Source organism: Bubalus kerabau, chromosome 8 (genome assembly GCF_029407905.1).
Source record: "Bubalus kerabau isolate K-KA32 ecotype Philippines breed swamp buffalo chromosome 8, PCC_UOA_SB_1v2, whole genome shotgun sequence".
Taxonomy (NCBI): Eukaryota; Metazoa; Chordata; class Mammalia; order Artiodactyla; family Bovidae; genus Bubalus; species Bubalus kerabau.
The window spans coordinates 71930091-72074269 of NC_073631.1; the positions used below are offsets into that span (position 1 = coordinate 71930091).

Genomic DNA, 144179 nt, shown 5'->3' on the forward strand with positions numbered 1-144179 from the left:
AAATATGAATGTCATGCAGGTTGGTGACTTCCTTGTGGCATGTACACATTATCCCACCCGTGCCACAATTAAGTCACATTCAGTAGCACTTCATTATTTTAATTAAGCTTATTGCAAGAGTAATCATCATTGCCGTCAGTATCAATCATCAGTAATTTTTCCGATTATGGCCATAAATGGTGACAGTCCATGTTGACAGTAAATGATAATGCCTCTGGCTTGAACTGACACTTCATTGGACTTTGCAAGGTTGCTCTGAACACTCCTGGGCTTGCTATGTAAAGAACTATTTATCTATGACAAAAGCTGGGTCTATCCGATATTTGTTTTTGCTTCCCAAATGGATAAGTTCATAATATTTGCAAAATTCATCCTTTAGTAGATGACAGCCATGGAGTCCAAAACACATTTAGAAAGAAGTTATATGCTCTGAGCTCAGGGCTGCAGCATCACAGCCATTCCCCAACCTGTCCTAAATGTGTATTAGTTGAGTTATAGCTCTTTCTTCCAAATGGACATGGGAAATGAAGTTGTTTCGATTGCAAAATGGCTCTTGGCAGTCTCCTATTTCTAAGTGGAAGCAGGGGAAAGAAATCTGAGGGAAAACAGCTCTACTTCCCTTTATAACTGGCCCTTTCTGGCATCCGACATGATTGAAATTCTTCAACATTTAAATAAGGTTTCTCCTAAACAACAATAACCTAGTTACTTATTATTCTTGTAACTGCATTTCCATGGTTTAAAGTACTCCCTGGTCTCAACCATTTGTGCTACAAATAATTTTAATTGAGCCGAGAAACCCTTGACATTTTAGAAATTACCTTCTATTTATAAGACTTTAAGAAGAAAACCTTCCTGGCAATCCTGACCTCTGTGCGATTTGGCCTTTTTTTCCCCCCTACTTTGAGGTGTTTTTTTTTTTTTTCATTGAACCAAATTACTTTCATTTCTAATTTAATTTTTGCAGTAGCAAATAAAATGCCAATTTGATATGTTCATAAAATCCCACACAGACTATGAAATACCCAGTCTCCTTTGACTCACACATATCAGGAAGCTGCTCATCTCAAGCCCATTCCATTAAGGTTGATGAAATGGATTCTGGGAAGATTATTAATGACAAAGGCTTAAAAACAGAGGCTCTTTCAGGTCCTAAAATATCCTTTGGGGTTTCTGGAAGTCTTTTGAATAGTGAAATTTTTAATTTTTGTTATTTATTTCCCCCAAATATCATGTATCGTTCTAGTGTAGACCTTGTTAAAGCACATTACATTTTGATACAAATAAAAAATACTATGCCTTTGTACAGTGTTTTCACATTCATTGTCCTTCTTGCTTTTCAAAGGAACCTGTTCTTTCATTCAGTAAATATTTATAGATCACTTACTATTTTCCAGGCACTATTCTAGGTACTCCAGATATAGTAGTAGGCAAAATAGCTTGTGGAACTTACATTTCAGTAGGAGACAAGTTGTGTGTGGGTTAGTCGCTTAGTAATGTCTCTTTGCAAACCCATGGAGCCCATAGCCATTTCTTCCTTGATCTTCCTGACCCAGGGATCAAACCCAGGTCTCCTGCATTGCAGGCAGATTCTTTACCATCTGAATCAACAGAGAAGCCCTTAAAATAAAATAGAAGCAAGCAAAATATGTTGGCCATCTGATGTGAAGAACTGAATCATTGGAAAAGACCCTGATGCTGGAAAAGATTGAAGGCAAAAGGAGAAGAGGGCTGCAGAGGATGAGATGGTTAGATAGCATTACCAATTCAATGGACATGAATTTGAGACCTGGAGGAGGTAAGGACAAGAGCAACCTTTCAGGTAGAGAGGACAGAAAGTACAAAGACCCCAAGGCAGGAACAGAAAGGAGATCATTGGATGTAGAGTGAAGTGAGCAATGGGCTGGTGGTAAGAAATAAGATCAGAGTGGAAGCCAGAATCCCATCCTGTAGGACCTTAAAGGTGAACACATGGTTTTACCCTAACTAAGGTGAGGACACTGGAGGGCTTTGAGCAGAAGAATGACACAGTCTGACTTTTGCTTGAAAGGACCAGTCTTTGGCAGTGTAACAATAGGCTGGGAAGAGGGCAATGGCAGAAGGAGGGAGGTAAGTTAGGAGACCACTGCATTTATCAAGGAAAAGATGACAGTGACTCAAACCAGGGTGGTATCAAGGGAAGTGCTGAGAAACAGTTTCTGGATATTGAAATTAATTAAGGAAAATGTTATCTAGTCCTATTTTAAAGTGAGAAAACTAGGTCGCAGGGTAACTGACTTTCTCAAGAATACAGAGCAAGGATGTGACAAAATTGGGCTTGTGGGTGAGAGACCCAGACCTGTGGGTAGGGGTCCCTCAGTCCACCCCGTATGGACCAGCTGCACCTGAATACACCCTAAATATCCATCTTAGAATTCCTGCCTCAGAGCCATGGTCATGTTCTCATTACCCTAATAAATAAGGAATAGGAAGAGCAAGAGACCTCCAGTCCCTGTGTACCTGGATGGCTAATGCTACCTGACAAGTAGCAGGTTGGAGCCTAATGAACGGCTGGGAGAAATAGAAGCAGGGGTGCTTGCTTCTAGGGGAAAAGAGGTGCTCATTAGCTATCCAGTTGCTCAGATGGTTCAGCCTCTTGTTTCAAGCAGACCCCAGTACCATCGGCCACCTTTCTGTAAACAAGCAATTCTACTACTGCTTTGGGCCCCATGGATATTTAAAAAAAGACTGGGGTGAGATTCATATAACATAAAATGAACCATTTTAATTTTTAAGTGAACCATTCAATGGCATTTAGAACGTTCAAATGTTGAACAACCATCACCTCCATCTAGTTCCCAAATATTTTCATCACCCTGAAAAGAAACCCCATTAAGTAGTTACTTCCCATTCTCCTCTTGCACCAGGCTTTGGTAACCACAGATCTACTCTGTCTCTATGAATGTACCCATTCTAGATATTTCCTATAAATAGAATCATAAAATATGTGGCCCTTTTGTGTCTGATTTCTTTCATTTAGCCCAATGTTTTTTGAGATCCATCCGTGTGATAGCATGTACCAGTACTTCATTCCTTTCTTTGGCTGACTAATTCTCTCTTGTGGGCTTCCCAGGTGGTGCAGTGGTAAAGAATCTGCTTGCTAATGCAGGAGTTGCAGGAGACACGACATGAGGTCAGTGCCTGGGTTGGGAATATCCCATGGAGGAGGACATGGCAACCCACTCCAATATTCTTGCCAGAAGATTCCCATGGATAGAGGAGTCTGGTGGATTACAGTCCACAGGGTCACAAAGAGTGGGACACGACTGAGCAACTGAAAACACACACACACATGCACACACACACATCATATGTTTATCCATTCGTTCATTTAGTGGACATTTGAATTGTTTCCCCTTCTTGGTTATCATGAATAGCCCTGCTATAAACAGGTGTATATGTGTGTTGGTTTGAGTACCTGCTTTAGTCCTTTGGGCAGTATTTCTAGGAGTGGGATTGGTGGGTCATATAGTAATTCTGTGCTTAACTTTTAAAGAAAAAACAAACTTTTCCACAGCAACTGAATCATTTTCATTCCCATCACCAATGTGCAAGGATTCCAGTTTCTCCACATCCTAACCCACACTTGCTAATTTTCCTTTTTAAAAAAAAGTTAATAGCAATTCTAGTGGACATGAAATGGCATCTCACTGTGGTTTTGGTTTGCATTTCTATATGGCTAATGCTGTTGATCATCTTTTCATGTGCTGGAAACAATGTACAAATGCTTATTTAAGTTCCTTGCTCTTTTTAATTATTTTTTTGTTGTTGTGTTATAAAAATTCTTTATATAGTTGGATACTAAACTTTTATCAGAAAAATGATAATTTCTCCCTTTCTGTAGATTGTCTTTTCACTTTCTTGATGATGTCCTTTGATGCACAATAGCTTTTAATTTTGATGAATCCCAACTTACCTATTTGTTATTGTTGTTCAGGCTCAGTTCACCTGTTTTCTCCCCAAACTTTAAACTATTTTGTATTGGGGTATAGCTGATTAACAATGTTGTAGTAGTTTCAGATGAACAGAGAAGGGACTTAGCTGTATATATAAATGTATCATTTCACCTGGTTTCTTTAAATCAATGTTAATGGGAACAACAACAACAATTTTAATAATAATGGTGAACACTAATGCAGAAGGAGGAAGTCATAGAAAAGCATCTATGAGTTTTTTCTAGTCTATACCAGGATCTGGGACAGACATGGAATTTGCCAAACTCAAAAAATCTGAAGCAGTAGACCTCAAAGTATTCCTCTTTAAAACATGTTATGAGGTATGTCAAGCTGCCATCACAAAAGACCTACAAACATAATAGCTTAAACCAGAAAGAAATTCATTTTTTCCATCTTATGACAAAGGTAGGATGGCTCAACAGGGTCAGGGTCCCAAGCTGCTTCTAATGTCCTGTTTGCCATCCTTAACACATGCCCTCCATCTTGTGGTCTGAGATGGTTGTCCCAAGCTACATCAGCATTCCAAGCAGCAGGAAGGGGAAGAGGAAAGAGGTTATGCTCCTTCCCTTTAAGGGTAAGTCCTAGAGTTTACACACATCACTTCCACTCACTCCCATTACCCAGAACTTAGTCACATGACCTCCCAAGGAAGGTTGGGAAATGTGATCTTTAATTCAGCAGCTATATGTCCAAATAAAAACTCTGAAATTATAGAGGAAATTACATATAGGGGAATAAAAATACAATCTTGGACATAGAACCTGAACTTTATTAACATTCAGAGTTGCGATCTGAGGTGTGTTGCTAAAATTAGGAGGAACTAATTTTACTAAGATAAATCATCAGGGAAAGGATTCCAATAGGTGTAGGGAAAAAGGAGAAGAAAATGATGAGCTGTCTGAAAGAGCACATAGATGATGAAACAGTGGAGGGGAGCCATGTGTTTGTATCCGTGTCCCTTTACTGTGGAAGATTTTATGGGCAGAGATTTCTATCTGGAAGACAAACCAATCGCAAAAACAAAACCCAAACAGATGTTGCTTTAGTGCTTTAGCACTATTAAGTGCTTTCACAAACTTTTTTTCATTGAGTTGTTATAACAACCTTATATACCATATATGAGAGGTAATGCTCCTGCATCTCACCTCCATGATCAAAGGGAATCTCTGAGGTTAGGAAGCTTCTAGCTATTTGGTAGCAGAGGCAGGATTCAAATTCAGCTCCCCCTGACCCTATCTTATATTCATTTGCTGCAGGACTTTCCCATGGTGCTTTGGAAGATCCCCTGGAGAAGGAAATGGCAACGCACTCCAGTATTCTTGCCTGGAGAATCCCATGGACAGAGGAGCCTGGTGGGCTACAGTCCACGGGGTCGCAAAGAGTTGGGCACGACTGAGCGACCCTACTTACTTACTTACTTATGTACACAGATGTAGCTCATGAGCCAGACTACCTGAGGCCCGAAGCCCAACATATCTTCCAGGAGGGTCTAGTAGTCCTACCCATAGGCCTTTCATCTTTCCAGACCCGCTATTAAACTCAATAGAGTCCTGGAAGGTCCCTGGAGTGTCAGTTTCACTCGTCTGCCTCTCTGGCCCACTGCAGCTGGTATGAGCAATGAGACAGCAGGCCAGGGAAAGAGAGAGGCTGGAGGCCGGGGTGAGTAGTGTTGGCAAATATGCTGTGGGGAACCCCAGTACCCTCTTGAGCAAAAGGGGAGTTCATGGCCCTGGATTCACCTCAAACACACTGGCCAGGGCCTCTGTCAGGGCTTGGAGTCAGAGATGGCCACATGCACATCCTCACTATTCCCCCACAAGCAAATTCATTCCTCATCTCAGCAGACACCTCAGAGACACCTTGGGCACTTTGTATTGGCTGCATAAAAAGAAAAATGCAGTGATATAAAATACCTTGTCTAATTTTTTTCCTACAAGGTATTGAGGATTTTGATGATAACAGGAGATTATGACCCAAAGTTTCTTATCTGGGGGCCAACATTGCTTCTAGGAAAAGGCAAGAGATTTAAAGGCAGAAGTCTTGCTGCTATGGAACATATGATCTTTGGCAAGTCATTCAAGCTCCCTGAACCTCAGTTTTCTCATCTGAGTCATGGGAGCTAATAATCATCACAAGAGTGGTAACACACATCTCTGGGGAAGTTCAAAGGTCAAACAAGATAATAGGTGGGGAATTGCTTTGTAAACTTTTATAAATATTTGTGATATACAAATATTAACTATTATTATAGTATAAAGTTGGCCTTTAAATATTGCACCAACACAAAGTAAAGAGGGACTAAAAATGAGAGAGAGGTTCAAGGACAGCCATAAGGTTATTGACTCGGCTTTGGTCCTAGTTTGCTGACATATCTTCTCGAGGGGTCCAGTGTCAATCCTGGGTGAGAAATCATTAGGATTATAGACAATGACTCATAACCTTACCTCCTTATATTTCCACAAACACAAAGTTTTTCAAAGTATTTTATTCAACTTTTCACAAAAACATCATTACTGTTTAGTGTTGGGAAAAGTCTGGGTTTTTTTTTTTTAACAGTAATAGAAGCTTATTTGTTCATTCTCAGGCAAATAGCCTTGGGGCTCCTGGTAATTTCAAGATATGAAAATTTTTAAAGGGACAAAAATATAGAGCATGGGAAAATCAGCTATTGTACAAATCACAGCAATTTTAAAAATGATTTTTCCCATCTAGGGATTTCTGTTACATGGTTCTCTTTTACATTATTTTTAGTATATGTTTTTAAACTATTTTCCTCAGCAATTTTGGATAAGATTGAGGTCTAGTCCTATACTTATTTTAAGCAGTTCTGAAAATGAGGCATCCAATAAGATATTTGAAGAAGGGGATGAATATAGGCCAAACTCTTAATAGCCGTTACCTTTGAGGGGGTTTGGAGCAGACCTTAGGAGTCAGAGAGCTCTATTGCTTCTTGACCCTGTTACAATGAGCATATACTGTAGTCAAATTGCAAATAATGTACATTTGTAAAAATAACAAAAATAGAAATAAACTGTGTCAGAAAAGAAATGTCTAGACGAGTCCTCATATTATCTGACAAAAACACCATCGACATGGAATCCCCTTTTATCTCCCTAACTCTTCTCCAGGCCTACTCTCCTCCCCCACAATACAGCAACTTGGCAAATCATTGAAAATTATTGGAAAATTTGAGGAAGAAGGCAAGTCCAGTTTTGGTGTAGGTAACTATATTGATGAATCTGAAACCAAAGTCCACTAGACTACAACCTCTTGAAGTACAGGGGCTTTTTTGTTTCATTCTTTAAATCATTCATTCATTCCATCCCATAAATGTTTATTGAGTGCTAGGTACTATTCTATGCACACAAATAAAAAGCCAGATAACAAAACAGATACAAATCTCTGCCTTCATTGAACTTATTTTCTAGTATTGATGCATATAGTCTTAAAATTTTGTTGAATAAGTGAATTTGTTAACAAAAAATTAGATTGAACATTTACTGTGAAGTGGAAATTATTTTGAGCTTTGAAGTTACAGCAGTGAACCTAACAAAGCTTATATCTTACATGAGGGAAAGACATAAAGCAGATAAGTCAACACATCAGTGTGAGATGGCAAGTTGTATACAGCTTGGCCACTGGTACTGACACTACTTCCTGTGTATACATATAACTGTAGCTTCAAAAATGGGGAAATTAGCAGACCTTGTTTGTTGCCCACTGGTTTAGGTCTTTGAACTTACCATGACAGATGGAACTAAAATTCTTCCCATAAAGGTGGCTTGCTTCAGAGACTGTGGGGCAATATCTTAGTTTTCCATTGCTACCATAACAAATTATCACAAAAGTAGGGGCTCTAACAATACAAATTTATTATCTTAGGGTTCTGGAGATCAGGAGTAAGAGATGGGTCTCACTGAGCTAAAACCAAGGTGTTTGTAGAATCTTGTTTCTTCTAGAGGCTCTGGGGTAGAATCTGTTCCCTTGCTTTTTCCAGCTTCTGGAGGCTGCTCACATTCCCTGCCTTATGGCTCTTTCCTCTATCTTCTCAAAGTCAGCAACACTAGGCTGAGTCCTTCTCACATGGACAACTCTCTGCTTCTCCCTTTCAGGCCTCCCTCTTCCACTTTTAAAGATGTTTATAATTCCACTGAGGCCTGCCTGGATAACCCAGGATAATCTCCCCACCCTAAGGTCAGCTAATTAGCAACCATAATTCCCTTTGCCACACAGCCTAACATATTCCCAGGTTCTAGGGATTAGGATGGAGAAGGCAATGGCACCCCACTCCAGTACTCTTGCCTGGAAAATCCCATGGATGGAGGAGCCTGGTGGGCTGCAGTCCATGGGATCGCTAAGAGTTGGACATGACTGAGCGACTTCACTTTCACTTTTCACCTTCATGAGTTGGAGAAGAAAATGGCAACCCACTCCAGTGTTCTTGCCTGGAGAATCCCAGGGACGGCGGAGCCTGGTGGGCTGCCGTCTATGGGGTCGCACAGAGTCAGACACGACTGAAGCGACTTAGCAGCAGCAGCAGGGATTAGAACATTTTAAGGGGCCGCCATTCTACCTACCACAAGCAGGCCAGAAAAGGAGGAGCTAGTTTTCTTCCTCAGCTCTTATTCCCAATTTCTAGCACAGTTTTGAACATCTAGGAAGTACTGACTGGTTTATATGTAATGCTGGAGAATAGAATAGGAAATGCTACTGTGGAACCCATATTTATTTTCAAAGCTACATCATCTTTCCCTGGCTGGCTGTCATGTGGGGCAGCAAGCTCAGTAACTTCCACAAGCAAACTTAAAAATTTCCTGCAGAAGGGCCTTTAATCATCTGCTTTATGTTTTCTTAGAACTGCTTAAGTATAGGGAAGATTCCTTTCAGCAACAGTCTCTTATTTCTTATCTTCATATTCTTCCTTTTTGCATAGTAGCTTACAGTTTATAGAGCACTTTCATGTACTCTCACTTGACCCTCATGAAAACTTTGTCAGGGGGAAGAGCTGTGAATACAATTCTTCACATTTTTGCAGTTAGGAAACTGAACTTCAGGTAGGAGGCATGACTTCTCCAAGATTGTGAAGCCAGGACATGGACCAGGTTTTCTGATACCAAAGTCTGTGCCCTTCCCATCACAATGTGTTGTCCTCAGGAGTCACTTCTCATTTCAGGACTGGAATATTTCAGGACTGGAACCACTATTACCTTTATCATCCTTATCATAATCACCATCCTTCTCATACCATCCTTTTCATCATCATTTCTATGAATTTCCTCAAACTTATTCATCAGAAGAAACCTCCTTCATGTGTCAGTAGACACCCTTATCTCTGTCCATGAAGGGGAAACCATGACTGAGCTTAGCAATTCACTTTTTTATTTCTGAACATGTCAAGAAATCAGTCATTCTGATCGCTGTCTCTGTGAATAACCCCTTTACCAATCTTCCCTAGTGACACCCAGACTCAGTCTCTATGTGGTTGAAAAGCTAGTGATCCCCAGTCAATGTCACCAATACTACCAGCATCAGTATGCATCTCTGACATGCCTATTCCAGTTATCTCTGGCTGCAAACCAAGCCACCTCAAAACTTAATGATTTAAAACAATCATTTTACTTGCTCATGATTCTAAAAATCTGAACAATATTCAGCTGAGTAGTTCTTCCTTCAGTCCCGTTGGTGGTCACTCATGTGAGAATGAAAAGGTAAAAAACAGTATCTCAGTATTATTATGAAAATAGTTTTGACCTTACATACCATCTGGAAGGGTCTTAGGGACCCCCTTCCAAAGGGTCCCTGGAACCCACTTTGAGAACCAGTAGGCAACCTATTTTTGGTTCTTCATTTTCAGACTGGACTATGGCTTGTCTGGGACAAGGGACACCAGTTAACTCTGGGGAAACTTTCTGAAGTCCTGAGGGTGCTGAGGGAACTTTTCTAATTGCCAAACAGTGAGCAGGAGCAACCAGTGCCCAGCCTGACTGACATCACTAAATTCAGTTTCCAATCTCCAGAGTGACTTAGCCTCCTTCATGGCACTCCTACATGCAGACTCCAGCTAAGAGATGCATCCAAGGCAGAATTCCTGTTATCTTCTTACAAGGTTTGTGGGATTTGTTTGGAGTCGATTTTTTTTTCTTGTCAGAATTTAACATTTCTGCTATCCAGCCTGAGTCTTGCTTCCTGGTAGATCTTCCATGACACTTGCCATGTTTTCAAAATATCTCTCGGCAGCATCACCCTTATATTTATTAAAGGAAGGAGGGGTTGAGCAAGCAGCTCTCATTAAAACCCATGCCAGTCACACTGCTTTGAAAATTTAGTGGTTAGCTAATATAAAAGTCATAAAAGGTTTGGGGTTCTGAGGACTTCCATAAACTTACAATTTTAGGTGCCCTGAGATGCAATTTCTGAGCAATTTCTTTGATCTCTGGCTGCCCTGGTAAATCATTTATTAGGGCAGCCTTTTTAAACAGAATCCTCTCAACCTCTCCCACAAGATATATAAAATTACATACTCTGCAAACAGTCATCACCCCCCTGCACTTACTGTATTCACTGATTACAAACTGATGGAGATGTGAGGAGCTTTTTCAGCCAAGTCTTTCTACTCTCAGAAATAGGCAGAAGAGACAATGATGATGTGCTACACGATGCCAACATAGTTGCCTGAGATTTCCAGAATGGGATACCGCCATACCACAAACATCATTCTTCAGTGGTATTTGTTTTTTAAAGACTGATTTTCACAACTAATAGAGTTCTAAGCCTTTCTGGGTCAATCTCCAAGTCAGCCTGCTCATACCAGTCTTTGTATTTTCCTTCCCCTCTTTCCCTACCCTGCTTCATCTTTCTGTCTGCCCTGATTTTTAGGGACTCCCAAGTCCTAAAAGAGAGAGGAGGAGCCATCAGATCTCCATAACCACCCTGGCGTCACTCCTCTCTCTTATCCCCCCCATCACCGTGTGTGTGTCTATATTACTAAAAATACTAGGGAGAACACATTAGAGTTCCTAACACTTCTCTTAAGCCACTAATACAATAACAAAAACTTATTGAGTGCCACTTACTACATGCCAGGCCCTATGGAGGAGGTTTTACAGGCAACGTCCACTGTCAAATTCTGATTTGCTGCTGAAAGTTGTATCTGACTTATTTCTTGGGGGAACCGATTTTAAAGGAGAAGCAAATCTCCCTGGCCTACCCAATACTCTACTTCCACTTTAATTTAAAAAAGAAAAGAAAAGCGTTCATCCCTTTGCATACACCCAGCCCTTCTCTTTGAAATGGGGACTTTTCCTGTGGTTAGCATTTCAGCACCAAGATAAATGCCCTCTGAGACTTTCTGCTGGAGATGCAGCCAAGCTCTTCCACCTAATTGGTAGGAAAGTCAGTGAGGGCTCTGTGGAATTGCTGGGCCTAACTCATAATGGATTAGTAAACTGAGAATGAACGAGGTCACAGAATTGTCATTGATGTGCAGAAAAAGTATGTGGATCCTTTCAGGATATTGCAAATGGAGCACCTTATAAAGTAAAATCCAGCTGTTCTTTTTCCTGAGTTTGATGAAAGACCATTTTCTGTCACTTAAATATGGCTATCATGTAAGAGTTTACATGAAACATGTATTTAGAACTTAGCTACAGGATAATTTTTATCTTTCTAGGGGATTGGTAGGCTTTCTTGGAATGAACTAAGGAAGCTCAAAGACAACTGACATTTAATCTCAGTAACTCTGTCTTCATGATTTTAAGTTTCTTTCTTCCTTTTCTTCCTCCTGATTTTCTGATCTTAATTTCTATTTTACTAATGATATTGTATAGATTCATTAAGATATTTTACTTCAAATCACTTTTAGGGCCTAAGATAGAAATAAGTATTCCTGGCTAAAGTGCTGCCTTTGGTGTCTGTGCACTTACAGCTCACTGCCATGCCTGCTTCCTCTACACTGGTTCATTCAATAGAGCTTTATAAACACAGGGGAGCAGTGTAGGGCAGTTGAAAAGGACACAGGTCCCAGAATCAGTTTCTACAACTTTTAACCTGTGACCTCCAGCGGGTCATCTAATTTCTTTGTGTCTCAGTTTCCTCATCTGGAAAATGGAACTGATTGGTGACATTCTTAAATCTTAATAGTGAAGATTAAAATAATACAGGGAAAGTACTTAAAAACAACATCTAATACATAATGTCTCAATAATATTAGCTTTCATGATGATCACTGTTATTTTTTATTAGATGCTGTTATGGACTGAATTGTGTCCCTACCCAAAATTTATACATTGAAGTCCCAACCCCCTGTACCTCAGAATATTACTCTATTTCGAGATAGAGCCTTGGAAGAGGCAATTAAGTTAAAATAAAGTCATTTGAGTGGCCCCTAATCCAATATGATTGGTGTCCTTATAAGAAGGAGGACATCTGGACACAAACATATACAAAGGGAAGACCATGTGAAGAATAAGGAGATGGTGGTCATCTATAAGTCAAGGAGAGAAACCGCAGAAGAAACCAACCTTGTCAACACCCTGATCTAGAGCCTCCAGAAACTTGAGAAAATTAATTTCTTTTATTTAGATCTGTTGCACATTTCATATGGCAGTCATAGGACATTAGTACAGACACCTACTATGTGCTTGGCTGTTTCCCAGGCACTGGACATACAGTGGTGAAGATGACACTGCTTTTATGAGGGTTTATTCTGGTGGAGATAACTAATGAACATGTAAGCAAATCTAGGAACAACATAATTTCAAGAAATAGTAGATGTTATGAGAAAAACAGTAATGATGATATGAAAGCTGTGACATGGGTGTTGGTGCATCTATTCGGACTAGAGGGCCAGCCACCAGAGAGGACCTGCTCGTGAACTGACAAGAGGGAGCCAGTATAGGAACACCAGCTCCAGTGTACCCCAGGCAGAAGGAAGTTGCCTGATCTGTTGGAGGATCGAAGAAATGCACACTGTGGCCGGAGGACAAAGAAGAAGGGGAGATGGGCAGGAAAGGAAGGGAGGGAGGAGCAGGGTCAGGTCACACAGGGCCTGCAGGCCAAAGAAAGATATTTGAATTCATATTTTAAAAGCTTACTATGCTGAGAGTGGAATGAAAGAGAGGGCTGGAGTAGAATCTGGGAAAGCAGTCAGAAAAATGGTACATGTAGACTGAGGGACAGTGGTGAAGACAGAGAAAAGACAGATGGATGGATGTAAATCCTGATGTATTTTGAAGGAAAAATTTATAGAACTTGTTTGTGAATTACACACAGGTGAATATCAGATTAAAAAGGTGCTTGGTTTTTAAATTGAATAACTGCATGGGAAGTGGTAGCATTTGCTATGGGGAAGACAGTAGAAAGTAGGGGCATGGGAAACAGTTTGGGGGTGGAAATTAGAGCTACACTATGACCCTACCATGGCCAAGATGCCTACTATACTTTCATTTGGAAATGTCAAGGAGCCTGTTAATATTGGAGTTAGAGCCCCAGGAGACTGAGAGCTAGAGATACACATTTGTGTGTCAACCATGAGAATGGATAGGATCACCTAGGAAGATGCCAGAGCAGAAAACCTGGGAATAGGACAGAACTCCTGTGTGCTCCAAATGAAGAGCATAAGAGCAGGAGTTTAAGAAAAAGCCACCAGTGAGGTAGGAAGAAAGCAGAAGAGTGCACATCACGGAAGCAGAGAGGAAATGAGAGGCAATAACTACACACACTGACGCCCCATCCACACGGATACGTGGTGGTAAGTATGTTGGAGAATGCATGTGTGTTCCCAGAGGACTCACACACACATGTGTGCGTGCATATATCCTGAGTGCTATCAGAGTATATAGTTACAGAATCCAATGCTTCTAGGGTTTGCAGCTCTTTTTAAAATTAAATTTTACACATCAGTAAACTTGTAATGCAGGAACTGCTTTCTTAGGGTTATTTATATCCCTGGGTTGCAGAAGGATTTGTCAGGAAATAATATGAATGTTATTTATCTGACTGTTCAGCTTTATTGACTGCCACATTTCACATCCTTCAGTTCTTTTTGGCAGAGGAGTAAATAACACTGCTATTAACCTCTAACACTGGTATAAAAATAGGCAGTTATTAAGGGGTAAATATTACTTTGACGATTATTGCCCCAGTCTGCTTTCTCTGGGAGATGTAATAAATAAGGCCTCTCGTGGGGTCCACAAAGTTCCCAATTTTGTTGAGGGAGCTGGCAGCTCTCCTGGCCACGGGCTGTGATTTGGAACCATGTGGAGCCAACAGAAAACACTCCATGAGCTATTGCTTGTTCCTGGAGGAAATCAAGGCAGTGTTAATGCAAAAGCTGAAGTATCAGGTTAAGATTTGTACTGAGAGAGAATTAGGGAGCTCTGAGACCCCAGCTAAGAGCCCAGGGGTCTGGGTTCAGGAACAGGTGAGTCTGTGGAAGCCTGGGGTTTGTTGCGTTCCCAGTTGATGAACCCAAGCTATGGCTGTAAAAGCTCAGTTCAGTTCACTTCCTCAGTCATGTCCGACTCTTTATGACCACGTGGACTGCAGCACGCCAGACTTCCTTATCCATCACCAACTCCCAGAGCTTGCTCAAACTTATGTCAATCGAGTCGGTGATGCCATCCAACCATCTCATCCTCTGTTGTTCCCTTCTCTTCCTGCCTTCAATATTTCCCAGCATCAGGGTCTTTTCTAATGAGTCAGTTTTTTGCATCAGAAGCTCAGGACCCAGAGTTTTCCATGGTCAGTATTAATGAACAGGTTAACTAGCAGTTTAACAAGGAGTACTCCGTTTTAGAGGTAAAGATATGCAGAGTTATGGTAACAGGCAGAAAGAGAGAGAGAGTTTGAGTCTAAGACTAGAGGCCAAGAACTCAAGCCTGTAGTCTCAACACCATACTCCAGTTATGATTCTAGGCAAGTTCTTTGCCTTTCATCCATAGTAAACAAAGGGACTGAAATACACGGTTTCCTAAGACCTCTCTAGCCCAGAAGTGCCTTGTTGAACACCAGTTAGACCTGACTGGGTGAGTCTACCAGGTGTGGGGAAGGTCCTAGTGAGGGTGAGCTGATAGTGGTGATGTCCACCCCATAGGATTAGCAACCACCTTGTCATTCTACAGGAGGTGCCAGTAAGAGTGGGACCTGTATGCTCAAGCAAGCCCTGGCTGTAGCCTGAACTGAGAGCCACTCAGCTTTGCCTTTCTGCCAGAGATACTATAACATTAGCAAACATCATATGTTATTGTTTGCTCTCCAGGACTAAATTTTTTGGCTTCACAGATGATTTTCGATCTTGTTTTAACCTCTGATTACAGATGTGGAAACATGGGATTTTTCTTCTCCTGAAAAGCATTTAAACCCAGACTGCATGATTAAAAAAGGTTTTGTGCAGAATGAGAGGCATGCATACTTCATAGTGTACAGTAGGTTAACTGCTGAAAAGCTGCCTTGATGTGAATGCATCCTAGAAACACAACATTTAAGAGAAATTTTGTAAAATGAAGGGTCTAGCATTAATTTCGGAGAAGGCAATGGCACCCCACTTCATTACTCTTGCCTGGAAAATCCCATGGATGGAGTAGCCTGGTAGGCTGCAGTCCATGGGGTCGCTAAGAGTTGGGCACGGCTGAGCGACTTCACTTGCACTTTTCATTTTCATGCATTCGAGAAGGAAATGTCAACCCACTCCAGTATTCTTGCCTGGAGAATCCCAGGGACAGAGGAGCCTAGTGGGCTTCCCTCTATGGGGTCGCACAGAGTCAGACACGACTGAGGCGACTTAGCAGCAGCAGCATTAATTTAGTTTGTATGTTTGAAAACCGTGGGTTTTCACACATCAGTGGTAGTGGAGGTGGTGATTTGCAATAGGTATGGTTCTGCTTTCCTACATCTTAAACTATGCTAAAATAATTAAACGTAGTATCACTCAAGCTACTTACTTCATAAGACAAAACTTTATGGGATCTTTGCACTTCCATTCTGCTTGGAAAGCAGATGATACTTATTCAAGAGAGTTTTACTTATGAAACAATAGAAATATGTGCAAAAGAGTGAGCCATATGATGTCATAGACCCCATTTGGCATAAATGTCTATAGGAGGGCTTGGAAATCTAGGCCTCATTGAATTTTCCCAGGATTTGCTGTTTTATACTACAACGTTAAGAGACACTATGCTAGTATTTCTTAATGGTTGTAAATTGTTGCAGGGAGGCATTTAAAATCATTACTAGGGTCACTTGACTGGCTAGTCACCCCTAAGATAGCTAAAAGAAATGTGCATTTGGTAAAGGACAAGATAATTTTGTGTTTAATAGTAACATAGAGGTGTAAACACATATATGATACACATATAAGATGGGAATGGAGCACAAGGAGAGCAAAACTTGGAGAAATGATGAGAGGGGATTATAGAGAGGTTGGATGATCACAGAGGAAGGGAAAGGTGCCTCTCTAACCACAGAATTCTTCACTGATGAGGAACCCCGCCCACCCACTGCCCTGGAACTAAGGCCACTCTAGCATAAGACAGCCAGTCTGTGGAACATCCAAAAGTCCCAACACTGACACACTGCCAGAGAATCTGGCCCTCCTAACCCAGCATAGCCCATTGGTCAGCAATCTCAATAAGTGCTCCTGTTGCTATGGAGACTGTGGCTATAGTGCTCCTTGGTATGAACTCCTCCCACAAACGGTTCATCTCCTCTCAGCACTCCTTTTTTTTACTGGACCTGTTCTATTCTTTCTAAAAACAAAACTGGATTTGTCCATGGTTCCTACTTGAAAATGAGCAAGGATTCAGACAGAACAGTCACAGTAGGCCACGGGGGTCCTCCTGAGAAAGAAATAATTTTAATAGTAAAACAGCCCTCACCCCTGGAACTGTCCAGAGTAGTTTGGGACAAGGGATTCTGAAGACAGGGTGGTGTCTTTGACCTAGAATTGTCTACCGGCTGTAGCTCCCATTGGAATAATTGTGGGTCCTTTGATTGGAGGAAAGGAGTAGGGTCTCAGTGAAAACAAAGCTAATCAAGAGAAGGGGGAAAACATTTGTGAGGCCATGTAAGACCTTCCTAAGACCACCCCCCCTACCCAAGAACTATCAAGGGACACATTTACTGGGTCTCTTTTCATGGGAGGGGGGCAGGAGTGCTATATACCCATAAGAACTGGTTTAAACAAGAGCTAGTAGAAATCGAGTTGTTGTTACATAATTCCATTTGTACTCTAGGATGAGGAGATCTGGAGAAATCAAGTCCCCAGTGTCAAATCAGATGCTCCCCCAGATACTCTGGTGCACAAGATTTAGATCTGATGTCACTGTCACAGTGTGGGCTTTGGGCTGGCAGTATCACTACCACCTGGGAACTTGTTGGAAGTACAGAATCTCAGGCCCCACTCTAGACCTAATGAGTCAGAATCTGCATTTAACAAGAGTCTGTGCACATTAAAATTTGAGAAGCAATTCCCAAAGTAGTGGTTCTCAGTTTTGGTCACACACCAGAATTGTCTAGGGAGCTTCAAAAACTATTGATTATTGGGTCTTATTTCCAAAAGATTCTGATGGTATGTCCTGGGCTCTGAGATTTTTTTAAAAGCTCCCTATATGATTTTAAGATGCAGCCAGGGAAAAGAACTAAAGAACTTTTTGAGAATTTTGACTTTCACAGAAATATTGTGAAAAGTCATGTGCAATGACATGTTGGTAGCTTGAACCATATTTTCACACAGATATATTAACATTTCAAGTCTTTTATCTAAGTCTATGCCTTCTGTTCAGTTCAGTTTCTCAGTCGTGTCTGACTCTGTTATCCCATGGACTGCAGTTTGACCTGCATACAGATTTCTCAGGAGGCTGGTCAGGTGGGCTGGTATTCCCATCTCTTTAAGAATTCTCTGTTAGTGTCATAGTGACTTAAGACACACTTGTTATTTATAGAATCTTTTTTATATAGCAGGGCACCTATTCATAATGTAACAGTCCTACCTAGTTTTTCTAAGGTTAAAATTTCATGTTAGGCTTATTTGATATGAAGGGTTAACATATACCTCAGGCATATGTTACAGTTTCATATCTCATAATCTTACCTAATGGCTAAGCATGTAGTTCCCATATTTGAACCTCAGACTCAATCAGAATGAAATCTTCCTTTCTCTCTGCAACCCTGCCAATGTCACTCTGTTAGGACCCCTTCTTTATGCAATCTATTCCCATCCTGCTAGACCTGACGCTCCTACAAGAATAAAAAGATCTGTGATTATTTCAATGACATGTTCATATGAAGTGCTCAATAAATGTCTGCTGAGGCCATGGTGGGTGAACAGATGTGCAAATGAATAGAGCCCAAGGCGGGTGTGTGGTGTAGTCAGCACCTCCACTGCTGGTCAGGGAGGCAGCGATGCCCTAGTCAAGCACGATGACACGTTCGATGAGCCTACGCGCCTAAGCTTCCGGCTGCCTCCCACCTTCTCTCCCTGATGAATCTCTCCTCACTTGCCTATGTATACCAGAGCTCCACACTCTGCAGTGCTTGGTGGTTCACACAGTGCCTAGTTTTTCTTTGAGTCTGTTGTGTAGAGCTATATTGTCACCTTCTCTCCCCCTCTTTCTACAGAATAGACTCTCCCTTTCCACCCAAATATTCTATCTTTTCTCATACACCTCTAAAGAAGGCACACATGTAGAGAAGGCCCAGGTGAACTGAAATAAATACACTAGACAGGACTTGCAGTTGCAAAATCTATGTGGTTAGGATGTCATCTGGCTTGACAAGGCAGTATTGGGCCATTTTAGGACAATGCTGGAATCTTTGTTGAAATTGTTAATTTCATTCAAATTTTACCTTTAAGTGAAGTTAATACTTTGAATGTCATAAACAATACTTACTGATGGAAGGGGAGAAAGAGAGAAGGAAGAAAAGGAGGAAAGGAGATAAAAAGAGAGGGAGGGAGGAAGGAATTTGCCCTTATAGTCAGAAAGTATTTTTACCTGGTGATATTAAGTGCTGAATTACAGGGTTAAACATTAGAAAATACTCTGATGCTGAAAATTATACATAGCATGATGAGTAAAATAACTCATTTTTCTAAATAGTTGATAGAAATTAAAATATCGTCCAATAGTGTTGCTTCCCACAGTGAATCTGTTTTTTATTGGGCTGTGCAGAGGAAGATAGGAGGGGTAGGTCATCCTAACCTTCTGGAGGGACTGATGGAATTTTAAAACCAAATAAATACAACCCTCCAGTTAGGCAAATGGAAATTTGTGTTTGTGTTTTTCTTTAATGTCTCATTCTATCACTGGTCTTTTTCTTGTCAATAATGTTGACAATGTAGTTAATGAATCAGTTCAGTTCAGTCGCTCAGTCATGTCCGACTCTTTGCAACCCCATGAATTCCAGCACACCAGGCCTCCCTGTCCATCACCAACTCGCAGAGTTCACGCAAACTTACGTCCATCGAGTCGGTGATGCCATCCAGCCATCTCATCCTCTGTCGTCCCCTTCTCCTCCTGCCCCCAATCCTTCCCAGCATCAGAGTCTTTTCCAATGAGTCAACTCTTCGCATGAAGTGGCCAAAGTACTGGAGTTTCAGCTTTAGCATCATTCTTTCCAAAGTAATCCCAGGGCTGATCTCCTTCAGAATGGACTGGTTGGATCTCCTTGCAGTCCAAGGGACTCTAAAGGGTCTTCAACATCACAGTTCAAAAGCATCAATTCTTCGGCGCTCAGCTTTCTTCACAGTCCAACGCTCACATCCATACATGACCACTGGAAAAACCAGCCTTGACTAGATGGACCTTTGTTGGCAAAGTAATGTCTCTGCTTTTGAATATGCTATCTAGGTTGGTCATAACTTTCCTTCCAAGGAGTAAGCATCTTTTAATTTCATGGCTGCAGTCACCATCTGCAGTGATTTTGGAGCCCCCAAAAGTAAAGTCTGACACTGTTTCCACTGTTTCCCCATCTATTTCCCACGAAGTGATGGGACCAGATGCCATAATCTTAGTTTTCTGAATGTTGAGCTTTAAGCCAACTTTTTCACTCTCCTCTTTCACTTTCATCAAGAGGCTTTTTAGTTCCTCTTCACTTTCTGCCATAAGGGTGGTGTCATCTGCATATCTGAGGTTATTGATATTTCTCCCGGCAATCTTGATTCCAGCTTGTGCTTCTTTCAGCCCAGCGTTTCTCATGATGTACTCTGCATAGAAGTTAAATAAGCAGGGTGACCATATATAGCCTTGACGTACTCCTTTTCCTATTTGAAACCAGTCTGTTTGTCCATTCAAAATAGCACACATTTCCCTACCTCAAGGGTAACTATTTTGTGGACAATCAGATGACCCACATGCTAAATAAGGGTGAGTACCCAGTTCTTTGCTACTTTAGAGCTTTATGTTCCACAGGATGGATCAGAGGGTCAAGACTAGGAAAGCAGCAGCAAGCTTAAAACAATCACTGATCGGACATTGAGAAATGAGAGAAATGCCCAAAGAAAAACTGAGAGAATCTTTTAATAGCCATATTCCTATTAGATGAGAAACCTCGTCAAGGCATCTCAAGAGAGTTAGTGTGCCATGCCCCACCCTAACTCCCCCAGCCCCCGTGTGTGAGAGTAGCAGGACCACAGGAAGCCCTGGATCCACAGTGGATCTGGATATGGACGAGGACTGGAGTAGAAGTCCCCCATCCACACTCATGCCCTTCCAATCCATTTGGCATAGTATCAGTCTGGTCAAATCTGAACCAATCATGCTTCCATTTAAGCCTCCTCTTGCCCTTTGGGTACCAGCCTACATGATCTGCTTCTTCCACAGGCTCCCACCTCATTCTTGTACCTTCTCCTTGCCTGTGTTCCTGCCTCTCAGTTCTTTTCTTGGTTTTTTGAAACACACCACTGTCTGCCCTGCCTAAGGCCTTTGCTTCTCAGGTTCCTTCTATGGACAAAGTTCTACTTTTCCCTGGCTGACTCCAACTTATTCTTTAGCTCTTTATTTAAATGTTGTTTCCTCAAGGAAACTTTTCCGAACCCCCTTATTAGGTCAGATATCCTAGTTATGTGAACATATAGCATCCTGTATTTTCTCCTAGCATTATGTTACTTGGAATTCATGGGTTCACGATGAATTCATTTCAATTGTATGTTTAATTCATATTTTATCCACCTGATTTTAAACTTCATAAGGCCAGAGCTGATCCTATCTTGTTCAACATTATAAACCTACCATAGTACTTGCTACATAGTAGGTCCTAGTAAATATTTGTTGGTGGTGTTTAAATAAGTGATTAAAGTGGCACTTTAACCTTGAGGCTAGTCTCCCACGGAACTCTAACCCACCCAAGGCAGTTGATCCCCGTCTCAGGACATATAAATGAGGCTCTGACCATGTGGGCCAGAGGAAAAGGCAATTATGATGGTAAGAGAAAAGCAGAGCCATTGGGATTAACAGGAACCTTTGTACACAGCACAAGGATACAAATAGCCTTAGAATCATGGAAAAACAATGGCTTTCTGAAAAGAAATATGAAGCAGAAAAGAAAAGTCAAATAGAGAACTGGTGAGGAACACAGCATCCCTGGCAGAGCTGATGTAGATGAGCTGAGTAGCCCATGGTAAGGGCTACAGGTTGAGGGGAGGGAGAAAGGGACTTTGAGGGGGATAGAGTGGATAGCTGGGAGCCTCTGACATTGGCACAATACATCCATCCTGCTGAGTTAGCTCAGGTGAAGACCAGAACCCCATCTATCTAATAGAGAAAAGGGGGACTTCTAACACCAGGAATAAAGAACTGCTAGCAGGAGATGAGATGAGGAAGAAAGAAATTGGAATGTAGAGAGACACCCAACTTAAAAAGTGGAATATCATAGATGAAATTGATTTATTTGACTAAAAGGCCAGTTATGGCATAAAAGTTAAAAGTCCATTTGTTTTCCCATATCACAAAATGCAAATCACTAAATTTGCAATATGAATGCTTTACTGTACTTTAAAAATTCTGAATTCTTTAGGCTGTTCTTTTTCTGTTCCAAAAAAGCTATTTTAGAAGCTCACATTAGAATATTTTATAACTCTTTTATCCCTCCTGAACATCTGTGAACTGGAAAGAATGTAGTATATTACAGAAACAATCCATTTAAAGAAAAACAATTAAAATGAAAACTACTTCCATTTCTGTGGCATAAAACTCTAATTCTCTCCCCTTTGCAATTTTATTACCATCCTGACATGATATAGTCACAGCTTCACTTATACACAATGTTAATTTCACTCATACTCTACTTAATCTTCAAAACACTGCAGAATAACATTTTTCTTTAGTAATTTATCATTTGCTATGATAAGGCAATGTGTTTAGAAGATGTTAGAGTTTTTTTTTTCAAGTTTGCATTTATCTTGATGCTGAAATGTGCTCTGAATGCTATTAAAATATATCATTCATACACTTTCACATTTAACTATATTAACTCTACCTTAACTAGACATTTATTAAGAGCAGCATATTTATTTCCCATTCAGGACTTTTTAAATCTGCGAAGTCAGCTCTATGGAAATGAGCAATTTTTGCCAGCATTACACTGTGTAATAGGTTAAACTGAGCAGAAACCCTGGGGCTCCATTGTGATGGGGTACACAAATTCATATCTTTTCTGGGCTTCCTTAAATCGTCTTCTATGCAAGGTCTCTCATCATTTCACTGGCTTCCAGTGATATACTCTCAACTTTTAAATAAACTTGTGACAACTCTCATCATTCATTCATTCACTTACCATTTAACAAATATTTCCTGTATCTTCTATATTTACAGGTATTCCAACATAAACATGTCTTACTTCAAGATCTTTCTCCTGAAATTAACAAGAAATCATACATTCCTCTTATTAATTTTTTATTTACATCAAAATATAACATGTACATATTGCTTAGAAAGTCAAGGCTTATAGGGTTTGTAAAGGAAAACTTCAGTTCCTATTCTACTTTCCCTACCCTTAATGCTGTTTTCCAGAAGTCATTTTCAATTTTTAACCACTTCTTGTTTTCATCTCCGTATTTCTAAATATGTTTCTGTTATTTTTTGGTATTTCAGTTTTAGATAATATCTACTGACTCCCAACTATGGAAGATACTGTTTGTTTTTTTAAATACGATTACTTCCCCACACACATCAAAGACTTACCCTCCCCCTCAGCCTTTCAATTGTAGTATTGTGATGAATAAATAAATATCATTCACAGTTGAGCCACTATGTGCTAAGTTGTTTCAATTGTATCCAACTCTTTGCAGTGCTATGGACTGTAGCCCACCAGGCTCCTCTGTCCATGGGAATTTCCCAGGCAAGAATACTGGAGTGGGTTACCATGCCCTCCTCCACGGGATCTTCCCGAAACAGGGATTGAACTTGCATCTCATGTATCCTGCATTGGCAGGCAGGTTCTTAACCACTAGTGCCACCTAAGTTGACCATAATTCCATTTCTTTTTTTTTTCTTAATAGCTTTTTTTCCTCAGAGTTAATCATTTCTTTTCTCATATTTTTAGTTTTCCATGTCCCTATAAACTAACTGAACCTTCCTTAAAATCTGATAGAACTGTAAAATCTCTCCGTATGTTCAAATATACCAGGTTGTCTTTCAGTTTCTTCTTTTTTAAAGATGTCAACCTTGAAGTCTTTTGTCTGGCTCCTATAGTCTGGACTGGTTGCTTGCCTATGCCTGACGACCATCTGTCAGGCTGGGACTTCTCTTCACTCTCATTCTGGAAATTCTTTCACCTGTCTCCTGTGTTAGAGTCCTGTTTCCTCAAGCCTAGGTTTTTCTTTCTCAATTTCTCCCATTTGGTGCTGTATATACTCTAGTAGCTTCTTGAGAAAGATGCAGGGGGGCGGGGGGTATAAGATGCCTCCAAATCCTGAGCCTATTTAAGGATCTGTGGCACAAATAACTTCTATCTAATTTGTTTCTCCCCTGCAGGCTTATGTTTCAGCTTTCCCAGCCCAGCAAAATAAGACTATCTGTCATGAAAATTTTGGTGAAATTTCCTTTCTGCTACTGTCTCCTCTCATCCTCTTAGCCCTTGTGAGTTTATGCCTTTTATATATTTTTAGAGCAATTTCAGGGGGGAACAGAGATAAACAGATACGTTCTATTTATCATAGTTAGCCTGAAGTAAAATAATTTTAATACTATAATATAGGTTTAGTTCTATATTATATATATATTCATATTATATAGAATTATATAATTACATTCATATATTATATATATTCAAATATGACCATTTATTATTTCATTTACTTAACAGAGATTGAGCACCTGCTCTATGTCAGGCCTTATTCTAGGTTGGTCCTGGAGATTCTAAACAAAGCTGACAGAATTCCCTACCTTCATGGAACCTACATAGAATGTTGAGGGATGGCTGGCCAATAAAAAAAGAATAAAATGTATATCATAATATGATGTTTTATGTAAAAAAATAATAAAACTAGGTGGGAACAGGATGTTCACGTTTAAATAGAATGGCCACAGAAGGCCTCGGTAGAAATGTGGTATTTGACTGAAGACTCAAAAGGAATGAGAGAGCAAGAAATACGACTCTGGGGGAAAAGCATTCCAGATAGAGGAAGAGCATGTCTGGTGGCCCCGAGGTGGACTGAAATGTTCAGGGAACAGCAAAGATGTCAGAGTGACTGAGGAGCGACAAGGAGGAGAACAGAGAAGTTACCCGGGGGTCAGGCTCATGTCATCTCTGACTTTAGAAACTGTCACTGAAAGTGATAACCCCGCCCAAGCTCGCTCTGCTCCCCACAGGAAAGGCCAATAAATCAGAAGGTGGGTTGCTGGGGCAAGGAATAACGACTGTAACCACAAAGCTAGCAGACAGCACAGGGCAGACTAGTCTCTCAGAGAACCATCTTCCCTCAGGCTGCATTCGGGCTCCTTTTATACAGAGGAGGGGGCGGTGCCTACTGCAAAGCTGACCAATGGCTGAGGCGGACCGCTAACGGTCACTCGCTGGTTGCTCTTTTGGGGGAGGGGCTCATTACGATAATAATCAGTGGCTGAGTGGGACCGCTTACTGCCTTTGGCTAACAGCTGAGCCTGCCCCGCTCCTATTACATAAAGATTTGTATTCTGGAAGCTACAGTTTTGTTTACAGAACTGTCTCCTAACTGGTCATTTCTCTCATCTTCTTAAAGCCCTTTCAGAAAACTAGTTTCTGAGGTGGAAGTTCATTTTCCCTTTAAAGATCATTAATATTTCCCACTTAGTACTCTCTGTTTAAGACTTGTGGTTACCCAAGTGGGGGACGTAGTGGTGGGGGAGGAATAAATTGGGAGCTTGGGACAAGCAGATAGTTTGGGACAAACTATTATATACAGAACGGATAAACAAGTTCCTACTGTATAGCACAAGTAACTATATTAACAATCCTGTGATAAATCATTATGGAAAAGAACCTGAAAAAGAATATATATGTGTATATATATATATACACACACACTGGAGTGGGTTGCCATTTCCTTCTCCAATGCATGAAAGTGAAAAGTGAAAGTGAAGCCGCTCAGTCGTGTCTGACTCTTAGGGACCCCATGGACTGCAGCCCACCAGGCTCCTCCAATCCATGGGATTGTCCAGGCAAGAGTACTGGAGTGGGGTGCCATTGCCTTCTCTGATATATATACATATATATATATATATATATATATATATATATCACTTTGTTCTGCAGCAGAAATTAACACTACATTGTAAATCAACTATACTTCAGTAAAATAATTTTTTTTTAAAAAAAAGAGCACTCTATTTAAATATGTGCATGATTTCTTACCTCTCACCATTCGGTTTCAACTCAATGCCACCTACTCAGATGTTAGTACCCTAAAAGCTCCCCAAATATTCTCCACGATCTCCCCCTCCACTGTTTTTCACAGAATTTACCACATTTTGAGATTATTAAGTTCATATATATGTTAACCTTTTCAAAAATATGGTCTCCACTATAGAATAAATAGTGATTCCCTGGAAACTCAGCTTTTAAAGAATCTGCCTGCAATGCAGGAGACCCTGGTTCGATTCCTGGGTTGGGAAGATTGGGAAGAAGCCCAATCTTCTTGGGCTTCTCTAGTAGTTCAGATAGTAAAGAATCTACCTGCAATGTGGGAGATCTGGGTTCAATCCCTGGGTTGGGAAGATCCCTAGAGGAAGGCATGGCAACCCACTCCAGTATTCTTGCCTGGAGAATCCCCCTGGACAGAAGAGCCTGGTGGGCTACAGTGCACGGAGTCGCAAAGAGTTGGACGTGACTGAGCGACTAAGCACACATTAGAATAAAGGACTTCCAAGGTGGCTCGGTAGTAAAGACTCCACCTACAATGCAGGAGACTCTGGTTCCATCCCTGGGTTGGAGGATCCCCTGGAGAAGGAAATGGTAACCCACTTTAGTAATCTTGCCTGGAAAATTCCATGGAGAGAAGAGCCTGGCAGGCTACAGTCCATGGGGTCACAAAAGAATCACACATGACTTAGTGACTAAATAATATTAGAATAAAAGCTCCATAGAAAGGACAATATCTAACTTGTTTTCTGTATACTGCACAACCTGACCTTCCAGTACCCAAGCTATTGGATGGACAGATGGACAGATGGGTAGAGATGACTTTGGGCAAAACTGGGACTGTCCAATAATTACCTTAAATTGGCTCTTTAAAACATCCTCCTCCTTTTATCCTATTCTTTAATTTTATTTAGCTTGTGCTTTTAATTATAAAGAGACTAATAGAAAAAACTTTAAATGTCTTGAATTAACACTTGTATCATATTCTCAACCTGCATTTTCCTCTTCAGTGTGTTTTATAATCCTTATTTCATTTGTGGCTTATAACAATATAAACCATAGTCTGTGAGCCTAGCTCACACACAACTTAATTGAATGTAATGTTTTTTTTTTTTTTTTTTTTTTTATAATTGGTTAATGTCCTTTATTTTTTTTTTTTTTTTTTATTTTATTTTTTTTTTTTTCCTTTTTTTTTTTTTTTTCTTTTATTTATTTATTTTTTTTTAATTTTATTTTATTTTTAAACTTTACATAACTGTATTAGATTTGCCAAATATCAAAATGAATGTAATGTTTTAAAAAGAAAAACTCATATCTATTATGACTTGAAGCCTCACTTCTTTAATAAGCAAAATCCCAGTATTCTTAGCATAATAGTGTCTACTGCATTATCACTCTGTTCATTTTTGAAAGCTGAGATTTTGCAGGGAGAAAGATGGGTGATGAATGGGAGGAAGACCTCTAAACACTAATATCACCCATAAAGAGCTAGAGCCAAATGAGGAAGGAAGAAAAAAAGAGTAGCAAGAGTTGTAGGAATTTTGGCCATAGATTGACTGAAGCTGTTGAGACCTCAACTAAAACAATGATATTGTAATGGCCATGTGAGAATTTGATGGATGATGTGAGGGGTCAAATAAAAGTGAATTAACGCAAGCAGTAAACAACATGAAGGAAACAGCCAACAGCAGGAGAAGGGAAAAAAATCCACATGGAAAACTTTGAAGGGGCAAAAAGAAAAGAAGGAAAGGACAGCTGAGACCCTTGGGACCCTTCCACAATGAGCTAAAATTGGCTTCTTAGATGAAGTCCTCATTATTGATTCAGTTTAAATTTTTTTAGAGAGGAAATTTAAGATGTTAAAATCATTTTAAATGTTTCTGTTTCTTATTATATCCCTCTATCCTTTAAGGTTTATTTTTTGCTTCTTTTGTTTTAAGGAACTTAGCGTAAAGTTTCATATATAAGTAAAAATCAGAGAAGTAAAATGGATCTTGGAGAATCACCTGGCTAAGACCTCATTTTTTAATATACATTAAGAAACTGAGGTCCAGGTTAACTTGGCCAAGGTGAACACCACATGGTCTTCTGTTATTCCAGTTCTACACTGGACAAGTTTGAGTCTGATTCACCTACATGTCCATCTCATCCAGAACTCACAGAGTCTAGCACACTATAGAAGCGCTCCATAACCTGAGCTGAGTGAGAGAGAAATGTAAACTATTTCTGTTTGGGGTTATGCCTCACGGGCCTGTCCTCTAAAAGTCTGACCTATTCTGTCTAACTCATACACAAAGGTAATAATGGCGATGGATAGGGGAATGCATGTCTGCAGTGTGGCAATGGACAATTTAAGGAAATGTGTTATATCAGTCAGAAACAGAGAACTCTCTAAAGTACTGAGGCTCCAGGGATCTGTGAATCCCCTTCATACTCACAAGGTAGCCCCCAGGGTACCATAGTGCCCCTGGTAAGAGCTGCTCATACATTGAGCTGACCAGTGACTGATGCAGATTGAGGTTTATGACTGTACGTCTTGGTGGCCCCACTTTTCCTTCTGTTCAGTGGAAACCCATTTTTCCAAGTCCTAAAGAGTTATCATATATATGCTTAATATAGTTTTGAGAGCTGACAGAGACACTAACATAAGCTTCTGAGCACAAATATAATTCAACATTACTTAGTCCTCCGTTTTCCATTTGGTCCACACCTCCATGTCCATCTTTGACAACTAATAAAGCTGTCAAGTGAAGTTCATACCAAGTGGCAGATTCCTTCATGTAATCCTACCAAAGTATCACATCAGCCTTCTAAAAGAGTGTTATTCCACTCTGTCCACATCTAGAGAAAGCAGAACTTGGCAAAGTTAAGTGGCTTTCTCAGGGCCATGCAAAAACCTGGTTCAAACCAAGGACTATATGACTACAGTACCCTTTCTATATTCCATTCATTTCCACTAGGGAGATCTCAGTCAGATTGAAAAAATAATCAGGGCACAGCAGGTGGCTTTAGGGTCAAGAGAAAGATTTACCAACCCCTGTAAAGGCTGATCTTCAGAATTGGCAAGCTCTGTACTGAGCTTTTCTTGGATGTCTCTCTGACTGTATATATCACTATGTAATCTATACAGTGGTGTTTCAATGGACAGAGCTCTTACCTGTAATAATTTTCTTTGAACTCATATGCTCTAAGAAATGCCAATAAACTCAGTTGAAGTAATTTCTCACCTATAGCATACGTGTTTACTCAGAAGGACCCTACCTCTCCCGAACAAGCGAACACCCCATAAAGTCTGCACAGAGCAGCCATTACATGCAAAATGGACATTTGAAAAAGAAAACATTTGACCCTTCCATTGATTGAGCTTTTCTTCAAAGTGCCCTTCAGGGAGTACTGAGCTGGTTGCCAGGAAACAGAGATTCTTTTCTGGAATCAATTCTTGCCATTCTAAGTGTCTTTGAATGTGTCACTTATTACAATCTTGATTCCCAGCTTAGAATGAGGGTGGTCTTCCTCTCGGGCTTCCTCAGTCAAGACACGTCCAGAGATTCAGAATGTATCTGTAAATAGTTACGAGGTTATCGTGGATGTATGAAATGGCAGTCCTTTTCAAATGCACATTATAATGGAGCTATTTTCAAGTATGTCATTTAGAAGGCACTGAGTGATAGTAATTGACATAATGAAAAAGTATTTTCCACATTGGTTTGGCAATTAAATGTGAACCTTCCCCTGGTGTTAGAATGAAACTTTGTGTGATGCATTTTGAGGGAGCCTGGAATTTTGGAAGAAGCTTGGGTAAGCAGAAGCCCAGCTCCTGTCACAACTAGCTCTATGATATAGGGTGAGTGTCTCCATCCTCGAGGGCTTGGTTTCTTCACATGTAAAGTGCGAGTTGGGGGAGGTGATCCCAAAGGTCTCTTATAATGCTGGCTCTTATTCTGTAATTGTGTCACCTTTTCTGGATCACGCAAAAGCATAAAAAAATCATTGGCTTCAAGCATTATATAGTCCACTGGGGGAGCTGAAGAACAAACAATTAAATTAATAAATAAATAGGGTAATTATACATTGTGATTAGTGCCAAGAAGAACTAAACTAGTGATAGTGATGTACTATAATAGGGGAAGGGAGTTAATATTTAAAGGCAGGAAGGTATGAAGGGCAAGAGGAAGTCCTGCTAATTTCCTTATTTTTACAGTGTGCTGTTAAAATATATTGTTTGAAGTTGACAAATCAAGAAGAGTTTTCGGTATATTATTAAAAGTTAGTAGGGTATCATTAGAATAGCAAAACTCAGAATATCAGTCTTCAGAATTACCAGAAGGCAAATACATTCACTCACCACAGAACATAAAGCAAGAAAACCTAGACCATATAGGAAAAGATAAAAAAGAAAGAGCAAAATAATGAATCATGAAATAAGATGATAGAATTAAGATCAAAAAGAGTTTATTAGTAAGTGTAAACGAGAAAACTCTTCCACTTAAAATAAAAAGACTCTCAAATTGGATAAAAATTATAACTCAGTCTTATAACACATTCAAGAAATACGTCTTGGAATTGATGAGGTTGGAAAGGTTCAAAGTAAAAGGATTAGCAAAGACGTAGAAATCAAGTGCAAGAAAAAAACAGCAAGAACTGATAGTGTCAACCAACATTAAATTCAGGACAATACTATATTAAAAAAAGACCATTTGTAATGATAATCATACAATATAGTGAATTTTCATGCAGCAAGTAGCATTGCTTCAAAATGCATAAAAGAAAAACTGCAGTAAATAAAAATAGAAATATACAAAAAGGCAATTGCAGTGGGATAATCTAAATCCCTTTTCTCAGTCCATGCCAGATCAAGTAAACAGTCAAGTTAGTAAGGCTATTGAAAATCCCACGTGTGCATGTATGTGTAAGCACACAAACGTGTGTATGTATATCTGCATCTGTATGTGTCTAAACCTTGAATACAGAGACTAAGCCTATTATTCAACTGATAAAAATAGCCACATTTCTCAAAGTTGGAACCACAGAGGAAAATCTCAATATACTTCAAAAAATAGAAATATTGCATGTCACAATCTCTGAGCTCAGTGCAATTAAGCTGCAAATTAATGTTTTAATCAAAAACAAAAGAAGCCTTAACCACCCTTCTCAACTCTTGGTCCAAAGAAGAAATAAAAAACATACTATCTCGGAAATATTGATAATGCAAGAACTATGTATTAGAACCTTTGAGATATCTCCTCTCATAGCAATAAAATATACCTATATTAAAAGCAGAAGGAACTAATTTTAAAAATAGTGCAGCTAATAAATAGATCTAAGAGATGGTTCCTGGAAAGAAATAAAGATAAAGCAAAGAAAACAATAAAATAGAAAAACAAATCGTGAGCCAACCTAGTCAAGTAAAAAAGTGGAACAAAATTGTACAAAATTAGAAGTAACCAATGATAAAGAGGGGAAAATTACAAAAAAATGAAAGACCAACAAATAAATCCAAGAGCTTGTTCTCTGAAAACAAAACAAAAGAATAAATCTATTGTTTAATATAATTAAGGGAAAAAGTGAACAAACAATGCAAAATGAAAATGGTAAGTGAGGAACTGATAGATATATGCAATTTTTTAACAATTCTGAGATACTCCTTTGCTCAGACTTACTGAAATTGGCTGAAAATCTGGATAAAATGAATGGTTTTCAGAAAAATATAAATGACTAAAACCTACCATAGGAGTTGTAGAAAATCTAAATGAAGAATTATCATAGAAAAATAGGAAAACATTTTATAAAAAATTCATTCCCTCCCTCAGCAACAAAATCAAACACTTTAATAGGTGTGAAGAATGCTTTCTACCAAATCTTTACAGAAAACAGTTCCAGTACTACTTAAATTGTTTCAGGTCACAGCAAAAGAAGAAAAGCCTCCATATTAATTTTTGAAGCTAGCGAGATACCAGTTCCAAAACCTGACAAAGATAACACACACATGCAAAAAGAAAAATTATAGTCCAAACTAATCTATTAATAGCAAGGGAAAAAAACTAAAATTTTAGGAGGCAGAATTCAGCAGTAGCTCAAGAGGATGCTACTTCCTAATGCGAAATTAAAAGATGGCTGCTGAGAATAGCTATTGAGAACATAGATTCAGGAGTAAAATGACTGTGTTCAGTTCCCAGCTCTCACTCACCAGCTGTCGGACTTTGGACACATAATTATTTAACTTCTCTATGCCACAGTTTTCTCATTATAGTGTATTGAGAGGATTCAATGAATTAATACATATAAGGTGCTTAGAACAGTGTCTGGCACACAGTAAATACTGAATAAAGCTGGCTATTTATTATTCAATAGTGGAAAAAGCTACTAATATATATCATTCACCATATTGATAGATCAAAAGAGAAAAATTGTAATCACTTCCATAGATGCTGAAAAGTCATGGAATTACCTGACATTCATTTCTAATTTTTATGCAGATTTAACAAAACATTATTGATGGATGCCTCAATATCTTAACAAAATAACAAGATCATTAACCAAAGCATGAATCATTATTGATTGATCAAGGAAACCCTAAAAGTCTTCCTGTTCAAATCAGAAGACCAGTGTATCCACTAACCCCTCTGAAATTTGACATTATTCTAATCATTTCAATAGAACAGGAGAAAGAAATAAAAAGTGAAAATATTTTTAAAAAAGAGTAAGTAAAGTAAAATTATTTGAGGAGTATACAGAAGATACTCAACTCAAAATTATAGTAGACAAATAGATATAATAAAATTGATGGATAGGAAAAAAAGATACAAAAAAACACATTAATTGGGAAACAAATGGAAAATAATATCCATTTACAATAACCAAAAATATCAAAAAATAAACTTAACAAAAATATTCAAGTTATAGATGACTAAAATCTTAACAAAGGGATACAAAAGAAAATTTGAATAAGTAGAAATGTAAACTCTTTTATTGGGTGGGAAGACTTAATATCTCTCTAAATTAACCTATAAATTCAATGCAGTCTCAATAGAAATAACAAGATAATATTAAATTTCAGACAGACTAATTTTCAAGCTTGTATGAAAAAGCGAATAAGTAAGTATAACTAGAAAATTCTGGAAAATAAAAATAATGGAAGATACTAGCCTGACCAGATATTAAAATGCATTATAAAGTTGCACTATTTCTTATAATGAGATTCTGGCAAATGGAAATACAAATCAGTGGAATGAATACAGATTGCACAAATAAGATTCTCAAGCTCAAATGGGAATTTAGGTTATTATCACAGTAACATTGCATACCATTAAATTAAAACTAGATTATTCAGTAAGTCATATTGGAACCAATAGGAAGCCATAGGGAAGCAAAATCAAGTTGGGTCCATACCTCTCTCCTTATTCTAAAATAAATATTAAACCACAAAATTACTAGAAGAAAATAAAGAACTTTAAAAAACTAATCTTGGATCGGGGAAGACTTTTCTCTTTTAAGCATCATGTAAAACCCAGGGGTTACCAATAAAAAACATGATTACATTTAACTTACATTTTTCTTATGAAAATAAGAAATTGTTCAATAGCATAAAACACCTTGAGCTAAATAAAATTTTAATCAAAAAGGAAATGACAAATTGGGGGGGGGGACTTAAAATTTGCATTACAGAATTTACAACATATATGACAAAGGCTAATTTCTGATATATAAAGATAACCAACAAAGCTAAAGGAAAACTGTCAACAACCGATAGAAAAATAGGTAAAAGAATATAAACAAACTTCAAAGAACAAGAAATGTCAAAGTTCTCATACATATGCAAAGATGTTCAGTGATATTAGTACAATGAGAGAGATGTGAATTATAGGTCTGAAGTTACATTATTTTTGCCTATCAGGCCAAAAAAATTTAGTTTGTTAACGCATTGTTTAGTATATAGCAAAATACTGGAACTTTTGAACATTGTTGAAGGGAGTAAAAATTGGTGTAACCTCTACCAAATCTGCTAAAATGAAAAATACATAAAACATTTGACCCAGCAACTCTGCTTTAGGAAATCTTATATTTGCCAGTATAATCAAAGATGCATCTATAACATTGTTTGGAAGTTTAGAACTGGAAATGACAAAATACCATAAATAAAGAACTGATTAAATAATTTATAATATATTCTTACAAAGAAGTATATGTGCTAATGTGAAGAGAATCCAAGATGTATCATTAAGTTTAAAAATACGTGTGTGAATGTGTATGTGTGTACACAAATACGTGTTTGGAAAGCTTCTGGTAAGTACACACTAAAGAAGTGTTGGAGGTTAATTCTGGGCAGTTGGCCCAGGGGCCGGAGATGGGAAGGAAACTCAGTTTTCATTATATACCATTTTGTGCTATATAATTTTTTTCATGATGTGCAAGTGTTATTTGAGTAAAAATAAACGTTAATATTTTTCAGTGTTGAAACAAACTGGTGTTAAGTATGGAAGTACTGTTCTACCATGGACAGTGGTTAGCTATTCTCCATTTTCATAGAAGAGATCTTCTTCAACAAGAAGAAAGAGCCAACAAAGTGAATATATAGTTTGGATTGAAGAAAATTAATAATTTCCTGATGGAATTGGTACAGAGTTGTAAAAACCCTCTGAAGGGCTTTGGAAGGAGTCTGAAGTGGGTGGTGAGTGATCAGGGGAGGGAAGGACCCTGGTGGCCTGGGGAGACTTCTTTCCTCCCCAGGATGCTGTGACCCTCTTCCCAGGAGCAACACCTCTCTGTGAGCTGACAGTTTAATGAGCATTTTACCCAAGGCATTCACACCAGTAGGAAATCCTGTTAGATTTACAAGTGCCCATTAGTTACAAGTTCTCCAGAGCCACTGTATAGGGTTTCTGTTCAGGACTTCCTTGTGCTTTCCAGTGTTGAATATCATTGCAGAGAGGGTTAACACCTCTAGGAACTCGATTTTTCTCTTGTACATTATAAACAGCCATGGGGGCAAAATCTTGAGCTCCTCATAGACTACAGACTATAAATCAATTACTCTTCCACAAGGAGCTCCAGACTATCGAGAAAAAAGGGGATCCTTCCATGAACAAATGACCTAGGACACTTTAATGAACAGGGGAGCATATTGAGAATAATGAACAAAGCCAGAATAGGGATGAAGCCAGCTGCATTTAGAAAGCTGCTGTTTTTCTTTTTCCTTGGCTACAAATCACACTCCATTGTTCATCCCCTAGGTCAGGGGATGTGGTTCACTAAGTGTGGTCCCTGGACCAGAGCATCAGCATTACCTGGAAACTTGTTCAAGGTGCAAATTTTCCAGACTTCCTGTATCAGAAACTCCTGGGGCGTGGCTCAGCCATCTGTGGCTTCTGGAAGAAGACCACCCACCAACAGGAATAAGCACTGGCTTACTCTGCATTCTTTCCTCTATGAGAACTCAAGGTGACACAACCTGATGTCTCTGGACAAGTTTTAAAATTTTAGCCTCAAGATACATCTTCAGATGTGGGTGTAAATTAAGCACAGCAGCAACTGCCTCCTCTTAAGATGAGCATCATTTGATGACACTGGTTATTCCACAGAAGACATGGCCATTCCACCTCCTATGCTGTGGTGTAGATATGCTCCAGAATGCCAAGGGAAGCCAGGCTGACCCGAGGTTCTTATACAAGCCATGACAGTCAGATATTGGAAGTCTATCTCACATCCCAAACATATGCCAGTGACTGTACATAGGGAACTAAATCTCATCATTAAAGGCTGGGACCTTTACAGGCTAAAATCTCCTATTAGGCTGGATGCTCCCCTAAAACAAATCACCTACAGCCTGACAGCGCTAACTTTTTAACTGTCCCTTATATGAACTTAATATTTTAAGGCACCAGTATGTTGTCATCCCTTTTTTCCTTTTATTTCTTTGGGGGGGCGCACGGGGTGGAGGGCTCAGACCATCCAGAGAAGCACATGAAGCAGACAATGTCTGATGTTGCCCTGGCCTCCTTAACCCCCGCCCCTTTCTAATGGGAGTTCAGATTTTGTTGTAGCACCCTCCCCTCCCCTCCCCTTGCAGCCCCTATGCCCTCAGGGAAGCTTACCTGACCCAGATCCACAGGTGAGTCCAGTTGGTCTAAGGGTGATCCCACTCCCCACGTGACTCAGTTCAAGTTACTGAGATTCAAGAACAGGTTTTCCAGGCAGCTGGGCAATTTCTTGCTCACCTTGCTCTTTCAGGAGACCTCCCAGAGGCAACCCTGTCTCTCTCCGCTGGGGACTGCTGCCTCCACCTCCAGATTAGCTGAAGGATGTGGCTCACATGGGAAGGAAAGCTGTGGTGCTGGTTTAACCCCTCCCTAGCCTGGGCTTCCTGTCTGGGAGTCAGTAAACATTCTGAATGTTGAAGATATTTGACTTGAATTTTCTGTTATTCATTGCTGAAAACATCCTATTGACTGAGTGAAGATTATTATCACTTAATATATGTGGAGAGACCATGACACAGAGTAGTTTTGGAGGCTTTGTAGTAAAGGACAGAAGTTGCAGTGGAAGCTGGTGGTTCATCCCAGCCTGTGTTCTACCACCCACTGGAGAACAAGTCACTGAGGGTATTTCCTGGGCCCTGAGGATGGGGAGCAGGGAGATGAAGGGCAGCACAAACAGAGTCCTGGACCTGCCATGGGCAATCTCTGCCCACACTACAATTTTGTCTCAGGATGCCCAGATGGAGGACTGGGGATGGGGCTACAAGAAAGAAGAAACGATGGAGAAGATAGGTGATAGTTTGAATAGAAACATAAAGGTGACAATTAGAGTATAATGTGTTTTTAGCATTAGGGCAAAAACCTACCCTCTATTAAACGTTAGTAAGCCTCTTTCTAAGCCTCTTTTTTGGCCACCTCATGCGAAGAGTTGACTCGTTGGAAAAGACTCTGATGCTGGGAGGGATTGGGGGCAGAAGGAGAAGGGGACGACAGAGGATGAGATGGCTGGATGGCATCACTGACTCAATGGACGTGAGTCTGAGTGAACTCTGGGAGTTGGTGATGGACAGGGAGGCTTGGCGTGCTACGATTCATGGGGTCACAGAGTCGGACAGGACTGAGCGACTGAACTGAACTGAACTGAAGCCTCTTTCATGCTTCTTTAAAGACACTGCTACTAGTTTACCATTGATGAGCACCGAGAGAACTGCCCTGTGCTCTACCTGGGAGCCCTGAAGGCCCCTCTGTCCAGCTTTCTCATCCAATGACTCAACACTGCAGCCAGTGTCCTGCAAGTCTTACCATCACTCTGCAGGGCAGACCCACGTTTCTGCATCAGCAGTGTGCTGCCTGAGAGCCCCTGGGGTGGTTCACCCAGCTGGGGACTGGGAATATGACCCTTCCTTGATTCTTACCTTGAGTAGCACCCAGCAAAGTCCCACTTAGAGATGCCCTCTCTCTGAAATGGAAAAGCAGGGTTGTTTTACAGCTGAAAACACTTCTCTTCCATCCCATCTAGTCAAGTTGCAAATCTGTATTGCCCAGTGGATATCAAATCAAGTTTCAAGGTTAAGGCAACAGAGAAAGGAAGGAGGTACATGGGAAATCATTATCAAGATTGTATTTAAAAGAGAAAACCTCAGATCAAGGATGAAACACAGTCTCTTAGCTACATTTCTCACTGGTATTGGCTCAGTCTCGAGGTGCTGTGAGATTTAAATGTCATTTCAGTGAGTCTTGCAACTTGTGGTCAGATGCATTATAAATGTTCTAGATAACAGAATTTAATACATTTTTTCTTCTGCTCTAAAGGATAAATGGTTTTTTTTCCGATTGAAGACACTAACAAATAGGTAGCTTCCTAATCCACATCTTGACTTTTCAACTGATCACCTTTTAAATTATCCAGTTTAATGAGTTGACCAGTGTTTAGAGGAGTTAGTAGTGTCTGCGAAGAAATACAAGAAGAAGGAATCACACTTGGAGGCTGGAGGTTGGGGGATGGGAGGGAAGGGTCATCAGCAAATAGCAAGCTGAGGCTCAGAGAAGCTAAGCAAATTGACCAGATCAAACAGCTTATTCCTGATTCCTTTGTGACTCAATGTAGAAATGGTCAAAGGAGTATCATAAAACAAAAGGACATATGTATAGGATCCTCTCTTTATCTCCTTAGTACTCTGGCCACTGATAAACCTTGACTTGGCCATGAACCTGCCGATATTGGTGCAGAGCTGATGGGGCCACACAGTCCTGACCCGGGTGTCACATGCAAAGCAGGGAACTGGATACCATGTGTCATATCCCAATCTCCATATCCCAAAATCGAGGCCCCTGCATATGCAGCTGACCACGTCTGGCCAGCCCACTGACCAGCTCATACACCACAGCCCTCCAACGACACTCAGAGACTTTGCTGTCTAATAACACAGAGAAGTTCATGATGTTTGACTTTGAAGGACCTATCCTATTTCTCCCCACTCTTTACACCTCATCCCCCTACAGGCTGGACACAGGTTTTCTGGTTGGTGGTAAAACTTTTCCACTTAGCACTCAATCTTCAACTTCATAAACTATTTTCTCTTTACTTCCACCATCTCAACAACACCTGTAATCCACTGCTACCCCCAAGACCTAGAGGAAGGTGGTAGAAGGGCAGCACTTCTCTGTGGCCTTAATTGAATGCAAGCACCTACTGCCTTTAACAATCACCCCCCTTTCCAAATCAAGTCTCTTTCAACCCAAGCAAGCAGACTCCTCCCATAGAAACCCCCAGTGTCTTGTGCAGAGGTGTGAAATGTGCTCACTAGGGCTATTTTAGGCAGATTTAGGGCCATTTTTCCATCAGAGAGATAAAAGCACACTGCTATTAAGACACACCGCCATTAAAAACAACAACGGACTTTGATAATCTCTGCAGTAGTAAATGGAGCTACTACATTATATATTATTGCAGGAGATTTCATCCTGGCACTTGAAAATTTACTTTCAATTTTGGAATTTCTGGTAGCTGTATGTTCAAATCTTCATTTGAACTGAAAGACTGATGGTGATATACAGGGAAGACCATTACAACTTCAGCTACAGTTATTTATCTTCTTCATCTGAGTTTCTTTTAATCAAGTATCTGCTATTTTATCACTTTCTTTGCTACTAGTTGAGGAAATCATACATCTCATGCTTAACTGTTAATATATGCTATTTACATGTGACTTCTACCACTTCCAATATTGAATGAGTAATCACATATCACACCAAGATCAGCAAATGGACTTTTTCCTTATTTATATGTCCACTCCTCAGAAATTCCTTTTTTAAAAAACAGGACCATTTCCACTGAGTGGATACCTCAGAATAGGGAGACAGGTTGACAGCCTTTGATTCTGTGCTGTCTAGACACTTACAGACCAAGATGGGGCTTTCCCATGTCTTCCTCTGCCCTACTGAGAGTGGGCTTGCTCTGATGCAGAGAAGTCAAAACAACCTCAGTCTCTCTGCAGGTTACCTGTCTTTCCTTAAACTATATCTATTATTTCTGGATTTAGTTCTCTCACATCTCTGGCGAAAGGGAAGCACGTATAGGCTCACATAGGACTCAAAGCTGTAAAACTGAGATGCAAGTAAAAATGCCTACAATACCATTAATCTTTCTGTACTTGCAGCCAGAGTTTTTGGACCCGAAGAACTAATTTAAAATCCATTTGTCCTTCATGTTTGGACTATGAGTCTCCGGAGGCTTAATCAGAATGAAAAAGAATCAAATACCCCATCAACTGCAAGGCCTCTAGTACCCAGCTCATGCCTGTCGACCAGCAGGAGATTTAGATTTCCACGTATTCCCCAAAATTACCTCAGACGCAGAAAAGAAAGGGATATCACAAAATTCAGCCACAGCTACTAATGGAAGGAAGGTCATAGCAGGCTGATGAACTGTGTACAATTCTAAGAAAGACCAAATGGATACAATACTCTATTTAGCAGCCTGAGTCAGGGTCTCAGAGCAACTGGGTTGGGGTGGGCATGGTAAGGATGCTACCTACAAACAAGCCATCCCGCTGCAGGTAACAGGGAGGGCGGTGAGAGCGAAAATTAAGGACTTGATCACAGAGGGTCTATTTGCCCAAACCAAGCACGGACGGGGATACAAAACTGCCTTTTTCTTCATGGGCTGCATGAAACAAAAGACACCAAAACCGTTACTTTATTCCTCCACAGTCACAGTCACTTTCTCATAATAAGGTAGCCAAGGCAGAGCTGTTTCCAACCGCTTGTGGAATGTGTGGCCCCAGCCATCTCAATTTAAGGGAGGCCTCGAGCTACTGAACACGCAGCTGTTAATCTGCATGATTACTGAAGAACAGTAAAACCTTCAACCCCCCACCCCCACCCTGGGCCAGCATAGCAGGGGGCCAGGAAGCAGTCACCAACTGGATCACTGGGAAACTGTAGGAGAAAAAGGCCTGGCTGGGATCCGGATAGAAAGAGCAGTCCAGCAGCACACCGTTTTTTTATCTCTTCAACAAAATTCTTCCAGGACTAGGTTCTGGAGACATCAGGGAGGAAAGGGGAGCACCTCAGGAAAAGGCTCTGTAGAATCCTTGGGAGCTGCTAACAATGGGGAGGGATGTTCTGAACCAGTTCATTTTTAATAGGCCTTTGTGATTTTTCATGATCCATTAATTAAAGGAGAGAAATCAGAAAAAAAAAAAACACAAAACACTCTGTGTTCACCAACATAGGAGTCAGGTTGCCTTTTTATAGAAATGAAAAAGTAAACAAAAAGCAGTGTCTCCAACTAGCAGAGACTTGCTCATTCATTTACTAAATATTTATTGAGCATCAATGAATGAATCCCCTTAGATGGTAGGACTAGGATCCAGTGAAGGGTGAGATAGGTCATTGCCCACAAGGACCTGCAAAGTGGGTGAGGATGGAGGCCATGCTGTTAGGTAGAATGGGCAAGTATGAGATGGGGAGAGAGCATGAGGTGGACACCTAATCCAAATTTCGAGGGGCATCAGAGAAGGCTTGAGAGAGAGGAAAAGATGTGTAACTAGACACAGACAATACTGATAGCTACGGATGATTCAGAACAAATTAGTAAAAAGCTTCTTTCCAAGGAAACAATAGGTGTCCTAAAGGGGCAATCCCTTTGTCATTCCCCAATCTCATGCCCAGAATTGCTCTGGAATTTTATCCAGAAAATAAGGATGAAAGCACTTTTTCTTAGCCTTATAGTCTGAAGGGCTTAATTCCATTTCTTTTGGTGTCCTTGAATTCTAAGTTTTTCAAAGAGGTTCATTTGACTTGACTTCATATTGATAGTATCTTTTGATTAGTCTTTGTAAATTAACTTGAAAATTATTCAAAATAATGGAAAATCTTTTGTACACATTATACTGGGGACTTTTATAGCAGCTTCAAGAATAATAGTTGCTGAGTTTTTATCCAATGTGAACTGCTGAGTAGAAGTGTGTTGCCTGGAGGGAACAGGAGCAGAGAATAGGAAGGAAATGACTGCTAGTCTTGAAGACGTAGGACTTGAAAAAACTTCCTGAGGAAGTCTACACCCAAATTAGGTAGACAGTTTTGCCTTAGCGCAAGTAATAACCCCAGGCTTCTTAGGTGGCTCAGTGGTAAAGAATCCACCAGCCAAGTAGGAGACGCAGGAGATGTGAGTTTGATCCCTGGGTTGGGAAGATTCCCTGAAGAAGGAAATGGCAACCCACTCCAGTATTCTTGCCTGGGAAATCTTACACACAGAGGAGCCTGGTGGGCTTCAGTCCATGCAGTCACAAAAAGTCAGACAAATATTAACAACTAAACCATTTCTTAATCCCAGAAATGGGATTAAGTCCATCAGACTATAAGGCCAAGTCATAACCCAGGAGTCAAACAATGTAGAAATAGGCTCCTGATTGTGTTTATTGCTGAACTCGGGCTAATGGAAACAAAAATAGTTGGATGGTAAGACCTGGAGAAAAGTCTAAGAGCAGCTGGATTTATTTGGAGAGATAGAATAAAGGAATTATATCAAGTACAAAAAGAAAGTAGGTTATCAATAGGGATTTGTTTATTTAAAGCCAACGTGATATTGGAGTTACTCATGTCGATTCTAGAGTCACACCACTTAGGCTTAAAATCCCTGTGGTTAAACACTTTTTATTATTTCATACAAAGGCACAAATCAGACTTCCCAGTAGAAAAATTGACAATGTCGTGAACTTAAAATTCACGAAAAGTAAAGCAAATACTCAATAAAGATGAAAACATGTCCAACCTCACTATTGATCAAAGCAAATGAATTATTATAAACACAATGATCAATTTTTTTGCCTATAAAATGGTAAAGAAGGTTTGTGGCTGTGATATTACTAGATGCTGGTGAAGGTTTCAGGAGGGGGTAGAATCCCCCATCCTCACCCAGTGGGAGAGAAACTGGCATAATCTTTTTGGAAGTATACATTGAGAGGCTGACATGTGTCCCTACTCCTTACCCATCTCTAAGAGAGAACACTTCTCTAAGGACATATATCAGAGAGGTGACCAGGGATATATGCATATAGTTATTCAGAGCAGCATGATGTATAATAGTGAAAAGTTGGTAAAGTCTAAAAGATAGGGGAAAAATAAATTGTGGAACACCTGCCCAATGTGGAATGAAGCTGTCATAAAATTTTGTGAAGACCACTTAATAACATGAGGTGATAGTCACAATGTCATGAGGTGCTATTCAGAGTGAGTCATGGATTGAAAAGCAGGATATAAAACTGTACATACATAGGATTCAATTTTTATACATAAATATGCAAGAAAAATTTTCAGGCAAATATATTAAACGCTCACAGTTGTTATCTCTGAATGACCAATCCATGGGTGTGTGCATGCTTAGTCACTCCATCATGTCCGACTCTTCATGACCCCATGGACTGCAGCCCACTAGGTACCTCTGTCCATGGGATTTTTCAGGCAAGAAATACTGGAGTGTGTTGCCATCTCTTTCTCCAAATCCATGGGTAAATGTCATTAAAATTTTTTTTTCTAAAATGTTCTACAATTAATAAGTATATTATTAGGGAAAAAATTAACACATAAAATTTTTTCTGGTGGTAACTAGACTCAGGAAAGATAACATAGCTTGAGCTTGCTAACCCTAAGTCATCTTTGGAGGATTCAGTCTTCAACCATCCCTTCTCTCTGGGAATGGGAATAATTATTATAGCAACTGCTAATATTGAGCAATTACTATGAGCCAGGCATTATGTTAGGCACTTTATTTTCAATGTTGCATTTAATCCTGACAGGAGACCAATAAGGTAGTTACTAGAATTCTTCCCAATTTACATAAAATGAGACTAAGACATTGAGTCTTAAGTGATTCACCTAAGGCTGTTCAGGGATTAAAGCAGAATTCAACCAGGAGTGAGTCTAGCAAACCAAGACTGACTCTAGAGCAAAAACAATTTTATTGATGCAATCTCTGCTTCTCTTAAATCTTTCCCTATTTAAAACAGTTCTTAATATCCAAGCAACTTAGTTTTTCATATTCTGAGCTCTTTCAAAGAAAATGACTATTTAGATCTAAGAAGTATATACAGTAAATAGTGATAGAGAATTTGTTGTGACTTTGAAGAAGATAGTCACCAGAGCTGGCTACATGGCCTGAGACATGCACGGGCAGATAGGGATCACACTTAAAAGGGCTCCATGCTTGATTCAATGCTCTGATGTCACTGTCTTACAATTCTTAGTAATTTTCTAATGAGGAGTCCACATTTTCATTTTGCACAGGGCCTTGCAAATTATGTCACCAGTCCTGCCGGTCACATATGAGTAACTAAGTCTCAAGCTTCATTTAAAAGCATAGCATTTGGGGTTTAGAGTTCTGTTCTTTGCTTTTTATTACCTACATGGGCCAGATGCTTGTAGAGAAAGTACTTCCCCTTGTTTCTGTGACTCCTCCGATGGAAAGCATGCAAAGTACTAATCATTGTCTACCTGGCCTTCTTGTCCTCAGCATCTCCAATGAGTGCTGTTTGAAATACTGCTCTGTGAGTGTATGTTCCATGTATTGCAGGATCTGCTTCATGGGGTCCCAGTGTGTGTGACCTGGTCTGGTTTTATAGCTAACCAGTATTGTCAGCTTTCAGGGTGAGAGGCAGGTGCCCACTATAAGGAAGGTTCAGCATATCTGGAACACCAAGGAATCTTCCAGACCAAAAAATAAAAGCTTCATAGTACGTACTGTTAAATAAGGTAATTCTCAGGGAGAATAGATAGGATTGTGTTCATTACATGGCCCTACTATCTTGAATGGAATAGTGGCTGGGACAGTAGTTTGGTAGAAGAAAAACACATTGCTTATAAACTAATTTTCAGCACATTTGGGAGTATTTTGGGCTGCCACACACCACTTCAGGAGAAACAATGAACTCTCATCTACCTTTCCTCAGAACTGTATAGGATTCCATATGACTAACTTCCTTGTTTGCTTTCCCTTTTAAAATGAGGTTCAGCATAGAATTAAGTTTGGGCCTCTGAGGGAGTAGATGCTTCTGCCAAACCAATGGGTTTCCTACCTAAGAGGGGTGTACAATCATTGTGCCAGTGAGAAGTCCAAGGTCTTGACATGTGCAAGCAGAAACCATGAGGGATAACAGGGAAATAAAATAAGGAAACACATAAGAGACAGTGACAAACAGAATTTAGTATTTAGTCAGTCCCTCTGACCAAATAAAATAACCTCTTTTTGCTGCCTTGGACCATGACAAACACAGATTTTCTCAAATCTGTTGATTACCAGAATCGCTTTAACTGCCGAGGAATTCTGTTGACTGTCTACTCACAGCCCTTGTTCCATCGCTGATGGAGAATGTCCTGTGCTTCAATCCTGGAAAAGGAAAAGGGTTTATGGAAGTTTCTAGGGAAGTTCTAGCTTGCTTTCATGAAAGAGCAATGAGGGAATCAGACCCTCCTGCCTGCTGGAAGTGAACTAGGGAGCTTGCTGCCCCCACTGCTACTGACCACCATTATGCAGCCCTGAGGAAAGCCAGCCAGAAGCCAAAGTCAGAACCCAGAAGAGCCCCAAGGAGAAAGGACTGCAGAGAAATAGAGTCGAACTTTGGATGGAACCGAGCCTGAAGCCCACCCTCTCCGGCCTTCCCAATATACGAGCCAATGTAGCTCCGTATTGTTTAAGCTTGAGTTGGCCTATCTATTGCTTGTAGCTGAAAGCACAAAATGACCCTTCGAACTAGAGCCAATCTGGGATTTGGAGGAATTGAGCACCAGTTGTTCAGTCGCTCAGTCATGTCCAACTCTTTGTGACCCCATGGATTGTAGCATGCCAGGCTTCCCTGTCCTTCACCATTTCCCAGAGCTTGCTCAAACTCATGTCCATTGAGTTGGTGATGCCATCCAACCATTTCATCCTCTGTCATCCCCTTCTTCTTCTGCCTTCAATCTTTCCCAGCATCAGGGTCTTTTCTAAGGAGTCAGCTCTTCGCATCAGGTGGCCAAAGTATTGGAGCTTCAGCTTCAGCACCAGTCCTTCCAATAAGTATTTAGGGTTGATTTCCTTTAGGATTGACTGGTTTGATCTCTTTGCAGTCCAAGGGACTCTCAAGAGTCTTCTCCAACACGACAGTTCAAAAGCATCAGTTCTTCAGCACTCAGCTTTCTTTATGGTCCAACTGTCACATCCATATATGACTACTGGAAAAACCATAGCTTTGATTATACGGACCTTTGTTGGCAAAGTAATGTCTCTGCTTTTTAATATGCTATCTAGGTTTGTCATTGCTTTTCTTCCAAGGAGCAGGTGCCTTTCCAACCTAATTATTTACTATACAAATTATTTTGTGCAAATCCCAAGTTCCCCAACCTCAGTTTTCTCATTTAGTAAAATTGCACATCTTTGAAACATGTCATTGTTGTATACATACGTGAGCTCTTACTCTTTAAGATGCTGTGTGTGTGCTAAGTCGCTTCAGTCATAACTGACACTTTGTGACCCCATGGACTGTAGCCCACCAGGCTACAGGATTCTCCATGGGATTCTCCAGGCAAGAATACTGGAGTGGGTTGCCATGCCCTCTTCCAGGGGATCTTCCTGACCCAGAGATCAAACCCACATCTTTTATGTCTCCTGCATTGGCAGGTGGTTTTTTGTTTGTTTGTTTTTTTACCACTGCTACTGCTAAGTCACTTCAGTCGTTTCCGACTCTGTGTGACCCCATAGACGGCAGCCCACCAGGCTCCCCTGTCCCTGGGATTCTCCAGGCAAGAACACTGGAGTGGGTTGCCATTTCCTTCTCCAGTGCATGAAAGTGAAGAGTGAAAGTAAAGTTGCTCAGTCATGTCTGACTCTTAGCGACCCCATGGACTGCAGCCTACCGGGCTCCTCCATCCATGGGATTTTCCAGGCAAGAGTACTGGAGTGGGGTGCCATTGCCTTCTCCAAACTAGTTCCACCTGGAAAGCCCTAGTTTTAAGATAGGTAAGTTTATAATGTGTTCACTTTCATTTTAGATACACGTATATAAATAGTTCTTGAATCGTGTTTGTCATCACTCCATGCCTCTGCTTTTGTCTTTCTTTTAACCCCTTGTTGTTGTTATTGTTGTGTTAGTTGCTCAGTTATGTCCAACCCTTTGTGACCCCATGGACTGTAGCTCACCAGAATCCTCTGTCCATGGAATTCTCCAGGCAAGAATACTGGAGTGGATAGCCATTCACAATACTTTAGTTTGAGTTTCCCTATTTTTTTCTGCTTCCCCTTCATCAGTTGTACTTAGCATCTCATAGATGTGTAGGAGACAGTGACAGAGTTGTCATTTTTTCTCCTCATTCAGCATTTCCCCAAAATACCATGCAAAAGAATACAGTACATTCTTTTTTAAAAATATTTATTTATTTACGTCTGTGTTGGGCCTTCCTTGCTATTCAGACTTTTCTCTAGTTGCAGTGAGCAGGGGCTACCCTCTAGTTTTGGTGCGCAGACTTCTCATTGCAGTGGTTTCTCTTGTTGTGGAGCCTGGCTTTAGGGAGAGAGGGCTTCAGTGGCTTCAGCTCCCCAGCTCTAGAGCACAGACTCAATAGTTGTGGTGCACAGGCTTAGTTGTTCAGCTGCATGTGGAATCTTCCCTGGCCAGGGATCAAACCCATGTCTCCTGCATTGAAAGGAGGATTCTTTACCACTGAGTCACCAGGGAAGTCCTACAGTGCATTATTTAAAGTATCTCATTGAAACCCAACCCTCACGCCCGTTCTGTGCATAGAACAGAAATCTGAGATGCAGTACTGAAGTAACTTTTTGGGGGGCAGAAAGAAATTTGTCTAATTCCAGAACAGCCCAAGTCTGTGGTATACTTATCCTCCTAGAAGGTAAATGAAATTGTCAAAGACATGTAATGGATTGGTAGAATTTTAAATGGAAATTGTGTGTGTTTTCAGAAATGCACTCACTTGTGATCATTCACTGCAGAGGGAAATTAAACTGAAGTGAGGAAAAGAAAAATCTAGTCTGTGAAAAATACACAAATGCAAAGCAAAGACCCATCAAGAATCTGGGAGACCCACTGGTCAATTAAGTACCATGTAAAGATTTCCAATTTTCTTGTAGTAAATTATTTATTTAGCTCTTGCACACCATCAATATATTTTACAAGTTTAATACCCAAATTATAGCTGGCCCACCCATTTATGGCCCCATAAATGAGTCCTGACTTACCAATGTGAATTCTTGTTCCTGGCAGTGTCAAATTTAGATTGGATTTGGATCTATTGCTTTTATCCTTATCAGACATTTCGAGGCTGATATTTTATTGCTATATTTAAAATGGAAAGTGCTTTAAAATAGACTTGGGAGGGAGCACAACTGATTCCTGCCCCGATATGTCATTTCCTGACTTAACATCCTACTATAATCTAGGTTAAGGGGTTGGAAGTCCACATAGAATCCTTCTCTACTGAAGATTTCCCCCACACAGAGAATTTTCCTGGAGGAAAGTGAGTGATTATAAAACGAACGACTTTAATCTTAAGTAAGAGTAGCTGGAGCTTTCAGTAGTAAAACTGACGGGCAATTTCCATGCCTATATACTTTCTAAGTCAAATGAATAATAAAGAATATAAATGAAACACATCTAGCCATTTCTTAAGTGTTAAAGTGTATATGGCACTGAATTGCCAAGGCTTGTTTTTCAAGGGCTGAATTTTGTAAAATATGTAGAACCAACCAATAAATTAACGGCAGAATAGAAGAGTAACAAATCAAACCTAGGCAACAGCTTCCACTCACAGTTATAAAAAGTATTATAGCTCTGAGATGAGAAACTCCATGGTTACAAATATGAAAACAAATGCAAGAGATGACTGATGGTGCCTCAAATTATAATAATATCAGATGGTGGTTTTAGGCCTTTGAAAAAAAAAGTTACCCAAACGACTTTTTTTTTTAACCTTTTTACATTTACAATACTTTTTTTTTAAATTTACTTGGCTACTGTTCTTTTAAAATACTTTTTATAGAAAGTTTTTTAGTGGCCTGTAATATAAACTTGAATATGAGGTTCACGAGAACCAGACTAGCTCTGTTGAAGGAAGAGGGACATGAGTTCTCAGCCCTTGTAGTAGCCCTGAGAGACAACAAGTGCAAGACACTCCTTGGAGCTTATGTTCTCACTTGAAAAATGAGCCCATCTCATAGAAACAGAGTGGGGAAAATGCTTTAGAGGAGAAACATGCTATTTGGTATGAAGAGAAATTATTGAGAAAAAAGAAGGAAGCTTTGAAGAGCTCAGAGTCATTTTTAAAAATCTGTAGCTTTAAAGGTTTACAGTTCCAGCCACAGCCCTCCAGCCCCAACACTGCCCCTGCACACCTTCCTTCAGGCCAGCCACACAAATTAAAATGTGGCATTCCTTGTGCAAAAATGGGATCGAACTGAGCCTCCTGCATTGGTAGGCAGATTCTTTACCACTGAGCCACCAGGGAAGCCCCTTACACCCTGTGCAATAGAGCAGATTTCAGTGAGTGTTCACTGTTGCCAAATTTTAAAAGTTGGATGGCAATGAATAAATGTTTTCATTTATTGTATTACCTGGGCAGAACTTTAGTGGGAGAAGGCAAGTTACTTTTTAAAAACCATGGACTAGAAATTTAAAAATATTTTTTATGCACAATGCTACTTTATGTGAGTAGCGAAAGAGTTCACCTTTGAAGAAATAGCAGGTTTTGGATGAAACCCATGCATTTCCATATTCCATGCAACCTGGTGCTTAAATCTAGAGAGGAAAAAATGACTAGGCTGTGGAAGCATAAGGAATAGGAGTGAGTATATTAAGATTTCTTAAATATTCCTGGAACATAGGCAGGTATTTGGAAACTCTTTTTACTCACTGAAGAATGATGCCTGAGGGATAAAAAGACCTTTTTCCATTTTTTGCTATTTTCCTCATTTCCCTTTCTCTTCCCAGCCTAGCATTCCTAGAGTTCCCAGGTTTATAAAATATTTAATGAAAAAACAAGACCACATAGCTGCTCTTGTTGGTCCATGATCTTTTTTTCTTATTTTGCACCTATATAGAAATATTTTCAGTTCAACTGTAAAAATTAGTAACTGTCTGAGTTAGGAGAGGGAAAGGTAGATGATATCTTCTGCTTTTTGAAGCTTCAGAATGCCACCTTCACAGAGCCTGCTAACCAAACCCCTTCCCTGGGAGATGTGAGATCAAAAGATTGAACTTCCAAGTTCCCCGCAGATTTAAGCACCAAACTCTCAGGGAGTGAATCATTCTTGCAGAGAGTCCAGTTTTCTTCAGCACTTTACAGATTCAGTATGCTGGATGGAGCACAAGGGCATCCTTCTGCAGAGGTTAGGAAACTCAGGCCATCCTTTATCACATTGATAACTTGGTGGCAGCTGGGGAGTACATTCCTCACTTTGTTCATAATCCCCATGAATTAACCCTTGAATGTGGCTAAACTCCAACTCAAATCATTTTATTAGGCCCTATTTATGTCTTTCCTGGAAATCTATATGAACATCATTCTTCCCTCCTGGCTGGTAGGCAGCCTGTTGTGCTCTGAAAGTGAAAGTTTCTCAGCGTGTCAGACTCTTTGCAACCCTATGGACTATACAGTCCATGGAATTCTCCAGGCCAGAATACTGAAGTGGGTAGCCTTTCCCTTCTTAGGGGATCTTCCCAACACAGAGATCAAACCCAGGTCTCCCGCACTGCAGGTGGATCTTACCAGCTGAGTCACAGGGAAGCCCAAGAATACTGGAATGTGTAGCCTATCCCTTCTCCAGCAGATCTTCCCCATCCAGGAGTCAAACTTGGGTCTCCTGCATTGTAGTCAGATTCTTTACCTGAGCTATCAGGGAAGCCTTGTAATTCAGGGGGAAGGAAGCTGGAGATACTGACAGGTAAATATTTAATAGTCAAGGGAACGTTCTCTCTTCAGATCCATATTCTTTTCCTTCGTATCTTTTGGAGCTAAATACTTTGGAATAAAAGTAGCTTCTCAAAACCTAAAATACATTCAGAAGAGGCAAATCCTCAGAGACAGAGAGTAGATTAGTGGTTGCCAGGGGATGGGGAAAGAGGAAATGAGGGGTTATCACTTAATGAGTTTGAGATGCTCTTTGGTGATGATGAAAAAGCTTTGAAAACTAGGGAGAAAGTGGTGATTGTACAACACTGAATGCCACTGAATTTAACACCTTGGAAGGGTTAGTTCTATGTTATGTGAATTGAGCCTCAATTTCTTACAAAAGTAAAACACTTCTCACAGACTTCATTCACTTTTCATTCTACAGCCAATTTTCTTATGAGACAGAGGTTCAGGGATATGTTTTAAGAAAATTCACATCACCAAATGGGTCTAAAGAAAAGAGTTTAACAATTAACCAATTAGTCCATTCAATAGCTATTATTTGAGACAGAAGAGTGTTTTTTCTCAACTACCTAAAAAGACTTCATAGAATTGATGCTTTCAAATCATAGTATTGGAGAAGACTCTTGAGAGTCCCTTGGACTGCAAGGATCAAGCCAGTCAATCCTAAAGGAAATCAACACTGATTGGAAGGACTGATGCTGAAGCTGACACTCCAATACTTTGGCCACCTGATGCAAAGAGCTGACTCACTGGAAAAGACCCTGATGCTGGGAAAGATTGAGGGCAGGAGGAGAAGGGGGCGACAGAGGATGAGATGGTTAGATATCATCACCAACTGAAGGGCATGAATCTAAGCAAAATCTGGGAGATAGTGGAGGGCAGGGAGCCTGGCATGCTGTAGTCCATGGGGTCGCAAAGAGTTGGACACTACTTAGTGACTGAACAACAACAACAATATCTTCCCTAGGTAAAGACAGTAAATACATCTCTCTCTAAATGAGATTTCCTCACACAGCAAGAACCACACTAGGACAGAGCTACCAGAAGTAGGAGCGTCATGTTGTGCTAGGAACTCATGTGTAAATGGCTTTGGCTGTTTGAGGGAACATCTCTGTTGGCCAGAATGACAGGGCCCCGTAGGATGCCCAGTGGTCCATCCCCAGTGACTAACTCGATTACTTTGTACAACTTCAAAGGATCAGGCAACAGATGTGAGTGGCACCCGTCATCCCTTCAGTGTGAGCTGGACCTACCAGACCCACAGTGCTTGACTTGTAATGAAGGTGCTACATGAGCCAGTAATTAAAGACATGTCCAAGTCACACGTGCCAGACTATTACACAATCCAGCCCTGATGGGGGCTTAAATATACTATTTATGAATGTTCCACTCTGTCAAATGCATGCAAAGCAGAACTGCTAAGGTATGAGCTAATTGACTTGATCAATGTTTCTAGTTCTTGCCAAATCTTTATTTTTAAAAAAAACAGCCAAACCCTGTCTACATTTTAAAAGTATATATTCAGTTAGAGTCTTTCATCACAGCAATTGTGACAGATGCATAACCCCGACTGGCTTGGTGCCTTAACTACATGGACTTCTGAATCTCCATAAACCCTTATTTACTAACCCACAACTGCCCAGCTGCATGTCCATTCTAAGGTTTAGATTTGCCTGGTATATAATTAGAGGTGAACTGTTGATTTGTTTTCCAGTAAAAACATATAGCATACAATAAAATTGAGAAAACCTGTCAGCACTTTTTGTAATATCATAGATGCATAGAACCAGAGACCATAGGGAGCTTATATTCCAAATGTCCTCAGTTTTAAAATGAAGCGCAGAGAGATTAAATGACTTCTCCAAAGTCCTAGTGGGTTAGTGATGGTGTCAGACTAGAAGCCAAGTCTCTGATCCCACTTTGTTGGTTGTGATCTACCACACTGCCCTTCCTCACTTAAGAAGCTCTGAAGCCAAGAAATGATGCAAGTCCAGAAATATACCATGATATCACATTTTAAATTATTTTTCCACATAGAGTATAATGTAAAAAAAAAAAAAAAACCCGCAACAGTACCTTAGAAATCTGTATCACATCTCACACAAGCCTCTCCCCTGGTATTAGGCAAACCCAGAAGGCCTGGGCCTTGTTGAAACCTTAAAACAAACCAGGCCAATGCTGAGGTCTAGACAGGCCCCAGACAGGGTTTCCCGAAGCTTTGAAATGCGATTTTAGAACTGGATAATTTAGAGGCAATTTAACCCAGAGACCAAACTGACATTCAGAACATTTATTTTGAAAACATTTTTAAAGCATCTGTCCACCCCTTTAAAACAGGATTTCGTGCTTTACTTGGGGCAGACCAACTGACACTGCAGTGATTAAGGTTCAGACTCACCAACTCTTGGTAAGTTCTAAACACAAAAAGTGCAGCCTCCTTCCCACTCCACTTACCCGGGATCCAGGAGAAACTTGCTTTGTCAAAAAAGATTCCAAAAATCGTGTTCAATTTTTACATTGTTTCCACAGCAGTGAAGGGTTATATTTTTAGGTTATATTTATTCGAGAGTCCCAGGAGCAATTTTGACTACAACTTTTGATCATGGCAGCCAAATTCTCCACTTATGCTAAAGATTATTGCTGCAGAACTCAGTCTTACAATTAGTGATTTTTCTTTTTAAGTGAAAAAGCGAGTGCTCTCCAGATTTCTGTTTTAGGAGACAAAGACTGAGCCATAGTCTCCTCATCTATAAAGCAACCAGGAGCCACAATTAGAAGATACCAGAAATTCTATCACAATCTAAATGCTGCATATGAATTCTCAGTATGTGGGGAAAGCAATCATTTCTTATTCAGATTCATTTTCCTTTAAGGATACAGATCAGCACATCAGGGTAATTTTATTTTTCAAATAAATGTTACTGTTAGATGGGACAGGTTAGCCAAAGGTATCTGAGAGCATCAGAATATGCTATGTCACAAATGAGAGTAAATAGATGGTTCTTAAAGTTTAGATCTTGAGAAAGCACAATTCACCTCTCTCAACAATGCATGATTCTCATTAATTATCTTAAAATATAAATGTAGAAAATAGCATCAGGCTGTGATGGCTCTGCAATCTCTGGGCTCCTTCTTTTAATTCTTATTCGTCATTTTAAATTCAGCTTTTTAAGTCTTAGTCCGATTGCCCTTCGGGAACAATAAAGTGGCAATTAGGTAGGACAAAGGCATGGAATAGACACAATTACTTATTGCCATAGTAAAAGAAAAAAGATGGGTCTATGAACCTATCAAGAAAACCTGCAAAATGGAATGGGCAGCTGGATCTTATGAAAAATATATCCAAATATTTGCAGAATGTATTTTTGGCTACCTCCCTATAGAGATATTAAAACCATTTTCTTTTATTGGAGAATTTACTACCATTACATTTTATATTAATTTAATGACTTTGATCAGGCAATCATCATTTATTCGCCTAAATTACCAGTCCCTTAATACTTCATTGGGAAAGAGAAAATATTTCATAGAACATGAGGCAAGGCCTCTAATTACTATTAGAGCATAATTTAAAACAACTTCAACAGGTATTATAATTTTGACCAATTGGGTTACTAATCTGGAGAATCAATTATCTCCCAGACCCCTTCAATTTGCTGCCTCCTTTAATTGGCAGTGGCTGTCCAATTACACATCTGGCATAGTCATAATATTTGCATCTGTAAATAGCCAACCAATCAGCCAACTGAGCCTGGTTATCAGGTGACAATCATGTAGTTTTGAAAACTTTGATATATTTGTGGGTCAAATTATTCCTGTAATTTGGATCAAATTATTCACAAACTTTTTCTCCTCCCACCGTTCATCTTAAAATTTCTAAATTTTAAAGAAATTTTATTCACATAATTCATTGGTTTCCCTCCTTTCTCTGATCCCAATTTCAAGACACTCAATCTCAAAAAAAAAAAAAAAATCAAAGGGAACAACCTGCACATTGCAAAAACAGAAAATTAAATACCACCCAATGCTGTAAGGTGAAACTAGTACAGTCTTGTACTACCAATCACGATGTAAACTATGCAAACCTTTGAAAAGCAACAGGGCCACGAGGGTCATAAAATGGCCATTCTCTTTGATCCTATAAGACCATGTCTAGAGTTTTATCCTGGGGAAATAATGCCATAGAGGAAAGAAATCTACTTTCCAATGGTGTTCTTTCCAATGCTGACTTTAACAAAGAGCAACAACAGTAAAAACACAAACAAAAACTGAAACAAAAAAGTCTACATATAGAGTAATATTTAAATAACTCACATCAAATAAAAAAGTAGCCATTCAAAATGGAAATGATTGACTGTGAGGAAAAATACAGAAAGTGTCTATGGCATTAAGTGAACTAAGTAAACTAAAATGAAATGATTGCAACAATGTACAGATGAGTGCCCATATTCCTCCTATAAATCAAAAGAAGTAAAATGTGATATAATCTCTAACAGCAAAACCAAGATTCTTTGTGACCTAAAGAGGAGCTATCACACCCATTTGGGAGGCTGGAGATGGCATGGAAGCTTGCATTCAAGGGCTCCAGAAAGTTGAGAAGGGGTTACCATAGTTCAGCGCCAAGGAAAAGGTGTGCTATACCTGGACACCATCAAGGATCCCATTTGGCTGACTTGGGGGCATGTAAACAGGAAAGGTGATCCACTTGCCTGGAAGGCGAGGCCAGCATCTTACTGGGAAGAGCTAAAGGTTAAGGTTTATTTCTGCAAACGGTGAGGGAAGATAAACATTTAGAAAAGAGGGAGGCTATATGCTATTGGCAGACAGAATTGGGGGAACTGGGTTTGAATCTCGCCTCTGTCCTGTGGTACCTTTGTGGTCTTAGGCAAGTGCCTTAAGTATTTTGAGACCTGATTTTCTCATCTCTGCAATGGTAGTCATACCTACTTATTAGGGTGATTGTGGGAATTAAAGGCAATATATATGAAGTACCTGATACCTAACAAGTACTGCACAAATTGTAATAACAACTTATTGTTGTTATTAATAAGAGTAATCTGATATGAGAAAGCAGTATGAATAAGAGTAAGGAAAAGAAGATGCTATGAGAATCACTTTAAGTACTTCCTCTGCTGGATTATAACACAAGAAAAAAATGGTGTCTGAAGTAAGGTGATGTCTGTGACAAATGGAAAGATGGCACAGAGTCAAGAAACACCGTGGAGAGGGACTTTTCTGGTGATCCAGGTCCAATGGTTAAGACTCTGTGCTTCCAGTAAAGGGGACCTGGATTCAGTCACTGGCCCGGGAACTAGGATCCCACATGCCATGAAGCAAATAGGCCCACGTGCCACAACTACTGAGCCTGTGTGCCGCAACTAGAAAGTCCATGAGCTGCAATGAAAGATCTGCATGATGCAACAAAGACCCCACGTGCTATAACTAACACCCAACGCAGCCAAATAAATAATTTAAAAAAAGAAAGAAAGAAACACCATGGAGGAGGAACCCATAGGGCTGGGTCAGGATGAAGCCAGGTTTGGTGGGTATGAAGTTCATATAATCAAGAAGCTTATATGATTCTTTTATAAAGAAAAACAATAAAGTGTTAAGTATAAAAGTTATAGTAATACTAATTGTTGGGCTAATAACTGGGCTTCCCTGGTACCTAGCTGGTAAAGAATCTGCCTGCATTGCAGGAGACCCAAGTTTGACCCCTTAGTGTGGAAGATCCCCTGGAGAAGAAAATGGCAATGCACTCCAATATTCTTGCCTGGAAAATCTCATGGACAGAGGAGCCTGGCAGGCTACAGTCCATGGGGTGGCAAAGAGCTGGACATAACTTAGCAACTAAACCATAAGTGTGAACATTTATTTAGAATGAGAAAAAATCATAACAAATTACAAAATCAAGAAACCTGACAAACAACACTAGTGTCACAAAAAAGCATATTTTTAAAAATGAACTGCCTGACAAACCTCTAGAATTCTTATCTTTGTACATTTTTGGCTGTACACTGGATTGCATCTTCATATGGCCAATATCTTATAATACAATTTTCTATGGAAAGACTAGGAAGAAACCTCAGTCTCTCTTTTAGCATGGGTGACCAAAATTTGTTTTCTATTAATGTTAGTTTAAAAATTTTTTGGCTCATAACTGATTATTAGTGCTGTCATGTAAATTTTTAGGCTTGTTTAAAGTTGCAAAACATTTCTAGTAAGTTTCCTTTATGTGTAAATTGTTAAAGATGAACCTAATATTTACAGACCTGCTATCAGTTTGTGCCATACAAACATAGGCTGATGAACTCTATTTTTCATTATTCATATTGCTGTTGTTCAGTCACTAAGTTGTGTCCTATTTTTTGCAACCCCATGGACTGCAGCGCGCCAGGCTCCCCTGCCTTCACCATCTCCTGGAGTTTGCTCCAATCCATGTCCTCTGTGTCAGTGATGCCAACCAACCATCTCATCTTCTTTTGCCCTCTCCTCCTCCTGCCCTCAATCTTTCCCAGAATCAGGGTCTTTTCCCATGAGTTGACTCTTCATATCAGGTGGCCAAAGTACTGTAACTTCAGCTTCAGCATCAGTCCTTCCAATGAATACTCAGGACTGATTTCCTTAAGGATTGACTGGTTTGATCTCCTTGCTGTCCAAGAGACTCTCCAGCACCACAATTCAAAAGTATCAATTCTTCAGTGCTCAGCCTTCTTTATGGTCCAACTCTCACATCCATCAGAGAAGACAATGACACCCTACTCCAGTACTCTTGCCTGGAAAATCCCATGGATGGAGGAGCTTGGTGGGCTGCAGTCCATGGGGTCACTAAGAGTCGGACACGACTGAGCGACTTCACTTTCACTTTTCACTTTCATGCACTGGAGAAGGAAACGGCAACCCACTCCAGTGTTCTTGCCTGGAAAATCCCAAGGACGGGGAAGCCTGGTGAGCTGCCGTCTATGGGGTCACACAGAGTCGGACACGACTGAAGTGACTTAGCAGCAGCAGCAGCTCACATCCATACAAGACTACTGGAAAAACCATAGCTTTGACTAGATGGACCTTTGTTGGTATTTTAGAGTACATTCTTGATAGGAGAGAACTATTATGTTGACCAGGTGTTGATGAGAAGTGACTCCTCGGCTTACAACTTTACATGCCTGGCAACTGAACGATTCCGTACATTCACGTTGTGTTTTCCTCCCACCCGCACAGCATGATGCACTTCTGGCCTGGCTTCTTTATGTTATAAGATCAATGATTCAGCACACTGGGCAGTAGGAATATACTGGAAGGCATTCCCTATTTTGGGACAACTTGCACCAACTAAATATAAACAGAAGTGCCTCCAGAACACATAAACATGTCCCATTAAACCCAAATGAATGAATCCCCAAGCTCAATTTGACAACCCTCTTGCCCAGTCTCCAACTTGGCACCTGACAAGAGGGCAAGTATGGCTGAGGAGAGGGCACAGTGGAAAGAAACGTCAGCTGAAATATCTTATTTTCCCCAATTTTACAAAAAACATATGCTTTTACAAAAACACATTGCTGGGCTGCTGCCAGAGACCTGTGCACAAGAGAAGCCCTGAACTAAAACTTCATCTGCTTCATGAAAAATGTCTCTTTCAGCAATGATTGAATATTGTAAGTAGACAATGAAGCAGGCAGTAAGGTTAGGAGCACCAGTAAGTGGGAAAATTATAATGCTATTAAGGCAAGAAAGAAAATCAAAGTGAAAAGGATGCGGTTAGTTTTGTTGTATCATAGAATGGTTAAGAAAAAATATAATAGCAAGTTTTCTCATAACTATGGTGAGTTTAAGATTCTGTGGAACCTCCAAGACCTGACAAGTCTGTGGGACTGTCAAGGTTGTAAAATTACTTAAAGAGGGCCTAAAATGAGAAATTCTCTGAGTAACTGAAAATATTCTTCTGAGTTCTCAGCCTGTACCTACAATATTTATTTCCATTTTTGACTCTTTCACTAATTCCTGACTTGGCCAGTCTACCATCTACTGAAAGCAAACATTCTTGTACTGATAGTTGCCAAACAACAGCAACAAAAACCTGTACCCTGAGATTATGGTGGTTGGGGTGTGGATAAAGAACTTGACATAAAGCTTCAGTAAAATTGCAAAGTCCTACTTTCTATTCTGTCTTAAATAATTCACGGAGCCTTCAGTGTTTTTAAAAGAGTCCTATATGACACAGAACCAGCAGGAATCTCCATTTACTGTTCTTTCTCTGCCAATTCTAGCTTGGAATAAAAATAAAAGAGATGATAGATAGTTCGCTTATTATCTTGGTCTTCATTTAGGCCATTCTGTCTACAGTGCAAACAGAGTAATCAGAGGATGAATCAACAGTGAGAGCCATTGTGGCTGCTGTTCACGACTGTAAATTCATGCTCATTGAGGCTGACATTGCTTGACAGTCTATTTTTCATGTATATTACTTTTGCTATCTATTCGAGTCCTCGTCTATTGATAGTTAATGCATCTTCTGTATTGTTCCATGTAGCAATTGTGGTTATCTGGTAACAATACAATGATATAAGGAATTAAACATTAGTAGGCAATTTATAAGAGAGCTGAAATTTTACATTCCAATAGATAAAATTGAAAAATGGAACACATAAAAGGCAATAAGAATTGGAAGGCTGTTTCTCACTGACTGTGTAAATCAGAATCTCTCTGAATCCTTTTAGTGTTGTCTAAGGATTAACAGAAGTTAAAACCTTAATGTCACCAATGGAAACTGGGGAATACTAGCTGGCATGAAAAAAAAACTGTAAAACAATCTTTGTTTTGCCCTTTGGGGAGAAAACCTCGAGTAACTGGTCTGGTTTCAACTGATAAGATAAGAAAAAGAGTAAACTGGTGGGGGGATCTGAACCAACTCTAAACATATCATTCTTGTAGGATTTGATAATACTCATTAAAAAAAACCTATTCTCTTTATTGTTCATTTCTGATGGAGGCATGTGTCTTGTGCTAGTTGCTGGATTTATTAATATCTGTATCATAGATCTGTAGTTTCACAATGTAGGGAGAAATCTCTTATCACAAAATTCTGGTCTAAATAGATTTAAGATCTTAATCTTGCCCACAAAGCCTGTTCTCATGGAGCTGGCTTTCCTTCAGCCCAAAATGATCATTAGTCCTCCTCTGTGCCAGCCACTGGCCAGGCAAGGCAACAAGGGTCTGACACAGTGTGGCAGTCATAGAAAGAGATGGATGCTAAGTGGTCTGTTTAGCATTGCTAACTAGCGGTCTAACCCTAACCACAATTCTGATAAAATGTGGTCCACTGGAGAGGGGAATTGCAAACCACTTCATTATTCTTGCCTTGAGAACCCCATGAACAGTATGAAAAGGCAAAAAGATAGGACACTGATAGATGAACTTCCCAGGTCTGTAGGTGCCCAATATGCTATTGGAGAAGAGTGGAGAAATAACTCGAGAAAGAATGAAGAGATGGAACTAAAGCAAAAACAACACCCAGTTGTGGATGTGACTGGTGATGGAAGTAAAGTCTGATGTTGTAAAGAACAATATTGCATAGGAACCTGGAATGTTAGGTCCATGAATCAAGGTAAATTGGAAGTGGTCAAACAGGAGATGACAAGAATAAACATTGACATTTTAGAAATCAGTAAACTAAAATGGACTGGAATGGGCGAATTTAACTCAGATGACTATTACATCTACTACTGTAGGCAAGAATTCCTTAGAAGAAATGGAGTAGCCTTCATAGTCAACAAAAGAGTCTGAAATGCAGTACTCGGGTACAATCTCAAAAGTGACAGAATGATCTCTGTTCATTTCCAAGGCAAAAGATTCAATATCACAGCAATCCAAGTCTATGCTCCAACCAGTAATGCTGAAGAAGCTGAAGTTGAACAGTTCTAAGACCTAGAAGACCTTCTGGAACTAACACCCAAAAAAGATGTCCTCTTCATTATAGGGGACTGGAATGCAAAAGTAGGAAGTCAAGAGATACCTAGAGTAACAGGCAAATTTGGCTTTGGAGTACAAAATGAAGCTGGGCAAAGGCTAACAGAGTTTTGCCAAGAGAATGCACTGGTCATAGCAAAGAGCCTCTTCCAACAACACAAGAGAAGACTCTACACATGGACATTACAAGATGGTCAATACCAAAATCAGATTGATTATATTCTTTGCAGCCAAAGATGGAGAAGCTCTATACAGTCAGCAAAATTAAGACCAGGAGCTGACTGTGGCTCAGATCATAAACTCCTTATTGCCAAATTCAGACTTAAATTGAAGAAAATAGGGAAAACCACTAGACCATTCAGGTATTGACCTAATTCAAATCCCCTCTGATTATACCGTGGAAGTGACAAGTAGATTACAAGGATTAGATCTGATAGAGTGCCTGGAGAACTATGAATGGAGGTTTGTGACAGTGTACAGGAGGCAGTGATCAAAACCATCCCCAAGAAAAAGAACTGCAAAAAGGCAAAATGGTTGTCTGAGGAGGCCTTACAAATACCTGAGAAAAGAAGAAAAGCTAAAAACAAAAGAGAAAAGGAAAGATATACCCATTTGGATGTAGAGTTCTAAAGAATAGCAAGGAGAGATAAGAAAGTTTTCCTCAGTAATCAATGCAAAGAAATAGAGGAAAACAGTAGAATGGGAAAGCCTAGAGATCTCTTCAAGAAAATCAGAGTTACCAAGGGAACATTTCATGCAAAGATGGGCACAATAAAGGACAGAAATGGTATGGACCTAATACAAGCAGAAGATATTAAGAATAGGTGGCAAGAATACACAGAAAAACTATACAAAAAAGATCTTTGTGACCCAGATAACCACAATGGTGTGATTACCCACCTCAAGCCAGACATCCTGGAGTACAAAGTCAAGTGGGCCTTAGGAAGCATCACTGCGAGCAAAGCTAGTGGAGGTGATAGAATTCCAGTTGAACTATTTCAAATCCTAAATGATGATGCTGTTAAAGTGTTGCGCCCAATATGCCAGCAAATTTGGAAAACTCAGCAGTGGCCACAGAACTGGAAAAGGTCAGTTTTCATGCCAATCCCAAAGAAAGGCAGAGCCAAAGAATGCTCAAACTACCACACAATTGCACTCATCTCACACGCTAGCAAAGTAATGCTCAAAATTCTCCAAGCCAGGCTTCAGCAATACATGAACCATGAACTTCCAGATGTTCAAGCTGGATTTCAAAAAGGCAGAGGCCAGATATCAAATTGTCAACATCCCTTGGATCATTGAAAAAGCAAGAGAGTTCCAGAAAAACATCTACTTCCATTTTAATAACTACGCCAAAGGCTTTGTGTGGATAACAGCAAAGTGTGGGAAATTCTTAAAGAGATGAGAATACCGAACCACCTCACCTGCCTCCTGAGAAATCTGTATGCAGCTCAGGAAGCAACAGTTAGAACTGGACATGGAACAACACAGACTGGTTCCAAATTGGGAAAGGAGTTCATCAAGGCTGTATATTGTCACCCTGCTTATTTAACTTACATGCAGAGTACATCATGTGAAATGCTGGGCTGTCAGAAGCACAAGCCGGAATCAAGATTGCTGAGAGAAATATCAATAACCTCAGATACGAAGATGACACCACCCTTGTGGCAGAAAGCAAAGAAAAACTAAAGAGCCTCTTGATGAAAGTGAAAGAGGACAGGGAAAAAATTGGCTTAAAACTTAACATTCAAGAAACTAATGTTAGGGCATCCGGTCCCATCACTTCATGGCAAATAGATGGAGAAACAATGGAAACAGTGGGAGACTATTTTTTGCAGGGCTCAAAAATCACTGCAGATGGTGACTGTAGCCATGAAATTTCTCCTTGGAAGAAAAGCTATGACCAACCTAGACAGCATATTAAAAAGCAGAGACATTACTTTGCCAACAAAGGTCTGTCTAGTCAAAGCTATGGTTTTTCCAGTAGTCATGTATGGATGTGAGAGTTGGACTATAAAGAAAGCTGAGCGCAGAAGAATTGATGCTTTTGAACTGTCGTGTTGGAGAAGACTCTTGAGAGTCCTTTGGACTGCAAGGAGATCCAACCAGTCAATCCTCAAGGAAATCAGTCCTGAATATTCATTGGAAGGACTGATGCTGAAGCTGAAACTCCAATATTTTGACCACCTTATACAAAGAACCAACTCATTGGAAAAGACCCTGATGTTGGGAAAGATTGAAGGCACAAGGAAAATGGGACAAAAGAGGAGGTTGGATGGCATCACTGACTCAATGGACATGAGTTTAAGCAAGCTCAGGGAGTTGGTGATGGACAGGGAAGCCTAGCAAGCTGCAGTCCATGGGGTCGCAAAGAGGGGGACATGACTGAGCGACTGAACTAAACTGAACTAGTGGTCTAGCTAGTGTTGTAACAGTTTGCCCCAGAACTCTGTGGCTAAAAACAACAACAATGATTTTATCATCTCTCATGTTTTCTGAAGGTCAGAATTTGGGAAGGGCTTGCCAGGCAGTACAGCTAGGCAGGGACCTATCATAGCTGTACTCAGATGGTGGTTGGAGCCTCAAAAGCAGAGGGGCAAAGTAGGTGAGAGTTGGCCAAGAGTCCCTGTTGCTTTCTATCTCAGGGCCTATGTGGTTCCTCCCCATGTGCTAGTGTGGGCTTTCCCACAACATGAAGGCCTTTTGCTGATGAGTTCCAAGGGATGAGATGGAAGCTGAACCACCTTTTATGGATTAGCCTTGGAAGTCACAGGGTGACACTTTCACATTCTATTGGTCTGAACAGTCACAGAAGTCAAATTTCAAGGCAAAGAGACATAGACTCACCTCTCAATAGGAAAAATGTCAAAGACTTTGGGGATCTATTTTCAAACCACCACAGTAAGGAATTTGAATTGACTGGGCTTAGTGACTGATTGGGCTTCCCGGTGGTGCTAGTGGAAAAGAACCCATCTGCCAATGCAGGAGATTTAAGAGTCACGGGTTCAATCCCTGAGTTGGGAAGATCTCCTGGAAGAGGGCGCAGCAACACACCCAGAATTCTTGCCTGGAGAATCCCATGGACAGAGGAGCCTAGTGGGCTACAGTTCATGGAGTTGCAAAGAGTTGGACATGACTGAAGTGACTTAGCACACACACATGATGATCCCTGTATATAAGCCAGGGATCTGGCCTCCGGATCTTAGTGGAGCGCTAAAGATTAACTTGAAAACATAGGCTTTCTTAACCACAAATGTGGGCTTATTTAATTCTCTTAATCACCTTGTGAAAGACATAAGCAAAACAGGTGTTTTTCCAATTTCTACTGACAGCAAAATGGAGGTTGGGACAGTTCAAGTCACTTTCCCCCCAAAACACTGCTACTAAAGGAGGCAGCCTAAATGCAAACCAGGTCTCCTGCTATGACACCATGATGCGCAGCTTCTCCTGGACCTTTTATACATGATTTTCATTATAGTGGAACATTTGGAATAATTGTTAGGTGACAGAATTGTTTGTAATAGAAACAGACATTCTGGAGAATCAATACTAAATCAAGAGGATATCAGCTGGATAGTATTACGACCATGGTTCCATTGAAGGTATTCATCTGTAGGGTCCTTTTTGTTTTTTTTTTTTGTTTTTTTTTTAAGAAATAGCATTAACACGTTTATTACAATAATTTTCCTAGGATGACAGTGTCCTGGGGCATTTCTCTGGACTAACACCTTATTAATCACTAATAGAGTCCTGGCTCTCATTTTAATCATGCGTCCAGACATTAAGGGAAAAACTGAGAATTTAACCTTCAAGATTCTTGTGGTTAAATTTATATCCTGTTATTAAGATACCTCCTTTCTGGAGAGGCACCATCAGGCAGAATAAGGACTCTCCTGGCTGCAAAATGAGGCAGAGGGACTTAGGCCACTTTTGTCCAAGGCCTTTCCTGGCCCACCTTATTTAAACACAACACACTCACTCTGAACCTCCTTTGATTTGCACTGCTGCAGCTCAACTGTTTTGAAAAGCTGATGTTGTGGAATTCTTAAGTCATCTGTGACCTAGGTCACTAAAGACAGGAGCAATTTAGTAAAAGTATTAATTGAAACTCTCCCTGACAAGCCCTACTCCTCCAGATAAAGTTACACATCAAACCCACACAAGCTGCTGGGCTATTCTGAGCAGCCTGAGATTTTCAATATCTCATAAACAGTCCCCTCAATCACTACAATCTAATAAGGCTATAATCATCATTGACACTATAATGATTAAAATGAATAAAACCCATTAAGAAAAGTCATGTTGAGTTATTAAAAGTTTCGCTCTGTGTGATATGTAATCTTTTATCCATTTTTTATGATGAAATCTGTAACCATCTATCCACAAAAGACCATTAATTTACTGCTCTGTGGATGTTACCATGCTCTTTAGTTTAACAGCTTATCATTGATTTCTTGAGGGAGATATTATATTTGGAGAAATACACATGGAACAAAAGCCTGAATGTTGCTGTAAATTTCCCACTGACAGGATGATCAAAGTATTTTGGCCTGGTCTGCAGCCCAGGGCTGGCGAACAAGTTTTCTAGAGCAGAGAGAGCCCTCCAGCTACCAGGCAGCAAATCCATGTTTTTAGGCAAAGCAGATCTTCTAAGGAGAGGTAATGTGCACAATGAGGGGGAGAAACAATAAAATGTCCATTAACTGGAGCCTAGTTAACTGGCTTATTGGCATCTATTAGAAACAAATTGCAAACAAAACTGATCCTATTATAAACTTTTCCTTGTCCCCTCCATCCAGGGCAGTCCTGATTGGCTCAGAAGAGCCCCAACAAATACAATGCTAGCAGATGACTCCTTTATTTGCTAGGAGAAGATTGGTTTGCAGCCAGCAGCAGCCTACAACCCTGACCAGCAGACAACTGCAAACCTGGGAGGGGTATGTGGGCCCGCACAGCATACAGAGCACTAGAGAGGAAGCTAATGTACTCATGCCTACATTCTTTCACCAGGGACTTTTTTCCCTAAGCAAACAACAATAAAAAAATCTGAATGGAAGAATGTGTACAGAGTGCTGAACTAAGTGGTGGGGGAGCCCGATTCTTAATGTGTACTTTTTCTCATAATAAACTCTGCTCCAATATCTTTATTGCCCATCTCTTATTTAATCTTAATAACAGTAAAACCTTAAAAGATTCTGTGAAGCCAACAAGAGGGTGTTGTCTTTGAAGGCATTCTTCATCTTTCCTGAAATGATTAATAAATGCATTTGCCAGCCTCTGTCTGAACAGACTTGCCAGAGTTCCCCAGCAGATAACGACAAGGTCCCACAAAACAAGATGAAGATAGTTGCCTTATATTTTTTCAGATTTCCTTATTTTCCAGATTTGCTTCCCTCATTGAGGTCTTGCTGGGTTTTTTTCCCCACTTTATCTGAATAACATTAGGTTATAAATGTCATTCCATAATATACCATCTTTTTTACAAAGGGAAGCCCGTCTTTACCAAAATAATCAAATATTCTTTATGATCCTTTTAAAAGAAAACAGCAAATTTCATTTATAAGGTTGAAATATAGTTCAAAGCTTGGTGAACAGACATCGATTTTATCAATCTTTGGAGAGTTCATTTAAATCTACACTATTCCATCATGTAAGACAAAATGGTTGCTAAATGAAATTAAAAGGCAAATTCACCAAGAATAAAAAGGAAATTGCTCTTTATATAACACATCATTAACCTGTGGAAATAACTGCTTCAGGGGATGATTGAAGTGAAGAGCTTAGTAAAAAAATTTTAAATGATGTAAAACTTCTAGAGATCAGTTTTACAGCGGTATTAGTGACTGGTAATTCTATCAATTCTTACATTTCTGTACATACACTCACACCACAGTTGAAGTCAGGAGGACACTTTACGTGCCCTCAACATACTAACAATTAGTTTATGACATAAACACAGCACTATCTGGTACACAATTAACTTTTTCTGCTGCTCTCATACCTTCCTCTCAGCTTAACTGTATTCATGTTATTAATAACTGTAGTTCAAAGTGAAAATGGGATTAGGTGAACTGTTTGTCCATTTCCATGTGGCACTCTTTATTCCCTCTCTCTTGTTTCGGGGGGATCAGGATGTTACACAGTATAAATGGTTATTTGAAAATATCTAAAGGACCTTAAGAGAAACACAAAATCACTTAAACACTCCAATAATAAGGGACAGATATGTGGAAGAAAATTTGTGTGTGTGTGTGTGTGTGTGTGTGTATAACATAAAATAAAATATAAATAAGCCAGAGTAGGGTATAAGGAAATAAGGAAGAAATCATGTCAGTACATCAAAGACTTCTTTTGGTATATCTTCAGAGAAAGTGAAATTGACTTAAAATACCTACAAAATTTTAAAAGACATTCATGAATATTTATAATAATGGTAATAGAAATATAGTTCTTTCTAATCATGGAGGCAGAATTTGTGACATGAAAGTTTCCTTGGTGTTAATTTGAGCCTTTAATTAATAATAACCTTTTAGAAAGGGGTTGTTTAACTACAAAAAAAGGTTAAACAGAAACAATGGGAAAACAAGGACTGGTTGCAGATTTTAGTGAAACTGCATATTGGTAAGCTGTGGTTCTAGAATGTCGAGTCAGCACTTCTGTGATTACAGGTGGGAAGAGCAATAAAATCTTGCTGAGTTTAGTTATAGAAATCATACAGTTTCATAAATAGTATAATGTTGTTCTCAGCAGGTAAATGTTATATTTTAATGACATTTGTATTACAACACATACAAATTCTCGAGCTCAAGGTCAACAGAGCCTCCTTCAGTATGAGCTGTTGAGGTCCAAGGCTAGAGATGAAAGGTTAAGGCTCTGAAGGGATGAGGGGGCAGGGAGAGAAACTGAGATCACAGTAATTTATTAGTTAGGAAAATAATATTTTTCTGGTAGACCATTTGGAGATGTGTGTGGGTTTGAGCTAGTTAGAACTTAAATAGGTGATGCAGCTTTCTTAGGAGCTAACAGGACCTTGTGTGAACTTGGTCATAATGAAGATAGCAAGCCTGCGGTGATGGTGAAAACCTTTAGTTTCCAGGCTTAACTGTGTCAAAATACAAGTCTACATGATTCTTAATTAGTCCCAGGCCAGTATACCCCTTCTTAAACCCGGAAGTAGGACAGGTGACACACATCTAAACCCCTTCCTAAATGTATTAACTTAAAAAAAAAGTTTGACGAGTTTAACTTTATTGAGATTGTTAATAAAACAGCTTTGTTTCATTGAAAATCTATTCATACACTGGAATTCTTCCAAGTGCTTTCCCTTAGAGCCAAGCATGGATATTTTTGTCTATATAAACAGCAGATTATTGCTTCTCTTTTAAAACATCTCTCATATATGGATCTTAATTGTTTACAAAGCACTCTCCCTTGCACCCAATTTTATTTAATCCTCACTGTAAACTTTGAGGTCCTTGTGAGATAGAAAATATTTCCATTGTACAGATAGTGAAACTAAGACTTAGAAGTTGATTCATCACCTGAGGTCACACTGGTAACTGTTGAAAAATCAGAAAATAAATTTAGGTCTTCTCTCTCCAAATCCTTCCTCTCCTGAATGCTGCATGATGCTCAATAGTCATTTTTCATGACAGTTCATCACTGGTAATCCTTTAATGGGTTGTATTTCTTTACTTACAAAACATCACAAAACAAAGTGCTTTAAGAACTGCTACTCATTTACTCTGGTCCTCCCAAGGCCAACAGTTTGGGAGATAATAGCAGACCTGACTGGTTGTCTACCCAGCAGTTACCCACGCTGCCTTTCCTTGCTGAGGGAGCCCTGATTTTGTCTGGGGGGCACTCTCCTATACAATTCATAGATAAAGCCTGAATAGATCAGGCCATCTCCTTCCGGTGACTGATTTAGGAAAGAGCATGTGATGCAACTCCGGCCAATGAAATTCAAGGGAAAGGCTACCAGGAGCCTTTTCTGCAAAGTTTCCTTGATTTTAAAAAGAGAAGCATGGCAAGAAATGCTCCCCTTCTTTTAATCAACAGCTTGTCACATGACCATGAGAGAAGTCAGTCTAAGAAAGAAGTCAACTTACTGAGGATAACAGAGAGGTGCAAGGAAGCTGTGTCCTTAATAATGAGTTGACACCAACCCTCAGCCATTCTCTCAGGACTTCTTGTTATACAAGAAAATAAAATGCACTTATTCTTCAGGAGAGTTAACTTGGAATTTTTCCATTACTTGCCGTCAAACATCTCCTACCAAAATTTATATGGGTGAACAGATTATATACATCCATATACATATCTCAATTCAGGGGTGTTTAAAGTTTTGCTATAACCAGTTGAATGTGTCTTAAATTGTTTAACTGGAATAGGATACTATATTTGTGAGGTGCTCCAGCTTCCTTAAAAGTATGTTTTATTTTCCTCATATGAGAATCCTCTTCTAGCGCGATCTGAAAGCACCTCAAAGACCTAAAATAAAATCATCTCAGTTTCTTAATCATAACATGTAATTCAAATTTGGAGATCAGAACAACAAAATGGTTGGAAATTTATTAGTTAAAAGCTTTGGATAATAAAAATTGTCTTGGAAAACCATTATGATTCTAAATTTTACAATGGAGAAAATTCTTATACTGACAGACCACACTGTTTCTCTGTCTCTTTTTAACATCACAGAGATGTTTGTGGCAACTCGTAGAGCCCCTAAAAATGACACCTAAGATGATCCAATGTCAAAAACACAACCAGGGTTTATAGTCATGCCAAGAAAAATGCTCTACTAGGTCTTCCTTGGGCTTCCTGGTGGCTCAGATGGTAAAGAATTTACCTGCAATGCGGGGGACCCAGGTTTGATCCCTGAGTCGGGAAGATCCCCTGGAGAAGGGAATGGTAATCCACTCCAATATCCTTGCATGAAAAATCCCATGGACAGAGGAACCCGGTGGGTTATAGTCCATGGGGTTGCAAAGAGTCAGACATGACTGAGCAACTAACACACACACACACACACACACACACACACACATCTTCCTTTTGAGATGTTAAGATATAAAAGAATACAATGTACATATGTTTCAGTGAGAGAAACAAACAGGTAACAATAACAAAGAGGTAAAATAAAAGTGTAATGATTGCATATCTAAGATCCAAAGATAACACCTTGAATCAAAAATACTTGAGCAATTCATTTTGCTATCTACAAATTTCAGGAAATTCAATTAGTTTGAGAAAAATGTCCCCTTCCCTAATTCCTGGGTTCTTTATATCAACATTGCTCAGAGCCTCAGTTCAGTTCAGTCACTCAGTCGTGTCCGATTCTTTGCGACCCCATGAATCGTAGTACACCAAGCCTCTCTGTCCATCACCAACTCCCGAAGTTCACTCAGACTCATGTCCATCGGGTCAGTGATGCCATCCAGCCATCTCATGCTCAGAGCCTGCTGCTGCTGCTAAGTCGCTTCAGTCGTGTCCAACTCTGTGTGGCCCCATAGATGGCAGCCCACCAGACTTCTCCGTCTCTGGGATTCTCCAGGCAAGAGCACTGGAGTGGGGTGCCATTGCCTTTGCAGCTCAGAGCCTAGTAGATGTTAATTGATGTGTACCCCTCACACACAAGAAGGAAGGGTCTTGGTTTGTGTTCCCCCAGAAATAGAACCAGAGTCAAGGATTTAAGGACAAGTAGTTACTTAGGAAGTGACCCCAGGAACTGCCAATAGGGGGTAGGAAATGAGTCAGAGAAGGGAAGGGAGTGAACATGAGGTGCTTTATCAAGTCAGTTGCCACTTTCAGCAACTGGAACTCAATCTTCCTGGGGAACCCTGGGAGAATTGTGGACCACAGCTTGGTTTCCTAAGAGGAGTAACTCAGGAACATGTCTGCCAAACCCCCATTCATCTTTGAATACTGCTTTGGGAGGCATTAATTTTCTTGTTCTTTCAGCTTGCCTATTAACAGATTGAGTGGACTCCCATAGACTTCCTCCTCAAAAAATATAAGATTTCAGGCAACGAGTTATAGGCCCTACTTGTACTTTCATTCCAAATTCCGTCATAAGTCATTGGCTAGCCAATGAATTGTCTTCTCTGAGTCAGGCACCCACTCTTGTTCTGGGTGTGTTTGGAGACTGGGGGAGATTCACATGGCTCTCATGAAAGAAGAGCTGGGCCTGTCCCTTGATAATTTTGTTTGGGAAACATGGAGTAATGTAGGCAGTTAGCAGAAGGAGTAGACATTTAAAGAATATAGAGAAAGAAGCCATAAATTAGCATAGATTTATGAGAGGGAAGTAGAGTAGGGCTGTGAAGGATCTTGGCAAGCTGAAGTTATGATTAAGCCAAAACTATGAGAAAGCAAAGACTATGAATTTTTTTAAAGGATAAAATATATAAAAAGAGTAAGCATTTTGAAGCTTGCTATAGTCAGAGACAAAAAGCAATAAATACCCAGATATTCAGATCACATTGCAGATGCAACAACAGAGTAAGGATCCAAGACTCTTGGTCCTTGGGCTGTAAGGACCACCTTGGATCCAGAAATGCCCAAGAATTCTGGACTTTGTGAGGTCTGGTCCTTTTATTAGCTGTATTCATAGAATTCTATGAAGATTCATGTTAAATCTTACATAAAATACTTCTTTCTTGAACTTGTTTGTATGGATTCCTGTCTACAGACCTGGGTACCAATCCCAGCACCCCCACTTTCCCTGTGTATGGAAGAGCAAGTGACAAATCCTGTGAACCCCAGTTTCCACATTTGTAAAATGAAAATAATAATAATACCTAGCCTGTAGTATTATTTTTATGATTAAATGAAATACTTGAAGCACAATAAATTATAAATATTTATTCTCCTTCCCCTTAGAAAAGGAAAGGAAGATACTGGGAGGTCTGCATTGCCTATGCCTCTCTAAATGAGTTTTACTCATTAGTAAGCTAATTCTCATCAGGTTGGGATAGAATTCAGAAACTTTATTAATTACATTTCCTCAGGTAACAAACATGAGTGCATGAAGCTGCCTAGACTGATAGAATCCTCAGATGCCAGAGTCTGAGGAACTTCAGATATCATCCTTTAGTCCTTATTGTTCAGGTAAAGAACCTGGGGTGGAGAGACATGCCTATATCATACAGCCAGTTACTGACAGAGCCAGCAGGATAATGTGGGTTTCCAGACTTCCCATCCTGTGCTTATTGGTATTTTTAACCTCAATCCACTTTTCCATTTCTGTTGTTTTCCTTTCTGGTTTTCCCCATGGTAAGTCTAAAATCACTTTTCCCTGTAGACTTACAGGTATAACTCTGGGACTTGAGCACTCAGCTTATTCCTTAGCCTGTCTTCGCAAGGCCCCTTCAAGTTTGGGTTAAGGGTCCCTCTGTAACTTTCCTCTATTATCACACTCTTCATACCCTGTTGTAATCACTGCAACTTCTCTTGATTTTGCATTCTCTGAAGTTCAGTTCAGTTCAGTCGCTCAGTCATGTCAGACTCTTTGCAACCCCATGGACTGCAGCACGCCAGGCCTCCCTGTCCATCACCAACTCCCAGAGCATACTCAAACTCATGTCCATTGAGTCCGTGATGCCATCCAACCATTTCATTCTCTGATGTCCCCTTCTCCTCCTGCCTTCAATCTTTCCCAGCATCAGAGTCTTTTCCAATGAGTCAGCTCTTTGCATCAGGTAGCCAAAGTATTGGAGTTTCAGCTTCAACATCAGTCCTTCCAAAGAATATTCAGGACTGATTTCCTTTAGGATGGACTGGTTGGATCTCCTTGCAGTCCAAGGGACTCTCAAGAGTCTTCTCCAACACCACAATTCAAAAGCATCAATTCTTCAGCACTCAGCTTTCTTTATAGTCCAACTCTCACATCCATACACGACTCCTGGAAAAACCATAGCCTTGACTAGACAAACCTTTGTTAACAAAGTAATGTCTCTACTTTTTAATATGCTGTCTAGGTTGGTCATAACTTTCCTTCCAAGGAGTAAGCGTCTTTTAATTTCATGGTTGCAACCACCATCTGCAGTGATTCTGGAGCCCCCAAAAATAAAGCCAGCCACTATTTCCACTGTTTCCCCATCTATTTGCCGTGAAGTGGTGGGGCCAGATGCCATGCTCTTACTTTTCTGAATGTTGAGCTTCAAGCCAACTTTTTCACTCTCCTCTTTCACTTTCATCAAGAGGCTCTTTAGTTCTTCTTCACTTTCTGCCATAAGGGTGGTGTCATCTGCATATCTGAGGTTATTGATATTTCTCCCGGCAATCTTGATTCCAGCTTATGGTTCCTCCAGCCCAGCGTTTCTCATGATGTACTCTGCATATAAGTTAAATAACCAGGGTGACAATATACAGCCTTGACGTACTCCTTTTCCTATTTGGAACCAGTCTGTTGTTCCATGTCCAGTTCTAACTGTGGCTTCCTCACCTGCATACAGATTTCTCAAGAGGTAGGTCAGGTGGTCTGGTATTCCCATCTCTTTCAGAATTTTCCACAGTTTATTGTGATCCACACAGTCAAAGGCTTTGGCATAGTCAATAAAGCAGAAATAGATATTTTTCTGGAACTCTCTTGTTTTTTCGATGATCCAGTGAATGTTGGCAATTTGATCTCTGATTCCTCTGCCTTTTCTGAAACCAGCTTGAACATCTGGAAGTTCACAGTTCATGTATTGCTGAAGTCTGGCTTGGGGAATTTTGAGCATTACTTTACTAGCGTGTGAGATGAGTGCAATTGTGTGGTAGTTTGAACATTCTTTGGCATTGCCTTTTTTTGGGGATGGATCACAATAAACTGTGGAAAATTCTGAAAGAGATGGGAATACCAGACCACCTGACCTGCCTCTTGAGAAATCTGTATGCAGGTGAGGAAGCCACAGTTAGAACTGGACATGGAACAACAGACTGGTTCCAAATAGGAAAAGGAGTACGTCAAGGCTGTATATTGTCACCCTGGTTATTTAACTTATATGCAGAGTACATCATGAGAAACGCTGGGCTGGAGGAACCATAAGCTGGAATCAAGATTGCTGGGAGAAATATCAATAACCTCAGATATGCAGATGACACCACCCTTATGGCAGAAAGTGAAGAAGAACTAAAGAGCCTCTTGATGAAAGTGAAAGAGGAGAGTGAAAAAGTTGGCTTGAAGCTCAACATTCAGAAAAGTAAGAGCATGGCATCTGGCCCCACCACTTCACGGCAAATAGATGGGGAAACAGTGGAAATAGTGGCTGGCTTTATTTTTGGGGGCTCCAGAATCACTGCAGATGGTGGTTGCAACCATGAAATTAAAAGACGCTTACTCCTTGGAAGGAAAGTTATGACCAACCTAGACAGCATATTAAAAAGCAGAGACATTACTTTGTTAACAAAGGTTTGTCTAGTCAAGGCTATGGTTTTTCCAGGAGTCGTGTATGGATGTGAGAGTTGGACTATAAAGAAAGCTGAGTGCTGAAGAATTGATGCTTTTGAATTGTGGTGTTGGAGAAGACTCTTGAGAGTCCCTTGGACTGCAAGGAGATCCAACCAGTCCATCCTAAAGGAAATCAGTCCTGAATATTCTTTGGAAGGACTGATGTTGAAGCTGAAACTCCAATACTTTGGCTACCTGATGCAAAGAGCTGACTCATTGGAAAAGACTCTGATGCTGGGAAAGATTGAAGGCAGGAGGAGAAGGGGACATCAGAGAATGAAATGGTTGGATGGCATCACGGACTCAATGGACATGAGTTTGAGTATGCTCTGGGAGTTGGTGATGGACAGGGAGGCCTGGCATGCTGTGGTCCATGGGGGTCACAAACAGTTGGACTCGACTAAGCGACTGACCTGGACTGATACAGTCAAAGGCTTTGGACCTAAAGATAGTTCCTAAATCTGGTTTATCCAGCACAGTTTGGTTGGATGAATTTTTAAATGCATGTTCATGGACACTGACAGAGAAACTTGTTGGAATAGCTTAGAATAACCTCAAGTGTTGAGGTGGATGAGATGACCCTTGGATGTCAGTCATTTCTTTACTGAACATATGTAAATTTGAGGTTGTAACACTGATAATCTCTGGAGAACAATGGTCTAGTTTAGCCAGAGTTCCTAAAGTGCAGACAACATGAAAAACCCCAGGGCTGTTCAGCTGGGTGTCATGGTCAGTAATTTCCCAGTTCTCTTGTCAGCTTCCAGATGTTCAAGCTGGATTTAGAAAAGGCAAAGGAACCAGAGATCAAATTGTCAACAGCTGTTGGATCATAGAAAAAGCAAAAGAGTTCTAGAAAAACATCTACCTCTGCTTTATTGACTACACCAAAGCCTTTGATTGTGAGGATCACAACAAACTGGAAAATTGGAAAAGAACCTGATGCTGGGAAAGATTGAAGGCAGGAGGAGAAGGGGATGACAGAGGATAAGATGGATGGATGGCATCATGACTCAATGGACATGAGTTTGAGCAAGCTCCAGGAGTTGGTGATGGACGTGGAGCCCTGGCATGCTGCAGTCCATGGGGTCACAAAGAGTCGGACATGAATGAGCAACTGAACTGGTCAGTTTCCCCACCTGTAAAGGTGTGCAGGTTGGAGATGGAGTTATCTTAGATTATTTTTAAGGTCATTTATAATGACCTGGGCTTCCCAGGTGGCACTAGTGGTAAAGAATCTGCCTACCAGTGCAGGAGATGCAGGAGACATGAGTTCAATCCTTGGGTTGGGAAGATCCCCTGGAGAAGAAAATGGTAACCCAATCCAGTATTCTTGCCTGGAAAATTCCATGGACAGAGAAGCCTGGCGGGCTACAGTCCATAGAATTGCAAAAGAGTCGGACATGACTGAGTACATTGCACATAGTTCTAAAACAGTAAGAATCTATATTGTAAGTATATTTAATTACATATAACCCTGCTAAAAGCTATGAAACTTCATTACTGCTCTCAGATCAAATCTCAAAGAAGTGATCTAGATTCACATGTAATTCACTTCATAACAGATTCTACTACTAGTGAGTCATAAAAACAGAAACCTTTTAAAATCTTGGGAAAAAATTCACATCATTTACCCCTCTCTTTGAAGTCACTATTTAAAATTTAAAACATAAACACACAAGGCCTTTACATCAATTCATTCATTCTTTTTATTTATTTATTTTTGGCCACACTATGTGGCATGGGGGATCTTATTTCCCTGATCAGGGATTGAACCCATACCCCCTGCAGTCAAAGTGTGGAGTCCTAACTACAGGACAGCCAGGGAATTCCCTATCAATTCATTCATTCTATTGAAGGTTACTCTGAACAGTGCAGCATTTGAGGCCCCAAAGAAAGCCAATGAAGAGTTTATGTATGACCAATATTACTGCATTAAGAAAAAAATGATTTTCTAGGAAGAACCCTGATCTCATTTGTCTATCTAACATGAATGTTTGGGAATACTTACAAGGTTGGAAAGAGATGGCTTACAATACCAAACCAACATTTTGTTTTCAAGAGTTTGAAAGAAAAAATCATATGTAAAAGCACAGCAATCTGTAGCAAGATATTCTCTGCTCCATGGAGAAATGGAGAATTCTCTTTCCAAGATGGCTTAAAAATAATCCCACTAACAATAGACTTATAAGTAAAAACACCCTGGAAGATACCCTCTCACCAGAGGACTCTATGATAATTATAAGTGTACATACTCAAGAATGAAAAATGCTTTTAAATTTCCTTTTATTATTTTCAAGAATGCTCCTAAGTTGGGTAGGGAATAAGAAATGAAAGGTGGAAATTCTTTAAACACATATAGTGAAATCCTCGACCATCAAGCAGCATGAGAAAAAGGAGTTTTTCTAGAAGCGATTAAACTAGGAGGCAGTTAATGAGTGAAGAAATGTCTTTAGAATTGAGCAAAAAGAACTGTGTAATAAGACCCCCATTTCTCTAGAGCAGAGCTGGGGAATTGATTAAACTAAAACTCAGGAAAGATCTGCTTCACATAGATATGGTATCGATGGTCCATTGGTAGTTATTTGAAAGCAATCACTGTCCTCTGTAATAGTATTAAAAGGTGATCTATCCCTGATGACTAAGATCTAGTGGAAGCCAAACTAGAGAAACGTGGTAAGCATGAGACAAACAAAGGCACAGACAATTCCAGCATGTCTTATAGTGTGGTATACTGTTAGTTGTCAGCCATGTCTGACTCTTTTGTGACCCCATAGGCTATAGCCCACTAGGCTCTTCTATCCATGGAATTCCCCAGGCAAGAATACTGGAGTGGGTAGCCATTCCCTTCTCCAGGAGATCTTCCTAACCCAGAGATCAAACCCACATCTCCTGTGTCTCCTGCATTGCAGGCGGATTCTTTACCCATTGAGCCATCCAGAAAGCCCTCCATCACATCGTAATTTTACTAAATTAGTATTTTGAACATCCTATGAAATTTTTGCTATTGTCACATATATATAAGATTCATCATGTTTGGGGTGTGGGTGTGTGTGTAAGAGGAGCAGAGAGAAACAAAGAGACAAAGAAAGTGACCAGAATGTAATGATGAAAAAGTAAAATGCTTACTTGAAAACTTACACCTCAACTATTATATACTTAAAAGAATTTAAAAGAATGCATAATCTTGAGCAAAGGAAGCTGAACACAAGTGATACCCTAAAATTTCATTTATATAAAGTACAATACTAGGACAAACTAATCTAGGATGTTAAAAGAGTTAGGGTCGTGGTTACTCCTTAGAAGAGGGGTAGTGACTGGAAGGCAGACAGAACAACGAGATTTCCAGGGTGCTGTTTATAGTCTTCTTCATAATGTTCTGATTACATGAGTGTGTTCTGTTTGTAAAAATGCATTAAGCTGTACACTTACGCTCTGTGCACTTGTCCATCTGTTGGCTCAGAAGCAGTTGCCAAGGGGGAGAGAGGGTACAAAATGTTTATTAGAGAGTAACACTGGTGAGGGACGGGGAGATGGAGGACTGGCAGGAGGAGCTGTCAGACAATCAGCAGAGCTGGTAAAGAATCTACCAGCTCATCAGGAGCTGCAGAGCAAATGTTGCTCATTGGAGGAATTCCATGATAGGTAGACATGACTAAGTCTTTGTGAAACGTCTTATTTTGGCTGGGGCTTCCCTGGTGGTCCAGTGGTTAACAATCCACCTGCCAGTGCAGGGGATATGGGTTCAGTTCCTAGTCTGGGAAGATCTCATGTGCCAAGGAGCAACCAAGCCCATGCACCAACTCCTGAAGCCTGCACTCTAGCATCCATGACCTGCAACGACTGAGCCCACACATCCTAGAGCTGGTGCTCTGCAACAAGAGATGCCACAGCGAGAAGGCCGCACATCTCAGCTAGAGTATAGTCCCTGCTCACTACAACTAGAGAAAGCCCATATGCACAGCAATGAAGATCCAGTGGAGCCAAAAATTGATTAATTTTAAAGAGTCATTGACTGGGGTCACCTTGAGAAGAGCATGACCTCAGCTCAAAAGCAGACCTGAACGAATGAACAATGAGAAGCTGCCAGCTGACCACACTCCTTACAGCTGGGTAATGAGTTCTTTCTTAAAGACAGCTTCAGCAGTACATGGATCCAAACAGTGCAAGGGGTGAACTGTGGATACACAGTAACTGTTAATAATACAATATGTAAATATGTTGCAATTAAAAGTTTTTCAATAAAAAGGCAGGCACTTCTCAGTGTCCTTGTCATCTAGTCATACACAGAACCCCAGTGTCATACAAGTCAAATCAAAGTATTCCACTAATGAAAAAGGAAAAGATTATGATTTTTCTGTGTTCACAAAGAAAAAACCCAGATAATGCATGTTTTTCTTACTTTTGAGTTTTAATCTTGAATTCTTCTTAAATCACTGACACATATTACTACATGTCTTTACAAGAATCCAAATAAAGTGATATGCGGTTTAGCACAAATTACATTTTTTGCTACATTGATATTTTATGAGATTTCATAAGGAGCACTGTGACCTCCAGATGTCCCTCCACAGGCACAAATTTAAGGACCAACTAAGCTATAAAAAAAAAAAAAAAACAGATGCTAGAACTGTAAGGAACCTACAAAGCATCAGTGCCCTAATCACTAGCTATTGAGGAACAAATGGTCCCACCTCAAAGGTCACAAGCAATTCAGGTGCTATGTATGTCTTCCCACGTGTACAAACACTGTCCTGTGGTCCCTCATCTTTTAGAAGTTAGAGAATATGTTCTCTGTTTATTCCTTTAAGCTCACCTTGGATTGGATCTGTATGTCTAGTCTCTGTTTCTGCCCACACGTGCTGTGATTCATCAGTCTGCCTGTATGGATACTGCAGACCCTCCAGGCCTAGATCTCAATCATGCTTCCTGTATTCCAACTCCACACACACACACCTTTCAAATTATTCTTTCTGAACCTTCACACTCAAAGCCTTTTACCCCCACATCATGCTCTCTGCCTGATCCAACCTAGCCTGGTTCCCAGACCAGAGGACTCTAGACTTGCCCTGTCTTGTAGCCATCATGCTGCCAAAATACATTAGGTATAAGAGCATTTTTAGAGGTTTAGAAAAGAAGCCAAGTGCATGTAGCAGGGCATATATATCTAAGTTCTCCAAATAATAGGACGAAGCATCAATCATCTGAGAATGATACCATTAGAAATGCTTTAGAATATAATGCGAAGTAATCAGCAGTCATTTACCTGCAAGTTCATGGTATCAGAAGCCAATAACATTTCAGTACTTAAAAAAAAAAAATTCCAATAAATATCTTTGTAAATGACTACTGACCAGACACATTTATTGGTTTGGCTGCACAGAATCCATCTCCTTTGTCTGTACAGAGCATCCCTGCTTCCTTTTGGCACCTTACCTTCCTGTCACAGCAAGCAGCTTCAATAGGACTGTCAACTGTGGCAATCTGCACTCTTAAGCCAAGGGAAGAGTATGTGGTCCAAGCTGAATCCATCAGGCTGTTGGGATTTTCCATCTTTATAGGGGTGCAAGGACAGGAGACTAAATGGTTGGAGGTCATCTGTAAAAGCCATGTTTCTTGACAAAACGGTCAAATAATTACAACTTCTTTGCCATTAGGAACTACTGTTCTCTCCTGATCTGACTTTCCAAGAACAGAACAATTTTCAGTAAAAACATTTTAATGAACTCCCACCATGGGACAGGATACAAAGCTTATTCATTCATTCAACAAATATTTATTACATTTACTGAGACTTTTCTTTGGCCATGATACAGCAATAAGCAAAAATGTGCAAAATATAGTTTTCAAGACATTGGCCATAAAATACCAAAGAGTAGCAATCCCTGAAAGATGGGAAACATACAAAATGAGTCCTAAAATTACCTCAGTCTACTACTGCTTACAGACTTCCCTCTGCATTGGCAGGGAAAACCCAGGAAAAAAAAAACCCAAATCTCCCTTCATTGGGGAAAATTGGGAATACAGGTGGGGCGGGATGGTGGGCGCAGGGTCAGTGCTTCCCAGGTGGCCCTAATGATAAAGAACCAGCCTGCCAATGCAGAAGATTTAGGAGATATAGATTCAATTCCTGGGTGAGGAAGATCCCCTGGAGGAAGGTATGGCAACCCACTCCAGTATTCTTGCCTGGAAAATCCCATGGACAGAGGAGCCTAGTGGGCTACAACCCATAGCATCACAGAGTCGGATGTGACTGAAATGACCTAGCACGCAGGCATGGGAATACAGGGAGACCAAGGCAGCCAGAGTACACAGAACAGAGTACCAGAGAAGAGAGAACTGCACAGAGAACTTCACAGGTTTGCAGAGGAAATGCTCTTGAGCATGGACTTACACTAAGTACCGATCAGGAAACTTACCTACGTGAGGTTGGGAAAAGAAGCACATGAAGGATTAGTGGAAACAATCTCTGGAAGTCACTCAGGACCAGAAATAGTTCTTCCCACCAGCCGGAGAGAAGCTCACAATTCATGGGATATTTGGTAGAGTACTCAGAAGCGTTTCGCTTCAGTAGTGGGCCACAGTAGCCCTGGAGTAAAGCTCTGGTCTTGCCTAAAAAAGTTTAAAAACAAAACCTGAAAAGATCAAACCATTCCAAGGAACTTAACTGTCTTTGAAGTCACCTTTAATTCTAAAATTATTTCAAAATAAGTCTTTAACAAGTGACAGCACAAAACACCATGTGCCAAGAAGAGAAGATCTAAACCAGACTTCTAGAGATGAAAATGACAGCGTCTGAGATGTAGAGTGCACTGGATGGCATTAATAGCAGATTAGACATGGCAGAAGGAAGAATTAGTGAAAACTATTTAAAATGAAATACCAAGAGAAAAAACTAAAAGCAAAGAGCATCTGTGAACTGCGTGACAACTTCAAGAGGCCTAACATACATGTAAACTGGAATCCCTGAAGAAGGGAGCAGGCAGAAAAAATATGTAAAGAAATGAGGACTAAACTTTTCCAAATTTCATTACCCCGAGATCTAGGAAGTTCAATAAACCCCAAGCACAAGAAAACCATGCCAAAGCACATCATAATTAAAACAGAGATAAAGAGAAGTGGGCTACAAGCCATAGCATCACAAAAAGTCAGACACAACTGAAGCAACCTAGCACGCATGCATGGGAATACAGGGAGATCAAGGCAGCCAGAGTACACAGAACAGAGTTCCAGAGAAGAGAGAGTAGTGGGCGAGATTTTTTCTTAAAATCATTCAGAGAATGTGGTAAATATAGAAGATTTTTATTAAGAACTACTGCGTTCCAGTGCTTAAGCGATTATTCTTTTTGTTGTTTTCCTTTTTTCCTCCCTTTCTTATTTCTCTCTTTCTCGCTATCTCCTCTCTCTCTCTCTATGATGAGTAAGTGAAAGTACTAGTCGCTCAGTTGTGACCGGCTGTTCTCGACCCCATGGGCTATAGCCCTCCATGGGGTTTTCCAGGTGAGAATACTGGAGTGGGTTGCCGTTCCCTTCTCCAGGGGATCCTCCTGACCCAGGGATCGAACCTGGGTCTCCTGCACTGCAGGTGAATTCTTTAGGGTCTGAGCCACCAGGGAAGCCACTTCTTTCTTTATGTCTATTTCCAAATACTCCTAAATATATGACAAAGATGAGTAAGTAAATTTTTCATCGTTGTCAATGTGTTTTGAAAAGAAAAGTGCTCTGAAGTTGATTATAATCAGTGATTATACTTACAGAGGGGAGGAGAAGAGAGACATAAGAGGGGAGGGGAGGAAGATTTCCAATCTCGTCTTTTAATATATTTAAAAGTATATAAAGGTGGAAAGTCATAACAATTGCAAGTGTGTGGGTGCGTGCGTGTGTGTGTGGGTGTGTACACACACATGCACACGTAGTGGTGCAGGCAGATCTCAGAGGTGACTTTTCTGTTATCTCCCACTTCACAAAATATACTCAAATGTTTCCTCATGCCAAATACATTCCTTTGCTTATGAGCAACATTGAAAGGTGTTAGAAGCGTTCCATTCGGACATTCAACATGGAATATGCTATGCGTTGTAGATAAATTTTACCACACTACTTGGTATTTATTTGGATATAAGCACAAAAACCTAGACTCAGTCTTTTCACTTAGTCTCTTGGCCTCCCTTTCCTCTTCATCTATTCCTTTCCTTTGCAATTAATGTGTCAAAAAGCTTCAAACAGAAAGAACAAAAAGCTTGAACTAAGAAGATTTTTCCGTTCTCTTTGGTAGTTCTACAACTCATTATCCCTCTATTGACCACCAGAGACTCTGCTGTCATATATTTAAATCACCCTAGGCATTAGCTGGGGATGGATTTATCATGAAAATTTTATAATAGAGAGGGCCACAAGGAATAGAGTACTTTTAAATGTCTCCTCTCCTGCAGGCAGGTGATAACTTCACTGTTTGGTGAGTCCCTGCTGCTTTACTATTATATTCAGATGTTTTTATTCTAAGAGGAAAATATTATGGATGAACATAAAGTTTTAGTATTTGAGGCAGTTGGATTGCACACCAGGTACTTGGATCCTTTTTTCTATTTTTAATGTATTTTAAGATCAGTTATATTTAATGCTTCTGATTTCAGCTGGTTCCCAAAGCAAACAAAAAGACTTGTAGGAAATCTAGATAATCTGAGTTTCAAGGAACTTCTTGCCCAAATTTCCATCCAGAGTATAAATCTCCTCTGTTACATTCATAACAGCACCAACCTTCTAAAGTGAATGGGAGTAGTATGGGAGTTTATGTGAAAAGCTAATCCAGGACCTGGACAAAAGATAGAGAATAAAGGGCTCTTCTAAATAACAAAAAGGCAGAACCACAACAGAGAGATGGAAAGGAGCAATAGCTGTGCAAGGAGTCGTGCACTTGTGCAGTGCACAGACAGTACAACTCATAAGCTGCAACGAGTGGTGTCCCCTAGAACGCGCAAGACCCAACGTAAATGGAAATGCAGCCCTAAGTAATAGTGACAGACGCTGAAAACACAGCGAGACTGAGCACAGAATCAGGAATTCAAATGAAGAGCCTGGACAGAAGAGCCCAGGCCAAGAAGAAATTCTGGATTTTGGATGACGAGTACAGGCATTCACAATAAACACATTACTCTTTGCCTCATCCTAGTCTGTCATGGCTTTACCTGTATTTACCTTGATACAGTTTACACAATCCTCGCTACCCAACCCAGACTTGTGGTCCTCTATAATCACACTATTTTCTCCTTTTCCCTTTCAGGTCCTCACTTCATTCAAGTTCCCCTCAGGGTGACTCCAGCAACAGAACCATAATTTTGGATTTTCAATGTGAACACAAAGCCTTACAAAGGCACATGAAAAAAAAAAAAATGATTAAGCAATTCTGCTTCTAGGAATTTTCTCAAAGAACATAGTTATTAGTATTATTAATAATGATGATAATATGAAACAACATAAGTGTCCAATAACAGTGAATTGTTTAAATAAACTATGTAATAGTTGGACAGTGGAGTACTAGGCAGTCATTTAAACTGATTTTGTGGGCAAAATCTTAATGATGTAGAAAGATGCTTAAGATGTGTGGGTAAGTTTTAAAATAAGGCTTCAATACAATGTGACTATAACCATTTTTTAAAAACTGTATTAGACATAGGGAAACCCACCTATATGTCTCTCTATAGGAGACCTAGACATACCCACCAAAATATTGGCAATAATTCTTTCTGAGTAGTGGAATTAATTTTTATAATATTTATTGTGAAATTGTTTCATCTCAATCATAAAAATAGCATGGTTATCACTGTATAAAAATTGGAAGAAAAAAAGCCCAAAGAAGAAAATTTAAATTTCCCACAATCCTACCATCCAGTGAAACAAAAGCTGCTAATATTTTGGAATATATCTTCTTAAACTTTTTAAAAATTAAAAACAACTTTTTTCTTATTATAAAAATAATACATATTCAATGTTGAAAAACTGAAAACATAGGTGAGCAAAAAGAAAAATATTTATTGAATATTTTTATTTTCTTTCTTTTGCTTATTTTATATTATAAATTTCCAACACTGAATATTCATTGACTTCATAATGAAACATTTTTGAAGTATTGATTATGCCTCTCATATTTTCTCTGCTTCGTCTGAATTACAAGAATTCAGAAAAGAAAATCACTTGGTGTTAATGGTTGATAATGGCTTAACATATAAACCTCTCCCATTGCAGCTGAGGCTTTCTGTAACTTCTGTTTTATATGAGGATGGGCATCAGCATGAAGCCTATAGAGACACAGAGGCCATGGAAAAGGAAGAGGAATCTGGGGCCAAGCAGAATCCATACCCCAGTAGAGAAATAGAGCTTACAAGGGATGAATTCAGATCAGAGTTCAGGGACCTAGGAGGGTGCTAGTCATGCTTTCCAAAGTTCTGAGCCTGTATCACAGAAGTAAACCGGACAAACTTTAAATATGTTTCTCTGGTCCAGGTGGAAGTGTCAGTCTAATCTCTGACTATGGAAGGGTGAGCCCCAAACCCAGGGGATCTGGGGCGCTATTCAAGGTAACCAAGCAAGCTAGAACTCAATGTGTTGGAACTCCATCATACAGGAATTCCAACACGATGGGAAGGCATGGTAAGGTTGTATGGACATGGCCCAGAGCTTGCCCTGGACCACTGAAAACAAGACTTGGTCAGCTATGAAGACATTTAATCAATCAGTAATTCATTCAATAAATATTTATCAAGCTTCTAGCAAGTATCAGGCACTGAGGTAGATACCAGAGACAGCTAGTGAAGGTGCATAGATGTAACAGAGGAAGATAGATCTTAAGCCAAATAAACACAGCAATGGAGTGTAGCAAGCACTTCATAGGTCAATCAAGATGCTCTAGACTACACCAAGGGTACAAAATTTAGATTGAGAATAGGATGTCAAGAAAGACTTTCTAAGGAAGTGATAGTTAAGCTATCTCAAAGGCTGAACAGGAGTTAACAGGTAAAGATTGGGGAGGGAAGTGTTAACAGAGCAAGAAGTGTGGGCTAGAAGTCTCAGGTCACACTTGGTAAGCAGGGACATACACAAGAGCCCACAAATCAACTTAGACTGGTTATGACTGGTTACCCAACACTTGCTCACAGCAACCTGACATCCAAACCCCGCTAGAGAGTGGGGGCTGTGGCCTGGAGTGCAGACTTCAGTCTGTATGAGGTGATGGCCCCAGCCAGGAGGAGCTGAGGTCAGCACCACCTTTTAACTTTCACAGACTTCTAGGCACTTTTGCCTTCAAAAGCTGTTTCTTTCATTTAAAATATACTGATATTTTAAATTATATTATATATATTAAAAATTTTATTTTGTGACTGAATTGACATAAAGATTAATATAATCCAGGCTATACTCTATTCACTTTTTTTCTTCTGATTTGAAAGAAATTAAAACATTTCTGTGGGCTTCTAAAAGTATCATGGGCCCTAGGTACTGGGCCCAGTATGACTATAGGTAAATTGGTTCTGGCCAAGGATCATGGAGATAGAAGAAGTAAGGTGAGCCAGAACCATCAACCCAAAGAATTAACTACAAAGACACTTTTAGAAGTCCTTCAGGGATGTCAGGAGATCCTTGGACCTAGATGTTTTTGTTGACCTTCCAACAAATAATCACATCACATATTAATGATATCCACTTACACTTTCTACATATAATCTTTCATCTGAGCACGTATAGTATGGATAATTCACCTACTCAGTGGTTTAGGCAGGGTTAAAGCAAGTATTCAGTTACCTAGTGCTCCCTGGAAGCCAAAGTGGTATCTGGAAAGGTTATGGACTTTGAAGTCAAGTTAGATCTGTGTACAGTATCCCTCATCCACCAAGTAAAATAGCAGCGTGACATTTGGCAAGTTGCTTAACTTTGCTTAGCCTCAATTTCCTCCCTATAAAAGAATTATTATATTCTCAAAATATCATTGTGAGGCTTAAGTGAAATTACAGATCTAAAGCATCACTACAACTCAAAAATAATTTAAGAATGTTTTATGATTTTTTTTTAAGCTTCATGAAGGCAGCTAGAGCTTAGAACACCATCAAAGCAGACTATCTCCTACTTAGAAGGGGCAGCTAGATAGGGTATATGAGTGTGTATGTGGAGAGGCAGGGGTTGGAGGGGGGCAACAGTTAGAGGAAAGACAGGCAAAGGAGAGGAATAAAGCTCAGACAGAAAATCGGTGCCAGTCAATGTTCCTGTGAGAACTGGTCTGGACAGCTGGGAGCCGATTGTGTAGGCTATTACCCCCAGATGCTTACCAGATTGGAAATGGGCTTCGGTCTCCTATAATCTTTGGAGGCTTTCAATAGGTGCAGATGAAAATGAATTCTGAACTCCTCTTAGTACATTTCATGACTTATATCTGGCAAATTACCAATAAAACTTAACTGAGTTCATCTCATGTCAGGAGACCCTTAAAGTCACTATCATAAAACTCAAGTGATGAAAGGGTTTCTTATCGATTGCAATCATTATTGGCTCAGCCCGCCCAACAAAAAGCAAATACGTATTACACCCTTTGAGAAAACACATTTCAGAACTACACCAATTTTATGAGACAAGCCTGAGAGATGAAAGCATTTGTTCAAAGTCCCATTGTGATTTTTCAGAGGCCTGTCTCAATCAGGAAGTTCTCTACAATCCAGAAAACTCCAGAGCAGCAACCTATATGATTTGTGTAACCTGGACATAGCCATGTGGTCTGATTAGACAGATGCTCCCAAACTCAATCAGTGTGATTTGCTATTTTATACTATGTCCAACATTTCACATCTACTAATTCATCACACCATATATTGATCTGAAAATAAAATTAGTTCTTGCTTTCACATAACAAAGAATTGCAGTTTATAATGAAAGAAATTCTCATACTCAATTCCATGGTAGACATCATTATGTTTCCTTACTACAAAAGCACCTAATTAGCAAAGATTTTTATTTTTCCCTGATGTCAGGGTGGGCCAATCACCATTCTAAGCACATAGTTGTTTCTTAGGTGCATCAAAATTTGCATTTTGCAAATTCCTTTTGAGACAATGCTTTAGAATGAAACAGAATATAGATTTGGCATGAGGTTTTGAAAAGGAGGAGATAGAAAGATCTATTAAGTAGCAATTGTGTTCTTCAGGAATCAACCAGGGAATTTTTTTAGTCTCCCTGGATCTTCTCTAGAATTTTTCACTCAGCCTATATAAAAACATTCTTTAGAACTCTCAGAATAATAGTTATTTATATTTTCCCATATTGCTCTGAGATTCTTACAGAATACAAAATTTAGGATATACTAAATATAATCCCCAAAGTTAAGGTATAATTAAATTTGTAAATAAAGTAATTTTTATATTACATGAAAATATCCAATGCGGCTAAAGGTGTGGCAAAATTGGCACTCTCATGCATTGCTAGTTGCATAGTAAACTGCTACCACCCACCTGGAAAACAATAGAGTAATGTACATTATTAATTTTACACTTATTTAATACTCTTTGACTCAGTTATCCTTCTTGTGGAACTCCTTGTGGACATGAGAGAAGATGGTATCTGAACTATCATTTGCAGAAATAAAACTGAAAATGGCTTACGTGTTAAATAATTGGGGCATTTCCTAACTGATAGGCAAAAACTCAGATGTTTACCTGGCAACATTTGAGTAATATCAGAAAGAACCCTTACTTCATGGGCTAAGATATTCTAAAATATTACCAAATAAGGGTAGAAGCACGGTATCCATGAGTTTCCTATTCAAATGCAGCTCTTTATGAAAACAAGCAAACAGAAAACAAATAGGAAAATAAGATACATAAATATAGCTAGATAAATAATTACATTAAATGCTAAGGAACTGAACACTCCAATTAAAAGACAGAGATTATCAGATTTTTTTTTTTTAAATGACTCAATGAATCCACTATATACTATTTACAGGAGACATGGATTAAATATAAAGGCTAAAAGAGGTTGAAAGTAAAAGGATGGAAAAAAATTATTATGCAAATGTCAACCACAAAAAGTGATGTGGCCTCACTATCAAAGTAGACTTCAAGGAATATTACCAGAGATAGCCAAATATATTTCATAATAATAAAAGAATCAATTCACCAGAAAGATGTAACAATCCTAAATTCACATGTGTCTTTTAAAATAAACTTCAAAATACACAAAACAAAATTAATAGAACTAAAAGGTGGAATAAATAAATCCACAATTATAGATGAATAAATGTTATTCTTTGAGCCAAGATATATGACTGATAGGGGTTTGCCACGTGGCTAAGTGGTAAAAGAGTCCATCTGCCAATGCAGGAACTGAAGGAGACACGGGTTTCATCCTTGGGTGGGGAAGATTCCCTGGAGGAGGTAATGGCAACCCACTCCAGTATTCTTGCTGGGATAATCCATGGACAGAGGAGTCTGGCAGGCTACAGTCCTTGGGGTCGCTAAAGAGTTGGACACAACTGAGCACAAGAGGCACAATATGATTGATAGTCTAGCTCAGAATCTGAGATGGCTTTATAACCTATCCCTGAAGGAAAGGGGGGCTTCCCTGGTAGCTCAGCGATTAAAGCGTCTGCCCACAATGCGGGAGACCTGGGTTCGAACCCTGGGTTGGGAAGATCCCCTGGAGAAGGAAATGGCAACCCACTCCAGTATTCTTGCCTGGAGAATCCCATGGACGGAGGAGCCTGGTGGGCTACAGTCCACGGGGTCGCAAAGAGTCGGACACGACTGAGACACAGGGAAAGTTCTCTTTGATTCTGGTGGAAGGTGACGGACAGGCCTAAGACTGACATGGCAGCAGGAAAAACCAGTGTAAAGAACCCTGCCAATGCAGGTAGAACGTAAAAGACGTGGGTCCACTCCCTGGGTTGGGAAGGTCCCCGGGAGGACGGCATGGCAACCCACTCCAGTATTCTTACTTGGAGAATCCCCATGGACAGAGGAGCCTGGTGGGCTATGGTCTATAGGGTCACAAAGAGTTGGACATGACTGAAGCAACTTAGCATGCAAGAGGGTACAGAGAATCTCAAAACAACCCCTCCTCTAGGGGTTTCTCCTGGCTACTATTTCCTTTGGCACAGGAAAAATACATCCAGGTAGTCTTAAATCTCCTTCATGAGACTCCATGCTAGTATTCTCTCTTCTTGTCTAAAGGCATATTAAACTATCTCCAGAAACTTACTAGAATTGTAATTACCCAAATCTTTTGGCAGATGTTAGTTCATTGACTGACTTCCAGGCAGAACAGGACCTTATAAAAAATTTCCCTGAAATATCTATTCCTGTCTTTAAGTTTCCAGAGAAAACTAAATTCCCTACTCGCTCCTTGGAAGTACATTTCAGAATCTCTCTTCTTATAGTCCAGGAGTCCTTTCTGTCTTACCTCAATGTCTATGAAATAAAGCAGAGACCTAAAAAGCTGGAAACAGTTACAGTGTGCACTAGAGCCTCAGGGGAGGGAGAGCCTTTGCGTGTCTTAGTAAACCAGGAAAAACTTCTTAGACTAGTGACATTTATTCCTGGTCTTAAAGAATGGTCAAGGTTTTGACCCATTTTGGGAGGGAATTGCAAATCCTGCTAGAGAGGAAGAGATGATGGTCAGGGCAATGGAGAACAGAAGGGAGAAGACAGAGAAGAAAATGTGACACCATAGTATAAGACCCCACACGCTAGAGATAAGACAGTTGAACTTATTTGGTTCATAATGATGAATAATAGGGGGTTTTGCTGATATATGTAGTCAGAGCTGAATTTTAGGAAGATTAATCTGGCAGACAGATTTGAGTGGTGGGAGGAAGAGTAAGGAAGATCAGTTAAGAAGTCCTTTTGACCATTTGAGTAAGAATTCCCAAGAGCATGAATGTCAGGAAAAGCAATAGAAATGAAGATGAAGAAGAGTGTTAAGCATTCTAATTCATCTTTATGTTCAATGCTGGCCCTCAATAACTATTTCTTAAATTAGAGGTGTGTTCAGCTGCAAGATTTGACCATAAAAAGTCAAAGAAAAAAGAGGAATCCGAGGAGATGATGTAAAGAGAGAGAGACTATAATAGATAATAATTAAATACAGAGAGCTCTATTTCAGCAAAGTCCCTGACTCCAGCCTCTTACAATCACTGCTTGCTTAATAACTCCAAACACATGTTCACTTGATCACACTGTATCTTTGTATCTGAGAGACATCATATTTGCTTAATCCGATTATCCAAAAAGAGATGCCATACAGAACAAATAAAAGGAAATCTAAGGAAGTAGATTTAAGCTATTGTCCCCATAGTTAATGTTGTTGAGGATCTATTATGTACCCAGTACTAGGTTAAGCACTTTATGTGAATGATCTTATTCAATTTTCTCAACTACCCTATAAAGTAGATACTACTATTCTCTTTTAACAGATAAGGAGACAGGTTTAGTTATGGCATAAAGCCAGGATTTTAATATGGGTAATTCCACTCCAGGGTGTGGACTGTCTTCTCAGTACACTGTGCTACCTTCCAAGGAATAAAATGTATCACAGTTGAAATCTGAACCACAGGTGGATGCTCAGTAAGAGATGTTGTGCTCTAAGAAGGCAGACATGATTTTCCATCTAGTCAAACCTATGTTTTTTCCAGTAGTTATGCATGGATGGGAGTGTTGGACTATAAAAAAAGCTGAGCACCAAAGAATTGATGCTTTTGAACTGTGGTGTTGGAAAAGACTCTTGAGAGTCTCTTGGACTGCAAGAGGATCGAACCAGTCTATCCTAAAGGAGATCAGTCCTGGGTGTTCATTGGAAGGACTGATGTTGAAGTTGAAATTTCAATACTTTGGCCACCTGATGCGAAGAACTCACTCACTGGAAAAGACTCTGATGCTGGGAGGGATTGGGGGCAGGAGGAGAAGGGGACGACAGAGGATGAGATGGCTGGATGGTATCACCTACTCGATGGACATGAGTTTGGGTGAACTCCGGGAATTGGTGATGGACAGGGAGGCTTGGCATGCTGCAATTCATGGGGTCGCAAAGAGTCGGACACAACTGAGCGACTGAACCGAACTGAATTGAAGAGAATTTAATGGAAAAATCAAGAAAGGCTGAAAGGCCAGGACCTTTGCAGCTCCAGGTTCTAAGGTTGGTCTCAGAGTGCCTTTGCCTGGAGAAATTATTATCTGCCTTTGTTTTACAGAGTCCGCTCTTCAAGAGTCAGATTACCAAGAAAGAACATGTGATTGGCCAGGCTCAGGTCACGTGACCATCACCTAATCAGGGGCAGGGCAGTCCCTTCAAAATGGCACACTCTACAAGAGAGGGAAATTTTCTAAAGGGAATCTGGTTACTAAAAAAGAGGGGAATGGATGCTGGACAGACAAAAAATTGTAGGTATCCATTACATCCCCAGAAGCAAGAGTTTCCTGAGCTGCAGTTGTGCCCAGATATATACAAAGGAGTAACCCAAGGCCTGCAATACCACAGAAGAAGTTGAAAAAGTACTCTGGATTGAGTTATAATCATGTTCTACCTTTATCATTAGGCAAGTAGCACATGACATCAACTAGGAACATTTCATTTTAAACTTTGCTGATTTTTCAAATTTCCTTTGCATTGTTAGTAATGATTTCTTGCTCAATTTTATGCCTCCTCAGATAAAGTGCTATCATACATGATGTTAGCCTCATTAGATAAAAATAAGAATTATTTATAACTATAATCAGGGTTATGAAGCATTAAAATAGGAAAGAAAATTATTTCCACAGCCCTTTTCAAAGTCTTGAAAGTTGGGCTTTAACTTGTCAGATTTTTGCTTTCTTCATGCCGTGGGCTGGTGTGGAGTATTGGAACAAAGCAAACCAGGAGTTCAAGAGTCTTTTACTCACAGTATTATAAGAAAGTGCTTGATATTTCCTAGATTCCACCCCAGAAAGATGGGACCCTGGTTGAACTCAGTCTTCTTTGGTAAGTTGAGTAGCAGTGAAGCATCTCATATCTGGATTTCGACCTTAGGAGCGGTTAGATGGGTCTGCTGGGTTTAACTAGAATTCAAGTGTAACTCAATGTATACAGACCAGATGGTAGATGACTAAGAAAAGACTCAGCTAGATTAGTGTAATAGTGTACCTTACCAGAATGTGAAATATATGTTCACACTTATGTAAAACCACTGTTGGAGAAGGAGTGTTTTCTTTTTCTTCTTCTTCTTTTTCTGCAAATCGGGTAAACCTTCTTCTATATTGACAGTCATGGCACAAATCATTAGGGGAAGTTGCAGTGAAATAGTGGTAGAAACACAGGCGAAAAGTAAAAAATAGAAAAAAATAAACCTAATTTTAGATTCCCAAATAAGTTACTTTAAGGTCAATGAAATAAAGTCCAATGAAATAAAACCTTTAAGGCTCAAATAATGAAAGTGTTTAATTAACTTCTTTTTGCCTCATATTTTTCAATTTAATAATCATCAAAAGTCACATTTAGCTGATTAGGGTATTCATTTAGCACTTTTTAAAGTTTCTCTGCCTTTTCAAATATGTGTTCTTCACACAAGTCATGACAGAAACTCCTGGCTCTATAAAAAATCAAACAGCAGTAAAGTTGCCGTATAACCAGCAATTCTACCTACAGGTATATACCCAAAAGAAATGAAAACACAAATCCACAAAAAAACTTGTACATGTATAATCACTACAACATCATTCACAATAGTCAAGAAGTGGAAACAATCCAAATACTCACTAACTGATGAATGAGTGAATAAAATGTGGTATATCTATGGAGAAGGCAATGGCACCCCACTCCAGTACTCTTGCCTGGAAAATCCCATGGATGGAGGAGCCTGGTAGGCTGCAGTCCATGGGGCAGCTAAGAGTCAGACATGACTGAGCGACTTCACTTTGACTTTTCACTTTCATGCATTGGAGAAGGAAATGGCAACCCACTCCAGTGTTCTTCCCTGGAGATCCCAGGGACGGGGGAGCCTGGTGGGCTGCTGTCCATGGGGTCACACAGGGTCAGACACGACTGAAGTGACTTAGCAGCAGCAGCAGCAGCAGCAGCATATCTATGCAATGGAATATTACCTAGTAATAAAAAGAAGTGAAGTACTGCCACATGGTACAGCATGCATAGACCAAGTGAAAGAAGCCAGTCATAAATGGCCATATATTGGATGATTTCCATTATATGAGATTGTGCAGTATAGGCACATCTGCAGAGATAGAAAGAAGACTATGGCTGCCAGTCACAGGGGAGTGGGGCAAATAGGGAATAACTGCTAATAGGCATAGGATTTCTCTTTGGAGTGATGAAACTGTCCTAAAATTACATTTTTGTGGTGGCTGCACAACTTTGTGAATATATTAAAAACCACTGAATTGTGTACTTTAAATGGATGAACTATATAATATGTGAATTATATCTCAATAAAACTATTTAAGAAGAAGAGTACTAGATTCTTCCCCCCAAACACATTACAAATCGAAAATCTGAGATCAAATTGCAAAAAAGAAATAGAATATTATTTTCAAGCTTGAAATAAACTGTATTAGTTTGTATATTAAAGATAAAAAAAAAATGAAAAAAACCCCCAAACTATTGGGAGTCTCTCTTCCCAACAAACCATAACTAAATATGGTTATTGGAGACCTGACTGTGATTCTGCTGTGGGAGTCAGTGACTGTGAAGGTGGAGGGTAGGAAAGGGCAGGGCAATGGCCACCACTGGCCACTGTACAGTTGGGAAGTCTTCTGAGAGGTTAGTGCAGCTTCCAAGCTAGAGAAGAAAGGCAATTAATTGTCTGCCACTCTACAGGGCCCATGGTCCACCACTTACCTTGTGTAATCCAATCTATTTTAACTATGACAGTCCAAGTCAAGTCATAAACCTATGTTTCCATAGATCCCAGACAAAAGTAAACACAGACTCTTATTTTTAATCCTTCCTTTCTGCTTTTCTCAGAGTGCTGATTAGATTGCATATTCTATGAAAGGATGGATGAGTTTAGTCTTTTCTAAAGTATTTCCTTGTGGGTTCATCCATGATTAAGGCACAAGTTTTTCCATTTTGAAAGATGCATGATCCAGCTGTTCTTTTTGCCTGCTGCAACTTCTTGTTAACTTTTCTGGAACTAAGGAGAGAAAAACAATGTACCATGACCTGAACACGTCCCTCCCAAATGAGAAGAGGATCTTTCTTACGTACACCCAAGATAACAGTAGTGATCTGTCATTCTAATTCTTTGTTTACAGTTTTGAAGGCTGGTATGTATTTTATCTTTTAGCTCTTTAAAAAATACAGCCGTTTTGGCTAACATGAAATGTCATACATTGAGGTCTGATAAGTTGAGAGCTAAATGTTTTAAGACTGTAATAATCACCAAGTGCTTAATTTCAAAACACACACCATTCATTTGCCTCCATGGGATGAAGTGCCCATCACAGAGTCACACCACTGGCACCAGGCCAGATATTCCTTCCTGAGCCTTTCAAACATTTAGACTCCTAAGTTGCTTTTCAGGCTTACCGGAGGCTCAGTATATGCGTAAACAGAGCAAAGAGCCACTCTCTCTGCACTGACATTCAGAGGAATCGGTTGTAAACAAATGTCTAGGTCACCTCCAGTGCAGTCAAAGCTGCACAAGGTACTTGTCCCACCCGGGTTCCCTTCTGTAGTCACAGCTTGAAAGGCTGCCTAGGAACACCCCAGGGGATTCTTGCCCAAAGGTCCAAATCAACAGAGTCTGCATCCCCTCACAGACTGGCTGATTTCCAAGAAGAACCAATGCTTGGCCCTGTCCTAGAGGGAACCAATTTAATTTATACTAAAAAAAAAAAGCTTGTCATATAATCCAAAATAATCAAATGACATATGGACTTGAGTCAATGAGTAGCTCTCATGCAAGGAGCAAGAAGGCAGACCTCTGACTGGCTGAGACCTTGCTGGGGTGTGACTGAAATCTGAATTCAAGTTTAAAGGGCAAATCAAGTTTTGTTGTTATTGTTGTTAAAGGACAAGGAAGTCAGGTCACTGTTTCCAGGACTGTAGATCTTCAAGTTTTAGGCACAGAGAGGAAAAGTTCAAACAGGAGAGAAAAATCTTCCTAGACAAAAATACCATTTTCAAAATGCATGTAAGTTTAAATGAAAAAGAAGGTGCTGAGCAGGTGTATATGTATGCCAACTTTTGGTAAAAAAGAAAATAGAATAAAACTTGGATAGGAAATATACATTCCCCCTTACTTGATTTTGCATGAAGAAACTCCAGAAGGATATACTAGTAACTAGAAAAAAAATGGTTACTTGATTTGGGGAAGAGAACTGGAAGCACAGAGTACAGAAGTAAGGGCTAATCTTTTCACTGTAGATCATTGCATGTGTATTTCTATTTTTTTAAATAGTATGTGAGGAACTGCTCTAAGTGCTTAGGAAGTAACAGGGAACAAAACTGCTCTCAAGGAGCTTACATTTGAGTAAGAAAATGAAATACAAACACATAAAAATAAGTACATTTTTTGGTACATTAGATGGTCATGAAAATTAAAAAGTAGAGGAGGGTAAGGGATACAGGTGGTTAAGAGATGAAGAGTTTGCGTGATTAAATAAATATGTCAGAGTAGCCTCAGTGGTGTAATATCTGCACTGAGAGTTGGAGGAGGTGAGAGGGCATGGATAAGACCCTTTAGGGGAAGAGCGTGCCAGGCAGAAGGGACAGCTACAGCAGTGGTTCTCGACTGAGGGCGATTTTGCCCCCTTTTCCTCAGGGCCATTTGGCAATATCTGAAGACATGCTTGACATTAAGACTTGGATGGTAGAATACTACTGGCATTCAGTGAGAAGAGTCCAGGGACGCTGTTAAACATCCTATAATGAACAGAACAGCACCCTGCAATCAAGAATTATCCAGCCCAAAATGTCAATAAGTGCCACTGGTAAGAAACCTTGAACTGGAGAGGAGGAGAATGCCAGCTAAGTTTAGGTAATAAACAGACCAAAGTGGCTATAAGAGAACGGTCAGTAAGCTCCAGCTGAATCACACACTTAGCTTCCCACAGCACACGTTAACTCTCACTCACAGTGCTCTCCAAATCTTTAAGAATGAAGAACCCTTTTCCCCCTAACAGTCTTATATTCACACAGTTACCTCTTGACAACAAAGTTCACCTTTCACATTTTCATGCAGAGCCAAATTAGTTCTTTCCTTCATTCCTCCACTTCCCCATCACCAGTATCCATTCTGTTCTCAGATAAGGATGGAGAAAAATTCAAAATGAGAGTATTACCTTGGGTTAAGGAGGTAGAAGAAAAATGGGAAAAGATGGAGGCAAACAAAATAATGGAGAGGGAAGTGTTTTTCCTCTTTTCAAAGAGAAAGAGGTGCTGAGGTGTCCTGCAAAACCTGCAATGAAGAAGGGAGTCCTTCACGTCTATTGACTCAGCCAGTGAACAGAGACTAGACAAAAGCCACATCCTGGAATTTTCCATCATTTCCAGTTCCTTGTTACTATTTTCTTTTTAGTTGTGACCTAGTAATTGCTCTATATACATTTGTTGCAAAACAGAACTGGCTAACATGAGGACTTTTTTCGGCATTTCTAGAACCAAAGTATATACTAGTACAAGAAAGCACAAGGTATTTTTAAGTAGGAGAGACTGGTTCAATTTAACTAGAGTATCAGTCAGATTTGGGGGACCAATGAGTAAAATTGGAAGCTAGAGTGGTATTAAAATATCTAATAACCAGCATGGTCATAAAAATTAACATTAATTAATTATCAATATTTATAATACTTAAAAATATATTCTCTCATCACTAACTAAATTAAATTTTAGATGTGTATGTGGAGGCATTACGGCAGACATTAGAAAGCGGGCTTTGGTGCTGATGTCACATTCACCTGAGTTTAAATCCAGGGTCTACTAATTTTTACATCCTTGAGACCCTAGATCAGTTATTTAAGTGCCATGAGCCCCAGCCCAGTCTCAATAGCTATAAAATGGGAGTGATAATAATATTAACCTCATAGAAATACTGAGAGTAATAAAAGTATAATTTACATAAAATGCAAGATCTGGCAATAGTAAGGGCTTGATAATAGCAGATATTAACATCAAAGTAATACTTCTGCATCCTTTGTATGCCAACAAAACACTTCTCAGCTATTTCTTCTGTCATTGTCATTACCAATATATGCTTTTACAACAATCATCTAGGTAAAGACTTTCTGTCTGTATTACCTGGATAACTGCTTGGCTTTGGCTAGAAGAGCCTGGCCCTAAACAGAAGTCAAGAGGCATCTCACTGCAGGGCATCTCAAAGTAGGGTACTAGAAGTGAATATCTAGATCAGGCATAAAGCTGGATAATAGACGTGTTCTGTTTTCATACAAAGACATAAATAAGTGGAATATAGATTTTTTAAATTGAACATTTTAAAATGAAATAAATATTAATAATCCTGAATTGAAACAACCTCCAAGGCCTTTTGTTAAGTAGAAACACCAACATGCAGACAGCCCAGATAGGATAATTAAGTGTATGAAAGTGAAAGTGAAAGTGAAGTCACTCAGTCCTGTCCGACTCTTTGCAACCCCTTGGGCTGTAGCCTACCAGGCTCCTCCCTCCATGGGATTCTCCAGGCAAGAGTACTGGAGTGGGTTGCCATTTCCTTCTCCAGGGGATCTTCCTGACCCAGGGATCAAACCTGGATCTCCCGCATTCCAGGCAGATGCTTTAACCTCTGAGCCACCAGGGGAGTACAGCATATACATATATATGTACATATGTACCCACACATACACAAACACCATGCATCTATGTTTGTAATTGCATGGACAACCCTGGAAGGATACATAAGAAATAATAAAGAAATAAGGACACCTTCCCCGGTAGAAAGAAAAACAGAAATGGGAGCAGACTTACTTTGCATCGTATATGGTTTTTTTGCTCTGAATTCTTTTTATTCAGTACTATATTACTTTTATAAAAATAATTTTTAAAATTATAAATTTTAAAAAATGGCTTTAAATTGCAATGAGGAAAGGCTCAATGTGTAATATAGTTGAAACATGAAAATTTTCAATTTAAACACTGGCAAGGATTGGGGAGAGTACAAATTCTTACTCTTTTGTCCTGGAAGTTTGAGCTGGCACACTCATTTTTTCTGTTGGAATACAATTGTTTTACAGTGTTGCATTAGTTTCTGCTGTAGAAATCAGCCATAAATATACATATATCCCCTCCCTCTTGGACCACCCTCTCATCCTCCCTCTATCTCACCCCTCTTGGTCATCATAGACACCAAGCTGAGCTTCCTGTGTTTTATAGCAGCTTCCCACTAGCTGTCTATTTTACACATAGTAGTGTATATATGTCAATCCCAGTCTCCCGATTCATCCCACCCTCTTCTTCCCTGACATTCACGTCCACATGCCCATTATCTATGTCTGAGTCTCTATTCCTGCCTTGGAAATAGGATAAAGAAAATGTGGTACATAAATACAATGGAATATTACTCAGCCACTATAAGGAATGAAACAGGGTTATTTGTAGAGACATGGATGGACCTAGAGTCTGTCATACAGAGTGAAATAAGTCAGAAAGAGAAAAACAAATATCATACACTAATGCATATATATGGAATCTAGAAAAATGGTACATTGACTCTGTGCCAGGCACTGGCCAATTATTCTGAGTGGATCATCTCACTCAGTCCTCAGAATCTCTATGAGGAAACAGAGGCCATTAGTGGTTACATCATTTGCCTGAGGTCCAAGAGCTGATACGTAAGAGAGCAGACGTACTATGGCTCAGCTGTGAGCTCTTGAGCTGGTCACCTTACCTCTGTGGATCTCAGTCCATTCACCTGGAAAACTAAGGGTGGACTAGATGATCTCAAAGGACCCTTCTAACCCTTAGATTTCAGGTTTCTATAAAATTAAGTAACCCCTCCACCAATAAAATTACAACTTTCAAAGCCTTTTGTAACATAGTTTGCCTAAAAAGGAGTAGCCTTCTTCCTTAATATTACCATTAAATAAAGGTGTCAGTGTTTTGGTCAGAAAATGTAAGAGCTCTGAACAGCCCTATACAACAGTGCCTGTGTTAGGGGGCTTGTGGTAGAGGGGGTTGGCTAGGGAGAAGGAAAGGGACCAGAGTAGGCAACACACAGGAGGAGTGAGGTGCTGGTTCCTGGAAAATCATGAAAGTATCTCCTGCTTGAAGTCATCAGTTCCACTAAACCAGGACCTCTGAAAACCAACCTTGTGACCTTTCTGCTGGGAATACTAAATGAGCCCCCAAGGTCTTTAGAAATATGGGACTTACAAATAAGGCCAAATATTTCACCTCTGATTCTGATGAAAGGTTTATGAGCCCCAGAATAGCTCAAGCACGACATGTCTGGATTGAATATTTGGTGTGCACTTAACACCAACAGGTTTCAGAGGCTTCGTGTTTCACAACCAAACTTTGGCAGGACTGCGTCAGTTACCTGATACCCATGGTAGGGGACATTTTCTCACTTCTCTGTGCCATAAATAGTACAGGCTCCTGTCTCTGGCATATGCAAGTTAATTAGGCACATTAAGAGAGATTTGCCAACATTGCTGTCCCCTGAGTTTGTGACCATAGAAAATATGGCTAAGGAGATGAGGACATGCAGCAGCTTCTAATCGGGTAGTCATCAGGAGGAGGGTTCCAGAAAACACAGTCTGGAGATGAAGCTAGGGATGGAGCCCGCCAGGGTCAGATTTCAGAGACCAGTCTGTCTTCATGCTGACATGCTAATCGAGTCTGGTATTAGTTTAGAACATGGAAATAGAAATACATGAGGACATGGCCAGAAATAAAATCCTCTGAATCTCAGGGAAGATTCAGTTTTCTTTGGAGACACAAGAGCATAACTGGCACTGATGCATTCTCAAATCACCATTTCATTGATTGAGATCTTTCTTTAGGAGTTACACAATTAGGAATTAAAGGTAAGCAGCGTAAAGGCAATAAACAGAACTGATCCTGAAAAGAAAAGAATTACTTTGAATGTGCCTGACATATTCTGTTTACAAAGCACTTTCTCATGCCTAATATACCCCATTTAGCTCCCAATGGAGAGATGGGAACCAGAGTCTCTTTATTCCCAAGCCATTGCTTTCCTCTACTCCTAGCTGCTTTCATTCTGTATTCCGTTGGTATGTATTAAGTACCAACTATGCGTAAGAAGAGCTTCCCTGGTGGCTCAGATGGTAAAGAATCTGCCCTGCGGTGCAAGAGACCTGGGTTCGATTCCTGGGCTGGGAAGAACCCCTGGAGAAGGAAATGGCAACCCACTCCAGTATTCTTGCCTGGAGAATTCCATGGACAGAAGAGCTGGATGGGTTACAGTCAGTCCTTGGGGTCGCAAAGAGTGGGACACGACTGAGTGACATACACACACACATAAGAAACTCTGAAGAATAGATGAATAAAATTCAGGGTGGAACTGGAGATCTACATGAAGTGTTGTGGGGATAGGGTAGAGGGAGGGGACAGTCCTACTGCACAGGGCAAGGTGAGAAAGCTGGCTTTAGTTGTGAGAGTGCTCTCAAAGGTAAAGTAAGAGTTGCCAGGAGAGTTGGCTGGAGGGAAGAGAATGCATACAGGGACAAAAGGTGAAAATGGGAGCGCATTCCAGGGAGAGGAATTGCTGGTGAAGGCTGGAACGTTAACCCACGTGATCCAGCCAGGATGAGAAATCCAGGTTGAGTGCTCACTGGGCAGATCAGGAATGCAGTTGGAGAGGAAGCTTGAAAGAGTAGTTGAGGCTCAAATCCAAAGGCCTTTGAATGGCATTCTGAAACATTTCAACATTTAAAAGAAACCCTCTCTGGATCCCCAAGATGTTTTTAAGAGTTTTCTTCTGCCCCTTTCTTCTCCATCTTTAAAAGAAGTTGGCATCCCAAATTCTCAGAGACCAAAAAAATTTTCAGAGGCCAGAGATGGCACATACAATCTCCCTTAAAGAATAAATAATATTTCAGAAAGTGAAAACATCAAGAATGGAAGAAAGCAACAGATTTTGGTCTGGTTTCTGGTTTCTCAAGGCGTGGGGAAGATAGCAGAATCCATTTTCATTTTTAGACTTGTGCACTCCAGAGACCCAGGCTAGTTCATTTCTGCCTAACCAGGAGTATCACAACCCCCTGTGGCACCTCTCCCTATCCATCCTTAGTTCAAATAAACAACTCAGTCACTGACGATGCAGGCTCAAAGCCAAAGAGAGCTCTCCATGCCAGGGAGCCAGGAGTCTGGCCAAGGGTCAACTGCACCCAAAGCCCCCTGGTGAAAGGAGGAGGGACCTTCCCTGGAGGGCACCCAGGTCAGCCTCAGTTGACTCTAGTCTTTAAACCAAAGATGTTTTGCCTGGGGTGGAGTTTCCAGAAGTACTCTGAACTATATGGGTATCAAATTATACTGGTATCAAATTGTATCTGCTAAGCACTTGCTCTTCTTCAGAGCCCTTCTCCATCTAGAGATTCCTGACAATGACCCTGGTAGGCTGGCAGGGCAGAGAGTACCACTCTAACTTGGAAAATGGGGCCCGGATGATAGGATGTGCCTAAAGCTACACGGCAGAATTCAAATCCAGTGCATATAATTCAGAAAGTATGGTCCCTTTAATGCTGTTCTAAAGAATGGCTGGTAAACAATGGGCTAGACCTCGGGCCAAATCTAGCCTACCACTTGATTGTGTAAATAAAGCTTTCAGATAAAGCAGAGCCACGCCCATTCATTCACACATTGTTTGTGGCTGCTCTCACACTATAGAGGCAGAGCTGAATAGTTCCAACGGAGACCATATGGCCCACAAAGCCTGAACTACTTACTACCTAGTTCTTTACAGAAATAGTTGTCAAGCTCTGTTCTCAAGTATTATTGTCATTTACGAGCTATACAGCCCCCAAAATAACTTAATTTTTCTGAGCTTCAGTTTCCTTACCTGCAAATGGGGCATAATAATAATACCTACCTGCCTCGTCTACTCAGGCTGCTGTAAAAAAAAAATCACAGACTTGGGGACTTAATCAGAAATTTATTTCTCAAATTTTGGAGGCTGGGAAATCCAAGATCAAAGTGCTAGGCAGTTCATTTCCTTGTGAGAATTCTCTTCCTAGCTTGTAAAAGCTGCCCTGTCTCTCTCTATGTTCTCACGCAGAGAATGAGAATGAGAAAGAGATTGAGAGAGACAGAAAGAGCATAAATTCTCTGGAGACTCTTCTTAAAAAGACATTCACCCTATGTGATTAGGGCCCACCCTTACGAATTCATTTAACCTCAATTACCCCTCTAAAGACCTATCTCCAAATGCAGTCATATTGGGGGTTAGGTTTCCAACATATTAATTGTGTGTGTGGGGGGGGGACAATTCAGTCCATAGCACAACTTTACCAAGTTTTTATAAAGGTTAAATAAAGTAACAGTTAAAATATTAGCTTACGGTCTGACGTTTAGTAAGAGTACAATAAGATGTATTGCTTTTCGATTTGCTAACAACATACAAAGAATGAACTCAGGACTTGAGGTCAGAGGACTTGTTTAGTTGATTTTAAGCAAGTCATTTAGCCACTCTGGCTTCAGTTTCCTAATCAGTATATTTGTTTCACTTATTTAGTCTGTTGGCTTCTTTCCTGCTGCTTGTCATCTCATAATTGCAAGAGAGCTGCAGCACCTCCGGTTGTTTCATCTACATTCCACTCAAGGAGATGGTGGTCAGCTAAGAAGCCCTTCTCTATTTATACAAGGAAAGCAAAAGTTTTGCCAAAAACTGCATCCAACAGACTTCCACCTACGTCTCACTGGTCATAATAATGTCACAGGGAAACCTCTAACTGGAAAATAACTAGGGAGAAGGGTGTTGTGGCCATAAAACAGACAAGTTTCCTGGAGTGAAATCCATATTCGCACACCCACATCATTGCGGTTGTACTAGAGATGACAGTCCTTTGTGGGATCACCAAGGACTGTCACCCTCATCCTATGTGGTCAGTGACCACCTCCACCAAGAGCATCCTGGTCCACAGAAAGCAACAAGAACTAACTTGGGAAAGAGAGAAAAGGAGACATTTACACTTAGACAAATCTGAAGAGAACAAAAAAATGCTCCAGCGTGTGCAAGAACATACAGACCCTATAGCTGTCTCTGCCTAGATTGTGTGGACAGCTCCATTGTGTTCCTCCTCACATATCCCATTCCCAGACACCATTCAAGCAGTCACAGCAGAGACATGACGAGACTTTAGATTCACATAGCCCCCTAACCAAGCCACAATAAAAAGCCATAAGTCCCAGGCCCTGATCTGGTGCCTGGTCCTCCCGCAAATGCTAAAAGGCTTTTTAATGAAGCAAGTAGGCAACAAACAAGATCTCAGCCTGAGCATCTCATTCCCCACAAAGGAAGGATCAAGGTCACAGAAGACAGAGTAAGCATTTTTAAAGCACAGACTCTTGGTAGAGTATGGAATCTTCATGCCATGGAGAGCCAAAACGTCTGAATAACGTGGTAGACATTCCAAAAATCTTCCACTCAAAAGGGCTAGAGAGGAGATGGTTGATCTGATTTTTTCATGTCACGAAGGATCAACTGACTTCTCTTTCATCTACAAGCAAGGGTAAACAAATCACCAAATCTTGTTTATTCCAGGAGGTTTCATGCAAATATTTTAAAAATCGGATTTTATCAAGCTGGTTTAACTAGGAAAAGCGTAGTTGGAAGAATATGCTAATAAGTCATTAAAGTGCACTCATATCATGCCATATGGTCCACTTGAAACATAAAACACTGGCCTCTATTCTTCAGGCAGGGTTGTTTGATAAAAGAGAGCCCTGGGGAAAAGATTTTTGCTCTGTTCAGCCTCACTTTATATGCTAACTCTTATTATAGGGGCTTGTTTGTTTTGATGAGGCTTGGCAGATATCTGTAAATAGCACTCCATTTGAGAAAACCATTGCAGATAATGTGTTAAAGTAAAATCCAAGCTGGCAGAAATATGCTTGTATGAGCTCAATTTCCAGGGTTATTTTGTTTTTGCCTTTTTTTTTTTTTGCTATTTATTAGTACTTGCTTAATTAATTATATTGTAAGTTCCATGTCTATGATGTCTGGTCTTTATTTTAAAATAAGATATATTTGGTATCAGTGCCTACGACAGATAAGCAGATTATACATCCAAATTGTATATTTAGTGGGTGTCTTTAAAATGCAGGTCAGACCTAGGGAGATATACTGGATTCAGAAACTGAACTTGGCAGTTTGGGTGCTTAATTGCATTGTGGCCTGTGCACCACATTTAAGAAAAGCGCAGATGAATTCAGAAACCCAGTGATCAGTCTGTGCCGCAGCATCCCCTCCAAACCCATCCCACAACCTGGTGATTCAGAGGGGACATGAACTCGAAGGCAGTGAGACTACCATCAAACTTAAGAGAGCTTTGTTTCAGCCCTGGGCTATTAAGGAAAATATGTATTTCAGAATTTCAGGGCAGTCACTTGGCTTCTTATTTTTGCTTGAACCTCAGTGCTCACTTCAGTTCCTGTGCACTCGGATGCTTGATTAATAAAGTCCTCTTGTCACAATGTTTCCTTTGATACACTGTACTGGAAATATTTTTTTAGGCTTTTGGAAAGAAGATCCTATCTCCTGGTCTATGGATGCAAAAAACAAAAGACCTCTGCCGACAACAGAAATGTAGCCTAGAAAGGTTCATGTGCTACAGTGCTTCCTGGATCACTGACTTTGGGGCCAAATCTAGGCAATGGGTAAAGGCAGGACAAATAAACAGGAGGATTAAGGCAGGAGCAAATCAATTATTTGTCCTAGTGAATATATAAGGCTACTGTTGATCAATTAATAAGAGGTGTGATTTTAATTTTTCACCTCCATGATTATAATTTCTAAGCAATGTCTATATACAGTAACTATATTATCTTTTTATCTATTAGATTTTTATAATTTATGCTTAAATTAGAAAATATACAGTAACTATATATAGGCATTGCTTAGAATCATATAATCATATAATAGTATTTAGTAGTTTATATGCTATGCTATGCTAAGTCACTTCAGTCGTGTCCGACTCTGTGTGACCCCATAGACGGCAGCACACCAGGCTCCCCCGTCCCTGGGATTCTCCAGGCAAGAACACTGGAGTGGGTTGCCATTTAGTAGTTTATATAAGAATAGCTAATAATTATATGAGTGTATATTATATTATGTTTTATATTATTATAAATAATTTGTATAATTATATAATAATTACTGTAACTAATACCTATGCCTATATAACTATGCCATTTCCAAAGATAGATTGTTAAATGAAAAAGGAAGTTGTAAAAGAATGAATGTTCATCAACCAAAAAAAAAAAAAAAGAATGAATGTTCAATATGATTCCATTTTATAATTATTTTTAATCACATCTGTATTAGTTGGGTTTTTTTCTGATTACAAATAGAATACATGACAAACTCAAACACACAATAAGTTAGCACTAAATGTCAGCTCCGGGTAATCCTTCCTTCCACCACTAGCAAAGCCTTGTCATGTGAGGTTTCTATGCTAAATATTTCTGAGGTAGAGGTTGTGTGTGTATGTGTGTTAATGAACATACAATGTTCTTATCTGAAAAGGAGTATGCACTTTTAAAGGAAAATTTTTTCATCTCAAATCCTTTTTGGAAAAGGGCAGAACAAAGAAATAAAAGTATTTTAAAAGTGATCAAAGTTATCTATTAATAATCTGGGTAATTCATCCTTCCTTTACCCCTAGAGTTCAGCAGAACATTCAAAAATCACAGAAACCTAAACATTTCTGCATAACCAGGCACCTGGAACCTCTTAGAACATAACTGCAAGAAGCAAAATATTACAAGATCCTATAGGTTGTACCTTCCTCTACAGAGAGATAAGACTGGTCACACTCTTCATCACCGCATGGCTAGGTCTTTACAACAGCTGTCTGCCCTCTTCTTGCCTGGTGGAGTGTCTAGAACTTAAATGTTGAAATGAATCAGTCTCACTGTGCTCAGCCTTCATCCTGTGGATTCTTCCCATTCTTCTCTGCCAGATTAATCCTACAGGGCAATGGGAAGAGAGGCCCAGAGCACAGTTTTGGAACCAGAGAGACTTCAGTGAAACTCCGGGGCTTCTCCATTTCCTGGCTGTAGAATTGCTTAAATTAGAAAATATAAACCACTATCTGTATCCTTGCCAAAAAACAACTCAGAATCTGAGCCAGCTACCAGTTTACAGGAAGTCAAGGGACAGTGGAACATGCTACATTGAACAAGGGGATGTATCAGCAAAGTTCGAATGTGGAAACGCTAGGAACAAAAACTGATTTCTTCAACAAAGAAGTTTCAAGAACAAAAAGCGAGAGGGAAGGAGCTTCTCAATGAAAAGAGATAGCAAGAGATTTCAAAAAGAGATAGCAAGCAATTTTAATATATAGGTCTTATTTGGTTTCTGATTGAAACAAAAGAAATTATTTGTTTCTAATTTATAAGACAATCCAGAAAATGTGAATGATGACTATTTGGTGGTATTAAGGAATTATGGTTAATTTAATACTAGTTGAATTATTAATAGTTGTAGTAATAACAATTACTATTAATTCAACTAATATTCGATTAATAGTAATTAATACTGTAGTCATATTAATTACTATGAAAGTATTGTGGTTTTGGTTTTTGAGTCTTTACCTTTTAAAGACATGCTGAAATATTTATGAAGTAGTATGACAACTGGGATTTCCTTCAAGATAATCAGTGGCTGGTGGAAAGTGGGGAATAAAGATGAAACAAGATTGGCCATAATTGATAATTGCTGAAGCTGAGTGATAAATACATAGGGAGTTCATCATACTATTTTTTCTTCTTTTGAAATTTTCTCAGATAAACTCCTCTTCAATTCTGCCATTTCTAAGATTCTGGATTCTGTTGTTTGCCACTCAAGTATCATTTCACATGCTCCTCTGTTTTCTGTATGTTCTATAAATTATTAGTGGTGTTTTTGATCACATAGAAATTCTATTTTGGGCAAGAATATTCTATAAATGATTTTTGTACTTTTATCAGGAGGTACATAATGTCCTTAATAAAAATATTTTTAATTGGTTTTTTTTCCAACTGAAAAATGCAGATGCTTCCAGGACAGGTTATTTTAAGATTAAATTGTTGATGTAAATAAAGGACCCACACAGAGCCTGGCACATCATAGATGCTTTTATAAATGTCAGATTTCCTCTTTCAACCCATCAATAGCCTTTCTAATAATTTCCATTATCTACCAGATCAAGTTTTAAGTACCCTCAAAATTCAAAGTCTCCTATGATCTGTTCCTAGTCTACCTTTCTAGTTTTATCTTCCTCTGCTTTAAACACATGCCTTTATACACACACGCGCACACACACATACACGCACACATGCACACACTGCGTTCCTTAAACTCAAACCTTTGTTTACACCAATTTTTCCACTTGGAGATGTCCTCCTTGCTTCCTCTCAGCCCTTCTTCAAGACTCAGTTCAAGTCTCACCTCATGCAGGGAAATATCATGATCACAGCCTGTGAGGCCTCCCTTAACATGGCTTGAACTGCTATTCAATGCTTACATTATTAAATTTCCCATAATAAGCCTTCCTTCTCCAATGGCCCCAGGGCACAGGCCGTATGCAGTCCTTCATTGCTTCTTTCACAGCACACAGCCCACCACCACACACACAGCACAGCAGCATGCCACAAACATTTGCCAAATTAAGAGAATAAAAGAATGAAAATAGCTTTCAATTTGAATAGAGCAGGATAAACCCATCCAGCCACATCTAAACAGGCATTCAATTGAAGGAAAATACAGAATATATGAAGATGCTTTTACTTCATCTGAAAGAGAAAATATCTGCTAAATCTACCATTCTTACCTTGCTAATCACCTTCTGAATTCCATGTGTGAAGAAGTCACAAATTTTTCAGGCCTTGATATCAAGACTGAATAAAATCAAATGATAAACTCAAGTGACTGAAGAGGCAATTTGGGTTCCCAATTATGACTGGATTGAGAGGGAAAAGGGCAAATAGAGCACAGGTATGGTCTATATTGGGCTTCCCAGATGGCACCAGTGGTAAAGAACATGACTGCCAATGCACAAGACATAAGAGAGGTGGATTTAATCCCTGGGTCGGGAAGATCCCCTGGAGGAGGGCATGGCAACCCACTCCAGTATTCTTGCCTGGAGAAGTCCATGCACAGTGGAGCCTGGCAGGCTACAATTCATAGAGTCGCAATGAGCTCGACATGACTGAGCAACGAACACATTCACTTTTCTTCTCATGTGTCTATTTGAACTACTGACATGACTCACTCCCCAGTCATCCCAGAGGTCAACTACTCCTATTTCAGCAAGATATACCTCAAACCCACTTAAAAGTTTGGCTTTATAAAACAAATCATGATTGCATGATTCCTAAGGTGGCAGTGTGACTCTGGAATGTTCTGTGATAAACAGGCATAAACCCCACCCTCTTCTCTATTTTCCCAAGACTCCAGAGAGCTCAAGGGAGCCAACAGGCCTCCAATGGACAATGATGAGCTGGGGCTGACATCTCCACAGCTCTTTGCCATATAATTATGAGAAAGTGCTGTAAGGGAGTGTTTGCTTCACCACTGATTTTAGCTTTTTTTTTTTTTTTTTGGCTACTATTAAGCATAGAACATTGTAAGTCTCTTACATGGTACTGTTTCTTGGTACCTGGCATGTAATGTGCATTTATTTCACAGCTGACCAAAAGGCTCGTGTATAAAATCTGATGAAAATGCTAGTCCTCCTCCTAAGAAGGTGGTACTAGTGATAAAGAACCTGCCTGCCAATGCAGGAGACATAAGAGACACGGGTTCGATTCCTGGCTCAGTAAGATCCCCTGGAGGAGGGCCTGACAACCCACTCTGGTACTCTCAGCTGGAAAATCCCCATGGACAGAGGAGCCTGGAAAGCTACAGTCCATAGGGTTGCAAAGAGTTGGACATAACTTAAAGCGACTTAGCACCCACATGCAAATTTTGCATATTGTTTCATATATGTTTCTGAAATGACATTTAAACAGCTAGTTTACTTCCTCACCACTCTACCAAACCTACTTCTTACCACTAAAGAATAGTAAAATATTAGTTCTTTAAAAATGAAATGTTCCCAAACCATGTCGTGTTCCTTCAGAGAATCTACCTTGCTTTTATGCTACAATAATTCTCCAAGATTCCAGGAACTGCTTAAAACAATAGTCAGGGTCAAGTAGCCTTTGTGAGAATTGGGAGCAATCTTGGATGATTTCTTAATAAGGCACTCATCAATATTTTCAGTAAGGAAAGAAAAAAAAACCAATCACTTAATAGAACATGTTGAATAGGGGCCTAATAGATTTTAGGGCTATGATAGCAAGGCTAGAAGCAGAGTGATGCTAATTTGGCAGGAACCCTTCAAGGGGGAAGAAAAGTGGCCCTCTCTAGCCATGTGTTGCTCATGGCTTGACCGCCTGTGCTCCCCTGGTACACTCCAGGAGAACTGTTTTGGCAGTCACGGTCAGTTATTAACAGACTGACAAAAATTAAAAAAAACACACACACACAATTCATGAAGTCACTTTCTGCTGTGCTGAATTCTTCATTATAAAATGATTCCTTGCTTCTGAGGGCACTAAATTAACAGAATCGCCTGTATCCCTGTAGCCATGTTTTTTACTGCAGTTCCAAAACAAAACCATCATATTCCCTATTATCTTAACTGCCCATAGTTGATAACTTTCCTAATTAGCATTACACATGTTTAAGTCTCTCTAATTATTTAATGATGGTAACCAGGTAATCCATAACAGCAATTACATATCTGAATTGTCATGGACTATTGGATAAATATGTAATGGGGCATTTTAAAAGCATTTAAAATGTAATGCTAATTAGAAAGGTTATCAAATACAACACCATAATGGGGAACATGTTGGAATTTTTGTGGTAAAAAAACAAGAAAATGGTGTTTATTAGTACTTAGATTTTGTGAATGTAAGAGTGAAATCAAAGGATATGGGGGGTTATATGGAGCCAGATACATAGATTTAATGCAAGATTCTCATTGTTTTATTCGGTGATTTATTAGACAAGTATCATTTAATCACCTACTGCATTTTCCTAATGTTGAAATCTTGTTATGTGCCTGCACTCTGATGGAGAGTGGATATACGATGAGGAAGAAGACATGGTTTCTCTCTTCAAGGAGCTCAGAGTAAAGCGAAGAGAAGAAGACTAAATAGGAAAGGGACTGAAAGAAATCTTTGATCTGGGGGTGAAGTGGTTGGTTAGTGCACAGGAGAGAGCAGCTTGGGAACGGCGATGAGGGAAGTAGGCAGAGAGGTAAATGTGGACCCTGTCAATGAGCAAAAAAAAAAAAAAAAATCAGAAGAATATATTGCTTGCTCATGCACTTGGGAAGTCTGAAATCTGGTTGGAGAAACAGGCCAAAGAGAAATGGAATTACCAGAGATCAAGCAAGCAATTGTGGGATTTCCCTGGTGGTCCAGCGGCTGTAGCTGACTCTGTGCTCCCATTGCAGGGGGCCTGCGTTCAATCCCTGATTGGGGAACTGGATCCTGCATGCCGCAACTAAGACCCAGCACAGAAAAAAATAAATATTTAAAAAATTTAACCAATTACAATGATTATTACCATTTAAAATATATATATATATATATATATATAATGGGGTTTAGAATATATATATATATAATCTAATTTCAACTGCATACAAACCTGAAGTTGAAGCAAAGAGTATGTTTCAAGAGTAACAAGTCCATGAGATTGTACAAGGAGAATGGGTTCCTCTGGCAAAAAATCTTGAATGCAAGGCTGAATCACTTTAGGTTTGTTCACAGTGACTATCAGGATCCAGTCAGCTCTTGAATGGAGCTGTGGAAGGTGGCCTTGGTATTGTTGGAACAATTATGGGAAGATTGGATAGAGAACGTATCTAATTAGTGGTTGGAAACTAAAGGCTCCTGGAATGTTTAGACATGAGGAAACTACAAACAAATGGAACTGCCAATCAAGAGAGTAAGAGAGAGAAAGAAGGAGAGATCAGAGCTGAACATGAAGTAATCTGCATGAGGTTGGTACTCAGCACTAACACTCTAGTCCAAATAACCAGCTCTCACCTATACCTTACAAGAGCCTCTGGGTTAGTAACAATGCTTTCAGCTGCAGGTAGCAACTTAGCTCCCTATTAATGGCTTAAATAATAAAGGCACTTTGTTGTTTCTAGATCATAAAGTCTGAACAAGTTGGCTTTAGGAGGAGAAGGAAAAAATTCCTCTTCATCCATAAAAATAGCAAAAAGAAAGAAGAGTTGAAAACATCAGTAAATCTGAGTAGGAAGGGACTGTGGCAACTTGAGTTTAGAGGTTATATAAAGAGTACATGTTCTACCTCTTGCATAAAGAGCTTCAGAAAGTAAGAAAGGACATAATAGCAAAGTAAGTGGTTTGTTTTCCTTCTTGGCTCCAAGAGACACTACATGATACCTTTTTAATGCTTCAGTTTTCTCATTATTAAACAGCATGAGAAATTTCTTAAATCTTTTCTCCCTACCTTGGTATCAAATAACAAAAATAAAATAAGTACTCAAGATGCTAAATAACAATAATAATAATAGTTTAACAATAATTCAGGAGACAGACATGTATCTGGAAAAGGACCCAAAACAAGCATGTTCATTCTTCTCCATTGAAAAAACCAGTTCCTTCCCATCATTCAATAATCTTTACCACACCCTACTTCTACTCTGCCTTATATAACTTTCATACACAGTTATTATTAGCAGGCTGACAGGAAAGCCATACAAACTAGTTTGAGTGAGGAAACTTTTAAGAATAATTGCCCCATAAACTTGTGTATTTTCATTCACCTGCCATGTGATACAGTTCAAATCATTACTGGAGGGGACAGAGACAATTCTGAATCACAGCTATGAGTCAAGTTGGAAAGAAATTTGGTGACATTTAGGAAAGAGTACCTGAAGCAAATGAGAAACTTCCTGGTGGTAGTCCTGTCCAGGGTTATTCTCATAGCACAAATCCATGTGACTACTTCCACTGTCTGTCCATGAACTTAAAAATATTATCCTACATGCTTTTAGAAATAGCAACAGAAATAAATGCCTTACCTTCTGTATAGGTGCTACTGAAGTGAGTACATAAATGCCTTACCTTCTGATCTTCAGAACAGGATTTATTTGGACATAATCAAAACTATTTCTTGTGGGGACTCCCCTGATGGTCCACTGGTTAATAATTTGAGCTTCCAAGCCAAGGGGTGAAGGTTTTATCCCCGGTCAGGGAACTAACCCAGGTGGTGCTAGTGGTAAAGAACCTGGCGCTAGTGGTAAAGAAGGTTAAAGAACCTTCTTTAATTTAATCTAATTTATTTTAATGCAGACGTCCTTCTGCATTACGTCACCAATGCAGGAGACGTAAGAGAGGCAAGTTCCATCCCTGGGTTGGGAAGATCCTCTGGAGCAGGGCATTGTAACCCATGCCAGTATTCTTGCCTAGAGAATCCCATGGACAGAGGAGCCTGACGGGCTATGGTCCATAGGGTCACAAAGAATCAGACATGAATGCAGCGACTTAGCACACAGGCAGAGAACCAGGACCCTGCAGGTGGCACACCCTTCACCCAGCCGCATGCCCCGCCCCGCGCCCCGCCAAAAATGTTTCTTGTGAATAGCCCAGTAGAGAGAAGAAAGTGGACTGGGGGTTAAGTGGCCAAGATTTTATCTGTACTGAGACCATGAGAAGATCTAGGAACCTTCACTGGGTCTCAGGAAAAGTAAAGGTCTATCTAGATAGTCTCTTATTTAATTCTATCTAAAAATTAATGAGTACTTAAGGAGATTCAGTTACAGCACAAAATAATTTTCTGGAAATGAGACTGATTTTTCTACTTAAAAAATTAGTAGACAAATTAAAGAAAAGGATGGTTGGTTACCACAAATGTATGAATTAGAGGCCAAATGGTAGAAATATCAAGGAACAGAACCAAAGTACAAAGATGTAGAAATTAGGAAGAAAAAGACCAAGAGGGTATCTATTATGTAAACAATAGGAGTTTTAAAGAGGGGGCAGATAAGACATGGAGGAGTAATGATAATTAAACAAATGGAGAACCGTTTTCCTTAGTCTCAGATTAAAAGGGCACACCAAGTTACCACCAGGTTCAGTGATAGAGGTCACACCCCTAGGAAAATCACTGTAAAATCCCTGAACTCCAAGTATAAAAACAAAAGCTTAACAGCTTCTAGACAGAATAAGTAGCTCACAAAAGAGACAGACTGACCCTGGACTTATCCCCAAGACAGGAAATTGAACTAACATTACAGGTATTTGAGAAAACGGAAGCTACAACCTAAGAGTGCTGTAGTCTTTCAAGATAGCATTCTCCTGTTGAGGTGAAAGGTTGATATTAATATTTACACATATGAAAGGATTCAAAGAATGTACCACCTCCCATATTCCATCTGAAGAAATGATAGTCTAGAGCTAAAATCACTAAATACCTCGGCCTAACCTAGAAGGTAAGAACAGAAGAGGGATGGAGAGGGAAGACAATATTTCAAAGATCTCATCTGGAAGAGGAAAGAAACAGAGAAAGGGGAGCACACTAAGGTCTCATCTAAAGGTCTTGTTTTGAGGGTTGGAGGAAACCAGGAAGAAATACAGCATCTTACCAAGGAACAGAGTGGACGTCTCGCTTCAAGTAATGGTAGAGACAAGCGTATGTGATTATGAGTGTCACGGGACAGAAATCAGTACGGAAGTCAATCAGATGTGGCTCCACCTCACTCATAAATGAAGAAATACAAATTCCAATGTTTTTAATGCCACTTTAGTCTATCATATTGGCAAAATATGAAAAGTGTGATGCCATCCAAGGTTGCTGTCAAGGACAGTGGAGGTGGAGAGGCACCCTCACACAATTTTGATGGGAATGTTAATAGACGTCATCTTTTTTGAAAAGCAATTTCACAGCACCTAGCAAATGTAAAGTGAACATAACCAATACTGAATCATCCCACTTGTATTTTTTTAAAGGCACCTACATAAAATACATATTTAAAGTTATGAGGATACTGAGAAACTGTTAAGCATCATTGAGGAGGAGGTCAGAGCTTGAGAAGGGAATTTATGCTTTGTACTTTCTGTACAGATTGACTTTTTTTTTACCTTATGCACATATTTTCTTAAATGTATAAAACTAGTTCATTAAACGGAGAAGGCAATGGCACCCCACTCCAGTACTCTTGCCTGGAAAATCCCATGGATGGAGGAGCCTGGAAGGCTGCAGTCCATGGGGTCGCTGAGGGTCGGGCACGACTGAGTGACTTCACTTTCATTTTCACTTTCCTGCATTGGAGAAGGAAATGGCAACCCACTCCAGTGTTCTTGCCTGGAGAATCCCAGAGATGGGGGAGCCTGGTGGGCTGCCGTCTATGGGGTCGCACAGAGTCGGACACGACTGAAGTGACTTAGCAGCAGCAGCAGTTCATTAAAAACATACGTGTCCTTTTACCCAGAGATTCCATTTCTAGGAAATCACTCAACCATCCAGCATTATACCTGCACATGAATGGATAGATAATGATGTAAAGAACATCCTTATGCATAGGTTTGCAAAAGGAAAGAAAAAGAAACTACCAAAATGTCCATTAATTTGGTTAGTAAATACAAGCACATTCTTAAAATGGTATGTAAAGCAGCATCAAAAAGAATGAAAGTGGTCTACATGGACAGATGTGCAAAGATGTAGTTCAAGACACTGTTTACTAAAGAAGGCAAATTGTGTAACAGTATTATAAGCATTTGTATAGAGTTTTAAAAGGACATATGTGTATATGACAGTGAACCTTGATGGCAGGAAATTTTAACATTGTTTACCTCTGGGCAGTAGAACTGAGGATTGAAAGAAGTAAGGGGGTGGACTTTTGTTTTCCCCCCTTGTATTCTTCTGTCTTTTGCATAGTTTTAATTTTTTTCCATGAACATGTATCATACTTATAATTTAAAATATCAGTTAACTTTTAAAAAATGTAATAAATGGTATGTGTGTGTGTATTGTACACACATATGAAACTATGTCTGGTACCTTAAAAATGTCAAATGGCATGAAACATCAAAATGCTGTTTACAAAAATACCACATCACCACATGGCATCTTGTTAAATAATTTGCACTTAATTGTCCAGCATCTTTGCCTTGACATTTTGGGATACCTTTTTGCACCTTCTGTAACTAATTACTCAAAACTAATTGTTTCTTTCAGAAATGTATGGCCCCACTGGGAAGCCCAATTGTGGGGCATATATACCATGCTGAATAAAATCCCTGTCTGCTGAAATCTTCAGTATTCTGCATAGCATTTAAGAAACATTTAAACTGTAATATCTAAAAATGAGAAAATCAATTGAATGTGCTACGTGTAAAGTACAGCATCTTGAAAATCTATCGTTGAGCAGTTTCAGCATCAGTTGTAAGGATGTAATTCAAATCTTTTAATAATAAGGATAATTACTAAATCTCACTAGATTTGTGGTAAGCACATTTTTTTTTTTAAAGTAAAAGTCTGTTAACCTACCAACCTCCCCTGGATGTCCAAGAATTTCATTTCTTGGTATCTTTCTATTATGAAATATTTGTCATGTTTCTCTTTCACAAGATTCCACAAATCTTGCTCTTGCCTCTCTCGTGGGTCACTTATCTTCAGTGATGAGAGATAAATGTTGTTAATACTAGAGGAAAATGTTTTAAACACAGAAACGAAAGTGTAATGGCATAATAAGCACAATGCTCCAAATAGAGATAAATTTAGAAAATTAGGTTCTTTCATCCAGTTAGTTTTCAGAGGCTTTTTTATGCAACACAAATACCGAGCAAGGAAATATGCTTACTTCTTTCTTTTCCATTACGTACTTATTTCTTGCTCTTATGAGTGAGGAGATCATGACCAAACCAAATCTAGCATCTAGTTTTATTTGCTATCATTGGACACCACCAAGTGCCTACAGAAATCAACTGACCATTCAAAAACTTTCCCAAATATTAATAATTTGGAGAACCCTCCTAAAACACAGATCAGGGTGATCTATAACAGGCTATGATTCAGGGGCAAGCTTGCTGAGTTGGAGTCACAGGACCTGGGTGCAAATTCCAGGTTTCTCATTTTCTGCTACTAGGCATTTTCGAAAACTACAGGGGTTTTTCTGAGCCTCACTTTCTCAGTTTGCCAAGGAGAAATGATAATTATATCTATCTCCCATCAAAAACATTCAATAACTATTTGTTTATTTCATAACAGCAAGATTATGTGGAGGAATAGATGAAAAATAGGTGCACAACTGAGCGGCAGGTAAAACAATATACAACTTCAGGTGTTTGTACAATTACTGCCAATAGAGGCAACAGAATATATAGCAATTAGAATTCCAATTCTGGTTCTACGTCTAACTTAAGTATCCTCATCTGTAAAATGGAGAGAACAACCGTTTTTATTTCATAAGCCATGGAGAGGATTAAATGAAGTAATGCATGTAACCATTTAGGACATTATCTGGCACATGGTAAGCACTCAGTAAATGTTTGCTATTTTAGTAACTGCATTAAATCAGCTTTAAAGAGCGACAGTGAGGACTAACTCTAACCCCAGCATGTATCAGACCTGCCTCTCCTGTGAGATCTGGAATTGTTGATTTTCTACATGCTCTGCATTTTGTCACCTTGAGAATGACCTATCTGGCTCTTCCCACTACATACATTGAACAGAATCATGGAAATTAAAGTACTGTTTTATTACAAATATCAATAGACTGTCTTTGCTATTGTTTGTTATCAAAAAGCCTTGCCTGCATGCTATAAGAGACATCCTGATCTAACCGCTTACAAGGACAGCCAGATCCAATGCAGACAAAAAAATTAAACTGGTGAACCCTGGCATCCTTCTGGTAATATACTGACATCACCCATATCTCCAGAGAAAATGTTTTTCTAGAGTAGTGGGAAAAATATAATGCAAATTTACTGAAATTTTAAAGATGTTTAGAGTTCTTTTGACTATCTGATAGACTGTCCTGTCCCCCAGATGGAGAAGGCAATGGCATCCCACTCCAGTACTCTTGCCTGGAAAATCCCATGGATGGAGGAGCCTGGAAGGCTGCAGTCCATGGGGTCGCTAAGAGTCAGACACGACTAAGCAACTTCCCTTTCACTTTTCACTTTCATGCATTGGAGAAGGAAATGGCAACCCACTCCAGTATTCTTGCCTGGAGAGTCCCAGGGACAGGGGAGCCTGGTGGGCTGCTGTCTCTGGGGTCGCACAGAGTCGGACACAACTGAAGTGACTTAGCAGTAGCAGTCCCCCAGAAAAAAAATGTATATGCCTATCAGTACAAACAATTTTACATCGAGTTTTAAGGAGCACAGGTGTTTCCTGAAACCCACCCATAATGAAACTCAGCTTAAAATATCATTAGGTATGTGCCAAAAGGCAAATTTTAAAAAGATCAATACATATGAAAATTTTTTAATCTGGGAAGAACAAAATATTAATAGTGGATATTTACTTCAATTTTCCCCATTTTCATTGTTTTCCTTGATGAGCTGGAATTATTTTTATGATTTAAAAAAATTCGTGTATATGATTATTTACACTGTTCAATACAAAGTGAACAGATTCTATTGGTATTTGTAATCTAAATTTGAACTGGATTCAAAGGTAAAAATTCTTACTTGTCACTTGGAAATACATTGGTGGCTTTGTTGATAGAGGCAGTGTGAAATTTAAGAGAAGCTTCCAGAAAATGAGTGAAGAATTCAACACTCATTTTTACTCAGTCGGGGATGAATTCTGTAAGAGGTAGGATCTGGGTTTGTGAGCAAGGAGGATCCCTGAAAATCAGTATCCATAGAGATGGTAACCACATCTATGGAACTTGATTTTCCCATTCCCAAGCCCAGTGCTGAACCAGTCAACCCTGGTGAAGTCTGCATGGGCAGAGAAATAACACACCACTCCACCCTGCCTGGGATCTCAAGGGCCTGGAGTTCAGCTAGGCTATGAGTCATAACTAGTCAGAAAGACAAAGAGAAGATCAGGTCCACCTTTGAAAGCAAAGCAAATCCGAACATGCATTTACCCACAGTATCCACCCTCCTCCCACCCCAAGACAGTGTCAATGCAGGTGAAGACTGGTCCTGGTAAAAGGTCAGTCTGTAAATCAGCCACTGGGGTGAAAGACAGGCAGAGGAAGAGTGAGTGAAACAAAAACTGAAATGAAGGTAGGCCTTGTTTGTCCAGGCTTTTACAACAAAATACTTTCCTTAATTACTATACTTAAACTATCATACTGATCACTGCTCTCGTTCCTCACTGCTCTCATTGCAGATATCAGTAGAATGTGTGGTAGTGCTCAGACTCCTGTACTAAGTGTCCCTGCTGATGGAGGCTGACTTTGATCATGAAGACCTGAGGAAGGAGTTCAAAACAGTCCACCAAAGCCATGAATATTCTTTGCAGTCCTTGTGTTCTTACGGTTTGCAGATTTCACATTCTAGCCAATAATGTGTTCGTTTCTAAATTTTCTGACAAAACGAATATTGGTACATTTCCACTTACTTGAGAAGTAAAGAGTCAGGCATTATATTTTCTCCATTTTGCGAATGAGAGCCATACAGCTCTTCTGTGGAAGAGGTGAGATGTCACATACATCTCATTCCAAATTGGCTGTATTCTTTCTAGGATTACACTGGCAAGTGAGGAGAAGGTAGAGGAACGGGGAAAGAAAAGGACTTCTTGGCAGGAAGTTTACAGAGAAGGGATAGGCTACTCACTCTAGTATTCTTGGACTTCCCTGGTGGCTCAGCTGGTAAAGAATCCAGCTTCAATGCAGGAGACCTGGGTTTGCTCCCTGGGTTGGGAAGATCCCCTGGAAAAGGGAAAGGTTACCCACTCCAGTATTCTGGCCTGGAGAATTCCATAGACTGTATACAAAGAGTGGGACACGAATAAGAGACTTTCACTTTCACTTACAGTCCAAAAATGGTGTAATCAATGAGAAATTTGTTGGAGACTTTTAGAGGATTCAATAATGGAAAGGTCAGCCAATTAAATGGGAGTTTCAAAAGTTTCAGCACCTTGATTTCCCTACATGTAAAGTGGAGCCAATAATACTTACTTCACAGGGCCATTGTTAGGGTTCAATGAAGAAATCTACAGGAATTTCTCCCTTTTCTCTTCCTCCCCTTCCTTCACCCTTTCTCCTCTTCCTTCTCCTCCCTTTCCCCTCCTCCTCCTCCTTCCCTGAGTTTCCTCACATATCCCTTTGCCTGCTGTTTCAGAGTTGACATTTTTTAAAAATCTGCCAAAAGAATAGACTCTATCAACAACATAATCTACAGATGACAAGGAGAAGGTCCAGGTCATCATTCTTTGTTCTAAATGGGGTGATTTTTACAAACTGTTCCATGGACCAGGGCTCTCTAAAATAATGTGGGAACATTCCATCATCTTTCCGACAGAAGGAGAGTAGGCATGTGGAATAATTCCGTTGCTTTGGACCAGGAAAATCTACCTCAGTGAACAGATCTCACTGCAAAGTTATTTTTAAAATGGCATCTATGAGGTGTGTCATGGAAAGGGGTCTGAGTTAGCCCACTTAGGTAAGTTTTAGGACTTGCTATAAATGATGAAGACAGGGATATAAGAACCAGCATTTAACTTTGATGTGAACATGGTCAATGCTTTCTTTCCTTTTTCTGATTTAAGGTCATTAACTTACCCTTTTTGGTCTTCATATCCATAACTTTATGATCCAAATCATTTATACCCTAAGAACAGAGCTGGAAGTTCAGTTTGGAAACTTCTGAGGGTGACAGAGGATGAGATGGTTGGACGGCATCACCGACTCAATGGACATGAATTTGAGCAAGCTCTGGGAGTTGGTGATGGACAGGGAAACCTGGCGTGCTGCAGTCCATGGGGTCACAAAGAATCAGACACGACTGAGTGACTGAACTGAACTGGGGGTCCCAAAACTGTGGAAAGTATATGCTGCTGCTGCTGCTGCTAAGTCGCTTCAGTTGTGTCTGACTCTGGGCAACCCCACAGACGGCAGCCCACCAGGCTCCTCCGTCCCTGGGATTCTCCAGGTGAGAACACTGGAGTGGGTTGCCATTTCCTTCTCCAATGCAGGAAAATGGAAAGTGAAAGTCATGTTACTCAGTCGTGTCCGACCCTTAGTGACCCCATGGACTGCAGCCTACCAGGCTCCTCCGTCCATGGGATTTTCCAGGCAAGAGTACTGGAGTGGGGTGCCATTGCCTTTTCCGAGAAAGTATATGAATGATCCTCAAATGCCTAATCCAGTTCAGGCCAGTCATTGTGGCCTAGCTCCAGCCTGGATAAGATTCGGGAGGCAGTGGGGTTGGGGAGGGTGAATCTAGGACTACTCTCTGGTGTTTGAATCTTCCCTAAAGTGCCAGCGTCACTGAGAAGTCATCTAAGGCTGTTTTATAGTTGCTAAGTTGTTTCCAACTCTTTTGTGACCCCATGGACTGTAGCCCACCAGGCTCTTCTGTCCATGGGATTTCCCAGGTAAGAATAGTGGAGTAGGTTTTGCCATTTCCTTCTCCAGGGGATCTTCCTGACCCAGGGATCAAACCTGAGTCTCTTGCATTGGTAAGTGGATTCTTTACCACTGAGCCAAGGCTAGTCTTTTCAAACAGAGGATCAAGGCCCTTGAATGAGTCAAGAAATGTAGTGGGTTACCACCAGCATATTTTGGAATGGGATGGAATTAAATGGAATGGAAAATAAACCATCAGAGTACATGAGTAAGTATAAATATTGTTTAAGCAAAGCTTTGTGTTTTGGGGGGATGTACTGGGTTGTGATATAAAATATCTTTTTTTTTTCTCACTGTGAAAAATACTCCAGAGTTTGAAAAACACTGATCTAGTTGTGTGTGGAGAGAGGGTAATAAGGAGAGGTGTCTTTCCAAACCAGAAATAGGGCTGGAACAGAGTGAGATTGAAATTGTTCCAATGGCCCAAATCCCCAAGCTGACCTTCTGAAATTAATCTCAGAATCCTTGAGAAAAGGAAAGAAAGGCTTCCCATATGCAGAAAGTAGCCCTGTTTGCTGAGCTTCCTGGGCCCTGACCTATGCCAGTGGCTTGGCTTTTCTTATTCTTCACCAAATAACTCACCATGCAGAACCAACCAGAACTTCTAAAGTCTTAGCTCCAGCTGCAGTGCCTCACATCGCCTTGATATACCTAAAATTCGAAATGGTCCAAACATGATTTTAAATTTATCTTCTTAGTGATAAAGTTTTGCAGTTCTCGTTCCAGGAAGGTTTTAGGTATACTTCGGCTCCAGGGAAGATTACTCCTGCTGACACAGTCTGCACTTCAAAGCTTCCTACCTTATCTTCAGGTGATGGAATTGTTGGGAGGATGTGTGTCACTAATCACTCAGCCTTTGGGGGCAGGCAGGAAGTGTGTGGCAGTGCTATCAGTTTGACGTTCCATATTACACAGGAACTAGGTAGGTGCCTTCCTAAAAGAAGACCCTGAGGTTTAGGAGGTTAATTTTCACACCCAGATGCTAAGTGGTGAAAGGTGACTTGAGCTCAGGCTTTCCCGGTTTTAAAAGCCTACACTGTTTCCACTAATCAAGTTACCTCTTTTGTTTCGGAGTGATAGTATTTCATATGAATCTCGATCTACTTCCATTTGAGCTGTTTTAGAAACTGTTCAAACTTCTCTCCCAGCTAAAGTGTTCAAATGATTCTCAAGCAATAGCAAAGATCAGTGCCATAGAAATGAATTTACAACGAACAAGGATCAGTGTTGTTTGATGGGAATTGAAAATCAGGTTGATTGTTCGTTTCATTTTCTTCTTTAAAGAGACAATAGGAGAAGTAAATGCACAGAGACTAAGCATAAAGAATACTACTTGACAGGAATACCAGAAGTCTAATGCTCAATTTCTGATATGTATTAGAAGGACATTTATATAAGGATGTAGTTCCAAAATTGTAACAAAAACCACTAACAAAGTATGGTTCAAAATACAAAATTTCTTTTAGTGAAGCTTTTTCATACCCCCACCAAGCACATAAAATTAAGTCAACTTACATCAATCCTTCATATATTTACAACTAGTACTTATAAAATCTTTGAAATGAGATGCTCTTATAAGATTTCACCTTTTTTTTTTTTTTTTTGGCTGTGCCATGCAGCTTGTGGGATATTAGTTTCCTGACCAGGGATTGAACCTGGGCCTTCAGCCATGAGAGCTTGAAGTCCTAACCACTGGCCCACCAGGGAATTCCCAAGGTTTCACTCTCAAAGTCATTTAACCCTCTTACATGAATATTCCTTTTAGTTTGGTTCATTTTTAGCTTCTCAAATCATACATTTTCCTCTGAGATAAGTCAGATTAAAGAATTTTTTGCCTTTTATAAAATCAAAATATACACTGACTACTTACTGTACTATACCAAATAACTGATAAACAAAATTCTGGAAATCAATTATCCTCACCTGTCCATATAGCACTGTTAGGTCCCGATGCTATTCATTTGTATTTCATGACTCAACTGGAGATGAGACATGGCCTGAAGAACAGGATTAAAAGCAGAGTGCAAGCAAAAAATTAGGCTATTTCACATACCCTTCTCCCAAGAATGTGTTGCTTTGTCCTGAAATTGGAATAACTGACTTTGAAGGAAGGACGGAATAAGGCACAGAGGTTGTTCTAAACCACATTTATTAGCCAATAACCAAGGCTACTTCCTTTAACCAATGAGATTGTCCATCAAGAAAGCATTCAAACACTCACTATGTAAGTCGAGGCAATTTCTTAGGGACAGCATCTAAAAATTACATTGTAGAAAAAGGGCCAAACTAAACTCTATGTGTCACTGGGACTTCACTTCACAGATGAGGAGAAAAACTAAGGGGTCCACAATTGATCACAGAAGTAGGAATCCATTTCAAAATCATCACTGATGTAAGGCACTATTCCATCACTAGGCAAACCCATACCACACATCTGGAAGTACAAGTACGGTGTTAAAATAGCACCCAGTTAAATCCATATCAATCCTTCAGAAGAAACTGCCTCTTGAAAGGCTTCTAATAACCTTTTAAAAGTTTTGTGAAACTCACTCTAATAAGGTAGAGATTCTGATTTGAAGAGCATTCCTGGGTAGTAATGTGGATACAGGGGTCAAGGGAAGTAGATCTGAACCTCAGTTCACCATAGGAAGGTATAATGCCAAGCTTAAGAATTAAGTCTGACCCAGACCATCCCATAAATAGTCCAGGAGACCAGCACATGCCACAAACAGAGCCAAAAACTCTGCTGCTGCTTCTCAGAGCCTACATAAACCTCTCAAACCAGAGAGAGGCAATCTTATACAAAAGAAAGTTCCATTAAATGTCCATCCTCAAATAGACAGTCACTTTAAGTCATCTAAGCTACTGCAGTGCTCCCACTTGTATACCCATAATCCTGGTTTCTCCAAAGATGGAGAAATACAATGAGACCAGTTGAGGACACTTCATCAGATTTTACAAAAAAACTTGTTATAAATAAAATAAGAGTAAGATTTTTCACCAGGCCAAAATAATAATTCTAATCTATTAAAAGATTATCAGTTCTGGGGTAGAGTCATCAGTAATCTAGGGGGATGATTAGTGACTGTCCTTTAGGTCACCTTTAAGTGACTAAGAGCTTGTGCACTTTATTCCATGAGGTCAAACCCAAGTATGAGTCTCCAACTCAAGTAGTGTTTCCTGTTTCCACCAGTCCACATTATTGAGTGGTTTGCCAAGGCTTGTGATTATACTCCACTCTCCTTTTTCTTTTCTTTTTCATCTCCTTTGATCTGATCCAGACATCCCAGCAAATGCAAGTCTCTGGCTGTGGCAGCTGAGAGAAGACATCCTTACCAAGGTGTCTCTGGTACTTCAAGAAGTACTATGTATGTATTAAACTAAATCAATTGCTGAAAAAAATAAAACAACCATTTTTTTTTCTCCCTGAAGAAAGTAGAATTTTTGGCTCATCTGCAGTGAAATTATGAAAGTTCAGAAACAGACACTATTTCAGGCAGGGCTAAGATCACTTTCCTGGAGTTCTAGAAATTCTCTTTGGAGATGCAAGACAGTTTTTTATACATATTTCTTCCAGAGTTGCCACCTCCCCAAACATTATCTCCGATCTTAAACAATCTTGATTCTCAAAGTCACCTGACCTGTAGTTCTGGTCATCTAGATCACAGAAGCTGGTGGGGCTCTTCAAAGGTTCTGCCCTCTGTAGGCACACTGAAGTCAACATGAAGCGTACCTTCTGGAGTCTGTGAGTGCCACTTGTAACTCCTCCTTTGCACTTCCTTCCTGGTGGCTAGTAGAGTAACATCTAGGAGACAGTATGCCCAATTACTCTGTTTTTCTTAGCACCAGGCATTTCACTAACTTCAATGGCTAAACTTGGAGATGTACAGTTAGAATATCAGCTTCCAGTGAAGTTCCTCAAGTGCCGTTAAGTAAAGCAGCTTTGGCTTTTGGATCTGGACTTGATGCTGGGACTTAGAATTGTCCAAGAGAAATACAAAAGGAATGTGCAGTCACTCCAGCCTTGGCATCAAAATAAAACAAGACTAGAGATGGCATATATCCTATATAACATCCTGTGTCTGTTCTAAAACCACGATAGCCATACAAGGCTCATTTTACCTAGAGAAAACTGAAAGACCTGAAAAGTAAAGTAGTTTGGCTAAATGATCTTGATGTTACTTCTGGCTCTGAAATTTCAAGGGGACTCCAGTTATGCAGTATATCCAAACTACGAAAACTTGGGTTACTCAATAGATAACCTGAGTGCATAATATATATTTAAAAACAATAAAGAGACACTTCTGCTAAGTCACATTCATTAGGTCTGCTTACATCCCATTGGCCAGAACTTGGTCACATGGCCACATCTTGCTGGCTGGGAAATGTAGCCTTTATCATAGGGTGGCCATTTACCCAGCTTAAAAAAAAAAAAAAAATTCTTTTACTATGGAATTAGGACAGGGGCAATTAAGTCTCAGCCATGTTTTCCTGTCTCCTGTCATGTCCTCCTCTAGCCTTCCTCTCTTGGACTGTAGCCCTACCTGAATATCATCAGCTTAACAAGTCTGAGAGCTTTATTTGTCCTGCCCTCTTTGCATCAACTTCTTTTGTCAGTTCCATAGCTTTTATATTTTACCTCCGGCTGCTAAGTAATAATGCATCTTCAACTTCTGTCCTTCTGCTACTGAGCTCCACCTCCATAATTAAGTAGCCCAGTATCAAAAGCTTGCCCCTGGAGAAGGAAATGGCAATCCATTCCAGTATTCTTGCCTGGAGAATCCCGTGGACAGAGGAGCCTGGTAGGCTGCTGTCCATGGGGTCGCACAGAGGCGGACAGGACTGAAGCGACTTAGTAGCAGCAGCAGCAGCACATTCCTTTCTGTCGTTTCCCAATCCAGTTATGTCACTATTTTCAGTTCATTCACTGAACTGCATCCTTCTTTATATATAATAACAATTATGTTCTATTCAGACTTGAACCTTCCTTGATTGATATATATACCTTATTGTTAGGTCTGTACAATTTTTTTTTTATTGCAGAACTGCCAAATATGCCAGTTTATGCTTCCTTTTCTATATTACAATTTCAAAATCTTTGAGCCATTCAAATCAGTATGCTTCTAGAGTCAAGTTTGAATTCTTTTTTATTCTCTTACCAAATTGCCTTAACCAAATCTTCTCCCTGACACATTTGTTAAAATCAAACCTAAATAAAACTACAAGTTTATTATGAAAAAAAAAAAAAAAGCTTGCCCCTTTGGGTGCTGCAACTGGACTTCCTGGTTGCCCCCACTTTTTTTTTATTGAAGGATAATTGCTGTACAAAATTTTGTTGTCTTCTAACTTCAACATGAATCAGCCATAGGTATACATATATCCCCTCCCCATTTTTGAGTCAGCTTTTAGCCCAGGTGATATTACTAGCTAGGTCAGGCAGGGCTGGGAGTGCTAATGGAGTATCTGACATACTGCCTTCCCACACCCCAGCACCACATTCAGGCCATATCATCTTTCATGGCTCCAGGTGAAGCTATAACTTTATGAGAAAGGGAAGTTGTACAGCTGTAATAGATTAAAAACACAATCAAAGCCACATCAGCTCCAAATTGGAAGAGAGAGAAAATACAATGTAAACGTAAGTCTGGTATGGCAATAGAGTAGGCGCTCAATGAATATTCATTGATGTATTCATTGGACTACCTGGCTCACTGCATATCCACCAAAGAAACTGGAGATGGTAATTTTGGAAGGCAGAATAGAGTCGTGCTCTTTGCAAACAGACTCGAGTCCATTGTGCCTCCTACACTAGCTTCCCTTATCTAGAGCCCACTTTTGATGTTAGTAACTTGTGGTGAAATACACTCAGTCTGCCCTTGGCCACCATTCAGTTCACTTCAGTCGCTCAGTCCTTTCCGACTCTTTGCAACCCCATGAACCGTAGCACACCACGCCTCCCGGTCCATCACCAACTGCCGGAGTCTACCCAAACCCATATCCATTGAGTCGGTGATGCCATCCAACCATCTCATCCTCTGTCGTCCCCTTCTCCTCCTGCCCCCAATCTTTCCCAGCATCAGGGTCTTTTCAAATGAGTCAGCTCTTCACATCAGGTGGTCAAAGTATTAGTTTCAGCTTCAACATCAGTCCTTCCAATGAACACCCAGGACTGATTTCCTTTAGGATGGGATGGTTGAATCTCCTTGCAGTCCAAGGGACTCTTGAGAGTTCAAAAGCATCAATTCAAAAGCACAGTTCCAAAGCATCAGTTCTTCAGTGTTCAGCTTTCTTCATAGTCCAACTCTCACTTCTGTACATGACTACTGAAAAATCCATAGTTTTGACTAGATGGACCTTTGTCAGCAAAGTACTGTCTCTGCTTTTTAATATGCTGTCTAGGCTGGTCATAACTTTCCTTCCAAAGAGCAAGCGTCTTTTAATTTCATGGTTGCAGTCACCATCTGCAGTGATTCTGGAGCCCCAAAAAATAAAGTCTGACACTGTTTCCATTGTTCTATTTGCCATGAAGTGATGGGACCGAATGCCATGATATTAGTTTTCTGAATGTTGAGCTTTAAGCCAACTTTTTCACTCTCCTCTTTCACTTTCATCAAGAGGCTCTTTAGTTCTTCTTCACTTTTTGCCATAAGGGTGGTGTCATCTGCATATCTGGGGTTATTGATATTTCTCCCAGCAATCTTGATTTCAGCTTGTCTTCCTCCAGCCCAGCATTTCTCATGATGCACTCTGCATATAAGTTTAAAAAGCAGGGTGACAATATACAGCCTTGACGTACTCCTTTTCCTATTTGGAATCAGTCTGTTGTTCCATGTCCAGTTCTAACTCTTGCTTCCTGACCTGCATACAGTTTCTCAAGAAGTACGTCAGGTGGTCTGGTATTCCCATCTCTTTCAGAATTTTCCACACTTTACTGTGATCCACACAGTCAAGGCTTTGGCACAGTCAATAAAGCAGAAATAGATTTTTTCTGGAACTCTCTTGCTTTTTCGATGATCCAGCGGATGTTGGCAATTAATCTCTGGTTCCTCTGCCTTTTCTAAAACCAGCTTGAACATCTGGAAATTCACAGTTCATGTATTGCTGAAGGCTGGCTTGGAGAATTTTGAGCATTACTTTACTAGCCACCATCAGTTCAGTTCAGTCGCTCAGTCATGTCCGACTCTTTGCAACCCCATGAATCGCAGCACGCCAGGCCTCCCTGTCCATCACCAATTCCCGGAGTTCATGCAAACTCACGTCCATTGAGTCAGTGATGCCATCCAGCCATCTCATCCTCTGTCGTCCCCTTCTCCTCCTGTCCCCATTCCTTCCCAGCATCAGAGTCTTTTCCAATGAGTCAAATCTTCGCATGAGGTGGCCAAAGTACTGGAGTTTCAGCTTTAGCATCAGTCCTTTCAAAGAACACCCAGGACTGATCTCCTTTAGAATGGACTGGCTGGATCTCCTTGCAGTCCAAGGGACTCTCAAGAGTCTTCTCCAACACCACAGTTTAAAAGCATCAATTCTTCGGCACTCATCTTTCTTCACAGTCCAACTCTCACATCCATTCATGACCACTGGAAAAACCATAGTCTTGACTAGACGGACCTTTGTTGGCAAAGTAATGTCTCTGCTTTTCAATATGCTATCTAGGTTGGTCATAACTTTCCTTCCAAGGAGTAAGCGTCTTTTAATTTCATGGCTGCTATCACCATCTGCAGTGATTTTGGAGCCCCAAAAAATAAAGTCTGACACTGTTTCCCCATCTATTTCCCTTGAAGTGATGGGACCAGATGCCATGATCTTAGTTTTCTGAATGCTGAGCTTTAAGCCAACCTTTTCACTTTCCTCTTTCACTTTTATCAAGAGGCTTTTTAGTTCCTCTTCACTTTCTGCCATAAGGGTGGTGTCATCTGCATATCTGGGGTTATTGATATTTCTCCTGGCAATCTTGATTCCAGCTGTGCTTCTTCCAGTCCAGCGTTTCTCATGATGTACTCTGCATAGAAGTTAAATAAGCAGAGTGACAATATACAGTCTTGACGTACTCCTTTTTCTATTTGGAACCAGTCTGTTGTTCCATGTCCAGTTCTAACTGTTGCTTCCTGGCCTGTATATAGCTTTCTCAAGAGGCAGGTCAGGTGGTCTGGTATTCCCATCTCTTTCAGAATTTTCCACAGTTTATTGTGATCCACACAGTCAAAGGCTTTGGCATAGTCAATAAAGCAGAAATAGATTTTTTTCTGGAAGTCTCTTGCTTTTTCGATGATCCAGCGGATGTTGGCAATTTGAGCTCTGGTTCTTCTGCCTTTTCTAAAACCAGCTTGAACACCTGGAAGTTCACGGTTCATGTATTGCTGAAGCCTGGCTTGGAGAATTTTGAGAATTACTTTACTAGCGTGTGAGATGAGTGCAATTGTGTGGTAGTTTGAGCATTCTTTGGCATTGCCTTTCTTTGGGATTGGAATGAAAACTGACCTTTTCCAGTCCTGTGGCCACTGCTGAGTTTTCCAAATGTGCTGGCATATTGAGTGCAGCAGTTTCACAGCATCATCTTTCAGGATTTGGAATAGCTCAACTGGAATTCTATCACCTCCACTAGCTTTGTCCATAGCGATGCTTTCTAAGGCCCACTTGACTTCACATTCCAGGATGTCTGGCTCCAGGTGAGTGATCACACCATCGTGATCATCTGGGTCGTGAAGATCTTTTTTGTACAGTTCTTCTGTGTATTCTTGCCATCTCTTCTTAATATCTTCTGCTTCTGTTAGGTCCATACCATTTCTGTCCTTTATCAAGCCCATCTTTGCATGCAATGTTCCCTTGGTATCTCTAATTTTCTTGAAGAGATCTCTAGTTTTTCCCATTCTTTTGTTTTCCTCTATTTTTTTGCATTGATCACTGAGGAAGCCTTTCTTATCTCTTCTTGCTATTCTTTGGAACTCTGCATTCAGATGTTTATATCTTTCCTTTTCTCCTTTGCTTTTCGCTTCTCTTCTTTTCACAGCTATTTGTAAGGCCTCCCCAGACAGCCATTTTGCTTTTTTGCATTTTTTCCCATGGGGATGGTCTTGATCCCTGTCTCCTGTACAACGTCACGAACCTCATTCCATAGTTCATCAGGCACTCTATCTATCAGATCTAGGCCCTTAAATCTATTTCTCACTTCCACTGTATAATCATAAGGGATTTGATTTAGGTCATACCTGAATGGTCTAGTGGTTTTCCCTACTTTCTTCAATTTCAGTCTGAATTTGGCAATAAGGAGTTCATGGTCTGAGGCACAGTCAGCTCCAGGTCTTTTTGTTGTTGTTGTTGTTGACTGTATAGAGCTTCTCCATCTTTGGCTGCAAAGAATATAATCAATCTGATTTCGGTGTTGATCATCTGGTGATGTCCATGTGCACCACAAAGACAACTTTAATGATGCAATCAGCAGTGAGAACTCTGGAATCAGACTGATCTACCAGCTGTGTGACACAGGCAGGTCACTAGCTCTCTGTGCTTCAATTTCCTCATCTATAAAACAAGAGTTATAATAGTATTCACCTCAAGGGGTTGTTGTAAGAATTTAATTAAATAATGCATAGAAAGCATAGAACAGTAAGTGCATGAGACCAAGTACTCAATGGACTATAGCCTACCAGGCTCCTCTGTCCTTGGGGATCTTGTCCTTGTCCTCTTGTCCTTGTCCAGGCAAGAATACTGGAGTGGGTTGGAGTGGGACCCTCCTCCAGGGGATCTTCCCAACCTTCCCTCATTGCAGGTGGACTCTTTACTGGCTAAGCCACCAGGGAAGCCCAAGTACTCAATAAAGGTTAGGTATTCAACCTCGCAGCCTAGCACCACAAGTCTGGTCACTGGACTTTCCAAGTGAAGGCAGAGGAATGTAGGAGCCACAGTTACTGCTGATTTGAAGGAAAACCTCAACCTAGGGTTTGCCCATCGCCATCTTGAGCCCAGATACCCATCAGTCAGAAGCTTAAAGAGTCCCCACCCAGCAGCTGAGTTCCCTGTATGGTGGACTCAGAAAGTGATATTTTGGAGAAATTAGTTAAGAGTGGAACTTTAACTTCTGAAACCACTGTTTACCTTTCATTGGCTGTCAGATCTCAGGACCTTCTCTCTGCTCCCTTGAAAGTACTCTCCATCAAGGAACTGCTTCTGCGCTATTCATCCTCACTGACTTTCCCACCATCTCAAAGATCTCTACTTCTGATTCCTTTTCCCTGCATGCTCCAATCTCTCTACCCTATGTTGCTCTTCAGTTGCTCAGTCATGTCTGACTCTGCGACACCATGGACTGCAGCATGCCAGGTTTCCCTGTCCTTTACCATCTCCTGGAGTCTGCTCAGACACATGTCCATTGAGTTGGTGATGCCATTCAACCATCTCATCCTCTGTAACCCCCTTCTCCTCCTGCCTTCAATCTTTCCCCGCATCAGCGTTTTTTCCAATGAGTCAGCTCTTCACATCAGGTGGCCAAAGTATTGGAGCTTCAGCTTCAGCATCAGCCCTTCCAATGAAGATTCAGGGTTGATTTCCTTTAGGATTGATTGGTTTCATCTCCTTGCTGTCCAAGGGACTCACAAGAGTCTTCTCCAGTACTACAATTTGAAAGCATCAATTCTTCAGCACTCAGCCTTCTATATGGTCCAGCTCTCATATTTGTACATGACTACTGGGAAAACCATAGCTTTGACTATACAGACCTTTGCTGGCAAAGTGATATCTCTGAAATTGAAGAAAGTAGGGAAATCCACTAGACCATTCAGGTATGACCTAAATCAAATCCCTTATGATTATACAGTGGAAGTGAGAAATAGATTTAAGGGCCTAGATCTGATAGATAGAGTGCCTGATGAACTATGGAATGAGGTTCGTGACGTTGTACAGGAGACAGGGATCAAGACCATCCCCATGGGAAAAAATGCAAAAAAGCAAAATGGCTGTCTGGGGAGGCCTTACAAATAGCTGTGAAAAGAAGAGAAGCGAAAAGCAAAGGAGAAAAGGAAAGATATAAACATCTGAATGCAGAGTTCCAAAGAATAGCAAGAAGAGATAAGAAAGGCTTCCTCAGTGATCAATGCAAAAAAATAGAGGAAAACAAAAGAATGGGAAAAACTAGAGATCTCTTCAAGAAAATTAGAGATACCAAGGGAACATTGCATGCAAAGATGGGCTTGATAAAGGACAGAAATGGTATGGACCTAACAGAAGCAGAAGATATTAAGAAGAGATGGCAAGAATACACAGAAGAACTGTACAAAAAAGATCTTCACGACCCAGATGATCACGATGGTGTGATCACTCACCTGGAGCCAGACATCCTGGAATGTGAAGTCAAGTGGGCCTTAGAAAGCATCGCTATGGACAAAGCTAGTGGAGGTGATAGAATTCCAGTTGAGCTATTCCAAATCCTGAAAGATGATGCTGTGAAACTGCTGCACTCAATATGCCAGCACATTTGGAAAACTCAGCAGTGGCCACAGGACTGGAAAAGGTCAGTTTTCATTCCAATCCCAAAGAAAGGTTTGCATAGCTTTCCTTCCAAGGAGAAAGTGTCTTTTAATTTCATGGCTGCAGTCACCATCTCATGTACCACACACATTCTATTCAGTTCTCTCTCTCTACTTCTTTCTCTCTTGTCTTCCTTCACAAGATTATATTTGAGAATGACACACACAGGGATATACAAATTGATATTATGCTGTCACAGTTAAAAAATACACACTTCACAGTAATTGGCACATAGTAGGCTCTCAAATATTTGCTGAATAAAATCCTCCTTGACTGAACCTTCCAAAGCAGAGTATCTGAGAAGGGGCTCAGCTCCCTAACTCTGGTGAGAACCTGAGGGAAGAAAGAAATATTATACATCATCTATATCAAGCCCTACCTCCTGTTTATTTTATAAAATAGGAAAATAATGTAATATAGACACACGGCTATTTAAGCACAGAGTGCAAGCTAGAAGCCTCATCTTCTGCTTTCCAACCCAGTGCAACTCACTCTGGATTATGTGGATACAAATATCCCTTATTTCCCAGAGGTATGAGTTTGTAAGGCTTGGAAGGCAGCAGATAGCCACCACTCCTCAAAATGGGCCCTGGATTGAGACTCAGGTCTCCATTTCTGATCTCGAGCAGATTCTCCCTGCAGGATTTGACATCCACACTTCATTGGGGTGGGCTCCTAGATGGGATTTGCTCTTCAACACTACAAGGGTTTGGGTCTGTGCTGACTTTATAGGGGAAACACCCTGAAAAGGGGACCTAGACCCTCCCTCCTCCTCTACCCCTGGGCTCCTTGCAGGCGGTTCATGCCCACCTTCCTCCAGGTTCCAGCAAGCCCGGCAACTCTGGTGCAGGTCTCTGTGAGTCCCTGCTCCTAGCGCCTTGATGAGGCGTGTTTAATCTTCCACCCAGATTATTTAACCTCCGCATCCTTGTTAACAAACAGCCATTATTAACGAGTTGAGAGACCACATGGGGTGGGCTTCTACAGACAATGCGCGCTCCCTTGGCTTTTCTGCGAACAAATTCATAATCCTCAGCGACTCAGCCGGAGCCCTCCTGCCAGGTCCGCGAGGGAGTCAGGAAACTATAGAAATCGGGTGATCTGGGCCCTTATCCTGGACCTCTGCGCCCCGGAGGGTCGGGGAAGTGCAAGATGGAGCTGTATCTCTCCCTTCCTCCCCAGCCTCCCTTCCTCACTCGCTCTCCCAAGGGATTGCTGCAGTGCGTTATAAATTTTACCTTTCCAGTGTGCGGGAGAGGCGAGAGGAGGCTGTGTCCCAGCTCCGGGCCAGCTTGTCCCTAAGGACACCAATTAAAGGCACTAATTGGACAGCAATACATCAAAGTCGCTCCCGGGAGTGGGTCCTCAGAGCGCCAGGAATCCATTAGTTGGGCTTTTGTTTCAAAACACAGAAATACAGAGGAATAAAAAATAAAATTAAAAGCACTTCGACGCAGACGGGAGTGGCGAGGGTGCTGTACCGCGAGGACTCCTCTCTCGGTTCACTGGGAGCCCCTCGCTCTCCCCTCCTACTCAAGTCTCGGTACATGAGCCCACCGCACATTTATCCCCAAAGAGCGCCGCCTGCAAAGGCTCGGTCGCCCCTAGGCCCCCAAAGAGACCGTGTAGACGCGGCACACAGAACCAGACGCGCCTGGACCGATGCGGGGTGGGGGGAACAAACCCACCCTACCCCCGCGCACATTGTTCAGGTTCTCTGCCTAACCTGGCCCAGGAAGGGGAAGCGGACACCTCGGGGAGGCACATGTCACCCGGGAGTCGTTTCGGCCTCATGGGCTGCACTGGGGACGCGAGGCAGACAACGCAGGGGACAGCGTCCCTCGGGGGTTATTTCAAGGTGCGGGGAGCGGCATTTCGACAGCGGAAGGAAGGAACTGGTTCTTCTTTGCTGAGCTGGATGCCACTCGCAGGCCCGAGGGCACTGGAGAAACGGGCCGGGGAGGGGCCCAGGCCCCGCAGGACAGGAGGAGACCCCTGGCCCAGGGACGGCGGGGCGATAGGCCCGGTGGAAATGCGACCCGAGGCCAAGTCCAGAAGTCCATCCCCCTAGTCCCGTGCCTGGCGAGGCCTCCAACCTCTGCGGCCGAGGCCAAAGCATGTCAGAGCTGGTGGGTGAATCCCGGGCGTGGCCAGGACCCGGCACAAAGGGCACCGCCTGCGGTTGGCGTCTGCGGGCGCGGCGCCTCTAGATGCCCAAGTGAGGCTGAGCCGCGGCTTTGCCGCGGCTTCCCGCCAGACCTGAAGACCGGGAGGAGGCTGGCCCCGCGTCGCTACGGCAGCCAAAGCGCCGGCTGGAGTGCCGGGAAGCCCGGGCCTCACCTGGGCGGCGGGAGGCCAGAGGCCGAGCCCTCGGCGCCCCTCATCCTGCGGAGGCCGCGCCTGCTAGCTTCCCTCGAGGAGCCAGATTGGAATGGCTGCTTTTGATCCCATTTGTTACTAACCCCGGCATTTGTTTTCCATTTTATAAACGCTTCCCTTTAAGTAATTGTCCCTGTTAACAGCGTATACCTTTCAGCAGCCCTCACTGCGCTATAAATAATCTCGATGAAGATGCAAGGATATGACTTTCACAAGATTGGACAATTGATTCAATCTGTGACCCGCGATCGCGAATAATATTGGAAGGCTATTTAAACAGATGAAGGCCTAAATTGTCTTGCTTGTATCTGAATTAATTTCTCATTCATCATCATTATGAAGTGATTGGTCTATTCAAGCTCTTCAGCCTGCTGGAACGGAGAGGGATTTAAATGAGATTGTAACACAATTTAAATGCTTGCTGACTTTAACGAGGCCAATTGAGCAGCTGCAATAAATACAAATATTTTTCTAAACAGCCTTGTTTTAAATAATTACTTAATGCTTTCATGTTATTTTTAAGTGGCAATCTCTCTCCTGCTCCTGCTCAGAATATCACACACTTATTTGCTGAGAAAGCGATTTTGGAAAGGACTTTGTGTTTCTATTTGCTTTGTAGACGGTGGCTTTTTCCCTCCTCAGGCTTAACATTTCGGGGTCCACAAACCGGCACAAATGGTGAGTTGGGCCTTGGTTTCACCCTAGTACACTGATGTGTCTGCCCCCACAGAGCCAGGGAGGAGCTGAGTGATGGGAGAATTTTTCCGTTTGGATCAAGTCACTTATCCAGACTTGTTTTAGTTGGGTCTTGCAAACGAATCCATGCGACTGCACTGACAAATGACACCCCAAAGGGTGGCATCGTTTCTGACTTATCCTGATAACCATCATCATCTTGAACAAATCAGAATTCCAGCGTACCTGAAAGGTACTTAGGAAGTTCAGTCTGCCAACAGTTTGGCTCCCGTGCAAGTCGACTGGAGTGAGTGGAGGCCGGCTGAGGATTTCTTTGTTAGGGAACAGGCCCAGAAAGAGAACCTAGCCATAAGGATTGGGGTGGGGGGCAGAGTAACTAGAAGGAAATCGCCATTTGGGGGCTCAAACTCCTTTTCCTGCCCCCACTCACCGACACTACTCCCTCTCTCACTCCGGGTGAGGGTGCTTAGAGAGGACTCTAGGAAGGAAAAGCCCTTTCCACTAGGAGAATGCCATCCGCTGGTCATCCCAGACAACTGTCCGCCCGTGACACCCACGCCCTTAGGCCGACATATGGCTGCGGGTGTTTTCTCGATTGGGGAATAATGGAAGCAACCGAGCGGGAAAAGCCTGGGGAACAAAAGAATCTTTTAAACTTTCAGGAACGTGCTAGGATGGGGGTGGGGAGACACGCGACTGGGGCGGGGACCTAAGCTCCCGTTAGCCACGACCGTCTAGGGCCATATCCCCCTGGGAGGCCTAGGCTGAGAGGGCGCATCCTGAATCACCTCTCACTATGCCCGGAATAGGGGCAGAGGGACTCGATGTGTGGAATGTGCAGCTGCGGGTTTCCCGGTTGGGAAAGCAGGGCCGACATAGTCACTAGAAAAATCATTGGTGGGGCAGACAACACTGAGGGGATGCAATCAAACTGCAGGCCAAGAGGGGAAACATGCGGGCAAGGGTGGAGAAACTAAGTGATTTGCTATGTAACCGGGCAATTTAATGCCAGAGTTAGGGAGCTGCTGGCCGGAATCACTTCCTCTTCGGAGGCTCTGCCGAGCTCATCCTCTTTATCCTGTTGTTTAAAATGAGCATTATCCCAAACATATGCAATGCAATCAGTTTGGTCACACTTACAAGAACACGCTTTAATAAGGCAATCAATCACTCGCTAACTAGACGGCGACGGCCTGCGCTGAGCGCGCACTCGGGCTGCGGGGTGGCTATTCTTCCCGGGCCAAAAGGACCGCGGCTGAGCGCACGTCTGCGCTCCTAGGCCCCGCTGGGTCCCCGACTATGTTGAGGAGCCTAGGAAAAGTGTGAGTCGAATGTGAGGTGTCAGACTAAACGAGGGTAACCGTGGACTCTGGGCCCCAAAGAGGCCTAAGGCATGGGAGGGGAAGCCACCGGAGCTGAGAGCCTCTAGCTACATAAGTCACTAATATCTGTGTGAGGCCAGAGCCTCCGTTTTCCCACCTGCAAAATGGGACTGAGACGGAGGGAAACTAAGTAGAGACGTTCGGAAAATTGAAAAATGAAAACAATAATACCATGTTAGCCCTCTTGCTTGGACTAGCCTTCTCATTTTACAGATGAAGAGGCGGAGGCTGCGGAGGACGCAGTGCCTTTAAGATCATCTCCGCCCCAGCCCCCACTACAACGATCACCACCTAATTGGGCCAGATGCTGCTTCCGGTGCAGGTGGGAAAAGTCTATTTTTAGGTGCGGGGGTCTGCAAGGGAGTGTGAGTAGTGCGTGCCTAGCGCCAAACCGCAAACCTTGGCAAAAGGGAAATTTCATTATGAAGTAATGAGTAATTCCTCCTGGCAAGATGTATTGTTATATCTTCCACTTCAATTTGGAGGAAGAGAGGCTCAATTACCCAGAAAATACAGTCAATTAAAGGCTGCTGATTGGACACGAGGCCGGATCATCGATCTTGTACTTTCCAATATCGCTGCAGACACCTCATTTTCCCTCCCTATTAACTGAAAATACGCCTGGCATTACGGCAGCCCGCAGCCCATTTACCTGTCGCAAGCAATCTTGGCCCGACGCGAAGTAACCCAGAAATTTGCCTGGTTTGGCACCGGGAGCTTCCCAACTGCAGAGGGAGCTGCGCAGGGCTAGGGGGACGGGATGAGTGGCAGATAGGATGCTGGAAACCTCAGCACAACGATTTGCTTGGGAGGGTAGGGAGTACTGTGTTGGAGAGGGTTTGCTTTAAAGCCCCAAGAGGGATGAAGGCTGATTAAGGAGACCCATGGGTACAGGGGCAGAGGACCCTTGAACCCATACAGTCCCGAGCCTGCTGAGGACACCCATCTCGCTCCTGCTTGAGCACGACTTCAGAGGCAGCCACAGTGGCTCTCCTAAAGGGACAGAGAACGACAATGAGGTGGCCATTCAGGATTGCCTGTCCTTTTGCCCTGACCAGCCCAGAATTCCATCCTTGGAGATAACTTCCGGTTTGAAAAGGATTCAAACCCTCTCTTCCCAACTCAGAAGTCCTCCCTCCTTTCCCTTCACCATAAGATGCAGACTCAGCTTGACCAACAAACCCAGCTCTCTGCAGTGCTCCACCTCCACTCCCACCACCCCATTTGTCTCCACCTTGGGTTGGGGTAGAGATAGGATTACAGAGACCGGAGTCCAGAATCTCCTTTCCTCAAAGCGTTGGAGCAGATGGAGAGGACTCATGAGGGTGAGTTCCCGATGGGCTCAGCGCTCTGCTGGACCAGTTGAGCCAAGTCTCCTAGTGTGCACAAAATTAAGGAAATATGCACCTCACAGCAGCTCCTCCTTCTCCACCTCTGTGAAATGTCCATTTGGAGACTGCCAATGCCAAATGGAGGCTTGGGAGACTGTGTCCCTCTTTTGACTCCTCCCCTACCCAAGGCTATAGTTGAACTAATAATTCAAAAGGAGTTAACAAACTGCCTGCTACCAAAAAATTTAAAATGCTAAAGTGAGAATCATATCCAGCTTTATTGCAATATGGTCAACAAATTGTAACAGCAAATTCTTTGGGCTTCAAAGGAAAACCAAATCAAACTCAGTCCCTACAGGAAGAACCACTCCCTCCCAGTCAGGGTGAAACTTGCCTTTGTGGGGGTATAAGTTCTCCTATCCCTCAAAAACTGGCTGCAAGAATGACTACAGATGTGAGAGTTTGGGAGTGGTTCCCAAACAAGCCTTGGAGGAGGGGAGAGACAAAGTCCCCAGAAGCAGCAGAAGGCTCCTGCTAGTATTCTGAAAGTCAAGCCCCATGGCAGCTTGGGAGGCAGATGGGTGTGAAATGCCAAATGCAAAGAGAAGGGCCAGAAAGCTCCTAGTGAATGAAAGAAAAAGGCTGGAAATAGCCTCTAATTTGCCACCAGATATGGAAGGAGGGAGATGAGGTTCCTGCTCCCTAAGCTCTTCCCTGGGCGCCTTGTTAACAGCTCCGCTCTGGGCTCCATGGCCAGCCAGAGGCATGGTAATCATTATTATACATTCAACATTCAAAAACCCTCCTCACACACATCACTTGCTAATCAGGGTGCGTGCTGGGCCCAAGGAGAAGAGGCTTGGGAGAAGTTGCCAGGGGACCCAAGGGTATCTGCAGCTTCCCTGCCCACAGTACACAAAAAGTGAGGGTGGAAATGAAGTTACAGTGGAGGAGAAGCCAGGAGAGAGGAAAGAGATCAGGTGCTGGTAGATGCCAGAATCAGAAAATATCCTGTAACTGAGGCTCCAGGGGGGCCAGAGAGCCCCCTGCTTCTTTGGGAGGGTAGTAAATCATCTCCCTCTCTCCCCTAGATGGCTGGTGCACTGTCATCCACAAGCCCCTTGCCATGCCTTGGAAAAGCTGGCAAAGATTAATCTCTACCTGCTCTGCATACACAGCATTTTGTTCAGAGAGACAGCAATTTCCCTTTCCATCGCATGGGCTTGGCCTTTGCAAGGGGGAGGGGTCCGGGTGAGAAAAGGGTTGGGGGTTGGGGGCTAAGGGGCTTGATATTGGTTGCTGTTACTGCTAAGTTTGTTAAGCTTTGGAGCCACGGCCTCAAGCCCAGGTCAGGGCAGTGGGTCGGGTGAAGAATGGCAAAGAGGGGCCGACCCAGAGGAAGGTCTTTCAGGCTCAGCCTCCCCAACCCCACTCCTGCTCCCCAGACGCGCCAGCCAGGACCCCTTCCCAGGCATTTCGACGCTCGATGCTCGAAACCAAGTCCCGCTGGTCCTCGGCGGCCCTCTTCTTTCCCCTCGGTGCCCCTGGGGCGGGGAGGGATGCTGTCTGAGTCCCCGAGGGGTCCCCACGGGCGTCCTGGAGCCGGCTGCCCGCGGGCGGCCCCTTATCTGGTGAGGGGCACCTCCTCCCTCTGGTCCAGCGCCACGGAGGAGGCCTTGCTGAGCACCGACGGCGCGAAGGAGAGGAAGGAGTCCGAGCGGGAGGTGGAGGCACAGGTGAAGTCCGAGGCGGCGGCGGCAGCGGCGCGGGGCGCCAGCCCGTTGGCCGGGCCGCCGTGGCAGGCGAGGCAGGAGCAGGGGCCGCCGGCCGCGGTGCCCAGTCCGTGCGCCGGGCCCGGGTAGAGCGGCGGGTGGCGGAAGGCGCACAGCAGTTCGGGCCGTGGGTAGGGCTGCGAGAGCACACGGAAGGTGTCGAGCGGGCGCAGCGGGCCGCTGAAAGGCGAGGCGGCGGCGGATGCGGCGGACGCGGCGCCCAGACCCACGGGCGAGTAGTAGGGCAAGGGCAGGTGCGACGGGAAAGGGTAGGGCAGGCCGCCCGCGGCCGCCGCGTGGCTCATCATGTACGTGTAGAAGGCGGGGTCGGCCGGGTGCGGCCACGTCATGGCTAACCGCTGCCGCTTGTCCTTCATGCGCCTGTTCTGGAACCACACCTGGCGGGCGGGGAGGAGAGGAGCGGGTTCGGCGGCGCCCGGCCCGGTGCGCAGAACCCACAAGTCCCGTCCCACCGCGGGCGACGGTGAGGGTAGCATAGGGAAGAGCCGAAGAGGAGCTCCTCTGGGCGCGGGCAGATCCCACCACCACCCCCTTGGATCTGTAATCCCTCCCAGACAGGCTCTCTCCCTCCTCCCCTCAGCCCTCGCTGCCAGGACGCCCAAACGCAGTGTGGGTAGGAAAGTAGTGGGGCAACTAAGAACTCCACCGGTCTGAGGCAGCAGGCAGCGATCCCCTCAAAATACGTCCCATTCCTGAGGCTCTCCCTGGAAGCACTTCCTTGTCACCTGCCCAGGCACTTCATCCCCGCTGTTTATTTGGCCACGAAAGAGAGTCTCCCCTAGGGGCAAATCTGCATGCACCTGGCTCCTGCACCAGGCTTAGACACTCCTGGCCTAGCTGCCCTGTCAAGAGACTCCAGGCCCTACTTCCTGGTTCATGATTTAAGAAGGTGGTATTTACTTCCTCCTGACGGGGTGCATCCCCCCCTCCTCCCTGTGGCTCATACCTTGATTGTGGTTTCGGGCAGGTTTAGGGCAGCCGCCAGCTCACATCTCCGAGGCCTGGATACATAGTTCTCCCTGTAGAATTCCTTCTCCAGTCGTGCAATCTGCTCCCGGGTGAAGGCAGTACGGTACCGTCGCATCTGGTCACTAGCACTGCAGGCCAGGCTGCCCTGGGAGCCACCGCTGCCATTGCTTTTGGGGGTCTCGCTGCTGCCATTGGGACTGCTGGCCAGTGCTTCAGAGCCAGGCCCTGTTCAGGGAGCCCAGAGTATAGGCACACACAGAACACACAACAGATACAGACACTGTTGATGTGGGGCTGTAGGTCTTGGTTGATGTGTGTGGAGGAGGGTGATGGAAAGGGACATCCCCCCTCTTTCCAGTAGCCCCAGACTCTACCTCTGCTAGGGTGGCAAGGACTTTGAGAACCCAGGAATGGAGGACAGAGGCTCACCATTCAGATGAGCACATAGCAGCCATTAGGCCTGGCCGGGCTGCTGTGTTAGGCCTGCTGGGTACAAAAGCCCCAGGCGCCCTGGCCACCTGCCTTGGGGCACAGGACAGATGCAGCCACTCTGAACTTTCTGCCCACGGTTGACAGGAGTGGGCAAGGATACGCATATCTGACAGTCAAGTGAGTTGAGATGCCCCCTTTGTGCTGGAGTGTTGTAAACTTGGGTCCTGTTTTGTTGGATGTTGGGCAGGGACTGAGTTTCCGTGCTTTGTGTGCCAGATGGCTGGTGCAGGTGTGGGAATGTACACTAGGCTGCGTGTGCTGTGTGAATGGCCCAGGAGTGTGTGTATGAGTGTCCTATTGCCTGACTATATATGAATGGAGTATGGGTTACTCTGAGGGTATGTTGTGGTTAGTCTGGATTGAGTGGATTAGATGGCAATGGGTGGATGTGGGTTCTCAGCAAGGCGTTGGCTGCCAAGGCCAGGGGGTGGGTTTTCTTCCACACCAGGGTCTTCTCACCCACCGGCACAGCTTTGTGGAGGAGTATCTGCTGGTGGGCTCTTCCTCCTAGCTTTCCACCCCTCTCAGGGAGACTCCCTTCCTGATCATTCACCTAGCCCCTGGTCAGGGAGGGGTTCTCCAGTTACAGCAGTGACACACAACTCACCCCCCCACCCCCCAATTTGAGCTGAAACCCAGGGAAGGGTGGGGCTCCTGCCCCCTGCCGCTCTTTTCCTTTGGGTGGAGGAGTGGGACTAGGAAGGAAAGGTGAATGGGGGGAGGGCCAGAGCACTGCCTTTTCAAATGCAACCGGAGACCAAAGGCAATTAGACCATTGGGACCATTTCCGACCTGGCGCCACCGAGCCCGGGAAGTGACAAGGTAATTTGGACCTCTGACCGACGTGCAAACTGGTCGGAGGGCCGCAGCAGCCGGTCGGCCCTAGTCGGTCGCGATTTTACGGTCCTTTATGGACTCCGCTTCCGCGCCTGGATGCGCCCTACACCCTGCTAGCCACAAACTGCCTGGACCCTCGTTTGATCTCGCCCACGCCGGGAGATAGTGTCTTGCCCGCGCAGCTGAAGCAGTGCCACAAAGCTCTGGGGGGTTGGGGTGCACTGTGAATCCCCCTCAAGCCCAGGGCTTGCGTCTCCCTCCTTCCCCCAAAGCACAGCTGTCACCCTCAGTCCCGCCAATGCCAGAGCGGAGAAAGAGACCCCCGCCAGGGCGCGGAGAGCGGGGGATGAGTTGTTCAGGTGGGTTCCCCCAGCCACCCCGCCCTGGGGTAAAGGAGTGTCTTCCTCTCCTCTAGAGCTGAAGTGGAAGGTGGGCGCGGTGGGAGGCCGGGGGAGAGAAGGGGCGCGGTGGCTACCTTTGCTGTGCTGGTATTCGGCGTTCCCCGTGGCGCAGTCCGGGGTGCAGCTCACCTCGATTTCTTCATAGAAATCCGACTCGGTGTCTGAGCTGCTGGGTTGCCCCTGGCCAGAGAGACTGTCGGCGGAGGCAGCCGGAGGTCCGGGGCCGAGTACCGCGGCCCCGGCTGCCCGCGACTCGGCGCCCGGCCCCGCAGCGCTGCCTGCTAGTCCGTCCACCGGCTCCTCCTCCAGGCCTCCCCCGCCGCGCTCCCGGGCGGCCGGAGGACCGGCCCGCGGGCTCAGGCAACCACGGGGCACCATCTTCTCGGGCGGCTCGGGCAGCGGGCTGCCCACGGCTTCGGACAAATTGGAGACCCTCTTGCCAACCAGAGTGCCAAGCTGACCCCCATCCAAAAACATAACCATGTCCTTTCGGCTCTCCATCCCGGACTCTCGGAGGGGGGAGGGGGAAAGCCCCAAGTGAGCTCCTAGCCCCCCGGCTCCCTGGGTCCCCAGCGGTCCGACAGATCTTGGCTGAGGGAGGGAGAAAGAGGCCAGGCGACTGGGCGGGCGCGGAGCGGCCGGAACGCGGTGTCGACGGTGACGGCGGCGGTGGCGGTGGGGAGCTGGGGTCACCTTGTGATGCGAGCGCTCCTCTGTGCCGCACCGCCTCTGGGAGGAAGCCCCATTGCCCTCTTCTTTCTAAGCTGTCATCCTCCTGCTGCAGTCGTCATTACAGTACCGCTGGTGACGCCACTCGGTGAGCGCAAGTGGATAAATAGAAACGTCTGCCACAGCGAAGATGAAAGGAGACCCGCAGCTAATGGCTCGGCAGTGATGCGCCAGGTGTGGGCCTCGCTCGAATGGGGAGGAGAGTGTGAAAACAGAGAGACACACACACTGAGAGAGGGAGACACCCAGGCACAGGGGATGCAAATGGAATTCCGCAGGAAGAAAAGGGAGCTTAACGCGGCGAGTTCCGCAGGGGTTGCTGGACTCGGTAATTGAATACGCTTTTGATATATTTAATTTTTTTTTATTGTTTGGGCTTTTGTTTTCTTAACTTGGTGCCTTGTTCTAACACTGATGAGAGAATCCATAACTGCATTTTAAAAGTGTGAAGGCCGATTGACAAGCCTAGCTTCTCTTATTATTACAACTGTCTGTCCCTGGTGAGCTAACCGCACCGCGTCTCCTAAGTCTGTCTTTCTTTCTTTCTTTTTTTTTTTTTTTTTCCATTAACAAGCTACCGAAAAGCGTATTCCCTCCCCCGCAAGTTGTCTGGACAGCTTGAGCCTGAGATCTCCTTTCCTCCCACCTCCTCCCAGCCCCTACCCCCAGCTGTTTCCTTCCTCCTAGGAACCAAAAGAGAACTTGGCGATTTTTCTTCCCCAAGGGGCAAGAGATAAATGTCTTTATATTTTTCTTTAAGACGGCTTTGGCTGCTGACTCCAAATGTTCGCTTTTTTTTTTTTTTTTTCCCCTCCCATTGCCCCTCTCCCCATCTAGGTGACCTTAAGCTTTCCACAGCCGGGCTTGACCTCCAGATGGCTATTCAAGGAAGAAATCTCCCATTTGCTGGGGCCTCGCCTGCACTTCAGGTATGTAGAGTGGGGAAGACGTTCTAAGGGTGGCCTTGTTTCTTTTCTTGCCCGTATTTTAATGTATTCGTTCAGAGTCAACGAATTACCCGGAAACAGGTTTTTGGGAGTTAAGAAGCTCTGGCAAATGTGCTCCCCACAGCGGCAGCGGCAAAGGCTCCTAGCTGGGAGAAGGTGCTGTTCTTACCCGGAGATTTGGGGCAGGGGTCGAGAAAGACCAGCACGCGGCATTGGGGTTCATAGAGGGTTGTCTAATGGGGCTCTCCCTAGTGCCCTGCCCCAGGGTTTTGGTCCCCTGCTCCAAAAGTGGGTGGCATTGGGATCGAAGAGAGAAGGCATCGAAAATGCCATGAAAGTACAAGTGACTGG

General features: G+C 41.3%; 1 protein-coding gene and 4 long non-coding RNA genes across 6 annotated transcripts; 1 reads left to right on the forward strand and 4 right to left on the reverse strand.

Annotated features, from left to right (window-relative positions):
* Window positions 1-28928: 28928 nt before the first annotated feature.
* On the reverse strand, window positions 28929-36201 carry LOC129658572 (uncharacterized). Its single transcript, XR_008717417.1, has 3 exons — window positions 35915-36201; window positions 35108-35188; window positions 28929-29383 (listed from the first exon to the last, which is right to left on the reverse strand). It is a non-coding gene; the product is annotated as an uncharacterized LOC129658572 (long non-coding RNA).
* Window positions 36202-46708: 10507 nt separating this feature from the next.
* On the reverse strand, window positions 46709-80467 carry LOC129658573 (uncharacterized). Of its 2 annotated transcripts, none has more exons than XR_008717419.1 (3): window positions 80012-80467; window positions 79029-79145; window positions 46709-46965 (listed from the first exon to the last, which is right to left on the reverse strand). It is a non-coding gene; the product is annotated as an uncharacterized LOC129658573 (long non-coding RNA). The 2 variants fall into 2 exon arrangements; XR_008717418.1 differs by lacking the exon at window positions 80012-80467 and adding an exon at window positions 79518-79574.
* A 30-nt stretch (window positions 80468-80497) lies between these two features.
* LOC129658574 (uncharacterized) lies at window positions 80498-83236 on the forward strand. The gene is made up of 2 exons (XR_008717420.1): window positions 80498-80877; window positions 82873-83236. It is a non-coding gene; the product is annotated as an uncharacterized LOC129658574 (long non-coding RNA).
* A 48805-nt stretch (window positions 83237-132041) lies between these two features.
* On the reverse strand, window positions 132042-134331 carry LOC129659301 (uncharacterized). The gene is made up of 3 exons (XR_008717948.1): window positions 134213-134331; window positions 133111-133265; window positions 132042-132205 (listed from the first exon to the last, which is right to left on the reverse strand). It is a non-coding gene; the product is annotated as an uncharacterized LOC129659301 (long non-coding RNA).
* A 4953-nt stretch (window positions 134332-139284) lies between these two features.
* EVX1 (even-skipped homeobox 1) lies at window positions 139285-142653 on the reverse strand. The gene is made up of 3 exons (XM_055590528.1): window positions 142227-142653; window positions 140400-140647; window positions 139285-139830 (listed from the first exon to the last, which is right to left on the reverse strand). Exons 1-3 carry the CDS (start codon window positions 142651-142653, stop codon window positions 139285-139287), a joined length of 1221 nt encoding a protein of 406 aa, XP_055446503.1.
* Window positions 142654-144179: the final 1526 nt, after the last annotated feature.

Bases quoted from the DNA above. Each gene is read 5' to 3' on its own strand.
- EVX1 (XM_055590528.1), bottom strand. From the start codon at position 142,653: ATGGAGAGCCGAAAGGACATGGTTATGTTTTTGGATGGGGGTCAGCTT. The intron at 140,648-142,226 runs GTAGCCACCGCG...CTCCCTGAACAG, and splicing joins CGAATACCAGCACAGCAAAG to GGCCTGGCTCTGAAGCACTG. The intron at 139,831-140,399 runs GTATGAGCCACA...CCCGCCCGCCAG, and splicing joins TGCCCGAAACCACAATCAAG to GTGTGGTTCCAGAACAGGCG.